Raw genomic sequence first — 109,949 nt, 5'->3', positions numbered from 1 at the left:
CCCAAGCGGAGTGGGGAAGAGAGACACTAGGGGGGCTCAGCCTGGGTGTAAGTGTGGCAAGTGCCCAATAGGCGAATGTATATGAAAATCAGGGAAGGCTTCCTGGAGGAGGTGGGGGGGCCATTTCCCAGAGCAAAAGCATAAAGAAGAGACATGGCAGGGACCAGCAAGAGGCACTTGATGTCTGTGAAGAAGGAACAGGAGAGTATGGGCATGGCCAGACCAGGAAGGGGCTTCTCTAGTCAGGAGAAAGTTTCCACTTTGAACTGAGGGCACGGGGGAGCCATGGAGGGCTTAGGTGACAGGGGCACCATCAGATGGACTGAAGTGTTGGGGGTCAGCTCAGAGACAAAACTGAACCAGACAGTGGAGACAGTGAGTGGGGACTCCCCTGGGGGAAGAAGACCTAGAGAGGCAGTGTCCTGCATGGGGTTCCCCATGGAGCTGAGGCAGAGTCCCAGCCAGTGCAGGGGGATAGAGCCAGGGATGACAAAGGAAGGTCTTCTCAGGGGGAGACATTAATTGGGCCCATCCAGATGCCAGCCAGGCCCTGCCCTCTACACCCAGTGTGGGACCAACTCTGCTGCCTGATACTTGCCGAGCAGCAGAGGATGACACTGGTTATACACCAAGACAGCCGAGTCCCACCTAGTGTTCTGTCACACAGTGGCTCCTGGGGGTCCATGCACTACTCCCCTCACACAGACTTAACACCTCACACTGGTTTAACACTGAGCCCTGACAGCTGCTGTCTGCCTCTCCTGCTCCCATGGGGTAACTCCACCCGGCTGGCTCCCAGGATGGGCAGGGCCTCAGGGAAACTGAGGTTCTGCCCTGCTCTCTCTCAGGGGCTGGCCTTGGAGTCCTGGCTGCCCAGCATGTCAGGAGTCAGCCCCCTACCCTCGGGCTTGTCTCAGCTTCTAGAAACAAGGACGCTTGGGTTCCTCACGGGGGTTCAGCTTGGAAAGGAAACCTCTAATTTGCCACTACTTGGCTCCCAGGGGTGTCCCAGTGGGACAGGGCCGATTTCTTTTCAGACCCTAGATTGGGAGGCAGCACTTCTTGGGTGTGAACAGGCAGGACTTAGTGACTTGTGTCTGACAGGAACCCGCCTACAGGACGGACTGCAGGGACTGGGTCTAGGGGCAGAGACAGGGCTAAGGGCCTGACGCAGGGTTCTGCTCTGTCCTACCTACCCGAGAGTTGTGGTTCCCCTTAGGCCTTCATCGTTCTTGGTGTGAAGCAGGACACCTTCAGGGAGGGAAGAAGACCCAGGGCGAGGGGTGTTTCCCACAGGGGCACTTGGGAAGAAGGAGGGCCCAGGGCTGGGGTTTGAGGGATCCAGGATCAGGGGGACAGAACTGTGGGAGGAAGGGAAGGAATTCAGACTGGGGGAGGCAAGTGAAGACATGGGTTGGCTCTGGTGAGGACCCTTGACTCTGGGGCAGAGGCAAGGATGCCTGGCTGGAGGGGCTTGGGGAGGACACCCTAGGTTGAGGTGAAGGATGAAGCCCAAGGTTGGGAGGCACAGGGGAGCATGGTGAGGGCACCTGGAGAGGAGTGGACAAGGGGAGGGCTGCCCGATCTCCCACCCAGCCTTGGAAGAGTTTGCTCCTTCCAGCAGGCCCCTCCTAGTGAGTCTGCCTAGAAGGCAGGGAATCCTCTTTATGAGCTCTGGACCCACCTGCGGGCCTGCCCTTTGCATTGCAGCCTCCTTGGCAAGCAGAAGGCAGTGCACCCTGGTTGGAGGCTCTGGAGGGACCTGAGATTGCCATCAATGTCAGGCCACCCCTATCTCCTTCCCATACCCCAGGGCATGCAAAGTAAGGGGGTGCACACTGTAAGGAAGGACCTCAGGAAGGGGCCCCCTCACCCTCTCCTGGGATTCAAGCAAACCCTTCCCACGTGTCTTCCCCTACCCCCAGGAGTGCCAGCTCCCCTGGCCTGGCGTGGGAAGAGAGCTTGGTCATCTGGCCATGCCCCAGCTCATCCACTTGGTCGCGCGGCACCACCTGGGCCCCTCCTGCACCTAACATTTCCATCAGAAGCCGGGCATGAAAAAGCCTATGTTCCCGCATGCGGGTGGGTGCGCCTCGCTGGGCCGGGACTCAGCATTGCCCAGTCGCACCCCAGCCCCTCCTCGCGCACCCCTGTCCTTAGTGGAAAAGACCCACGGCTGCGGAGTGCACGGAAGGCCTTCAACCAGAGCTACAACCTGCTCGCGAACAGCTGCCAGCACAGCCTGGCCCGGCCCTGCACAGCCCCACCGTCAGCTCCAACAGGGCTTCCTCAGTCTGCGACTGCGAAGGCGAAAGTGCACAGGCTTCAGTTTTCCAGCTTTATTGGAAACTAGGGCTGCGCGTGGTAGACAAAACACTGGACACCCGTAGGGCCTAGGCCGAGGGAGGGGCAGGGCTTGAGGGGAGGGCTTTTGGCCAAAGATGTGGGTGAGTCGCAAGGGTGGACCAAAATTCTAGGGCTCTAGCGGGCTGAGACCAATCCACTGGGAGGGGGACTCCAAGAGAGGAGAGGGAGAGATCTAAGACAAAGAGGTGTAACCTGAGGGTCTGGCTCAGTGGAAGGTCTCCACCTCTACCACGGTCCAGTCACCCTGCGGAGAGGCCACGTCGTCCGGGGAGAAGCTGGTGACCGACGTGATGCTGGCGCGGGACTCGTCCAGGGGAGACAACAGTTCGGCCCAGCGGCCTAGTTCGGCGTCGCTGAGCGCAGTGCGGGCGCCCCCCGTGCTGCCGCCTCCCCCCGCACCCCCTGGGCCACCGCTGCTGCCGCCCGCGGCACCCTCTGCGGCAGCTAGCAGCAGCGTCCGGCTCAGCAGGTGCTGCACGACACTCGCCTGCAGCGCCCCCAGCGGCAACTCGCCCAGGCGCGCCGGCTTCGCGCCCCGCGAGGCTGCTCCAGCTCCAGCCCCAGCTGACGCCTTCCCACCTCCCGCGCCAGGCCCGGGCCCTGGATCCAGAGCGCCTGTGGCGGGGGTCGCCGATTCAGGCCCTTCAGCCTCGTAAATGGTGCACAGGCCGTCAGCAGCGCTAGACCCGGCAGCAGGAGACCAAGGCAGGGGCGCTCCTGCGGAGAGAGGCGTCAGGCTGGGCAGAGAGCTGGAAGCCCTGCCTCCGCCACACGACTCCGCCCCTTCCCTCAGCCTCGCCTGCGACCCCGCTTTCCTACGGTCCCAAGATCTCGCCCCTCCTACTGCTCTGCAGAGTCTGGAGGGCTACTTACCTGGGGTGCCGCGGATGGCCAGTGGCGGAGCAGAACCTCGGATCCAGACCGCCGGGTGGCAGGCGGCGAGTTCTGCATCGGCGGGAGGGGAGGCCGGGGCGCCGCCCTCGGGCCCGCTATCGTAGCCGCGCAGCTCCTCGGGCGTGCTCGTGGCGCTGCTGCTGTGGCCTGCGAGGTCCGGGCCGCTTAGCGTACTGGACGGGCTGCGCGAAGGCGGCGGCGGCGGGCCGGGGGCCAGCGCCAGGGTCAGCCGTGGGCCCGGGATTGGGGCATCGGGACCTGGGGTCGGGGGTCGGCGTGGGGCCTGCGGAGGGGGTGAGGCAGGGGGAGAGGGAGAGGCCTGCAAAGAGGGCAAGGCCAGGGAAGGTGGAACCTGCAGAGGGGGGGTGGCCAGAGAAGGAGGGTCTTGCAGAGGGGGTGAATCAAGAGAGGGAAGGGCCTGAAGAGGGGGCGAGGCCAAAGAAGGTGGAGCTTGCAGAGGAGATGTGGCCAGGGGAGAGAGAGGGTCTTGCAGAAGGGGTGAAGTAGGGGGAGAGGGAGGGGCCTGAAGAGGGGGCAAGACCAGAGAAGGTGGAGCCTGCAAAGTGGGCAGGATCTGAGAGGGAGAGGGTGGTAGAGAGGGCGTGGTCAGAGGTGGAGTGTGTGGAGGGGGCACGGCCAGTGAGGATGGAGGGGCCTGTAGAGGTGGTGAGGCCCCAGATGGTATCTGTGTAGGAGGAGTGGCCAGTCGAAGGGGCGTGTCTAGAGGAGGTGGGATCTGTAGCGGGGGCGTGGCCAAGGGAGAGGGCGCTCCTAAAGGAGAACCCTGCAGAGAGAGTGTGGTCAGAGAGGGAGAGGCCTGTAGAGGGGATAAGGCCAGGGGAGGGTCCTTTGTGGGAGGCAGTGTACAGGGTGTGGCCTGAAGAGAAGGTGGAGACACGGAAGGACTGGTCTGCGGAGGGGGCGTGGTCAGAGGGGAGGGCGCCTGCAGATGGCGTGTGGCTAGGGGAGAGGGCGGGTTCCTCAGAGATGTTGCTTGAGGAACAGGGGCTTGTAGAGGGGCAGTGGCTGGTGGTAGAGGGCTCGCCAAAGGATGTGTGGCCAAGGGAGAAGGGAGAGCCGGAAGAGGGGTTAAAGCCAAAGAAGCCTGGGTGGGGGACATACTCAGCAGAGACGGTGAAACTGATGGAGAATTTGAAGCCAGAAAATTGGCCATGGCCAAGGAAGAGGCAGATGCCTCGGGAAAAGATGTATTCAGGTGTGTGGGCGGAGCTTGCAAGGGGGGTGTGGCCGGCGGAGTGGGGAGGGCCTGCAAAGTCAGTGGAGCCGAGAGGGAAGGAGGGGCTAGTGGAGGGGGCGTGGCCAAAGGACAGCTAAGAGCCTGGGGAGGAGGGGTGGTCGGTGGAGACGGAGGAAGAGAGTCCCTTAGGGGAGTCTCTGGGACATGGGGAGGCGGTGCAGTAGGACAGGGCAGAAAAGATGTGGCCAAAGGAGGAGAAAGGTCCCGCACAGGGGGTGCGCCCTTCCTTGGCGGTGTGGCCTGCGGGGGACGCTGAGCTTGCAGTCCTTTCGCCTTGGGCTGGGAGGGATGCCCCAGAGTCCGGGGTGTTCCAGCCAACGAGGCCCCGGAGCGAGATGGGGAGGAAAGAGGGGTGCCGCTGGAGCCCAGGGGGCGCGAGGTTGGCCTCTGGAGGCCCACGCCGGCGCTGGGTCGCCTCCTGGCGGCAGAGCTCGGCTCTGCTGTGCTGCGCTCAGGGGCGCTGCTCACTGATTTCCTGGAAACCTCGGTCGAGGGCCGCTGCCGGGCACTCGGAGCTACCCGAGGTACACCAACCTCAGTACCCGCAGCCCGTGACCGACGGGAGATGGCTGGGGAGGGGGCGCCTGGGGTGGACTCGGAAGAGTCTAGGGACAAAGCAGAAAGCCGAAGAGTCACAGATACTTACCCGCTGGTCGCTTTCACAACCCAGAAACCCCTTTCATCCCCAGGTCACATACCTCTCCGTGCCCCGGAACTCAGGACACTCCTTCTGGGAGCTTCTGGGGCTTTTCCTCTGGCCACGGGTTCCTCAGATGGGAGCCGAAGCCCCTTCTGCCCAAGAGGGCCTTGCCTGGAAACAGGGAGGGAGGCGGCTGTGCTCAGAGCTCCAGCTTCTTGTTTTGTTCCCAAGTCTACACTTCCCCGTCTGTAAAATGGAGCAGATGTCCTCTCGGCCAACCAGTAATAGCTTTCACCAATTTGAGCCCAGTGATCTTCAAGTGCTCCCATGCACTTTAATTAAAAAGTACCAGATGGAGACACTAACTTTTGCCTAAGGGACCAGGGTAGAGGAGGGCGTGTTACCTGGTGGGCCCGCTGGCACGCCCCGGGCTAGAAATACAGCCTGGGCCTGTGGTCTTGGCAGGCGTGCGTTCCCCTCTCCCAGCCGCTGGGGGCCTGGAGGCTGTGGAGAGAAGGCCGAGTCGACGCAGAAGTCCAAGAAAGGAAGGGGAGGCTAGTGCCTCAGAACAAAAGGGGGCAAGAAGATGGGGTTGGAATCAAGGAAGGAGGCTAGGGTACCTGCGCTCCGGGGGCCTGTCCCAGCACTCCGCGTAGATCCCACCCGGGGAGTAGCCTCCGGGAGAGCTGCTCCCCGGCTGTCCCCGGCTCGCTCTGCCAGGGGCCCTCGCCCTGCAGCTCCCGCTGCTCCCAGAACTCGGAGAGCCGCGCTGGTTACTGGGGGAGGGGGCCTTGGAGACCCTGGGGGCCGGGGGGTCTGAAGGCTGGGAGAGCGAGAAGTGGGGGTCCGCCCGGCTGCCCCTGCCCTGGTCTTGTCCCTCTTGTCCATCCCGCACCTGATGAGGAGACAGACTGATCAGCATCCGAGGTCCTGGACCTCTGCACTGCCTGCAGGGACCTGGGTCCTGGCACCTCTCAGCTCCTTCCCCAGCGTCGCCACCCATGAGCGCCCAAACCTCTGCCTCTGTCCACTTCCTTCCCACCCACCCACGGCTCACCATCGCAGCTGCTCACGGCTGTCCCCAAGTCCTGCTCTCACCGCCTTCCTCCAGGCCCAGCCTGCCTCAGCCCACCTCCCTCTCCCGCCTCATCTCCCTTTCCTGATCCGAAATCCACCCCCTCATCCCCTTGGGGAACCTGACCACCATCCTCGGGGACAGAGGGCTGCCACAGGTTCCAGATGAGAGGGACGGGAGAGCACGCCCAGGACTCCTTGCCAGGCCCCAGCGCCGCCCCGGGCCTCCCTGAGGGATGCAGGCACCTGCCGGGAGGAGGAGCGGCCCCGGCTGCCCGCGAACGGACTCGGGGAGACAAAGACCCGCTTCCCGAGCTCGTCCCCTCCCCCAGCTGGGCCCTGGGCCGCGCCGCCTGTCCACCTGCTGGCGCCGAGCTCACCTCGGGCTCCGGCCTCCCGCCGCTCCACGCTGGGTAGCCTGGGGTGGGGCCGGGTGGGAGCTCAGCGGTGGGCCGCGAGCGAAGGGCAAGCGAGGGGAGTGGGCGGCGGCGCGGGGAAGCGGGCCCGCCCCTCGGCTGCGGGCAAGGGAGAAGGGAAGGCGCTGGATGCAGACCCGGGAGGCGGAGGCGGGAGCGCGCCGAGTAGAGGGGAGCGCGCGTAGGAGGGAGGGGTGGCTTCTCTGAGGCTGCGCCTAAGGACCCCAGGCACCCAAACAGAGGAGCTTTAGGGGAAATCCCTTGAGGTCCCCGACCTGGCCTAAGCTTCCTCCCCACCTCCTGCCACAGACCCACACCTGCCGGGGCCCCCACCCCAACCACCTGGCAACCAAGGCCCGCCTGGACGCAGATAGGCTGAGCCTTGGCAACCAGGGGGCTGGACCATCGCGTCTTGTGCCCAATCAACCAATCTGGCCGGTCGGTGTCCCTGGCCCTGTCCTTGCCTTTGCGACCGCGGAGGCGGACCCCCTCAGAGTTCTCGGAGGGGAGAACTAAAACCTAAAACCTAAAAGCTTTTCACAGACCCCCGGAAACCCCCTACCTGGTTGGAGTACGGACAGTGGTGGGAGAATGCAGTCCTGGAAATGCAGGGGTAGACCCCCGGTTTGGGGGAAGAGAGGAAGAAAGGAAGGATGAGAGGGAGAGAGATCACCTTATCGTGAGAGAAGACCCAGCCTTCTGCAAGGCAGAGCACCCCCACTCTCCACACCCTCCCAAGTCACATGAAGTCAAGTCAGCAAAGGCTTTCTGGGAGAGCTGGGCTTTGGAGAGGGGATCAGATTATGGGGGGGGGGCGGTTCTGAGCGTGTGAAAACTTGGCTGATGGGGGAGAAGGACTGTTGAACCACCCATTGTAGTCTCTCTGATTCCTGACCTTCAGAAACTATGTGAGACAATAAATGCTTGTTGTCTTAAGCTGCTAGGTTTGGGGGTAGTTTGTTACACAGCAGCAGATAACTACCTTAGGCTCACAGAACCTTAAAAATTGGGTATTAAATATCAAGTGTTGGTGAGAATGTGGAGAAACTGGAATGTACTTTTGATGGAAATGTAAAATGGTGCAGCCACTGTGATTCCACTTATATGAGGTCCCTAGAGGGCTGGAATTCATAAAGATGGATGGTCCAATGGTGGGTGTCAGAGTGAGAGAGAGGGACGGGGAATTTGTGTTTAGTGGGGACAGAGTTTCAGTTATGCAAAATGAAAAAAGTTCTGGAGATAGATGGTGGTGATGGTTGCACAACACTGTGAATGTATTACTGCCACTGAGATGTGCACCTAAAAATGGTTAAGATGGCAAATTCTGTGTTTCATGTGTGTTTTCCACAATTGTTTAAAAGCCTAGATAGTACCAATGTATGAAAACTCACAAACTGCCAATGGAATGTAAAGTGGACAGTCTGTAGAACAATTGAAAAGCGTTGTACGTGTGTCAGACGACCCAGACATTGCACTCAAATGTCTACACCTGAGGCAGGTGCCCTATAGCCTCCCCTGTATTCCCTGAATACCTACAGTCCCCACATGCAGGGAAAGTCAGAAGTTCCTGGGAGTTAATGTTCCCTCCATCCCCTTCTCCAGAGCATCCTTCAGCCATGACAGACAGGAGCTGGTGCATCAATGCTTCAACTCCCTCGCCTCTGGAGTGGGACAACTTGGAGGTGTGTCTTCCACCATCTCCCAGAGCTCTCCAGCACAGTGGAGCCCCAGGCCCCCACATTGGTAACCTGCTCATTCACTCCCATTGATGCACTCTTATTAACTTTTACTGGCTTCCTTACCTTCCCCATTGCCTTATCATTAATATTTCCTGAGATCACCTTCTAGAGAAACTATTTGCCTCCGATTCCTCACCTCAGTGTCTGCATCTAGAAGAGCCCAAACTTAGACAACACCTCAAGCATCCATCCATCATTTACTGAATGCCCACTGTGTGCCAGGCACCAACCCAAGGGCTTGGGGACATGGTGAGGAGCAGAAGAGACATGTGACTGGGGTTCAGGGGGCTTTGATTCCCGTGGCCTCAGAGACTCTTGCACAAGTGGACAAAGTGGTGTGTAACAGGACACTCAGCCCAGCATAAAGCTGGAAACAAAACCAGGAGTTTCTCCCAAGGCTAGAAAAAGAGAAAGAAAATATTTGTCTAAAAATGTCCTGGGCCTTACTACCACTTCATTTCACCTCACTTTGTTATATACTGTCACACTTGACACAAACTGACATTATCTTGTTCCTTTATTTGTTTGCATTCTTATCATCTGTCTCCTGAGCATGCGCACACAGTCCCAACTAGAGCAGATGCTCTGAGAGAGAAGGTGGTTCTGCTTATCTTGTCCACACAATGAAGTTTTATCTTTGGACTGCCTGTGGTCGAACCCACAGGGATTTCTCCAAGCGCCATGCCCATTGCAGGGTTTCACAGAGGAGCCTAAGTTCAGGGGGTCCCAGCCCTCAAGGTTCAGACTGCCTCTGATCTGGTGAACTCCTGGGTTTCTTTTCCCCCTGGGAGAGGGGGTCTCACTCACCCGACCTGGTCCATGTCCCCTCTCCCTTGAGTTTTGCAGGCAGAGCAGATCAAGGTCAAAAACGGCTTGTCTAAGACCCAGCCCAGGCCTCTGAGGGTGGGGAGGAAATCGTGGGGGTGGGGAGGCAGTCTCACTTTCAGAAGCCGGACTCCCAGACTGGACTCTAGCCCCAGCTCACCAAGCCCTCTGACCTCTGAGCCCACCCTCGACCAGGACCTGGGAGCAGCTTGCTCCCTCTCCTCCCCCATTGGAGGGCTGGGCAGGGTCAGCCCCTACTCTGCCCAGCTTCCCCTGGGCCCTGGTCACTGGTTCCTTGATTGAGCCTTGAGGCCAGGTGGCTCTGCACCTGGAGGTGAAGGGAGGAGGAGGACTTTCACGCGTTCTTGACAGGATCGATACAGCCTGGCTCCCAGAAGGGTGCCCATAGGTTGGTTTTGGGAACCCAGCGCCTCCAGCCCCCCTCAGTTTCCACACCCCTCCCCACACCAGGTCCGCCCCACTGCAGCACAGCCCAGAGTTCTAAGGCCCTCGGCTCCTCTGACCAGCCCCTAGCTCACTTCGGGGACATCAGGATGAGGATCGTCCTCCCCGCCACGATCCCGCAGTGCCAGGAGTCGGGGGCGACCTGGGAGCGCCCTAAGGGAGGTGGGGCCGAGACGCCCGGTGGGCGGGGCGGGACGGCTCCCGCCTCCTGTTCCTCCCGCCCGCCCGCCCTGACTCACCCAGCCTGGCCCGGGAACTCTGCGGGAGTCCGGGCCGCGCGGGTCCCAGGGACACAACAGTTGGAACCAGCATCCGGCCTGTGCGGTGAGTGGGTGACTCTCCGCCCCTGGGGACCTGGCTTGTGGGGTGAGGATCTGACCGACGGGAGGTCGGCCCCAGGTGCGGCTGGCACTGTGACCTGAGCCCAATGCCTGCCTCCAGGGCACACAAGGAGCCAGGGAAGGGTGGAGGGGTGGAAGTGGGGACACGGGCAGAGAGAGGCCCGGTTCTGGCCAGCCCAAGGGCGCCTGTCCAGGGAGCCCAGCAGGCCTGGCCAAGGACGGAGTGAAGATCAACAGGTTGGGGTCCACTCTGGGAGTCTTCACCATGTTTTTTCCCTCTCCTCCGCTGCTGCTAACTCATCCCTGTGAGCCCTTCAACTCTGCAGACTCCTACCACGTGGGGGCCTCACCAGGCTGTCCCTTCTGAGACTTGACTCCCCCGTCTGACTCCGGACCCCTAAGCCCTGGCAGGGCAGCTTGGAAAACTACTAGGTTGTAAGTCCCCAGGCCTGGGTCCCAGAACAGGATCTGTGACTACTGGGCCACCCTCCCCAACCCAGGCCACAGTTTCTCCCTTGTGTAAAAGTCAAAAGTTGGACCTTGTGCCCTCCAAGGACAGTTGCAGGGCTGACAAATGTCACTGTTTCTTCTTTGTCCCTTAGCATGGCCTGTGGGTGGGGACGGGGCGGGGAGGGGGTGGCTAGACCAGGAGCACCCACCACCGCCGCCGCCTGTGTGTCTGGAGGCTAGCTGGGGACTGGGGGAGGGCCTGAGAGAGAAGCAGCAAGTGGAGGCATGGGTGGGTGGAGCTAAGGCTGAGTAGGGGCCTGTGCCCGGTCTCAGTCTGACAAAGACACCCCGGCCTGGTGTGCAGAGCAGCCATCCCCCACACCATCTCTTGTCTGCCGGAAGGAACCCCTTTATGAGGTTCTTTTGGCAAAGATGCTTCATCTCAGCCACACGTTCTCACTCAGCATGGAACAGCACAGGCAATCAGACAGAGGGGACTTGGGGGTCCCATCTCAGATGTCACTTGTAGCTGTGATATCTTCAATAGGTTATTTTACTACCCCAAGTCTGGAGAAAGAGTGTCCCTACATCCCAGGGATAAAATGAGGCACTGAGGGTCTAGTGGCTGTAAGTTAAGTTCTCTGTCTCCATGCCCCCATGAACCCTTCTCCCTGAGCCCTCCCACCAGCCCTGTTTAGACAAAAGGGGGTCAGCCTGTGTCTGCGGAAGCTTAATGGTAGGTTTGGGATGACCGAGACTGAGTCACGGAGACAGATAATGATAACCCCATGTCTGCCTCTGATGCTCTTGTGTATACACCTTGTTCCAAGGGAGACTCTAGGCCATCCGCTGGGGACCCTGGGTGTCTCTGCTTTGTCTTTAATTGTGGACCCAGGATGGTCAGTGGCAGACCTTCCTCCATTTCGAGATGGGTCCTGATGGGTGGCAGGGACTCAGAGGCCTGAAGAAGTTGTTCCCTGCCCATCTGTCTGGCAATTCTGCCACAGCCCCAGAGTTACCATTCTGCAGTTAAGCAGTGGAGCAGCATCCCTTGAAGGGACAGGTAGCCAGAAGTGGAAGGGGGCATATGGCTGGCTCCTTGGTCCTGGGTCTCCCCTCAGCTCAGTGTGTCCTTGCACTTCATACACAGACACTGATATGCATGCTCTAGAACGCCCCCATGTGTCCGTTTTGGTGGCTGCAATTTGGCCCCTGAGGGCTGCTGAGCTGCCCTGGGTGTATTTCTTCCAGATTCCCCAGTGCCTAAGACTGTGATGCACTGGGCATCTTTACTCTCCTTGTTGGTTAGGACAATCTCTTTTTTTTAATGGAGGTACTGGGGACTGGACCTAGGATCTCATGCACACTGAGCATGCACTCTAACACTGAGTTATGCTCTCCTACCCCTTGTTTAGGACAGGACAAGAAACAGCGTGAGGGATGGGCCACTGGGTGAGGAGTCCTGTGCTGTCTGTGTACCCCCTTGCGTGAGCCTGGTGATGGATGAGTCAGGGCTTGAGTCGGGGCCCCAGGTATACAGGGTGTGTGCAGGTGTGTCCCTGTCCCTTGCATGCCATCCCTGGGACAGAGGTGGGAGCCTCTGATGGGATTAAGGGGTGTGGTGGACTGTCTGCTCTCATCCTGGTGGGTGGGGCCTACATCCTATATTCCTGCCCACCCCTACCTTGTCCTCACTCAGGAGTAGCCCCTAAGGCCTTCAAGGGTTATGGGGACCAAAAGAGAGGCATAGAGGTGTCAGAGCAATTGGCTGAGGTGTGGGACATGGGCCAGGTTCCCCCCCAGGAGATGGGTGGGAGGCTGGAGGACCCACTGGTGGCCCAGATACCTCCCTTCCTTGGCCAGTGCATGCCCAGTGACAGGCTGTCAGGGTGAGGACAGCAGGCTGTGTGAGAAAACTGCATATTGGAGAGCATGGATGCTGGGAGGGACGGACCGGCCTAGGAGCCTCCTCGGAGACAGTGGGGGCCTCGCTGCCTCCTTCTCCTCCCCCCTCCAGTCTCAGGGAGAGAGAATGAGGCTCCCCACCTGCCTGCCTGGGAGGATGACGTCCCAGCACATGGCCCACGCCCCTATGTGACTTGTGCCTGGCTGTCTGTATCTGGAATAATGATACCTTGGTCTAAAATGAAACCCAGGGACAGACAGAGTGGGCCGGCCGCCCAGGAGCCTGGCAGCCCAGCCCTGTCCCAGTCCTAGGTGTCACCCTGGCTCTTCCCCTGAGAGTTTTCCACTTCCTGCTCCTCTGCCCCTCGGCCCATCCTAGCACTCTCCTGCCCTGCCTCTCAGAGCCCAGGTCTCGGTTTTCTGCCTCAGATTCTGGACACTAGCCCCTCTAGAAATCCAGGTGTCCCAGTCACTGTCACCACCCCCGAGGGCTGACCGGCCTTCAGCTTCTCCACTCCCTGCCCCTGGGGCCCGTAACCAGAGCCAGGCTCCAGCCGGCTTTTCCGGTTGGAGGTTGGAGGTGGTGCCCAGAGCGCCCCTGAAGGGGGTGGGGGGGCCCCACGCCCCGGAAGTCCTGAGCCTCGGGACTCTCTCTGGGCCTGTGGTGGAGGGAGCCTGGGCTGGCCGCCTGACTACTGGGTGTCTGGAGTCAGAGAAGCAGAGCCAGTGTTTCGGGATTGGCGTCAAGAGTGGGAGGAGATGCCTGGGTTCCGGGCGAAGGCCACACGGGCAAGCTGTGGGGCAGGGGCCCCGTGGACTGCCCCTCCTGAGCTCTGAGAGGGCAAGCAGGGGTCCCAGGAAGCAGAGGAGGTGAGGCCCGCAGTCGCTGGCCTCCCGGAGGTCTGGTGGGGGGCGGGGAGGGTACGGGAGCACGCAGCTTGTGGGTTCTGCCAGATTTGGGCAGGGTGGAGCGCGGACTGGGAGCAGAGGACTGTGTCTGGCTCTTCTGAGGACCCAGCACCAGGCGCCCCCTTCTGAGGGTCTCTCCCGCTGCTTCCTGCTCTCCCACAGGCGCTCCCGTAGACGGGATGATTCCCGTGGCAGAGTTCAAGCAGTTCACGGAGCAGCAGCCCGCCTTCAAGGTGCTCAAACCCTGGTGGGACGTGCTGGCCGAGTACCTCACGGTGGCTATGCTCATGATCGGGGTCTTCGGCTGCACCCTCCAGGTAAGGGGCGGGGCGGGGTCTCTGGGGGCGGGGCTTGGGTTCCGGAAGTCTTCCCCATTATGGTCTCACAGTTGTACAGACTGGATGTCTGAACTCTTAAGTGTTGACAGGAGAGGCAGGCGAATGTGCTCCATGCCTCTCTTCTAGATTCTGGTGGCCTCTGGTATTCCTTGGTTTATAAATGACATTCTCATTGTATCTTCAGAGCCTTTTCCCTGTGTGTGTGTGTCCGCGCGTCTGTGTCTCTATGTCCAAATTTCTACCTTTCATAAGGACAAAGTCCTATTGGGTTAGGTCCCACCCCAACGACCTCACCTTAACTTGATTACATCTGCTCTACAAAGGCTATTTCCAAACAAGGCCACATTCACAGGTATTGGGGGTTAGGACTTCAACATCTTTTCCAGGGACACAGTTAACCTGGCTCTTTTTTTCAGATAAACTCTGATGCTCAGAGCTTTATTGACTCCTCCAAAGTCACAGCCAGCTGGGGACAGTTGGGGACTGATCGGGGCCACTTCTGCCTTCAGCCTGCTTCCTCCCCTCCACCCTGCTGCAACTTCCTGGCCACCCAGCCTCTTCACCCTCTTTTGGCCTCTCCCCCATCCCCAGGTGACCCAGGACAAGATCATCTGTCTGCCCAGTCACGAACCCCGGGAGAACTTATCGGAGGCCCCATGCCAGCAACTGCTGCCTCGGGGGGTCTCGGAGCAGATGGGGGATCTCCGGGAGGTGAGCGGCCTCAAGAACAACCTGGACCTGCAGCAGTACAGCTTCATTAACCAGCTCTGCTATGAGACGGCCCTACACTGGTATGCCAAGTACTTCCCCTACCTGGTCGTCATCCACACGCTCATCTTCATGGTCTGCACCAGCTTCTGGTTCAAATTCCCTGGCACCAGCTCCAAGATTGAGCACTTCATCTCTATCCTGGGCAAGTGTTTCGACTCACCGTGGACCACGCGGGCCCTGTCTGAGGTCTCTGGGGAGAACCACAAGGGCCCCACCGCTGGGCGGGCAATGGTGACCGTGGCAGCTGCTGCCGGGCCGGGGAAGGCTGGTGAGGGTGAGAAGGAGAAGGTGCTGGTGGAGCCCGAGAAGGTGGTGACTGAGCCACCAGCTGTCACCCTGCTGGACAAGAAGGAGGGTGAGCAGGCCAAAGCCCTGTTCGAGAAAGTCAAGAAATTCCGCGTGCATGTGGAAGAGGGGGACATCTTGTACACCATGTACATCCGGCAGATGGTGCTCAAGGTCTGCAAGTTCTTTGCCATCCTGGTCTACAACCTTGTCTACGTGGAGAAGATCAGCTTCCTGGTGGCCTGCAGGGTGGAGACCTCAGAGGTCACGGGCTACGCCAGCTTCTGCTGTAACCATACCAAAGCCCACCTCTTCTCCAAGCTGGCTTTCTGCTACATCTCCTTCGTGTGCGTCTATGGCATCACCTGCCTCTACACGCTCTACTGGCTTTTCCACCGGCCCCTCAAGGAGTACTCCTTCCGGTCTGTGCGGGAGGAGACGGGCATGGGGGACATCCCCGACGTCAAGAACGACTTTGCCTTCATGCTGCACCTCATTGACCAGTACGACTCGCTTTACTCGAAGCGCTTTGCTGTCTTCCTCTCTGAGGTCAGCGAAAGCCGCCTGAAACAGCTCAACCTCAACCACGAGTGGACAGCTGAGAAACTGCGGCAGAAACTGCAGCGCAATGCCCGGGGCCGGCTGGAGCTGGCCCTCTGCATGCTCCCGGGACTGCCTGACACGGTCTTCGAGCTCAGCGAGCTGGAGGCACTGCGGCTGGAGGCCATCTGCGACATCACCTTCCCCCCGGGCCTCTCGCAGCTGGTGCACCTGCAGGAGCTTAGCCTGCTCCACTCACCTGCCAGGCTGCCCTTCTCCTCCCAGGTCTTCCTGCGGGACCGCCTGAAAGTCATCCGGGTCAAGTGCGAGGAGCTCCGCGAGGTGCCCCTCTGGGTGTTCGGACTGCGGGGCCTGGACGAGCTGCATTTGGAGGGGCTCTTTCCCCCGGAGCTGGCCCGGGCGGCGACCCTCGAAAGCCTCCGGGAGCTGAAGCAGCTGAAGGTGCTGTCTCTGCGGAGCAACGCCGGTAAGGTGCCAGCCAGCGTGACCGACGTGGCTGGGCACCTGCAACGGCTCAGCCTGCACAATGACGGGGCCCGCCTGCTGGCACTGAACAGCCTCAAGAAGCTGGCGGTGCTTCGGGAGCTGGAGCTGGTGGCCTGTGGGCTGGAGCGCATCCCCCACGCCGTCTTCAGTCTGGGCGCACTGCAGGAACTCGATCTCAAGGACAACCACCTGCGGTCCATCGAGGAGATCCTCAGTTTCCAGCACTGCCGCAAGCTGGTCACGCTCCGGCTGTGGCACAACCAGATTGCCTATGTCCCCGAGCACGTGAGGAAGCTTCGGGGCCTCGAACAGCTCTATCTCAACCACAACAAGCTGGAGACCCTACCCCCGCAGCTAGGCATGTGCTCCGGTCTCCGCCTGCTGGACGTCTCCCACAATGGGCTGCGCTCCCTGCCGGCCGAGCTGGGCCTCCTCCAGAACCTGCAGCACCTGGCTCTCTCCTACAATGCCCTGGAGTTCCTGCCCGATGAGCTCTTCTCCTGCCGCAAGCTGCGGACATTGCTCCTTGGATACAACCACCTGCGCCAGCTCTCGCCCCAGGTGGGGGCCCTCAGGGCCCTCAGCCGCCTAGAACTCAAGGGCAACCAGCTAGAGGCACTGCCCGAAGAACTCGGCCACTGTGGAGGGCTCAAGAAGGCAGGGATACTGGTGGAGGACACCCTTTATGAGGGGCTGCCGGCAGAGGTGCGGGACAGGATGGAGGTGGAGTGAAGCCAGGAGGGGCAGGTGGAGATAGAGGCCTTCCGGATGCTACCTCATCTCCAAGGGAGGTGGCCAAGTGGGTTCAGGTCAGGAGACGGGGAGCAGACATATCAGGCTGCTGGGGCCTAGGCAAGATCCCGGGACTGGTTTGTCTGGGGAGAGATGGGAGGCCATGGATTTGGGGTTGAGCAGAATGGAGGGATTAACTCAGTCATCAGATTCTCAGACCAAAACCACACCTGTGTCTTTGGCTGGCTGGCTTGCTCCCAGCCCTGGGCCAGAACTCCTGCCCTCCCCCGTCTAATTCAAACAGTGCCATGTATGGGGGGGTGGGCACATCCCAATGGGATTTCAATCCTCTCCCCTGACCAGAACAGCTTATATCTGGAGTTCTCTCCCAAGGAGGGGACACAGACGCAAGGGACTGGCTCCTCCTACCCCTAACTTTGATGCTAATCTCCTATTTATGAGTTGTTTGCCACAGACATGTGAATTCAGAAAAATGGTTCTCATATTTGGCAATTCCTCAAAATCAACATCCCCCAAACAAAACATTCCAGGCCCCACCCCTGAAAGACTGACTCAGGAGGCTTGGCTGGAGGTCAGGAACTTGTCTGTAAATATAAGCATCCCAGGTAATTCTGATGCAGGTGGTTCCAGGCCTGTATGTTGAGAAGTGTTGGCCTACAGAGCAGATATCTGGGTGTCTAGATTAGGGATTCTGAACTTCTTTTTAGGTCCTTAGACCCTTTGAGAAATCTGATAAAAGGTGGGCATCTCCTTCCTCAGGAAAATGCTCATGAACACATGCATGAAAAGTTCTGCAAACAACTTCAGGCATTTTAACAGATTCCTCCAGAACCCCCAGAGGGCTAGTCAGGGACACCCTAAGGATTGTGGACCCCAGGTTAAGAACACCTGCTGTGGAAGGTACATTTTTCTAAGGACAGGCAGGGACTTTGTCTTTCAAATGTTCCCCATGTGAGGAAGTGTACATCAGTGAGCGCTCAATAAATAATACTATGAGAACTGTAATTCTGATCTCTTGTGTCCACTCCTCACATTGTCTAAGCTTTTGATTTCACCAAACCAAAACGCAGCAAGTGGCAAGTCACGTGACAGGGTCAAGGGTACATATGAGTCTCTGACCGTGAGCAGAGGCAGAAAAAGACCTCAGCCAACCAGGAGAAATTAGGTAGCATCATAACTTTTCCTAGAGAACTGCTCTTCCTCTGCTTTCCCTGTTATCCTCCTGGCTCCACAGTTTTGCGTCTGTTCCACCCGTAAGAATTTCCACAAGCCTTCAACGTTCATCAGTGTTCCTGTGCTGGAGCAGGCAAGGCACAGGCACAGCCTACTTGACCCTGACCTCCTGGGATCAGCCACCTTCAAGGTGTCTGCAAAACGTGCACCAGAGAGCAGAGGCAAGTTGCGCTCCGGGGGACCAGAGAGCAGAGGCAAGCTGTGCTCCGGGGGACCCAGGGTTCCAGATAGGGACATTTTCCCAGCACTCTTCAGACCAGTTAAAGAAAATGTGTAGCGTGTGGCAGCACCACCAGGGCTTGTCTTCTGCATTGTCCAGGAGCTAGGCTCACATTCTGGGGGCAGAACAGGTTGGGGAAGTCTTACAATGTCCCAGGCAAGTCTGACTTGGAACTCCCTGGCCTTGACCTTGCCCCCCCTCCCCAGTCGCCGAGATCAGGGGTCACGCCGTCGGATTCCCAGTGGCCCGTGCCCTACCCCTCCTCTCCTGCTTGTCCTCTGCCAACCCTGGGGCTGCTGAAATGGAAAGGGCTTCCCATGGGTGCCTAATTACGGTGAGGAGGCAGCAATTAAGCATAACAGAGATCCTAATGAAGCACTGTCCGAGTTGAGAAAGGCAGTTCTGAGAAGGCGTGGGTGCCAGCGAAGGCCGGGCCAGGAAGAGAGAGCAAGCCTGGGCACAAACAGCCCTGGCGACCACCAGGGACAGCGGCCGGGAAAACTGCCAAGGATGCGCATGCGCAGCGGATGCCACGCGGGTGACTTGGTCTCCAGCTCTGTACGCTTGCGCGCTACTTTCTCCACCCACCGCTCCGGGCGAAAAGGCGAACGGATTTCCACACAGCGCCTCTTGCCGGAGCTGTCGGGAATTCGCGCATGCGCATCATAGAGGGCGGACTTGCACGTTGCCAGGCGCAAGCTCTAGGTGGCGTCATCCCTCCGGCTGGGACGAAACACGCACGCGCGGAGGTTCGCACGCGTGAAGGGCGGGTGCGCGCCGCGGGCATGCGCCGTGAGGAGCGAGACGGCGGCTCGGCGGGGTCATCCCAGCGCAGGCGCAGTGCGGTGTTTGTCTGCCGGACTGACGGGCGGCCGGGCGGTGCGCGGCGGCGGCGGCGGCGGGGAAGATGGCGGCGTCCTCCCTGGAGCAGAAGCTGTCCCGCCTGGAAGCAAAGCTGAAGCAGGAGAACCGCGAGGCCCGGCGGAGGATCGACCTCAACCTGGATATCAGCCCCCAGCGGCCCAGGCCCAGTAAGTACGGCGGCGTGGGGGAGGGGGCGGGCGGGGCGGGACGCGCGCTGCGGAGGCCCCGCCCCCGCGCCTAAGCCCCGCCCCTGCTTCCGGGGCGCTCTTGCTCCTCCCCCTCTCCGCCCCCTTCCCCGCTGTCCGCTCGCGGGGAGAGGGTCACGGTGACCCGGGGCGCGTGGGGCCGGCGGGCTCCTGGGCAGCCCTCTCCTTGCCTGAGGGTTCCCCGTTACGGGGTTTGGGAGCCTAGTTACCCGGCTCCTGGCGAGGCCTCCCGTCTATTGATCCTCCCCCATCACTGTGATCCTCAAGAGCCTTTATCACCCGCGAGCCGTGCTCCTACTCCCTGCGACCGCGACCACATCCAGCCCTTCCGTAGACATGGACACATCCCTTCTGACCAGCTGATTCCTCTCCCGGCATCTCAGGGACTGTGTCAAGAGGCCCCCTCCCTGCGCTCCGCAGCTGGGTTCTTGTCATCCAGGTTCAGCAGATGATCCACTCACGCTAGCACACACACACCTGGCCTGGGGACACCTGAGCTCACTTGTCCACGTATAACCACCCCTTGTACCTCCAATCTGTTGATTCTCTCCCTCCCTCCTTGTAACTGTGTCTGGAGCTCCCTTTCCCCTGTCTGGGACCTTGTCACAGCAAATCCCCCCCTCCACATACAGCCTACTCACATACACCAGGTCCCCCATGCTCCTCTGACTAGTTTCACTGCCACCATTTTAGCACCTGTGTCTGGCTCCTCCAGAAATACACACCCAACTCCCAAGCCTGGTAACTTTGTCATCTTGAGTCAAGTGACTTTCCTCTCTGCACACATCCACACCCATCCAGCTCAGGGACACCTGAGGCCCCAGTGTGATGCTGTCTAGGCATCCTAGTGCCCCTGCACCTCCTTTCTGATTCCCTGATCTCAGTGCCTACCTCCCTGGCATCTTGTCATCTGGAGTCAACACCCACACCTGGCCTGGGATCACTGCGACCCCATCTAGTCTCCTTGTTACATCATACAGAACCCCCTCCCCAGATCCTCACAGCTCAGAGAGAATCAGATTCTGCCCCCCACACACATGCTTTCTGTGTCTCTCTTGACTCAGCAAATTTTTTTTTTTTAATCCCCTCTGAAATGACTCTTGTATTTTCTGGAGCTCCCTGTGGGGTCATCCTGACAGAGGGGCAAGAACCCTCCTTATCTCCCTGCTCACCCAGCCTGACCCTCATCCCTGTGTAGGGTCCACTCCCCATCCCTCCCTCTTCTAACCTGGGTCATCGTGGGTTCTTGCTGGAGATGGGGGTTGTTCTTGGGGGTCCAGAGAAAGCCCGAGGCGGTAGTGCTGGCATTGGACACTGCCTGGGGTAGGAAGCCCGGCCAGGACTAGAGGGTTCCTGCTGGTCTCTACAGTGCTGCTCCCCCCACTCCAGCCCCAGTGTGGATGAGACAGTCCTGGGTACCGGGCCTGGGCTTCCTTCGGGCGGCTGTCCCAGATGCAGAGTGATGCACGGCGAGGCTCATGGCGAGCAGGCCCCCGGGGAGCCCCCTTCCAGGTGTCTGTGTCTGCTCCATCCCATCCTCCCATCTCTGTCGGTTTCTACCCATCTTTGCGCCTCCCCCTCCTCCTCATTATGATTTGATTTCTTTTCTTTTGGACGAATCAGTTGTTTCTGTTGTGATTTATCGTGGTGTTGTTTTTTTTTTCTTCCTTTTCCCCATCCAGTTATTGTGATCACTCTAAGCCCTGCTCCTGCCCCGTCCCAACGAGCAGGTACCAGCCTTTTTGTCATCGCCGCTTGGACGTCTGCACCATTGACCTAACCGCTGCCCTGGCCGCAGAATGCCATCCCCTGTCCCCCATGCTGTGTGTGTGTGTGTGTGTGTGCGCGCGCGCGTGTGTGTGTGCACGCGCGCATGCACACATTTTCCCCTCACTCTCACTTTGTCTTTCCACATCATCAGCGTCTGGTCCACCCAGTCTTTTCCTCTGTGTCTTCTCACCTCCCGCTCCTCCCTTCCTCTCGGGCTCAGATTTGGACTCCCTGGAGGAGGAAACAGGCTCCCTCACTGGCTGGGAGTCTGTCGCCTGCCAAGGGGGTCACGAGTGTTCGTGCGTGTGCAAGCATGCCTGAGCAAGAGGGAGAGAAAGTTGGGCCGGTGCGCAAACTGCGCCAGCTGATCCACCTCAACAGTTCAGCAAACCTGTGTTGCTTCCCCTAGGCTGTGTAGCCCTGGGCCCAGGGACACTGTAGTGAGCAGGAAGGACCTCATCCCTCTGCTGCAGTGGGGGTGGGGGTAGGGAGAAGTGGAGGGGCCACCGTGCCTTGGAGGGAAGGCACAGGGCAGCAGGGTTGGGGGTTCTGAGGGGCAACGGGCAGTCGAGGAAGCCTCTGGAGAAGGTGGGATTGGATTAGAATCTCCTGGGAGGTTGAGGGGAGCGCAGGGATGGAAGTAAACAGCCCTGCCAGGGCCCCAGGGCAGGTGCCAGTGGGTCTGGGAGCAGATGAGGAGGGGACATCTGTGTGCGTGGGGGTGTGTGTGAGAGGCCGGGTGGGTGTCTGGCCCTGTTGGTCCTTGTGTGTGTATGTAAGTGGGACTAGATTGGGCAGTTTTGTGGTGGGGTGTGTGTGTGTGTGTGTCTGTGTGTGTGTGCATGCACACATTTGTGTGTAAAAACGGGTGAGCTGGCTCTGTGGTGTGTCGTCTCCCGTCTGCATGTGCGTGGGGTTTGTGCCATGCTGTGCGTGTGCACGTGCGCGTTGACTGACAGCCTGGTGCGTTTGTGGCTCCTGATGGCCGCATGCCCCCTGCCCCCCCAACCCAGCGTCCTTTCTCATTTTCTCTCATTCATTTTTCTCCCTCCACCCTCCCCACCCCAGCCTCTTGCTCTCACTCTGCCCTTCCGACCTGCCATTGGCCCGTCACCACTGTGTTCTCAGGGGTTTTGTATACCTCCCCCCACCTTAGACACCCTACACCGGGCCCCCTCATATCACTTCAGTTCCTGGGGAGAGCTGGAAGCCTCTATCCCCCACACCTTTTGCCCTGGGCTCTGGGGCAGCCCTCAGAGGGCCCGGAGGACTGTTGGGTGCGGTGGGGGGGTCCTCACCCCAGAGATCTGACGGTGCAGGGCAGAAAAGGGACCCAGATCCCTGAGAGTGTCTCCAGGGTCCTAGCTGGGAGAGCACGAGGGCCAGCAAGAGCCTAGAGGTCGTCCAGCCAGATAGGGAGGGACTAGGCTCTGATTCTGGCCCTGTTTGAGCAGAAAAGCAGGAATATTAATGAAGCAGCGCTGGAACAGCAGGGAGGGCACAGAAGGAAAGGCCTCCAGGCCAGCAGAGGGCATTGGGCCCGGCCATGTCCCTGGAGTCCCCACGCTCTTCTGTCGCTCCTGCCAGACCCTCCGAGGACTGCAGACCAGCCTCAGACCTAACCCTCGCTCTGGCTGTGGTCAAGGTCCTGGGCCAACAGGGCAAGGGAAGTGCCCAGTTGCCAGTGGCTGAACCTTGTCTTTCTCTACCCCTTGGTCACTGAGCCCACATCACTGGGTGCGCGGACAACTGTGGGAGGGAAAGGTGGGCCGTGCAGGAGGTGGGGAGAGAGGAGGGGGCGTCAGCTGAGGGCTGTGGGGAATGGTAGCCCCAGGCCTCCTAGCCTACTCTCCGCAAGGGGATGAGCCTAGGGGTTGCTTGTAGCCAGCGGCCTCCCCGGCCAGGGGCTCCCTTCTGGAGGCTATATGTTAGGGGCTCCGGGGCTGGAGAGTTCACCGGAGGGTCACCTGTCTCTTCTAGGCCATGCTGACCTCTGTTCCCCACCCTGTGGCTGGCCTGGCCAGGGAGGCTCCTAGTCCCCCAGGGAACCTGCTCTCCTATCCCAGGCTCCTCTCTGGCCTGTCTCTGCAGCGCCTCCCCTGGGCAGCTGGGCCCCAAGTCTCAGCTCCCGCTGTCTGTTTTCTGCCCTCCCGTCCCCTAACGCCGCCTGCCCATCCTGGGGTGCCCGCTGCCTGCCCGCCTGCCCGCCCGCCTGCCTGTAGCATGCCCAAGCTGTCCGCATGCAGGCCGCTGGGAAGAACCAAACTCCCCGCCTGGCCCAGTGCCCATCCCCACCCCCCTGAGTGCCGCTGGCCCCTGGAGGGGCTGCGCCACCTGGATCCCCTCACCTGAAGGACACAGGCCCAGCCTGGGATCCTGGCCCCCACGCCAGCCCTGGCTCTGCAGGCCGGGTCAGGAGGCTCCCTGCTGCTGGCCAGAGTGGCCCTCCCTGACCCTGAAACAATGCTGGGCGAGGCAGCTGGAAGCCTGGGTCCCTCGCCCACCCTCTCCCCAGGGTGGTCACCTCACTCATGTTGTGCAGCCAAGTTCAGGGCTCAGGCTGATCCCAGCGGCGGTCCCGCCTTGCTTGGTCCAGAGTGTGGGTGTAGTGGCTCTGGGCCCAGGTGGGGAGGAAAGGGACCCAGCGGGGAGGCCGCCTGGCTGAGGGATGCCGCCAGCCTCTGGGCCCCATTTCTCTGTCAGGGTAGACTTGGGGTGAACCCTCAGCCTCTGGGACCACCCCTCCCCCACCAGCCCACTGCACATGCTTCCAGGTCTTGGGGGCGGGAGAAGGCACCCTAAGAGTGTGCCGGGGGCGGGGGCTGTGCAGGCCTACCTGAGGGATGCTGAGGAGGGGGAGAGGAGGGGCCCAGCTGGGAGCTAACCCCCTCCCCACTCCTGGTTCTCACCCCCCCAGCCCTGCAGCTCCCACTGGCCAACGATGGGGGCAGCCGCTCACCGTCCTCCGAGAACTCCCCGCAGCACCCCACGCCCCCCGCCCGGCCTCGCCACATGCTGGGGCTCCCATCAGCCTTGTTCACGCCCCGCAGCATGGAGAGGTGAGCTGCCGGAGCTGCCGGGGGAGGGTCAGGAGGTCAGTGCGGGGCCATCCCCAGGGAGGAGCCGGTGAGATCCATGGGAGCCCTTGTGTGTAGGGGGCTGAGGTGGCTTTGGGTTGGTCAGACCCCCTCCCATGGCACCCACTCCCTGTTTTCTCAGCATCGAGATTGACCAGAAGCTGCAGGAGATCATGAAGCAGACAGGCTACCTGACCATCGGGGGCCAGGTACCACCCTTCCCTCGGCCCCCCAGGGGTGGGCCAGATGCTGCTGGGAGGTCCAGCGTCGGGGTGGGGAGCGGAGGCCCGCTGGACCCCCCAGCCCTGGCTCTCCTCACCAGCGCTACCAGGCGGAAATCAACGACCTGGAGAACCTGGGGGAGATGGGCAGTGGCACCTGCGGCCAGGTGTGGAAGATGCGTTTCCGGAAGACGGGGCACGTCATTGCCGTCAAGGTGAGCCTGTCCCCAGCCTGGTCCCCGCTCATGTGGGCCCTGTGCCCCAGGTTTGGCACTGAGGCGCCTGCTGTCCTGTGCAGCAAATGCGGCGCTCGGGGAACAAGGAAGAGAACAAGCGGATCCTCATGGACTTGGATGTGGTGCTCAAGAGCCACGACTGCCCCTACATCGTGCAGTGCTTCGGGACCTTCATCACCAACGTGAGCCCCGGGGACCCCTCCCCAAGCCTTCCAGACTGGTCTCTCAGCCAGCCCTGTGCCCCTGCCGCTTCCTGGGACTGGAGCCTCCCTGGGGTGGGCAGGGGGGTGGGTACAGCCACGCACCCCTGCTCAAGCTGCTGCCCGGTGCCCCTGCAGACGGACGTCTTCATCGCCATGGAGCTCATGGGCACGTGCGCTGAGAAGCTCAAGAAGCGGATGCAGGGCCCCATCCCCGAGCGGATCCTGGGCAAGATGACGGTGGCGGTGAGTGGCCGGGTGGGGTGTGGCCAGGCGGGCGGCCCCCCGGCCGCGTGCCTGCACCCCCGTCACCAGCATCCCCACATGTTCCCGCCACAGATCGTGAAGGCGCTCTACTACCTGAAGGAGAAGCACGGCGTGATCCACCGCGACGTCAAGCCCTCCAACATCCTGCTGGACGAGCGGGGCCAGATCAAGCTCTGCGACTTTGGCATCAGCGGCCGCCTGGTTGACTCCAAGGCCAAGACGCGGAGTGCGGGCTGCGCCGCCTACATGGCAGTAAGTGGGGCTCAGCAGCGCCCGGCAGTGGGGGTGTGAGGGCTCTGGGCGCTGCTCCCACCCGAGCCACAGGGGTACATCCACCCTTTCCCACCTCCCACCGGCAGCCTGAGCGCATCGACCCCCCTGACCCCACCAAACCCGACTATGACATCCGGGCTGACGTGTGGAGCCTGGGCATCTCCTTGGTGAGTTGGGGGGCGCTGCTTTTGGGGGCCAGGGATGGGGTCTTCTTGGGGTGTGGAAGCAGGCGCCAGGGAAGGGCAGGACCCCGTCCTCGGCCAGCCCAGCCCTGCCCGTCTCTCTCCCAGGTGGAGCTGGCGACAGGACAGTTTCCCTACAAGAACTGCAAGACGGACTTTGAGGTCCTCACCAAAGTCCTACAGGAAGAACCCCCACTCCTGCCCGGTCACATGGGCTTCTCGGGGGACTTCCAGTCCTTCGTCAAAGACTGGTGAGGAGCCCCGGCCCTCCACTCTGGGAGGCGACGCAAGGCCAGGCTGCAGGGGGTGCAGAGGGGCCTGCAGACAGGAGCCAGGCCTGGACCTGGGAGCCGAGGGTTGGGTTTGGACCCAGCCCGGGGGTGCATCTGGCCCTGTGGGTGTTTGGAGCAAGCCAGGCTGCGCCAGGACCGAGGGCTCTGGGTGTCCTGCGCCAGGGAGCGGGCTCGAGTGAGCAGGATGTCCCCCTCGGAGCTTCCCGGGGGAGCCCACCCACCTTCCCGACAGGCATCACAGTGCCCCTGGGGTTGGGGGGCCCTAAGTGCAGACCCCCGGGGCCTCCCTGCCTTCCCAGCTGTCAGCACAGGGATGAGCAGCCACTTCTTCCCCCAGACCCCTGACTCAGTGGGAGGGCCACCAGGCCCTGCTCCCGGCTCTCACTTCTCTCTCTCCTCCTCTCTCCAGCCTTACTAAAGATCACAGGAAGAGACCAAAGTATAATAAGCTACTTGTGAGTATCCGGGGCTCTCCCAGGCCTGTCCTAAGCACCCCCCCGTCCCGCCCAGCTGGACACCCAGTACCCAAGCAAGGCCAACAGGCAAGACGCCCTGGTCCTAAGCTGCACCCCTCACTTGGATCCCCCAGGAACACAGCTTCATCAAGCGCTATGAGACGCTGGAAGTGGACGTGGCGTCCTGGTTCAAGGATGTCATGGCGAAGACCGAATCCCCACGGACAAGCGGAGTCCTGAGCCAGCACCACCTGCCCTTCTTCAGGTAGCCGAGCCGGCGGCGGGCACCCCGCCGGGGGCTGGGGCGTGGCCACAGGCCCCCCTTCCCCACCCGGCCACCCAGCTGCCCGCCGGGGGAGCCCTGGGACCTAGACGGCCACCGAGGGCTGAGGACAGAAAGTAGGGGGCGCCCACCCACCCCCGACTCCCTGCCCCCAAGCCGTGGACAGACGGGCCCATCAGGCCCCAGCCCTTCCCGTCCCGGGGTCAGCCGGCCGTGCGCGTCCCAACCCCGACAGACACTGTGAACGGAAGACAGCAGGCCGCGAGCAGACTCGCTATTTATTCAGTTGTAACCTCTGGGCTGGGGCGGCCCCCAGGGGCCGGGAGAGAACCCCCGTCCCGCACCCTCCTACACTTGCAGCGCAGTCCCCACCGCCGCCTCCCACACACGCGCGCGCCCTGGCTCCATCTCCCTCTCTTCTGGCACCTCCCTCTCTACCTCTCCGGCTTTCCCAGTCTCCCTCCCGGCCTCTGCCTCTCTCCTAGCCCAGGCCCAGGCCCCGCCACCCCCGGCGGGACCCCTGGGTCCGCTTAGGTCTCCGGCAAGCGATGAGTCTGTCGGCTGGCGTCCTCACCCGGGCAGGCGGGCTGGACGTTGACTGCAGCCGGCATGGGGCTGGTCTCTTTCTCTCTCTTTTTGATCTCAGGGGGTCCTTTTTGGAGTTTCTTGTATTTTATTGTACTTGGTGGGGTGTTTGGGGGGAGGGGGGAGGAGAAGAGCTTGTTTTCATGGGGTTTGTCGGTACCTTCAGAAACTTTTACCAAAGTCATGTTTAGCTGCTTGTGGTGGAAGCCCCCACCCGCCCACTGGCTCTGGGGGGCTGGGCGGGGGACCAAGCCATGGGGGTCTGGGCCACTGCCTGGGAGAGACTAGTCCCAAAGGTGGGCTTTGGGGGGCCCTCCCTCCGGGCTGGTGACTGGCCACAGCTTGCAGGGGTGAGTCAAGGACCTCAGGGGGTGTGGAGGGAGCCCACGGGGCCGTGGCCACACAGGGTGGCCTTCAGGGAAGGCAGGTGTGGGGAGTGGTGGCAGGTGGCAGGCGCTGGTGTGGCAGGGAGGAGGGGGTGGGAGCAGATGGTGGGAGCGGGGCCCATGGGGCCCAGGGAGGCAGGGATTGAGGGTGCGTGGAGTGGATGTGGGGGTCTGAGGACGTGTGACAGGGACAGAGGTGGGGCAGGCCAAGGGCTGGGCGTGTGGAGTCTGTCACGCCCTTGTGGTGCCCCTGAGCGCCCCTCGACTCACCCAGAGCTGGCCAGTCCCCGGCCCACCCCGGGGGGGCCCTGCAGCAGCCAGAGCAGGAGGGAGTGTGTTTCCTTTTTGTTGGTAATGCATGCAAATCAAGTGGACAACAAAACAAAATAACAAAAAGAAAAAAACCCCACAAAACCCAACCAACACCAAAGGTGAGGAGCCTCGCTGGAAGTGGCCGAGGTGACCTAGACCAGGTATCCCTGTCCCTCCCTCTCTCCCACTGACTCCTTACTACTAGGATAGTCACAAAACTCCGCATGTTGAAAAAGTACTCGGTCATCTTCTCTCTGCCTCCGCCTTCCTTGGGGTCGGGGGGGGGGGGTGGCCACCTTCTCTTTCTCCCATCCCCTTTGTAGGGGGATGGGGGCAGGGTGGGGGCAAACGGGCCTGGCCTCGCCTCCCCTGGCCAGGCTCCGCCTCGGGGGCCCTCTTTGAGTAGCCGGGAAGGCCTTGTGGCTAGCCCCAAGGGCCGCTGGGGCCTAAGGCCAGCTGCCGGGGTTTATTTTTATTTAACTTTATTTTCTGTTTTGTGAGTGTGTGTCCACCCGTCCCCCCCGCCCCATCCCCTTCAGTGTTAAGCGAGAGCCTCTCCTTCCCCCGCCTCTCCCATGCCTTCCTCCTCCGTCACCAGTCACCAGCCATCCCTCTCTCGACCAGGCAGAGGGCGGAGCAGGCAGGCAGGGGCCTGGGGTGGCCTGGCTTGGCCCACCGGCCCACGACCCCTTCTCAGGCTGCCAGTATTGCCCCATCCCTTTTTAAAATGAAACACCCTCGTTTGTAAATCCTTAGACGCTCGAGAATAAAACCCTTCCCTTTTCTTCCACCGAGTCTGTGGTGTGTTGTGAGCCGGGCAGGACTTGGCAGTGTAATGGGCGAAGGGGCCGTGAGCCCTGACCTTGGGGGTGGTGGGGCTGGTGGATCAGCACCATTCTGGTGGATGAGGCCTCTGCATGGATGGGAGACTGAGGCAGGGCTAGGGGCTGGTAGGGTAGTGTTGGTAGTGACTGGCCCCATATCAAGTGGCCAGTGTGAGGGACCTCACACACCTCCACCCCAATAGCCACAGGCCAGGCGGGAGAAGAGCCCTTAATCCCTGGCAGGCCTTGGGCGCCAGCTCTGATGTCGGCCCGTCAGTCCACCGCCCCCACTTCCTGCCTCCCCAAGTGGCCACCCAGCCAAGGACAGGGCGGCCTGCCCACCTGCCCAGCCTGGGTGCTGCTGGACTGGTGCCTCTGCCGCCAGCCCCGCACGCCCCGCACGCCCTTGGCCCAGGCAGTCCAGCATGCTGGGCGCCAGGCTCCTGCTGCTGGCCCTGCTCTTGGGGCTGGCCACCCCGTCCAGCCAGCCACCTGGTACATACAGGAGCGGGGACATGGCCCAGCACAGGCCCATTCCTGCGTGGCCCTTTCTCGTGCAACCTCTTGTCCACCCAGCCTGGGGGAGCAGGTGGGTGGGAGGTGGGGTCTGCCCTGTCCCCCGTCTTCCAGGCTCTCTTGGATCCCCAGCTTCTCCAGCAGCCGCGGTGAGGCCAAGGGCAGTGGGATGGGCACAGTCTGTGCAAACACTACTGCGGCCCATGTGTGCCCATGGTCCTGGACCAGCTGAGTGCCTCCTGAAGGCAGCTGTCTGTATGGTGGTGTGGCCTGTGGGTGGGCGCTCACACACTCCCCTGTTGCCTCCACCCTTTGCTGCTGCTGCCCTCAGCATGGGAGTGAGGAACCTGGACAAAGGGAGAAGTCCCAGACCCTGGTGGCCTAGGGGGAGAGCACCTTGCTTTTCTTCCCTCCCCTTGATGACAGACCTGCCTACTCTTAGAAAGGAAAGGGTGGGCTCAGCAACCACCCCACCCCACCCCCAGGCAAACCGGCTCTGCTGCAGCCACAGAGCAGCCCCAGGGCCCTTGGGGTGGAGAGTCCAAAAAGGGAAGATCTCTGACCTCACCCAGCTTGACCCTCCGCATCAGGCGCCCCTCCACTCCTTCCTGGCCACGGATTCCCTCGCCCACCGCGGGTAGAGCAATCAAGGTCTGGGAAGAGGGCTCTCCAGGGGGATATCACAGCAGCTTTTCCGTTGGTGCAAGGCTCGGAGCCGAGCAGGGGTGAATCCTCCACCACAGCTGCTTTCATTTTCCAAAGAAGGCAGCGGAGAGGTTTGTCAGGGGGGCTTAAGGGGCAGCGCGCCCTCCCTCCTCTCTGCCACCCTTTCTCCCCGCCAGCGCCCCTGTTCCCCGCGGCGCCCGGGCCCTGGCTGCGCCGCCCCCTTTTCAGCCTGAAGCTGTCAGACTCAGAGGATGGCTTCCCGCGCCGCGCGGGGGTGCTCGAGGTCCCGGCCGACAGCCGCGTGTTCGTGCAGGTGCGGACGCGAGGCGCGCGGAAGCCACGGGGTGGGAGGTGGTGGGGGCGGTCGATCTTGACAGCGACCCCGCCCCCCAGGCGGCCCTGGCCCGTCCCTCTCCGCGCTGGGGCCTGGCCCTGCACCGCTGCTCAGTGACACCGTCCTCTCGCCCGGCCTCCGGCCCCGCCCTGGCGCTGCTGCGAGGGGGCTGCCCCGCCGACTCCTCGGTCGCCTTCCCGTCACAGCGGCTGCTCCCGGGTGCCTCCCGCCCCACGCGTTTCAGCTTTCGCCTGCGCCCCGTCTTCAACGCTTCTGCGCAGTTCTTGCACTGCCAGCTGAGCCGCTGTCGCCGCCTCCGGGGAGCCCGCCGGATGCCTGCTCGCCGAAAGCCTGCACCTCCGACGCTGCCCCCGCCGTCGCCGGTGCGCGGGCGCAGGGTTGGGAATCTGGGCGCCTTGGCCCATCGGAGGCTGGGCACAAGAGGCTCTGGCATCTGAGGGAGGAGCCCCTTAAGGTTTTGGAATCTGGGAACTGAGGCACTTTGGAGTCTGGGGACAGGGGTAGCTCGGAACTGGAGGGAGGCACTGGGTCTCTCAGGCTGGGGTTGGACCCCGGGAAGTCCGAGGGGATCCATGGGGCTCTGCGCAAGGTTCCTCAGGGGACAGCAGTGGGCGGGCACTGGGTTCCCTCATGGGCAGAGCTCTGACATCCCTCCAGAGCTGGGAGGCTGCTGAGGGGCCAAATTTCTGGATAGCTGAGGTTCACAGGTTAGGTGCTCAGAGAGCTGGGTTGTGTAACCTCCGTGAGGGTCTGAAATTTGGAGTTCCCGTGGATGGGCTGCTAGCTGCTTGTGTATTTTAGGCGGTGGACTCAGGGACCCTTAAGGGGCCAGATTTCCAGGGATCGAGTAGTGTGACTCCTAGTTGCAGTAGCGGGCCGGACACTTAGATCTCTTAGAAGCCCTGGGGACCATCACCTGGAAACGGGGCCCTGATATCCCCGTCTCTTGCCTCCTCCTCCTTCCAGTGTCTGCCTCCGGATGAGGCGTGCGCGGGCGCCGGCAGTGGCAGCGATGAGAGCCTAGGTGCCGACAGCCCCTACCTGCACACGCTGACGCAGCCCATCGTGGTCACGGTGCCGCGGCTGCCCCCCAGTGAGCGCGCAGTAGTCCTCCGCGGGGGTCCCTGCGGCCCAGAAGAGGAGGTGGGGAGGACATCTGGGGCCTGGACGAAATCTTAGCTTTGTACTCCCCACAGGGCCGCCCAAGGGCATCCCCGGCAGAACTGTGCGCCCGGAGCCTCCCGCGTCGGTGGTAGCGCTTGTGGTGGCCGCCTTCGTGTTGGGCGCCGCTCTGGCTGCCGGGCTCGGCCTCGTCTGCACGCACTCAGGTACCAACCTCTGCCTGGCTCACAGCCTATTCTCGCGCGTCTGGATCTGCGGTCGCCGCGATCCCAGCCAGCCGGGGCCTGACCATCCCTAGACTTGTCTCCGTTACTCCTGCAGCAGCCCCCAGGGGGCGCCCTTGGCCCGGCCCAACGCGCAGCAACCCCTACTGCTCCTCAGCCAGCCTCTCTCCTTTCCAGCGCCCGCACTCCCGGTCCCGCCCCCGAGAGCCTCGCCCAGCTGCCCCGAGTCCAGGAGGCCCCAGTGAGGCAGGTAAGTGATGGGGGAGGGAGAAGCGGGAGTGTAACGTGGGGCCAGTAGGACGGCTGGAGGAGGGAGGTGATGATAATGACTTCATGGCGCCTTCTCTCCGCCAGAGTTCTAAATGTTTAACGCACATTAATCTTTATAAAAACCTTCAGGTAGATACTCTTATAATCCCCATAACAGAGATAAGAAAAAATTAACTTGCAAAAGATCACAACATTTGGTGGAGGTGGGTTTCGGTCTTAGGTAGTGGGCGACGGGCGGCCAACTGTAGGCTCAGCGTCGCAAGAAGGGGCCTCAACACCTCAGACAGGCACTAGGCAAGGGGAATTCGGGTTTCAGACCTAGCACCCACACTCACCCCGGCACACAGACTGAGGGGGCGGCCAGTGATCGGCTGGGAAGGGGTTGACCTGCGTAGTGTCCTCTTCCCCATTCAGCCTGAGTCGCCCCTCCCCAGGGATGGAACGCCCCCAACAGGGTCTGGAGACGCACTAGCCACGGCCTCGGACCAGGCCCGCCAGGACTGGACCGGCTGCCATTAACCTCGGACCCTATGGGACCACGATCCCTGCGTCCCGCGACCCCTCGCTCCCACCTTCTCACCTGGGCTCAAAATAAACATCTGGTCTGACTTGCTGAGTTCTGAAGTCCGTTTGTGTTATGGCGCGGGGATGGGGATTCCGGGCTTGAAGGGGTCCAGACTGGAGGGGTGGCGCTTTGGAGTGGGGCTCATACGCCCTTACATAGGTGCGCAGATCCGGGCCAGGGGAGACCAAGGGCAGTTTGTCCCAAACAAAAAGGGACGCCCAAGCTCACCAGCTCAAGTTTCAAATAAGCCTCATCTCCTTCCTCCACCCCTGCACCAGCCCAGCTGCCCTCTCAAAGCCAGGACTTCCCCGCTCTCCACTCCCATCGCCCGGACCCTACCCTCGCTAGGGCCTGGACCTCAGGCCTCTGCTCCAGTCTCCTCTCCGTCTAGCCTAAAGGTCCTTAAATCCCTTCTGCCCGAGCTCCTTTCTCCCGGGGCACAGGCAACGGCGGGACCATTTTACAGTAGAAGAAATTGAGGCTCCGCACGGCAGATCACTTGCTCACAAGTCAGGGCTGGCCGACCCCACAGCTCGGGCTCTTAGCTACGACTGGGTAGCTGCCTTCTGGCCAGGACCCAACCCTCTTCGAGAAGTCAAGCAAAAAACAGTTAAGAGTTTCAGAAGACTTGGTCCTGGAATGGAGGGAGGGCAAGAAACCTAAGGTCACGGCTCCAGTTCACAAATGAGATAGAATGCGGACGCGGGAGGGTCTCGTCCGTCCCCGCCTGCGCTGGAGGCCAGTCTCCCCATAATCTCCCATCGAGGCATGTCCCTTTGACTCGCAAAAGCAGAGCCACGCCCCCATCTGTTTCCGCCTCCGCGAGGGGCTTTTTGGCCTCAGCGGTCCCCGTAACCCCGCCCACCACGGAAACGGCCTAGGATCTCCGACACCGCCCTCACCCGCCTCACCGGCATGAAGCCCCCGCAGCGGCGGCGAGCGGCTCCAGCTCGCTATCTAGGCGAGGTGACCGGCGCCACGGCCTGGGACGCCCGCGAGAAACGGCAGCTGTTACGACTACTGCAGGCGCGACGGGGCCAGCCGGAGCCGGATGCCTCCGAGCTGGCCCTGGAGCTGCCGGGCCGGAGCGAGGCCGAGGTGAGAGGGGTCCAGGGAAGGGAGCAAGGCTGGAGGCGGGGCTAGGATGTATCCGGGGCTAGCGGAGGGGCGGGCCCTGGGTGAGGCGGGGGCGGGGTCTTGGGGTGGGCGGGTCGAGGACCCGTTGGGGGCGAGGCGAGGCTGAGGAACCGGATGAGCGCAGAGCAGGCGGGGCTAGTGCGAGGCTGGGTATCGTGTGCCTGCGAGAAGCTGAGGGCGGGGCGGGGGCGGGGGCGGGAAGTGGTGCGGCTGAGGGGCGGGGAGAACTGCGAGTAAGACCGAGCGGAGGCCCCAGACTGGGCGGAAGGCGCAGCGAGACTGGGCGGGGATAAGGTTGAAGCGAGAGTCAGGAAATGGGGAGGTGAATGGAGTAGTACTTAGCATGGGGGTGGGCCCTGGCCGCGGGGAGGAGCCAGAACTAGCCTGGTCCTTACCTCTGTCAGGTGACTGGTAACACCAGGGGCCTTGGCCCGATACCCCCCTGGCAGAGTCACTGTAACCCCTTAACGCCAGGTTAGCGGGAGGTTAGGGAGCAGTGGCCGGCCTGGAGCAGGCAGTGGACTGCCTAGCTCTGGGCTTCTAGAAGGTCCCACTTGGCCTCCTCCTCTCACTTCCCCAGATCCAGGATTTTCTTCGGCAGCTCAAGGGCCGAGTGGCCCGGGAGGCCATTCAGAGGGTGCATCCAGGTGGCCCACAGGGTTCCAGGCGCCGAGAAACACAAACCCCTGCCCCCATCGAGGTGAGGCAGGGCTAGGCTCCCCAGGGCCGGCCCCTGGGGAATGAGGGAGTTGGAGGGGGATAACATGGTTAGGGGAGCTCCAGAAGGAGTAGGACTTGGGGAACTCCTGAGGGTTGATCCCTACCTTATGGTTGCCCCACCCAGGTGTGGATGGATCTGGCTGAGAAGATAACAGGCCCGCTGGAGGAAGCCTTGACTGTGGCTTTCTCACAGGTATAATCCCCCAGGCAGGATGGGGGTGTCCCTGGGGGACAGGGTCAGATATATGAGTCTAAATAAGGGGGACCTGAGTCCTGGGTACATTCCTCTTGCCAGACTCCCCCTCTGTGATTCTGGACAGTCCTTAGACACCCTGAACCTCAGTGTCCAAACTTCTGTGCCATCTCCTGTATGTGGTGCCTTCCTCCCGGTGTCAGGGAGGATTTGGTGGAGGTGGAAGGCTCAGTCTCCTGCAGGGCAGAGTGGGAAGATTTCTGCTTTTCCCTCCCTGACCTCCCTGCGTGCCAGGTGCTCACCATCGCCGCCACGGAGCCCCTCAGCCTCCTGCACTCCAAGCCCCCCAAGCCCACGCAGGCTCGTGGCAAGCACTTGCTCCTCAGCACCCCTGGAGGGCAGGAGGACCTGGGCCCTGAGGCCCCTGGAGGGCAGGAGGCTCCTGGCCCTGCCCCCAAGACCCAAGGCCCTGCCCCAGAGGCATCTTCTGAGTCCCTAGCTGGCCCGTGTGCTGAGGGAGACTTCAATGTGGACTTTGAGAAGATCTACAAGTACCTGTCATCCATCTCCCGCGGCTGCCCTGGCCCTGAGCTTTCCGCAGCTGGTGAGAAGGAGGGTGCTGGGACTCTGGGGTGGGGGACCCTGGTGGAAAGCCCCACCCTCCCCTTACCCATCTGGATCCATTACCAGAGTCAGCTGTGGTCCTTGACCTGCTCATGGCACTTCCCAAGGAGCTGTCCCGACTGCCCTGCGCTGCCCTGGTTGAACATATGTCGGATACGTTCCTACGCCTGACGGCCCCCCAGCCCGACCCTTCCAGTGGGAGCCTGGGATCCATTGCTGAGGATGATGGGACAGGCTCCAGGGGGCAAGAGGCGGCTGGCCAGGCCACCTCTCAGGCCCCTGGAAATGCTGGGCCCAGCAAACCAATACCCATTTGGCAGTCAGCTGGGGTCTGCCCCTTGAACCCGTTCCTGGTGCCCCTAGAGCTTCTGTGCCAGGTGGCACCCCCTGCAAGATGAGGGGGCCGGTGGGCAGAGGAGACAGCAGACATCTGTGAGCCCCCCAGCCCTCAGTCCTGCTTAGGCTGGCCTTGAGTTGCCACGAGGATCTGGTCAAAGTGGAAGGTCCCTGACAGTGTGCAGTACAGGTTGGTCGTTAAAATGCTCACACAGCGGGGGCCTCAGAAATAGAAGCATAGTGGTATGGGGTCCAGCCATAGAATTGGCAGGGGGATGGTCAGCCAGGTGGCTGGGCTGAAACCACCATCAAATACTCCCCCGCCCCTCATCCCTTCTGATGTCCTGCATCCTGTGTTCTATAACTGTGAATAAAGTTCTGCTCAAACCCCCGTGCCCTCTTTTTCCTGTGGGTTAAAGGTGGGAGGGGGCCCCAAATGCCAAAGAGAGAATCAGAGGTAGGAGAGCCATAGCTTGGGGCCCCAGGGACCAAGGGGAGGCATGCCAGGGAGGAGGGCGCAGTCATTACTAAAGGCTGCTGTTGCCAGGTCCAGTCCGATGCCATCTGGAGTGACCTCATTTTGGTCATGAGGGAACCGTTGGTGCTTGGAGGGTCTAGGCCTGAGCCTGACTGATGTCAGGAAAGGTTTTTAGAGCCTGGGGCCTTTCAGCATAGAGAAAGAGGGGAGAAACCAGCAGAGAGAGGGTAGCCAGGTGAGAGGAGCCAGGCCACCAGCCAAGGAGGGTTGGGGTGGGCTGCCCATATGGCAGGAAGTTGGAGGGAGGGGAGCCAGGCCCTGAGGTGGCCTTGGGGAAGCAAGTGGGGGAGGGAGAGCTGGAGGGGCCTTAGGAGCAAAGAAGGGGAAGCAGAGCTGTGCTGACGAGGGGGCTAGAGTCCTAGCTGCTGTCAAAGGCTCCAAATTCCCAGAGGTGCAGCTGGGTCTCCCTGCACAGGGTCATAAGGGACCCCACCAGTTGGTGAGGGCAGGTGGGGGAACCAGCTGTCCTCCCACAGCACAGCCTCCCCCAAAATCTAACCAGTCCTCTGCGAGTTGGTAGATTTTCTGTTCGCAGCGCCTGTGTGTTCACACAGCCTTCCTTTTATAGAAACACTCGTTTCTCCCCACACACATTGCACACGGCTCCCTGGGGGCTCACAATGCAGCTCCCAGGCGGGCTGTGGAGCAGAGCCAGCCCACTCCATGACCCACAGCACCAGACCCGCAGTTTCCAAAGTGCACATGTTCACGGAGGGGCGAAAGGACCAGATCAGAGAGGTTTGGGGCTACAGGTGAGGACATGGGGCCAGGAGGCCATGCCAGTTCTTGGAGACAATCTCCAGGGCTGGCTATGAGCACCCCATTCCTGATGCTTACCAGGCTTAAGTCCATTCCACAACCCCCAGCGTCTCCCCAAGTCCAAAGGAAGAAGGGCAGCCTTGGCTGTCCCTGGCGCTAGGGGACTGAGATGACTACACATCAGCACTCCCAGAGCATGCATCTGGGTGCTTCCCAGCCCGTGGCAGATGTTAAGAGTGTGCAGAAGTCAGCCCTGGGTTCAAATTCTAGCTTGGCCAGAATCCAACTATGAGCAAGTCACAACCTGCCTGGACCCAAATCCCCTGACCTGTAGAATAGGGATACAAACAGGGCTCACTGTCTGGGTCCTGAAGAGGGAACAGGACATGTGCAGGAGGAGCTAACTCAGCACGCTGCTTGGCATGCAGTAAGCGCTCAATAATAGCTTTTATTATCACCATCGGCTCAGAGGCAGGGAAAAATGAGAAGGCAGGGGGAGGGCCTGTGGGGAGGAGGGCACAAGGGATCAGAGGGAGGTGGCAGGAAGACAAATAAGAGTTGGAGGTGGTGAGGGAGGAGCGCGCTGACCTGAACTAGGGCCTGGGCTAGGGGCAGGAGGGCGCCTGCCCACGGTCTCCCCACACGGAAGGCGCCACACATCCTGGACACAGCAGCCATTGTCGCTCTTCAGGCTCTGTCTCCGGGGCCAGCTGCGCAGGGCATATTGGTATGCAGGATCCACCCCGTGGGCCCAGGAGAGCCTGCCCCACGGGGCCAGAACCCAAAGAGGGGCTCAACACTAAAGAGGGGCTGGCAGCGGGGGAGTGAGGATGGCCACACGGTGGGGGAGGGAGGAAAAGGGACACGGGGGTCTCCAAATCCAGGAGCGGACATGACACTCATGCTTGGCGGCTGGCCAATAGCAGAGCCACCTACACGCTGGGGTTGGGGTGGGGAGGATTCTCTTTCCACCCAGACTTCAGAGTCGGGGCCAGCAAGGCCGGTGAGTTTTGGAGGACAGGGCAGGATAAAGGCACGAAGATGGGAGGGGTCTGAGCGGGGAGGGGTTGGTCTTCTAACGCCCTCCCGCCTTGGGCTGCGGGCTCGGGGTCAGGATCCTGAACGCGGTCCAGGCCTGGCGGCGCCCCGTCTTATCAGCGCTGGGAGAGACCCCGCGGTGGGCCGGCCGGGGGCGCCGCACAGCTCAGACCAGCGCATAGTCGAACTGCCCGCGCTCGAGCGCCTCCTTGTGGTCGGTCCAGGACGAGGCGGGCATGCGGCTGTAGGGGTCGAGCAGGATGCGCACGCAGCGCACCATCAGCAGCACCAGCACCACGAGCAGGCAGAGCACGAAGGCAAACACGGTGCGCTGCTCCGCGTCCAGGCCTGCGCCCACCGGGGGCCCCGTCGACGGCGGCAGCGGCTCAGGGGACAGCGTCCACGTCGCGCTCATGGCTCACATCGCCGCGCGCCCTGCGGAGGAGGGGACCCGCCCGGGACGCGGGGATGAGGCTGCGCCCTCTCGTGCCCCCGCGTAGCCCTGTCGTCGCCGCCCCCTTACCTTGCCGAGCCCCAGCCGCCGCCTGCGCCTCCGTCCCCGGGCTACGCCCAAGCCCGGCCCGCGGGCACCCAACTCCGGGCGTGCACGCAGGTGGGGACGCTAAGAGCAGGGAGAGGGAGCCCCGACCCGGCCGGCCCGCGCACAACAGGTGCGAACGCGCGGCCCGGGCGGCGTGGCGGGGGCGAGACCCGGTTCTCCCGCCCCCCTCTCTTTGTTCTTGCGTCCCGTGGACCCCCTCCCCCACCCCCCTCGCCCCGCCGCGCCCCTCACCCTGGCCTCGACCGGGACAGGGACAGAGCGCCCTGCAGCCGCGCTCTCCTCCGGGACCCGCTTGGGCTCCGCTCTCGGCCTCTTCCCGGCAGCGGCGGCGGCGGCGGCGGCGGCGGCCTGAGTTCAGCCCACCTCACCCGCCCCTGGAGCGACGGAGACCGAGGAAGGCGAGCCGCGCTCTAGCCGGGCCGCCGCGGCTGTTCCCATGGCGACGGGGGCGGGGCCGCCGCGGGGGGCGGAGGCTGCGCAGGGAGCGGCGCGCGGGCTCGCGACCCTGCCCCGCCCTCCGGGAGAACGAGCCCCGGCCCCAAGACGCTGGAGAGACCCCCGGGTCCAAGGAGCTATCAACACCCAGAACCTCGCCCTCCCCACCAGCACCCCAGAAATCCCCAGCCCGACTTCAGCCCCCACACCCCCATTCTCTGCGATTGACCCCTCACCCAAACTCCCTGTTTGGGGGATCCTAATGCCTCCGGAACACATCAAGCATTCAGGAGCCTCCAGCTCCGGGGACCCCAACCCTCAGGAGACCGCAGCAGGTCACTGAAGGCCTCCTTAGCTTATCTCATACCGTCTCCCCCACCCCCTCCACACACATCCAGGATAAGGTAAGGTTGCCCTCTCTTCTGCTGCAGTTCCTTCAGTGACCATGACCGCCGGCGCCCCCCAGCCCTCTTCAGTCCCATCTCCCCCCACCCCAGTGACAGACACCATGTGTTGACTACCCAAGCTGCTCTCCTGCACTCTGGTGTTTTATTATTTCCAAGTCTCCAGCGTATGTACAGGATAATAAGGGCACTCTTTTAAAAAAAAAAAAAAAAAAAGGAGCTAAAACAGCCTGGCTGCTGTGGCCAGTGGGCCCAGGCCCCACCACTCTGTCCTGGGAGGCAGTCCCTGGGCTAGGGACCCCTTGGCACTGTCTGGTTTGTGTGGCTCTGTGGCCCACCGGTCAGCAGCCCCCATGGGGCAGAGGGCGGTGCAGGGGCTGGCGCTGTAGCCCCCTCCCCACCCTGCTCCATCCAGCTAGCTTTGCAGCCATCCTGGCAGAGTGGGGGCAGAGCCGACAGTCCTGGGCCTAGTGGTCTAGCTGCTGCAGGTGGACACCAGTCTGTTGCGTGTCTGCAGTGACGATCCAGCCCCAGAGCCCCTGGTCAATGGCCACCGTGCTCAGAGGACCTGCTCTGTGCTGGAGGCAGAGATGTCCAAGAGCCGCCAGGCTGCGTAGGGGTTGAGCTCGTCCTGGTCTCGGCAGAGTGCCCACACGTACAACATCCGCAGGACCTTGTCCTGCAGAACCAGGAATTGGTGAGGGCTGGAGGCAGACAGTGGGCTCGGCACCCACACTGGGACGAGGGACTGTCGAGGGGCAGGGCAGATTCAGGACACTGGGGAGATGCTGGGAGGGGCTGGAGATGAGGGGTGCTGGGTTATTGGCCCAAGTCTGGGGGGTCCCAAGCAGAGACTGTGACAGAGGCTGTAACTCAGGACTTGGTAAAACCAGACGGATCAGCTGCCTCTAACCTCCAGCAGGCCCACGTAGGGCCCTGGGACTTCTCAAGGCACTGCCCTGCCATCCCCACGCAGTCCCTGACTGAACCGCCATCAGGGCAAGGCAGCGCACCCAGCAGTTCCTGCCCATCCTCTCCCTCGCTCACTCACCGGGTCACCCTCAACCACCTCGCCCTTGGGGTTCTTTATCACCATCACCAGCTGGGCCTGGAAGGTGATGATCAGCACAGGTCCCTGCTCCATCATCTTGCCCATGGCCAGCTGCAGGGGGACCAAGAGGGCAAGCAGGCCTCAGAGGATAGTCCCAGGACCCTTCCCTGCTGCTCCCATCCAGGTGCGGACCCCCACTTCCCAGGACATGGACAGGAGGAGCCCTCGGCACCTTGACATATCGGGCCAGCCCCCAGAAAGAGCCCGAGGACCTGCCTGAGCCCAAACCCCAGGGCTGCCCCTTCCCACTGGCCCACTTCCAGGTGGGCGCTTCCCAATTGTGAGCCGGAGTCTGAGCTGCTGACGACCCACGCAGGCTCCCCAGATTGAGGCTGTGTGGGCGCAGGGAGGCTTCACGGGGACGGCCTGTGTGCGCACAGTTCAGTCAGAGGGGAGTGGGCACCGGCCCACCTTCAGCCCTGCTCGGGGAGGAAATTGTGGCGGAGCAGACCCCTGGTGGCCTGAGCCTCCCTGACAAAGCCGCCACCCTTCTCAGTTCAAGTTCAGGGGCAGCACTGCCTTCAGGGGCCTCGGGGAGCCCTAGGTCTGGGCAGCAGCACCCCCAGGGCCACCCCTTGCCTAAGAAGCCCCAATTGCAGAGCTATGGAAACCTCTCACTGAAAGGATCCTCCAGGTCATTTAATCCAAATGCTGCAGCTCTTTGGGGGACAGGGAGCTCACCCCTCCCTGCTGAACACCTTCCCCACCCCGGGGTCGACTGGGCCCCCGGGGAAAAGGCACTCACGTCGATGTTGTCAATGTCCAGGATGCGGGAGTGGAACTGGAGGCCCAGCGCCTTGGCCTGCTGGATCGGGTGGGCCAGCTGGCTGTAGGTCTGCAACAAGAAGCCAGATACCCCCACGTGGCCAGCCACCTGCATGCGCAAGCCACGCCAGGGCGCCACACCCCTCGGGGGCTGATGGCCGAGGACTAGGAAACTCCCTGCCGGTGGGCTCAACAGCACGGTTTCCATGCTTCCAGCCCACACACCTTCCAGAAACGGCCCCCAGCGCCTGGGTATGTTGCGCCAGGGGTGGCAGATGCCAGGAGCACAGGTCCAAGCAGGGAGGCTGGTGCCATCATCGCGCTAATGAAAGCGGTATTAGTCAGGGAGCTCGGTGATGCTCCTGGAATGCGACCTGAAACACACTCCCAGCGGGAAGTTGGGGCCTCTCTGGCTGCTCTTGGACATCCCCATGCTCACCTCACTGTGCGTCCTGGCCTGGAACCAAACGTTTTTTCTAGGATTCATCCTACCCCACGGCTGCCTGGGTCCAGCTCCTTCTCACCGACCTGCCCCGTGGGTGGCCGTCAGCCACAGGCACCCTGCTCTTCCTCTGGGGCGCAGGGGCCCCCCAAATGACACCCTCATCCCCTTGTGCCTGCTCCCAAGCCCCAGGCACAGCCCCAGAGACACATGCAGCCTCGTATCTCAACAAGCAACCACGATGGCAGACATCCCAAAGGCATCCACCTTTTATGGAAATAACTGATCCGAGTTTAAAAAAAAAAAAGGTGCCAATCTGACTTTGTGTGTGGTTTCTTGGAGATGACATTTTAAAAATACCCCCGTGAGTGGCTGCAACTTCATCTGCGTTTCCAGGGGCACCAGCAGCTCTCTGGCAGAGATAACCAGCACATCCTAATGGTCCCAAAGTTAAAAAAAAAGAAAGAAAGAAAGAAAAAAAAAAACCACTCATAAATGCCTGCTGGATTAGTCACCGTGCAGGGGAGTATTTGAAAAGAAAATCTGACATCTCCTCTGCTTTTTCCAAGTTGTTTGTGAGCTGAGTACAGAATAGAATCAGCCAAGAGACTCTGGATTGCTCAACATAAAGAAGCCAGGGGTAAAAACCAAACCCCAAGAAGCGCAGGTCAGGGAGTAAGCAGGGTGAGGCGAAGTGCCTGAGAGACAGACGGGAGCCCCACTGTGACAAGACGGCTTCCAAGAACGGGCAGGGCGGACAGTGTGCTCTGAAGGATGCCTGACCCTCTGCCTCGCGGTCCAGGTCAGCCTGTGGCCTGGGACCCGGAGCCCCTCCTCTGGACACAGGCTTCTCCCCGGGTGGGAATCTATCCATGTCTGTCTTGATCTGTGTTTCAGGTTCTCACAATGAGAACAGCTGATAAATCCGTCTGGCGCCGCGCATTCTGGAGCTGCTCCTGTGTCTGCACTGTACCCTCATGACTCTGACGATGCACCTCTGGCCCAGGGAAGGGAGGTGACGCAGGCCCGGGGCCTCACACCCTGCTTGCTGTCCAGCACCCGCAACCCCTGAGCACCAGGGGAGTATCCAATGTGCCCCAGAGCTAGCCGCTGTCCCGTTCCACCACGCCCTCGCCCTGGCCTGCAGCCACCCCCACCCCAGGGCCCCCCACCCTGGCGGGCCCTTCCCAGGATGAGCCGCCTGAGCAGATCCTCTCCAAACTGTGATTTCTTTTTAGGACTAAATAGAAAAAAGAACGAAAGAAAGAAAAAAGCGAGCAAACACTCACTGCTTCATAGCACCAGTCTTTGAGAATGTCAAGCTCTCCAGAAATCATGGCCTAAAAAGGGAAGGAAAAAAGAAGCGTGAGAATGAGTGGGCTTCTGAGGCAGGAAAGCTCTGGAGAATGTTCTCCAGTGAGCACCTTTCCTCTGCAGACCCCCACCCCGAGGGTCTCAGTCGGGGGAGACCGGGTCAGGCTGCAGGAGAAGCGGAGCTCCTGCATGTGCGCAGGGAGCCTGAGCCTTTCTCAGGACAACAGGGCAGACTGGGGTGGGTCCCGAGGGCTTGGTGGAAGAAGAGAAGGGGACACTGTTTTGGGCTCTCACCCTGGCTAGGAAACTGAGCCAAGGAGGACAGGAATGGCCTCCTGCCTCCCCCTGGAGACGAAGCTTTGGGCCGTCAGGCCCCGCGCCCAGGTGGGGCAGAGGGGAAGTGGGGGGAGGATTCCCGGGGTGCGATGAGGGAAGCTTCCACAGGAAGGACCACGCGGAGGCAGCCCAGGAGGAGGGAACAGGCATCCACCCGGGACTGGACGGGCTGCCTGCGGGCATTCCGAAGGCCTCTGGCTTGGCTCAGTGCAGGATGCCCGGGCTCCAGCCAGGGCTGGGGGCCAGAGACGGGCAGAGAGGAGGCAGGGAAAGAGCAGCCGACCGCGGGCAGGGGCCTCATGGAGGGTGACCTTGAGCAAGCCACCCCCTCCTCGCTTATGAGCCAAAAGGAAAGGCAAGAGGACGAGAAGATAGGATTCAGGACCCCACAGAGGGAAAGCCCCCTGGGCTGCTGTGGTGGTCCTGCCTTCCTGCCCTGAGGGGCTTCCCCCACCCCTGAAAAGTCCCCGAAACACAAACACCTGGTCCCTCACAACTACTTTAGGAAGAGGGCTCCGCGGAGAGCCAGGAGCTCCTGGCTCCAGTGCGTGTGAGGGACTCAGTCCCTGGGGGGGGCACACCCTGTGGACGGGGAAGAGTGGTCAGAACTGCAGCCTGGGGACCTGCGGGGCCACAGATGTCCTCCTTCTCAGAGCTGCTTGTCCGACAATGGCCGGGCGTGGGGTGGTCAGGCCTCTCAAGATCAGAGCAAAGACTGCTTCCATAGCCAAGTGCCCCTGGAACTTCCCACTGGGCCCCAGCACCAGCCATGCGCACACACGAGGTGGGGGGTTGGGGCAGGCCCACGGGGCTTGGCGCCCAGCACCCACCTCCAGGACGTTTGGGATGATGTCATTCTCACACTGCTGCAGGAAGCGCTCCTTGTCAAAGGCGGGGTCCACCCGCAGGATCTCCGTGAGCACCTCCGACATCTCCGTCTTCGAGAACAGGCCCCCTGGGTGCAACCAAGTCAGGGGTGGGGTGAGGGCTGGGTTCCCCTCCCTGCTGCCGGCCTGGGTGTGGGGACAGTCCTGGGGCAGCCCACTCACCCAGCAAGTCTGTGACCTTGTCCGTCAGCACGCGGGACGCCCGGATGAAAGCGTTGTCACTTTCGTCATACTTCATCTTCATCTCGAAGAACCCTGCAGGGGGCAGGGTCAGGAGTCAGGGGCTCCTTCCAGAAGGACATGCCCACTCCATCGTGGGCCCCCATGCAGATCAGGAAAATGGGGGGACACCTCTGAGCCTGCTTCCTCATCAGAGGCCCACTGCACATCTGGGAGGCTGCCCCACGACCATGCTGGCTCCAGCAGAGACAGTGAACAGCCCTGATGGCAGTGCCCCTCTACCCCCATCAGCCAAGAAGTACTGGGTGTGTCCCTCAGGCTGCCTGGGGCCAACACTCCGCTACCCACTCACGGGGTGACTCTGTGGGAAGTGATCAGTCCTTTCTGACCCTGGTTTCCTCCTCTGTGAAAGGGGGGTCTGTCTTGTGCCCAGCACTCGGGGAGCAACCAATGCACGCCCACCGTCACCACCCTGCCATCACCCAGCTATGAGACGTGCACACTCACGGTTAAACACCACATTGTTGTCCCTGAAGTCCTTCCACTGCTGGTACCACTTGGAGTCCTTGTGCAGCACGACCCCCAGGGCCTCCCTGGGAAGGGCGGGGAGGCCGCTGAGCAGCAGCCGGGAGCCGCTGTTCCAAGCCCCATGCCCTCCGGCCCTCCGGCTCTTCCACGGCCCCAGGGAAGGGGGCGGCCAGATGGCGGTGTGATGACTTGTCCTCACCGCCTGGCCTCTGGCCTTCTCTACCCCATCAACCCTCTCAATTCTCTCAAAGGAGGCAGAGAATCTCAAGTGGAAAGCAACTCTACAAATTGACTTGGGAGGAACCTTTTGTGGGTCCTCGAAAAGGGACAACAGTGCAGGTGCTGAGAAGGGAGGTGAGAGGGGTGGGCCCCTCAGCCAGTCTGGTACCTACTCATTGGCCTCAAACACTTTTTCTTCCTTGAGTTTCTCTCCGGCAAACTCTTTCCTTTTCCTGAGCCGCTCAGGCCGCCGGTAGGGCCCCATCTGCCCCAGGACGCTCTCATCAATCTCCTTCTTTACCGACTCCACACCCTGCAGAACACAGCCATGCCATGGGGACGCTTGGGGGCCTCCCTGACACCCCAGACCAGCAGCGCTGGCCTGTCATGCCTGATCAACCCCACCCCCAGGCTTGAAGCCTCAGGGGAGGCATACTGCTGAGGGGAGGCCCCAGCTCTGCCTGACTCCTGACCCCGCCTCCTCCAACAGCATCTGATGCCTCCTGCTGCCCCAGATGAACTTCAGATTCTGAGCCTGATTCCTCACCCTCCCTGGAAACATCCTTTCATGGGGACTAGAGGCCAGAGGGGCATCCTGAGATCCGCCTCTGCCCCACTGCCCCCAACCAAGCTGACCCAAAGCCTGCGGATTCTACCTCCCTGAACCTCTGGAACCCATTTTCCTCTTGCCCCCACCACCCAAGACCCTTCTCCACCTCTGAGCTGCTGCCAGAGTCCTCGCCAGGCACCGGATGGCTCTGCTTTCAGGATGAAACCCAAACTTCCATGCGTGACCCTCAGGCCTCGCACCAGCCACGCCAAGCTGCGTGGGGTGCCCCGAGCTGGCAGGGCCTGCTCCCTCAGCCTGGCTGGCACTGAGGCGTCCCTGTCTCGCGTCGCTCAGGAACTGCCTGTCCCCTTCCCTGTCCCCAGGCCCTCTGAGAGCAGTAGCTTGGACTTTCTCTCCTGTGGCCCCACGGCCAGTAGAGAGCCTAGCACGTGGGAGGCTCCAACGAGTATTGACAGCGTAAGCTCAGGACCTGGAGTAATCGTGAGCCAGTCAGTCTCCGGGTCATGAGCACAAGCTAAAGGGGTTTGTTAGGCTGACAACAGGCCGGGGTTCTTGGTGCCTTAACCTGTAGCTCCTCAGGGCCTGTGACTTGCCCAAGGCCACCCAGCCAGGAGGGGCCGAGGACGGGTATGCTGTGTACCACCTGGTGAGGCCTCTCTAGGGCTGAGCTCAGAGACAGGGACTCTGGCTCTCAGGTTTGGAGCAGGTCAGGGCCAAGGGCTCCCTCGGACACCTGGGAGCTCACCTGGGAGAGGGCTTTGAAGGCAGCCGTCCTGCCAAGCTTCTCCCCTCCTTTGGACACGGACTCAGCAGACTGCTTGGCGGTCTTGGCTGCTCCCTCCACACCCTCCTTGATTTTCCGGCCAAGGTCACTTTTACTGACTTCATCAAGACTCTACTGAGACAGAGACGGGTGCGGCGTCAGCGGGCCTGCTGGAGCTCCCGGGGCTAAGAGCGGCCCAGCCCTCCAGAGCTCATGTGGCTCCAGACCTGGGCGCACATGTTCGAGAACCCTGTGTGCAACCTCTGGGGCGCTAGGCCCTGGGGTTCAGGGCTAGAACAGGCAGGAGCCCAGAGCCCTCCAATGCTGGCATGGAAGCAGCAACCCCAGCTAAGGAAGAAGGCAAGGAGGGTGTGCCTGAGGCTGGGCTGGCCTTGAAGTTTAGGGCCCTACCCCTCTTCAGCCCCCAGAACAGAAAAGCAACAAAACTCAAGTCCCCCTTCCCCTGAAGGAGCCCACCCTCACCCCCACCCCCACCCGGGGGCAAGGCACCTCTCCACTTCTATCTTAAGGCAGGAAGAAAAACATCCTCATTTCATCCTCCTGCTAGGCTTCAGCTTCTCCGGAAGCCTCCCGACCAGGCTGGCTCCTCCCTGCTCACCACCTACACCCACTCATCCTTGGCTGCCAAGTCGCAGCCCTGCCGGGGTGCCCGCACCTCCTGCCGCTCCAGGCAATGTCCCCACCTGCTGCCGCCACCGGGAGGTGAGGAACAGCTGGGCCCTGAGAACCTTGGCCAAGAGGCTGTGGGGCCCAGAGACCATTACCTCCTTCACGGTGCCTGTGATCTCCCCCAGCTTCTTCCGGATCACTTCGCCCGTCCGCATGGTCTCGGATTCAATGGTTCTCTATGTAAAGGATGTTGCAGATTTTCGTGGCAGTACAGCAGTAACAGGACAGCCCAGGGTCCAAAGAAGCATTTTCTCAGCAGCCCCTTCCTCCCCAGACACCCCTCACCTCCCATGTCCCCCCCTCGCCTACCCACCCGGTCCCTCCCTCTCCCCAGGGGCTCAGGCTGCCCCCTAGCCTGGTGTGTGGGTCCCAGCAGTGGGTCCCAGCAGCAGAGGGCTGAGACAGGCCCCTCCTGAGCAGAGCCCCAGGCTCCACGTCTCTCTCCGGGGGGCAAGGGCTGATCTTGCCCATTCGCTCATCTGTAGTGGCGGGGTGTGCTGTTCTCAGCATTACCCTGCCCCGCCCTACCCCATCCCAGCCACCCTGCCCCAACCTCAGCCTGCTCTGCCCCCAGACGACCTCTCAGTCTGCTCCTCATACTGAATGAAAAGGAGGGGCCATCTCCCATCGGGCCAAACCCCCCACTGGCGGGACCCACATAGGTAGTCACATCCAGGTGAGAGACTTGGGGACACTCAGAGGGAAGAGGCCTCGCCCACAGCCTGGAGATGGGGGGCAACAGAACAAAACCCAAGGGGCTTGGGGCAAGTGCCTACACCCCCAGGCTCAGCCACCGTGGGCGAGATGGGGGTGGTGTACTGCCTGGCAGAGCCCTTACGGGGCACCAGGCCCCCTCGCTGGCAGGCGCCCAGCAATGCTCTGGGTGAGGTGGCAGTGTGATTAACGATACCAGCACCAAACCCACCTTCTACCCACTTTGCTCAAGGGCCACGACGGGAAGGCTCTCAGGAGCAGCACATCTCAAACTTGGTGCAAGAGGGGCCACCTGGGGGACCCATGCAGCTGCAGAGTCTGACCCAGCAGGTCCAGAGGACTCTGAATCCCTGTCAGCGCTGCTGGTCTGCAGAGAACACTGCAGTCTCTTCGCAGACCTGGAAGGCTGGGCGGCCGGCTCCCGTCCCCTCGCTCCCCGTCATCAGTGACCAAGCCTCCCCAGCTGCCCTGGCCCTGCACTTAGAGGGAATCCCTGGTCCTGGGAGGGAGCCTGCGGCCGAGGGAGACACAAAGCAAAAGGACTCACAAAGCAAAAGGACTCACGTATTTCCTCCTGGCTTCTTGGAGCGCATCTGACTCCTCCAACTTCCTGGCTTCATCTCGGAACTTTTTTATACTTTCTTTCATTTCTTTGTTTTTAGCTAATTCTTGTTTTATATTATCTAGCAAGCCAGAGAGAAAGCCTTTCCTGTTTCCAGAAGAATAGGATTTGGACTAGAAAAAAAGTGTAAAAGAAACAAAGGCTTTTTAATTTTCTCTTTTCTGTTGAAACAAGTTTAAAAGAAACAGCTATCTCTTTTAGAAGATAAAAGATAAATTTTAAAAAACCACCAGGTGATAAATTGTAGGACATCTAAATGAGAAGTTATTCAGCAATAAAAAGAAATGGGGGTGGGGGTGGGGAAAAGCTCAGTGGTAGAGTGTGTGCTTAGCATGCATGAGGTCCTGGGTTCAACCCCCAGTGCCTCCACTAACAAAAAGAAAAAAGAAAGTTACCAAAGCCGTGAAAAGATATGAACGATTCACATAATGTTATAGTTCAATTACATCTCAATTTTACATGCATATCACTAAATGAGAAGCCAGTCTGCAAAGGCTCCGGACTATATGATTCCAACTCTTAAGATCCTGGGAAAGGTCAGTGCTTGCCAGGGGCTGGAGCTGGGGCAGGGGGAGGGAGGACAAACAAGCCAGGCTTTAGGGCAGGGAACACACTCTGTGTGATTCTGTCATGGGAGACACATTTCATCAGACATTGTTTCCATCCCATAAAATGTACAACAGCCAGTGAACCCGAATGCCAGTGACAGACCTCAGTCACGTGTCAATATTGGCTTGTCAGTTGTAACAAAAGTACCGCCCTAACTGCGAGATGCCCATCCTGGGGAGAAGTGTGCCAGGTGGGAGAAGAGGAGCAGAGGGAGTTGACGGGCACTCCCTGTACTTACCATTCCAAAAACAAACAGATAAAATCTATTGAAAACAAGACAAAAATGCCAGGCTCCTTCTGCAACAGGGGAAAGGCTGGGCGAGGAACAGGCAAGCTTGGAATCCTCACAGGGATTCAAACATGCTGGGCCAAGGCCAAGGTCAACACCCAAAAGGACCCTCGTCCCAGGACTACAGTCAAAAGAGCTCTGTGGTCCCTCATCCCAAAGAAGCGGGTACAGGCCCTACTCCCTGGACTCCTGGGGCCACTCTCAAGTCCCCAGCTATGATTTACATGTCACCCAAGGGCCTAGGGACTGGCACAAACCTCCTTCTCTCAGCCCACATGATCAGAGTCGCCGAGAACCCAAGCTCAAGGTATGCCCCATCCTAGAGGAAGACCCAACCCAACACCCCCAGAGGCCAGACCCCAGGAGGCCGTGTTCCAGGCACAGGAGCCGGTGTTATATGCTGTCCTGCTTGAGACACAAGCTTCAGGGTCAGACAGAACCAGGTTTACATCCCTGCTTCACCACCTGTATAACTAAGAGCAGGCTCGGAAGAGAGAAAGCTTAAAGAATGGCGGTGAGAGGGTCAAGTCGTGGGAAAGCGACCGCACATGCTGGGCTGCTCCTACCACTTCCAGGGGGGTGCTGGGGGCGCGGCACCAGCCTCAGGGGCACCTGCCTCCCTGGTGCCCTCCAGCCCCAGGGAAGGCCACAGCAAGTCCGGGCACCGCTCCACAGGTCGGGTGGCCAGGCCTGGCGCTGGCGGGCCGCCGTCTGGTCTAGATGCGCCCCTGCCAGCCTTCCTCCTGGGAAATCGGAGTTCTAAGACTGTCAGGGACTGCACCAGCTCGCAGCAGCCCAATGGCTCACTCCCAGGGCTGCAAACTGTGGGTGGGGGGTGGGGGCGGGGCTGAACAGCTTCACCCAGAAGCGCCGAAGGGCATGTCTGATGCCCACAACAGCCCCTGTGAGGCAGGTAACCTGGAGGGAAGAGGGGAGGGTGGGGGCTGCCCAAGCATGTGGATTGGAGACAGCGTCAGGCTTTGGGCTTTCTTCCCTTGTGCTGGTGAGGCACCACCAGAAACGTGGTTGAAGAGGAGTGACAAGGAGGGCAAAAGCTCTAGAAATATTATCTGGGAGGAACAACATAAAGAGTAAGGGCAGACATAGCCTGGGGAAACCCAGCTTCAGGAGACGATGGGTGACTCTGCTCGAAAGCTTAGGGGGCTGTCACCCAGAAGAGGGCACAGCTTTGCGTGACGGAGGACCTGCACGGGGAAGCCAGCGGGAGGCGGATTTCAGCTCAGAAGGAGGATGCTTTTCTCGCCATCAGAGCTGAGATGGCACACCACTCCGTGTGGCAGAAGCCCAACCCTTAACAGGGTCAAGCAGTTCCCGGGACACCAAAAGGACCAGGCACACAGGGCTCTCCAACTCCGAAGGCCTTGGATATGGTATGCCTGTCAATCAGACGCCCCTGGTAGTGCGGGCAGCATTCTGCAGCCCCCTCTCCTGTCAGCTAGGTCTGTTTCCACATCCCCCTCCCTGTCCACTTGCTCATGTCCTGAGTCACTCACCAGGAGCAGCTCTCCACCCGGCCGGCGCATCTGATAGGTACCATGGGGGAAGGGCACTAGGTTGTGGCTGGTCAGGAAATGAACTCCACTGCTGAGGCATCTCTAATATAGAAAGAAAAGAGAAAGATCCATTCCGATCAGAGGGTGACAAGGAGGTAAGCAGGGCGCACAGAAAAGCAGGGATCATCTGAGACTCATCTGACGATTTTTATCACCTGCCTAACGCATGATAGACACTCTACGATCTTCACAAATTCTGAGAAGCCAGTGGAAAGAGAAGACACTGGATCTGCATCTCCAGGGCCCCTATCTACCCTTCTGCCTCTGAACCTGGTAGAAACCACATGGGTCCCAGGAAATGCCAACCTATGGTGGAAGAAGGCTAAATGCACCAGGCTGATGAATGCCACTCGTCTGAAAATGGGCATGCTGAACCTCAATGCTGGTGGCAAGCAGTCTTCTCTCACCAGGCCACCCTACTTTTGCCAGTCTTGGAAGACCAGAGACCTGGGCTTCCAGAGGTAAACATTGATAACTTATTGTCCCAGCACAAAGCTGGAACAAATCTCCCACGTCCCAGAACAAGCAGGGCAACAAGGGGAGTCACTTGGGCAAAGATGCTGCTGACCTCACATGAAAGCCATTTCCTCTACCTAACAATGAACTGAAGCTCCATGCAGGTCCTGTTCAACACTGCACCCAAGCACCCAGCAAGTGACCAGAGGCACTGATGTTAATGACGTGAAAGAACCACTCTTCCATTTCCATATTCCCTGGACCTTTCCTCTCCCTGTTCCTTGCTTCCTGTCTACAGAACTCTAAGCAACATCCCACACGTACATATGGATGCCTCGACTCCTATGGCTACTCAAAAGAGTAACCCATTGACCCTGGAGCCACTGACTTCAGCAACAGTCTGAAATACAAGTGGATGACTGTCTAACTTGGAAGAAGAATCCCAGAGCAGGACCAAACCTAAGGTTGGTTCCCTTTCAGTCTCTTGCCGAAATCCAAACACGTGTAAGTTCAACCTCTAAACCTGCCTCAAAAGTCAAGTAGCCCGGGGGGGAAAAAAATCAGTCCTGGGTCAAAAAACACCTTCTTTCTCCTGACACTCAGATTCCTATGAGCTATTTTCCTTCCTCCAGAGTCAGGCTCTGGAACCAAACTGAGCTTTGGACCAAGTCAGCCGCCCCACTAGCTCTGAAACTGTGAGGAGCTTGCTAAATACTTTTGAGTTCCCAGTTTCCTAACCTTCTGAAACAGCGACAAGCAGCAGAAACCAGAGTATTGTTTTCCGAAAGCGCTGTACACGCCTTGACACCCACCGCAACTGTGAGCCCAGGGTCTTAGCCAGGACAACTACCTTCCACACTTACACTGAGAGTACTAGGAGAGGCGATACAGGAAATGCTCCAGGTAAAGGGCCTGGCATATAAAGGTGAGCAAGGATTGTCACGGTTTTTTGCTTTCTCCTCGCCACTTTCTCCACTGAGAGCCACGACCACCATTCCCTCCTCGGTGCACGTGGGGTCCGCCAGGAAGTGAGGGGCGATCCGCTCCCTGCCCGGCTCGGTGCATTGCCTCTCCCGGTCCGGCACGCTCGGCCCTCGCCCTCGGGCCTCGCTCCGGGGCCCCCGCCCCGCCCTCGGCTGACACAGGGACCCAACCCCGAGCCTCTCGAGGAGCCCAGAGAAGGGCCGAGGGGACCAAATGCCTGGGGAAAACGAGGCCCTGGAGGTCACGTGCCCGGAGCTCCCTAGTCCCGCCCCCTGGCCCCACAGGTCTGCTTACCCGCGGGCAGCGGCACAAGCCTCCCCGCAGCGCCGCCGCCGCCGCCATGCTGGAGGATCCCGTGTGACCTTCTCACGGCGCGATCCGATGGCGTCAGCCGCCGCGTCTGCCTGGTGCGACCTGGACCTGGGAAAAGCGGTAACTGAGGGCGGTGTTTGTGAGAGGGACAAGCCTATCATTGGACAGGGCTCCCAAGGCGGGACGGGGCCGTGGAGGGGGGCCCACGGTGGAGGCGTGGCCTGGCAGGGGGCGGGGAATTCCTAGAGAGCTAGGCCCCCGATAGGGCAGAATTTCGGAAGAGCGAGGCCTGTGACTGGATGTGACGTGAGGGGCGGGCACTCCTGTGAGACAGAGACTTATGGTTGGATAAGACAGCGAAGAGGCGGAGCCTGAGGGCATGGATTCTGTCACGAGCTGCGAATCCCCGACAGACCATGCTGGGTTCGCGTGGCTGGAGGAATAGGTGAGCAGAGCCACCCACCACAGGACCGATTCAGTTGCATTCTGACTGGCCGGTGGACAAGTCCTATAGTGACTGACTTGGGCTCTCACTGACGACTGACAGTGACCAACAGACGGGTAAGTGAGTTGCTTCAAGATCAAGAGCGAATGAGCCTACAGTTACAGAAGTTTGGGAAGGCGTCTGTTGGTTTTGGTCCAGGAAAGGAACAGGAAGCTGAGACCAAGCTGGGTATGGTCTCACTGCATCGATTCAGTGTGAATTGACACACCTTGCCCTAAAGAAGCTCAGGCCTCTGTCCTGTTGGCACCCAAAAGTTATTTTCCATCTAGAAGAATTTCGCCCCCGAGTGGCGGTACCTTGACATGCAGTCTGAGACTGGGGAGGGGTGGTGGGCTAGTACCGTCGAGGGTTAGTGCTTTGCCCTACTGAAACCTTTTGCCTTGCTAAACTGTGGTCTGGTCTATGCAACTTGAAAGGGAGGCAACAGACATTCCATGACTTCAGGGTAGGTTTGATCTGCGTTCCCTGTCCCTCAGGAGCTCCCTCTCCAGGTGAGAATAAGGGATGAGGGATTCCACTCTGGCTTTGTTTGAAATGTCTTTTACTCCAAGAGGAGCAAACTAAGTTAAATAGCTGGGTTATACAGGTTTGTTGCTGAGAAGAAGGGCTGGCTTCTTAGTTGTAGTTGAAACCATGGAGTTGAACAAGGGCACCCAGGGACAGTATGTCAGGTGGGTACATCAAAGGCCCATAGGTCAAATGGAGGAGACTGGGTAGGACTTGTCAACAGGTAGGAAGAGGACCTGGAGGGCCTTGGAGAAGGCTGGTGGAGTAAGCAGTGCTGAGTGCAGTAGAGAACTCAGGCAAGGCAGCAGGCCAGAAGTGTATCCATCGTCCTTTGCGTTTTGCAACGTGGAGGTCCTTGGTGTGATGAGGGTTTTGGTTGAATGGTGGCTGTGGAAGCCAGGTTTCAGCGGGCTGAGATTTTTTTTTTTTTCATCCAGAGGCGTGCTGGAGCCAGCTCATAATGCCTGGCAAGAGCCAACTGTCAAATTTTCAGGAATTTTGGAGGCAGTTATTAAAAACAGCCATTGTTTTAAAACTAATTGTATAAACTTACAATCGATTGGATTATACTGAAACAAAGGTAATACTCAAAACTCATCTATGTTCTGTCAATGCTACTGATCACATCTGTACGCTGGAAATACCATGTAATGTGTGCCACTGCATCTTTTACAATTTGGGTTTTTTTTTTTTTTTTAATGGAGGTATCCTCTCTCCTAGGGTTTTGTTTTGTTATTGGTTTTTTTTTAAATAGAGATATTGGGGATTGAACTCAGGACCTCGTGCATGCTAAGCACGTGCCCCACTGAGCTATATCCTCCCCCGACGAATTCTGTGTTTAAGGACATCACATTCATAGCCTGAAATTGGCCATGGTGGAAATATTTACACCATAAGAACTGACAAACACTACAGATCAGGAGCTTTCTGGTTTGTTCAGAGGGTCAGTTACTTAACCAGCACATAGACAGAGTGAACGTAGATGCCTCCGAGGAAGCTTCACAGTGCTTAGAAGGTGCAGGGATGACAGCTGGAGGGACATATGGGGTAGAGTTGAGGGTATTTTGTTTGTTTTTCCCACCTTTTTATTTTGAAAAATTTCTAAGCCATAAAAAAATTTCAAGAATAGTATAATGAAGGGAGGAGGAGGGTATGGCTAGCATGCACACTAGCCCTGGGTTCAATCACCAGTACCTCCTCTAAAAATAAATAAAGCAATAAACCTATTTACCTCCCTCCCCCCCAAAAATAAAGAAAGAACACTTACATACCCTTTCACTAGATTCATTTTGCCACATTTGCTTTAGCATTCTCTCTAGTATAGATAGATAGAGAGATAAGAGAGAGAGAGAGAGAGATACAAACAAATTTGTTTTGCTAAAGCATTTGGAAGAGTTGCGGGCGTCAGGACACTTCCCCTTCAATACTTCAGCCTGTAGGACACAGTGCCATTGTCACAAGACATTCCTTCTCATTGATAAACTAATGAAAATTCAATTGATGAAAGTATCCTTCTTTCCCCGGTTTGATAGCTCTTTTTCCAAATCTAGCGTTCAGTCAGGTTTCACTTATTGCATTTGGTTGTCATCTCTTTCATCCAGCAGCATCCCCCTTGATTTTTTGGTGGGGCAGGATGGGGAGTCTTTCATGACTTTGATGATTTTGGAGGCCTGTTGTTTTGGAAAAACATCCCCCATTCTGAACTGACCAATTGATTCGGCAAGATTAGGTTGCAGTTTTGTCCAGAACGTTCCGATGGAAATGTCTCCTTCTTGCTGGGAAGCCCATGACGTAAGCGTGTGATGCTTAGTTTGAAGGTGATGCTGAGTTTGCTGGCTAGGCTAAGGGTTTGGTTGTTCTTAAGGGGAGGGAGGGAGGGTATATTTACATGCTGAGCTGCTGGGCCTTCTGAGCTGGAGGGAAGAGAATGTTGAAGAGCCGGGGAGAGGAAGAGAGAGGCCCCCCCCAACCCCCGTGCTTTGGGTCTATTCTGGGAGGGACAGGGAGGGGAGAGAGCATGACTGGGAAGTCCTATGCTGGCCCAGGAGGGTGTCGGTCAGGGCATTGGTCCAGCCTGTGACGAGCAGGGAGAGAGCCTGCTCTGCATTCACCACCCTGGTCCCCGTGGGGAAGGGCCAGGCAGGGGGGTGTGCAGGCGGGCAGATGCTCTTCAGAGAGCCCCACACAAGGAATTCTGAGTCTCCACCACTCTTGTCAATCTGTGAGCCCCTTGGGGACCAGGTTGCTTAGTTCAGTGCCTGGCATACAGTAGGTGCTCAATGAACATGTGTATCGACAAAAGGAATGAAAGAAAGAGCCACTGGAGAATCTTACGTGAAATCTCTTGAACATGGAAGGCCTTATGTATATAGCACAGGTTTCCAGGCGGAGGATGGGCTCCACCTGGCTTTTCCTGGCTGGCTGGGGTGGGGATGGGGCTAGGGTCAGCGACATCAACCCAGCTACCATTTTCTAGCCTAAAGGCCAGAAGTCTGGCTGGGTTCTTGCTGCGACAGCACATATATTAACACTGAAACAAGACAGAGAAATTAGCTCAGCCCCTTGTGTAAGGGTGACAAGTGAGTGACATATTTTTACAATGGGTATATATTTGACTATACTCTACACTTGAAAACTGGTTAAGATCCTCTCTCTCTGTCTCTCTTTCTCTCCCCCCATGCCAGGAAGACAGCCCTCACCAGGGACCAGATCTGCCGGCACCTTGATCTCAAGACTTCCCAGCCTCCAGAACTGTGAGAAATAAACATCCGCTGTGTAAGCCCCTAGGAGGTGGTATTTTGCATTAGCTGCTCCAGCTGACTGATCCCGTGTGCCCCGGCCTGCCCGGCGCTGGGTCATGGCAGAGTGCAGGGAACCTTCCCGCCGCCACCATATGGTGAGTGTGCATTGCAGTGGGCTGGGTGTGGCAGATGGCAAAGCCAGAAGTGACAAGGACCAAGGCAATCAGGGAGCCACCCTTTGGAGAAGCATCTGGAGAGCCAGTTCTTGGCCATGGGTTTTTGGCATCCGGCCGGAAGGCGGAGGTTCAGGGCTAAGATTATCACAGGAAGACTCTTGGTGTTATTATCTACCACTCTGTAGCAGAGTACCCAAAATGTGGCGGCTTAACAGAGAGCAGAGCGGTGGTTGCCAGGGACCAGGGGTGCAGGGGTGGGAGGATGCGGCAATGAGTGGGATGAGTCCGTTCCAGAGCTCTGCCCTACAGCTAGCCCAGTGCCTGCAGCTTGCCGTCCTGTACTGCGCCCTAAAAACATTTGTTAAGAAGGCAGATCTCATGTTAAGTGTTCTGCCCCTTCAAAAGCCCCCAAAGCAGAGAGATATGTGGAAAACTCTGGAGATGATGGACACATTCATTACCTTGATTGTGGCGATGGGGTCACAGGTGTGTCCGCACGCGTCAATTGTATACATGAAATCTGGGCAGGTTTTGTAGATCAACTGTACCCCAATAAGGCTGTGTGTCCTCGCACAGTGGAAGGGGCAAGGGGATCTCTCCAGGGCCTCTTTTATAAAGATCCTGGGGCACTTTTATAAGAAGCGTCCAGAAGACATAATGGCTTAAAACAATGAATATGCATGCTCTCACATTCTCTGCAGGTCAGGCAGGAGTCCGGGTGCGACCCAGCTGTTCCTATGGTTCAGAGTGTCTTACAAGTTTACAGTCAGGGTATCTGGTGGGGCCACAATCTAGGCCCAGCTTGGGGAGGGTTCTGCTCCAAGATCACTCACGCGGCTGTTGGCAGGATTCAGTCCCTTGACGGCCGTGGGTGAAGGGCCTCTGCTTCCCACTGATGACTGGCGGTGGCCCTCTTGGGTTGTTTGCTGTGGGGGCGACAGCGGCTTCCAATATGGCAGCTGGCCTGTCCGAGGGGGTGAGAGAGGCCCACCGGCAAGACAAGCCACAGTCTTTTGTCACCTAATCTTGGTTGTGGCATCCCATCCCATTTGTTCGTTAGAAGGTCTCACCAGGTCCTGCCCACACTCAAGGCGAGAGGATCAGGCAAGAGCATGAACCTAGGAGGTGGGAGTCATGGGGCCACTTTAGAGACTGCCCCCCACCTGTACTCTTTCTAAGCATTACAGAGGTTTGATTACACAGCCTGGGGAGGGCAAGACTGGGACTCAGGGATAACTCAGGCTTTGTTAGTTACAGTTGTAGCATAGAGAACCTGGGGCAGAAAACCGACATTAGTGGAAATCTGAGACAATCTGAATCAAGTGTGGACTTCAGCTAATGTAGAATGTATAGCTTTATAATGTATCAGTATTGTAACAAAAGTCCCCCATTAATCTAGGACATTACTAATAGGGGAAGTGGTGTCTGTGTCTTTTTTTTTTTTTACAAATAGATGCATCATTTTAATGTATTCATCTTACTATTCTGAATTTAGGCATTAATGTAAAAAAATTAGTGATCATGTCTTTTTTTTTTTAATATAAAACTTTATTTTTCAGAGCAGTTTTAGGTTCACAGCAAAATTGAGTGGGAAGTGCCAGGAGTAATGAAAAAGAATACGAAAACAAATATATGCATGTATATGGATGACTGAAATATGATGCTGGACACTTGAAATTGACACAACATTGTAAAGTGACTGTACTTCAACAAAAAGAAAGAGAGAGAAAGAAAGAAAGAGAGAGAGAAAGAAAGGAAGGAAGGAAGAACAGGGAGTTCCCGTAAGCCCTCTGCCCCACGCTGCCACACACAGCCTCCCACGCCACAGTCACCCTCAGTCCACAGATGACATTAGGGTTCACCCCTGGTGGCGCACACTCTGTGGGTTTGGACAAATGTTTAATGACGTGTCTCCACCATTACAGGAGCGTACAGAATAATTTCATTGCCCTAAACATCCTCTGTGCTCTGCCTGTTCATCTTTCCCGGCCCCACGGCCCCTGGAACGACTGATCTATTCCCTGTCTCCCTAGTTTTGTCTTTTCCAGAACGTCACAGTGCTGGAAGCATACATCATGGAGCCTTTTCAGATGGGCTCCTTCCACTTAGTCATATGCACTGAAGTTCTTCCCCCATCTTCACGGCTTGATAGGTCATTTCTTTTGAGTACTGAGTAACATCCCATTGTCTGGATGTATCGCAGTTTATCCATTCACCTCCTGAAGGACGTTTTGGTTGCTTCCAAGTTTTGGCATTCATGAATAAAACTGCTCTAACCATCCATGTGCAGGTTTTTATGTGCTTATGTAAGTTTTCACTTCATCTGGAGAAGTACCAAGGAGTGTGACTGCCAGATCAATTATTTCTTTTTTATACACTCAGTGTACCATAGGATGGCACTCAATTCTCACTGCAATTATGTCTCTTGTCAGTTTCTTCTCCTTTTTTTCCCCTTTTATTCTTGTATTTTATGAAGCCTATAGGTTTAATACTGCCCTCATCTCCGATTTTATTGTCATGATGTTCATCATAGCATCAGGTTCTTAATCTTTTCAACCTAAATGATATTTTTCTCTGATATTAACAGTGCCGATCAGATTTTGCTGTTTAGAACAATAACAGCTGTGATTTACTGAGCTCTCACCAGGCTAGGCAGTGTGCCAAGTACTTCACACGCTCTTTGGTGAGGCCCTTTTTGGCTGGAAGGAGCCCGGATGAAGGAGAATGTATCTAACCCTGCAGCGGAACCTCAAAGGCAGAACTAGATTGTCCCTCTGGCCTCGTGGAAGCTAGCCTGGGAAGCAGGCACCTCCTTATGAAGAGGAATCTACTGTCTCCAGCCTAAGGCTGTCCCTGCTCACCTTCTCCCAGCGGCCCCTCACTTGCTGTTAGGGCCTGAGTGGTGTCCCTCCAAACTCATATGCTGAAGCCTTCACCCTTAGCACCTCAGAATGTGACTGTATTTCGAGATGGGACATTTAAAGTGGTAATTAAGAGGTGGGGTGGGGTATAGCTCAGGGGTAGAGTACACACTTGGCATGCACAGGGTCCTGGGTTCAATCCCCAGCACCTCCACTTAAAAAAAAAGAAAAAGAAAAAGAAAAAGAAACAAGACTTTAAAGTGGTAATTAAGGTAAAACAGGGTCATTAGAATCTGACCAGTGTCCTTATAAGAGGAAGTTAGGGCACAGACACACACAGAGGGGAGGCCAGCAAGAAGACTGCCACCTATGAGCCAAGGAGAGATTCCTCAGAAGAAACCGACCTTGCTGACACCTTGACCTTGGACTTCCAGCCTCCAGAACCATAAGAAAATACATTCCTGCTGTGTAAGCCACCCAGACTATGGTCCCTTGTCAGGGCAGCCCCTGCAAATTCACACAGCAGTTCCTCTGCCTCCTCCCTTGGGCTCAGGGCCCCCGCCCACGCTGGGCTTCTGCTGCCCCCAGGCCTTCGCCATCTGGCTGCCTTCTGTCTGCCTTCTGTCTGGCCTCCTTCCCACTCCTGCCCCCCCCCACGTCTACCCGGCTGACTCTTTCCTCCGTCTCCTGTTCTCCTTCCCAGGAGTAAGAATAGCTGCTGGCACTGGTGGCGTGCCTCCCCTGTTCCAGACGGGGTGCCGGGCCCTTAGGGGTGGCATCCTACTTAGCTCCAGCCCACATCCCTTCGAGAAGGATGCTATCATTAGCCATCTCGTACAGACAGGCCCCTGAAGCTGGCAGAGAGAGGGGAAGGAAGTTGGCCACAACTAGAGCATCAACAAAGGGAGTCTGGCTGGTCCCATCAGGGCAGAGCCTCTGACTCAGATCACCGCCCAGACCCTTGGCCCGTCCGCCAGGCGCAGGCAAAGTGATGTGGGTACGGCAGGCATTGAATCCTCTAAATCTGTGAAGCTGGCAGCACCATTCCCTGAGCGAGGGAGCAAGGGCCTCCAGAGAATAGTGAGTTAGTGGTGAATGGGGACAGAATTTCAGTTTGGGGTGATGAGAAAGTTCTGGAAATGGATGGTTGCACAATAATGTGAATGCACTGAATGCCACTGTACTGGACATTTAACAATAATTAAGATAGTAAATTTTATGTTATGTATATTTTACCACAATACAAAAATTAATAAACACGCGTATTATTTTTAAAAAGAAAGATTCAGGAGTTGGGGGAGGGGGGACATGGGCAGGAGACTTCATTGTGGTTTGCATGGGGAGAAATGGGTGAGGAAGGCTAGGCAGGCTTGGGATCAGCTAGTTTAGGCGATTTCAGCAGGCTCTAGGTGTCGGGGCTGGCCCTAGGTGTCTGGCAGCTGGCCTTGGGGTGATCAGGACAGAGGAATATGGCCTCTTGGAGTGTGGAGTTCTGATAAGGGAGGCAGTTAGGGGTATCAGCTCTGGATTGGCTGGTTTGCACAGGAAAGGTGCACTTTTTGGCAAGCAGTTTACTCTCCCTAGGAATTAGCCAGCCCTGGGAGTCTCACCCAGATTACCAAGGTCCCAAGATGTCAAAGCACCAGAATACAGAAGATAAGACATGGTTAATATGCAAAGACAAAGAGCAGCACTGCCAAAGGGCAAAGGCAGGAAGGCTAGAGCAGTCCCGGGGGCTGGGAGTCACTGTCCCACCAGGCCAGGGCAGACTCTGAGACATGGATGGAGTGGGAGGCGGGTGTCGTCAAGGCTGGGACCCCCTCCATCCCTCCTATGCCCTCTGCCTTTGAGCCTTCTCTGGAATGGAGGGGCTGAGGGAATAGCCAGGACCAAGCCTGGGGTCTTGAGCTGACAGTGCAGCCCCGCCAGGGCTCTGTGTGCCTCTGGCTTTGCTCCAGGCTTCTGGCAGGTGCAGCTGTGTCTACAGAGCCCTGCCCCACAGACCTGGGATTCCTCCTGCCCTGTCCTGCCTATGGCTTCTCAGTCCTCCTCCCCACTCTTGCCCCTCCTGGTTGGATGAAATCCCCCCAGTTCCTTGACCCCCATCTAGATTTGTCTCCTCTGCCATTCTTCACAGCAGTCAACCTGTGTGGTTATTCAGTGATGTCTGTCTTTCCCATGAGACCAGCTCTTCTCTGATATTGAAGGATCAGGTAGACCATGGTCATGCTTCTTTTAAAATTTCCAGTCTGATGTGAAGCAATATGTGGTTTGGCTGTGCGTGGCTGGTACACAGCTGGGAATATGCTAAGTGAATTAGACAACAAACACCCAGGTTGACTTGGGGCCCAGGCAAGAGAACATGACGGGTCAACTGAGAAGGCACTTGGATGTCTCGACAATGTCAAAATGCATCCCGTGTTTCTAAAGCCCTCTGTTCCTGTCCTGTGCCTGTCTACTGTGGCTCAGCCTTGACCGGCATGGCATGTGCTCAGTGAGGACAGGGACTGTCCTCCGGGCCTCATCTTAGTACCCTCAGAACTGACACACTGTAGGTGGCTGTGGGTTGAATTATGTCTCCCCAAATTCATACACTGCATCCCTAACCCCTAAGACCTCAGAACATGACCTTATTGGAAAATAGGTTCATTATAGATCAGTGAAAATGAGGTCATACCGGAGTCAATGGGCCCCAAATCCAACATGACTGGTGTCCTCATTTGGACTCAGACACGCACACAGGGAGAACGCCACGTGGAGATGAAGGCAGAAATTGGAGTCAGGCTACAGGAAGGCAAAGAACGCCAGCAGTCACAGAAGCAAGGAGAGGGGCCTGGAACAGACTCCCCCCTCCCAGCGCTCAGAAGGAACCAACCCTGCCAACACATTGATCTCGGATTTCTAGCCTCTAGGACTGTGAGATGATAAATTTCTGTTGTTTAAGCCACACTAGCAAACTAATACACGTCTTTAGTTAATGTCTGTTGTATGTTAGTATCTGTGCACAAGCAGACTCAGTAAGCCCCACGTGAGCTGGCCAGACTGGAGTGCTGGAGGGCTCCCCGTGTGGGCTGAGCGCACACGATCGGATCAGCTGATCTACCACAAATGTCAAACTTTTGGCAGCTGAAAGCCCTAAGATGATTTTTGTTTTTTAATTGAAGCAAAATTCATATAACAAAAGGTGGAGGGTGGATTCAAAGGTCCTGAAAAGGAGGATATGAGGGGGAAGGGGGAGCTTTACACACATCATCTCTTTACATTGAAAACATTTACAGATTGTATCTTCATGGGGCCAAACGGTTCAAAAATAACTTGATAAATTTTAATTTTTTTCTTCAGTCATGAAAGGAGGTGAGTGGGATGTTTTAAGATTTTTTTTTAATTACCAAAAAAAAAATAGCAAAGCTTTTTGAAAAAGCATATTTCAGGTTTAGGCTTCTGCCTTTCTGTGGGTCCGGGGGCCCGACACCTCCACCATCAACAATCATCCTCCTTGCGTTATCTCTGCTCTCTGGGTGGCACTCTGATTCCTCCGTCTGGGACCCATCTCTTCCTGAGGTTCCCTTTATTCATTCACTGTTTATCTTCACCTGGAGATGCTGCCCTGCAGTCCAGTCTGGTGGCTCCTGGGGCCTCCTCCGTCAGGGCACACATATCACTGCCAGATGCCCTGTGAAAGCCTTTTGGTGGTGCTGCCCCTATCCCAGCCCAGCCCAGTCCCTATGGCCCAGGAGGGGGAGTTTACACTGAGAAGCCATGCAAGAGGCAAGGCCTCTCCTGGCAGGGGGAACAGCGTGGGCAAGGGCTTGGCGTCCAAGGATCAGGGACACCCGACCCCCTTCACTGCAGGAGTAACCTCGGCATTCGAGCTCTCCACCTCTTTGACTTGTGAACAGACACACCCCACTGCTCCTTTCCTTCCTGGCAGAGGCCTGCAGGCACATGCACTCCTGCTTTCAGGGGCTGCCCTGAGATTTTTGTTCAAGCCCCATGCACAGCTCCCTGAGGGGCCCCAGGTGAAGTTTCGGGCTGCCACGCACTCCGCTTGTCAAGCCAGGCATCATCATCACGCCGCTTTCCTGTTTTCCTGGGATGTGACAATTTCATGTGGGCAAAGGAGAAAGCTCACGTGCACTGGTAGGTAAAAACTGGCTTTAGTTTTAGAGCCCCTGGACCCCAGCCGGCCCTGGTGGTCCCGGAGCTCCAGGCCCTGTACAGACTTTCTGAAAACTCGCTCTGCCCTGTCCCTCTGCATTCCCCAGCAGCTAGCTGTTTGGTGTGGGTCGAGGGGTTGGGTGGTTTACACCGTGGACCCACCAGGCCTCTCCATGAGGCTTCAGTTGACAGAAGAGGGCATGCGTGCCTGGGCCACCAAAGCGGCTCTCCTGCTAACCGGCCAGCCCTATGCCCACCCCCACCTTCTGCCCTGGGTCCCTGCAACCAGAGAGGGCCCCTCAGCGGCCTGCCCCGAGCCCTGGTCGCTCTCTTCGACACCCAGCCAAGGGCTGTCTGAGTTGGTTTCCTCCAGGACCCAGGCCTTCACACCCCAAGGCCCAGATGCTGCCCACTTGGACTCTTCAGGCCCCCCATCAAGTCCTCAACTTTGAGAAAACCCATCGGACAGAGCAAGGTCCTTGGAATGAAGGGGAAGGTGGGCTTTGAGATTCCATAGTCTAGAAGAAGCCCAAAGACAACCAGAAAGCTTAACAGAGATGGAGGCAGTCACACGGGACCCCACGCCGAGGGCCCTGCCTGAGCTCGAGCTAAGCTTCTTGAAATTCTTGATACTTGTTGAACCAGAAGCCCTGCAAATTCTGCCCCAGTTCTGGTGGGAGTTTAGGAGGAGCCCTGGGGCTCTCAGAGGACACCGTTCCCGGATGTCCGAATGGGGAGGAGCTGGCTGTGTGCTCACGATGCAGGGTCTCAAGAGGAATCCTCCTTTGCCAGCTCTGGGGTGACCGGAAGATCCCTGGGAGAGCTTGGGTGGGTCCAGGCCCCTGGCACGTGCCCAGCCCCTTCCCACCCCTGTGTGGTTACACAGGCCGAGTGTCCCGCCTGCAGAAGGTGTCAGGCCTCCTCCGCACCCCAACTTCCCATCCTCGGCTGAACCCCAAAGGGGACAGTTCAGAGGCACGAAACTAAGTTGCAGTCTAAATCCAGGATGCTCTATATCAAACTGGTGAAAATAAGTCACCAGCACTGAATGGTGTCTGTTTTCCAATGGCCTAAGCTTCCGTGTATCACCTGGAAATGGGTACGTGAGCAATAGTAAACCTTCCTCACTGTTCAGGAAAAGTGCTCTATGAAGTGGACAGCGTGCTAATAGCGACTAGCTCTCATTTCCCACCACGACCTCCTAGCTCCTTGGAACTCCCTCCTGTTCTGCTAACGCCTTCTCAGACGCCTCTGAGGGACCCCTACACCCAGCACTCGGCACACCCGGGAATGGGATGGGGGTGTTTGGTCTGTTCTTTTGGATCCTGGGTGGGATGAAACGTGCCACCAGCCCACGAGAGGTGGGCAAAGCAAGGTGCTAACTTGGGAGAAATGCTCCATGGCCAGCTTTCATTTTGCTGCAGGACTTCTGGCGGCTTCCCAAAGCTTGGGGCTGCCACTTGTCAGGGCTCCTAGCCCCACGCTACCCACTGTCCTGCTCTGAGCAGGCTCCAGGCCAGGAGCAGAGGATAAGGCACCGATTCACTGTGCCCCTACCCACCACCCCTCACTCCACAGTGAAAAACACTCTCACGTCACAACTCGGTCCTTCCTATCACTGAACAGAAGCCACGCTTCTCCAGGACAACACTGGTGTCTGATTTTCTCTCTTCTCCCCCAGAAATCCTTTCCAATTGTGCTAGGAAAGTATTGAGGGCAAACAAACTCACCCAAAACCCAAAGACAAAAGGATGCAGCCATTTGGCCCCCAGAGCCTTAACCTTGAATGGAACTGGGAAAACAGCCCCGCTGAGACAGTGTGGTGCCAAGAGCTCCCCAACCTGGCACAGGGGGCTCAGCCTCTTGGCTCCCAATTCCAGGGTAGGGGAGGATCGGAAGCCGTCCTGGGCGCCAGAGGTGGAGATGGGGGGCGGCATGGCTTTGTTGAAGCACACCCCCACTCATGGTGCTCTCTTAAACCTCCTGCTTCTCAGAGTGGGCCCTTGGAGAGCTGGTATCACCTGGGAATTGGTCAGAAATGCAGACCCTCAAGTTCAGCCCAAAATTGCTGTATCTGCTTTTGAACAAGGCCCCCTGGGGGAGGGGGAGGCACACTCTGGGTCTGAGAAGCCCTGCTCTGCGATGCGTGGGGAAAGGCTGAACCCCAGACCCCTTCTCCCCAGTGCACAGGTGTAGACAGTGCCTGGGGAGCTGCCTGGGGGCCCCAGAGCCCCTGCTGGAAGGCTGAGCACCCAAGGGACAGCCCTGGAGCCACCTCCTGCTGGAGCTCGGCCCTCCTCCCCCAGGTGGTACTTGCCTGCCCCTCTAGCAGGGACATGGGCTAGTTGTTCTGAGGGAGAACACAGACCACAAGAAACACACAAGACAGAAAACCTGGTGACTTTAGGAGAGGCTACAGGAGAAGCATGTCCATGGGTTTAATTTGAGTCCAGGGGTGCAGGGACCTGGGGGCTGCTCTCTCTGCTGAGCCAAGCCCAGCCTCACTCCCTGGCTGCTTGCTAGATTCACAGCAGCCATGGTTAAGTGGGACACCTACTTGATCTGTCTTCCTCTTCACAAGGATCCCATGGGGTGGGTGTTGTGGACCCCATTTCACAAATGGGGACACTGAGGCTCAGGCAGTCAGGGGCCTGCCCACGTTGCACACTGAGGAGGAGGGGCGGGAGAGCCAGGATTCAAACCTTAGACTCTGATCCTCCCGCCTCTCGGTGAGCTGGAACTCACTTCCCCTCACCCAAGGAGATGAGTGTCAGAAAACATTGGGGATGGCCACAGGCTCAGGCGTGGGGATGGAAAGGCAACACTTAGGGACAAGACAGGAAGCCCATGAGCCTTTGAGCCTGGAGAAGAGGGGCCTCTGGGTCTCCCACGGGAAGAGAGGGCAGTGTGTGGGGCTGTGGGGAGCCGATCACAGCACGTGGCAATGCGTGGGTCAAGGCCCCTGCACGGAGCTCACTTAGGAAGAAGGAAGAGGTCCCCTGAGGCTAAATCAGCCTGGATGGAGCTTTACTCGGCGATGGCAGCTTACGAGTTACACACCATCACCCCTACAGCACCACACTGCAACGATCCCACTTCATTTATTACCAAAATATCACAGAATTCCAGTCATCGTTAACATACAAGTGTTAAACACAAACCTGTCACCTGTGAAAAGAACTAAGTATTCGGACAATCGAGTCGTTTGGAATCGTTAATACCCCAAACCGTTATCACTCCAGACTCCAAAAATACACTTTGAGAGCTTTGGAAACTGAATTAAAATGTCTACACAGCTATGAACAATTGTTTAATAAAACTTTTTCATGTTTCCATTACATGTAAATATATCAATTTGGCATCTCTATAAAAACTCTGAAAATGGTGCAAAAGTTTCATTCTCTTTGAGAAAGCCATTGACAAAAAATATTCACACTTCACTAAAATTTTGAAAAATGGTCTTCTTTCAAAGCTTCTTTATTAATCTGAAATCTTCTGGATTATCAAAATCTAGGTTTGCTTTTTCCTCCTAAAACACTAAAGAACATTTATTCACAAGGATAAAAAGGCGAATTGGGGAAATGGAAAACTGAGGACTTTTTCCCTGAAAATAAAAAAAAAAAACCAAAAAACAAAAAAAATTTTTTGAAAGCTAATTACATAAGCATCCTCCAAAGAACACAATGGGACCCACTTCACCGGCGGCTTTGCACAGCAGTGTCATACTTTATTGAAAACAAACCCATGTAAAAACAAAGTTAAAATGAAAAATGGTACCTGAAAAATAAATTATTTTATATAAAACAAATCAATAACTTAAAACACACTAATATACAAAACGTCTGGCCATCTACTGTACAACATGGGAACCAGTTGGTAAAGTGCCCCCCCACCCCCGAGCAAGTCACTGTAAACAAGCGTTACATGGTTAAGAGGTGGCCCCAACCACGGACAAGCCTTCTCTCCTGGTGGAAGTGAAATACAGTCTCTCGAGTCGCCGCTCAAGCCATCAGTCAGCCTACCTGAGCTCCTCGCGGTGACTGACAAGTAGTGATTTATTTATTTGTTGTAATGACCAAGCAGAAAACTGAACTTTGTCACCAAAGGGTTGTGGAAAAATACAATCATTAGAAGTCACAGGCAAACCCCAAGGTGTGGACACACAAACCCTGCCAGAGGTCGGGGATTCAGGCCCCACCGCTACCGTGAGCAGGTGCCAGTCACCGGCGCCCATTCACAGAAAGCACTGGTGGCTTCAGCTGGGGCCAGGCCTGGGGCGCTGAGGGACAGCAGGAGGGGCTTCCTGAGGAGCTGCCTCAGGTCCCAGGAGGTGCCAGAGGTCCTGGGAAGATAGGAAGGGTTTCAGGTGGAGGGCTGCGGCGCGGGGGTCGGGGAAAGAGGCCCCCGGCTGCTTATTCTTATTCTCTGCTATCCAACCCATGAAGGCTGCAAAAAGCACAGAGGTCAAGCCAGGCGGAATCGGATGTGAAACAGAACAGCTGGGAGGTGTTAATTCTGACGTTCAAGGCTGAAAGCCGACGGGGGCCGGTCCATGGCCCTAGTCTGGAGGCAACCCAGGGTAAGTTATTGCCAGTAACTGTCTTTGGAGTCACCTGTCTGTCTGACCCAGCGGGGCACCCCCTTCCCTAGAGCAGCACGGTTCAGACCCTGGCCCCTGGGTTGCCAGCGCTGACACCAAGAGCGGATTCTCAAAGGTTAAGGCAGCTGCCCTTGGCAGGGGAAAGACTCACCTTCTGGGAATAAAGAAGGTGGAACTCACCCAGCACCACCTGCCCACAGGCTGAGAAAGCCCAGCGTTCAGCTTTTTTGGCAAGCAGGTGGCACTGGGGGGAATCCCTGCCACAGGACGTGTGGCTGGAGGCACAGCCACTGCAGAAAACCACTGCTTGGCATGTTACATCGAAAGGCTAAAGAAAGGCAGAGCCAAGGGGTGAAAAATCGGTAACTCAGTCAGAACCAGGTTCACAGATTTGGAGCCGCTTGCTGAAGGCCTATCAGGGGAAGTCACACAGGCCAAGAGAGAACGCCGTCAGAGCCTCTTTGGTATTTATGTACCAAACCAAACTTTAGATAAATTAACATCATCTACTCTTAATTCTTTCTCATCAAAATTCCCAAATAAAAGGAGAGCATTCATTTTACGAAGCACAAATATGATTGATCTATGTTAAAAAAAATTGTTTCAAACAGTTTCTTCTAGATTGTGGTTTCAGAAACTGGGATCTTCTTTTTGCAAACAAGCCTAGAGAAGATGTGATGAACTTTTTGGACACAGGCCAGCATCTGGCACTTCCCTGGACAATTATTTTTCAGGAGTAACATGTCAAAAGTAAAATACTTCCACACACTTGAAAATTAAAAGTCCCAAAGAAACACTGGGGTTTTTAGCTAGAAGGCTGCACAGAGTGGGCACCACGTAAAACGAGCAGCTTACTGAACTGAGAAACTCCAGGCAACTTTCAAAGTTCCATCATACATACTTCCTGGTTCCTTCCCATCTGTGCCAGCATCAGGGTAGTAGTATGGTTCAAATAAGAGAAGGGAGGACAGAAGCTGCGGCAGGTGCTGGCTGTGGGCCCGTCATTTCAGTCTATGCTTCCAACAGAATTCTCGACAGACGTACAACACTAGCAGGGCTGGCAGGAACGTGTGTCAGTGAGGACACTTATGGGTCACTTTTAGACCTGGGAATGTCATCTTCATTGAGAAGATGTTGGCCCGAGGCTAGCAAAACCTAAAAGGCATATTTTTCCAGGAACGCATCCCAGTCCCGGGGTGAAGAGCACTCTAGGGCAGAGCAGGGACCTTCTTTGTGTCAAATCCAGGCAAACGAGCCTTGGTTCCAGGAGGAGGCACATAAGCTGGCTTTGACTTAGCATCTGGAAAATTCTGCTGGAGGGAGGGGACCTCCCCTGGCACTCAGCCAACTTATGAGACCAGGCCTCAAGGTATGAACTTGGTTGGCCCTTTGTGAGAGAAAAATATGGCAACATCTTACATTTGGGAGGGTAATGCAAGCAGCTGGCAGCCTCTCAATGAAGTAGGAGGGAAATGGGGTGGGGACAGGCCCAGGGGCCTCTTGGGACACTGTGCCGCTCCGGTGAAGGCCACTTAAATAAATAAATAGATAGATAAATAGATAAATAATGCCACAATTCCATGACATCGGTAACTACAACTTGCCTATCGTTCCATGTTTCAGTCTCACGTCGAGGTTAAAAGCTGCTGGTACTAAGCTATCCTGTTTTGATTCCCTCACACACTTATTATTTCTAAAAATCAGAGCGTGCTCCTGAGGAGCGGCCTGGAGACCTGGCCCTGCCCGCTCACTTCTCAGGCCTCCCTCATACTCTCCCTGCTGGCTCCCTGCTGTCAACAACACCATCTGTGACTGCACAGGCCCACGTCACAGCTCTGTCGTGAGGCAAGTACATCTGTTTCTTAAGATCTTATAAATCCTCCCTGAAGGCTGGGCAGTCTGTACCTTACCTAGCCAAAAAGAAAGAAAAGGTAAAATAAAAAACAAAACAAAATTCGAGCAAAACAAAATCAAATTTAATGGTCTTAAATGCAAAAGTAAAAACAAACAAAAAACACAAAAAAAGCAAAAGAAAATTAACAGAACAACCCAAATTTCAAGGCAGTTATGAAGAGAACTTGGAGGGTTAATCTTTAAAACTACAAATCAAAGGGTTTTTGTCGTTGTTGTTAACAGGTAACTGGCAGGAAGTAAGTAACTTTTCTGCTGAGTGTTCATAGGAAAGCAAAGTTTCAAAACAAAACCCGACTAAAATAGAAGAAAGTCTAGCGCTCACGAGAAGGGATGCGAGAAATACAATGCTCAAATGTTTCTGGGTCATTAAAAAACAGAGCTATCTTAACGCATTCGAGCCGTGTTCAATGCTCTTGGAAACTGGAGAAATGATTGTGAACAACAGAATCCGATGTGTGGGGCACCGTGCATGCAATGTGTGGACAGAAATTCGGGAAGTCAGAGGAGCAACACATCTTCAGGCGTGCCTGGAGCTGAGATCTGACTCTGGAATACACTGGAGTTTCCCTGAAACTCTTTGGTCCGTTCCCATTGGCGCCTGGGCTTACGGGAACCCACTTGCGTCCTCTGCAGGGCCCGGCCCGGGCCCCCCACCTCAGGGGTCACCAAGGCAGACGGGCCGCCGTTGCCAGGGCCCCTCAGCTGAGCGAGCAGGAGGCGGCAATGGGACCTGCCTGGGAAAGCAATTTCCTGTCAATCAAAGCAGAAATCGCTTAAAATGTTGAAGCAGGCGAGCAAACGCACACTCAGCATCTGTCTAACATCTTTAGTTTCCAAACTAAAACTAAAAGGTCATATCTCGTTTTTGTTTATTTCTATCCAGTTGTGGAGACATCAAATGAGACGCGTGTCAGTCTCAGAAGTGAAAGCCTGCTTCAGTCTCACCACCGTCCCGAGGGACTGGTCAGGCAACGCGGTCTACTGAGACTTCTGTTTAATATATATTTTAAAGGAAATAACTTAAGAAACTTAAAATTGGTCTAACATTGTGGGATTTCAAACATTTGAACATGTCGGTTGCATCCCAGAGTATAAAAACCTTTTCACTTCTCATTTAGACTAAGACAAACACTTGTGAAAATTGGCGCAAAATGAGTTGTACACTAACAAAAAAGTTTCAACTTCTTTCACTCTTAATTATCTATTCCGTACAAAAAAAGCATGAGCGAGTTATTTGTGGGACTTGTTGGTTTTGAAGGAAACCTGTAAGATTTTGTCCCCCAGGCGGTAGCCGTTCAGACTTGCTATGGCCATTGCGGCCTCTTCATAGTTTGTCATGGTCACAAAGCCAAAGCCTTTGCACTTGTTGGTGTTGAAGTCGCGAATCACTTTCACATTGGTAACCGCACCAAAGGGGCCAAACATCTGCCAGAGGATTCCCTCATCGGCATCTTGACCAAGGTTGTAGATGAAGATGCACCAGCCCGAAGAAGCGTTGCCCGGGACATTGACACCAGAAAGCCCACTCATGTGATCTACACCCATAGGGGAGAACCTAGCAAACAGAGAGCACAGCATTCAGGTCAAGGTCAGCGGGGGCCCAGGTGAGGTCCCTGGGGCCGGCACACCCCCATCGGTCACAAGCAGGAGTTTTTTTTAACTGAGAGGAATTCACTACGGTGGCGGAGGGAGGGCGTGGACTCCCGGCTCAGAGACACTGGCTGCCTGTAGGTGGTCAGGCCTCCACTCACTTCCCTTGGAGAGATGGCCTGTGGTGGTCTCTGACCAGCTGCTCCCTCCACCCCTCCCTGTGTGTGTGGGGAGGTCCCACTGAGTCACACTTGTACATCCCACATTTTAAGTGATGGAAGCTTCTCCGGGTCCTCCTAGGTGCTGTTACACCCTCAGCTCTCCTCGGAGGAAACTCTTCCCTCATACTCTATGTTGATGTGTAGGGGAAGGGCCGAATTTTTTTCTTTTCTTTCCCTGAATTTTGTACCCAGCCCTTGTCATGACCCTCTCCGAGGGTTCACAGCCCAGCAGTGTCTGGATACAGCACACTCCTGTGAAGGGTACAGGGCACAGGGAGTTCCTTCCCACAGCTCTGGACAGCCTTAATATCCCTGGAGGCTCAGGGCCAAACCAAGGGCTAGGAACGGCAAGTTCATCAAGCTTTACCAAAAACGCAGGGCCCTTTCCAAAGCGACACTTTTAGTTATGTCAAAAATAAGCCTTCTACAAACGGTGGCCATTGCAGTAGGGATGAAGGGGAATGATGAAATGTTATTGAAGCCACGTGGCCCTCTAGGTATTTCACAAATTAAAGAGGAATGGTCACAGGGTCAATTTAAGAATACTTGAGCACGACACAGCACCTCTGAAGCCACATGATATAATGGAAGAAGTATTACCTACTCCAAAATAAAATCTGGCTTTGGGCTGTGGGTGTGATCTGGGGGTAAGTGGGGTGCCTTCAAGTGCCACTGCACAGATTCACTCTCAACAGACATGAGAGAGGAGGGACCAGCCCCAGAAGTGCTACCCACTAAGCCAACGGTTTTTGTCAATGCAGGGACAGAGGAATCAAGACACATTACCAGCCATGATTTTGAATTTGTGAGAATAATTTTAAACAGCCCACACCCGATGACTGAATTGATTGAGTAACTCAGGTGGCCCATTAGTGGTGAGACCACAGGATCACTGAAATGGGGGTGGGAAAAGGCACCCAAGTATCTGTATGAGCTGGTTTTCAGTGAGAACTGGAAAGAGAGTCTGATTTTTAAAAGGACCTCGTTTTCTCCAAGTTTTGTACCATCTGGACCCAAATTATCATGAACCAAATCTTTACGTACATCTTATACTGAGAATAGCCTGAGGTGACCTTTTACTGTCTCTTACTGACACGATTCTCACTCGTATCCATTACTGTGAGTTTTCTCCTGCTGGCTGGAGCTGATTTCTTTCGTCTCCGCCATCATGAAACCCATCCCTTACTCTTTACTCCAATGGTACAAAAGGAGAACTGACCCTTCCTTAATTTGGGGGCTTCTCTCGATGTGATAAGAACTTACTGAAAACTCTCCTCTTCTGGGTCTTTCTTCCTCCTGTCCATATCTTAGTCTGCCTTATGGTGGCGAGTCTTCCCTCCCGCCCCTTCCTTCCTCCCATCGCTGGGGGTCACGCTCCTCTCTTGCCCCTCTGGGCTCCATTTTCTCTTCTCCAACCTTCTTGGTTTCCCAGAGGGGACTGGAGAACTCACTGGACTTGGCCGTCCACACATCCCCCACAATTAGCAGTGATGCCGACTGTGCTACCTGACTTTCAAAACTGAATTTAGCTCACTTCTATCCAAAAATGCTTCCTCTTCCTTTGTCTTTAAACCAGAAAAGCCAGCTGTGGAACATGAGCCAAGCTGAGAAGAACTCTGAATTACTGGACTATGAAAATGAGACCTTGAAAAATGGCATCTGTGGAAATGAGAAGGGTTTTACCCAAGCTCACTGCTTTAAAAAAGATGGGAAATCTGAAAATCACAGAGAAAAGTCCTTAACGCACCCGAGATGAGCCCTCATGACACTTCTTGAGGTTCTGACAGAAACAAAACAGAATGGCTCCTAAACTGGGATCTCAGCTATCCATGAGGTGAGAACACACCTGAGTTTAGAGCTCAAGTTACTGGCTCTAATCACCTCTGTTCTACGAGATCCTGGCTACTAGAATCAATTTCAGTATGGAAAGACTAAGGGAGGCGAGGAAATGGTTCACCTCTAGGACAGGGCTTTTAAACCGAAGGCATGTAATATGATAGTCAGACACCAAATGACCCATGGGGTAGATGAAGAAGAAAGGTTTGCCTTGGGGCTGCTGATCAAAAGTCTAAAACCTGTGGAAGACTCAGGAAGAACGGCTCTCGCGTTAAGCACACCTAAGGCTGCATCTTTCCTCTCCCAGACATTGGAGGATCTTTTCAACTCACGGGTCCACCCACCTGTCACTAGAAACTGCACGCTGGAGCGCTGCACACTCACTCTGCCAGGAGCTGGTTGGATCTGCACCATCTTTTTAAATTCCAATTAAAGACAAAGGGGATTGGGAAGCAACAGCCTTCATACAGATACCTTTTTGATGGAGGTGGGGGGCATGGAGACATGAAATGCAACTTTCTGATGTGAGCAGCCCTGTGTGCCCAGCAGTTTCCATTGCACGTGGTCACCCAGCCAGCAGGGCCACGCACAACTGGAGGGGCACCTTGAGCCGTGGTGGGAAGAGGCTGCGTAGGTGAGAGCACTGCCCTCTTGACCCACCTGAATCTCTGTGCCTGGTGGTGCACGGGGCCTCCGAACCGTCTAGCCGGTGAGTGGTACAGCTGGGAGAGCAGCGCCACGTTTTTGTTCTGGTTGGGATTGGCTGCGAACTTCACTGTAATGGGCTCGGAGGAACCTGGGGGTTTATGACCATTGAAACTGGTAATTGCCTCTTCTGCTTCCGACCGTTTGTCAAACCGGATAAACGCAACCCCTCTGGACAAACCTTTTTAACAAACCAACAAAAATGGAGTTAGGGGGAAAACAATGTAAGGATTTTTAAAACTGAAAAGCAAAAGTCAAGTCAGTCAGTCAACTGTGGTTCAAACCGGATGCTTGGTTAATGAGATAAACAAAAATTAAACCTAAATAATGGAAACATGAACAAATTAAAAAAAACAAACAATGACTAATAAAAGCTTAAGGTTTCAGACTTTCTTCTGAGTTGAAGCAACAACTCCACAGTTTAGTGCCAAAGATATTTTGGTGACGGACGTTCCAGACACCCCAAACCTCCTTCTTAAAGGAAGCTATGTTACAGGAGATTAAACGCCACCACTACTCTGACACCAGGGGCCACCACAGTGTGGTGCACAGTGTGCTGAGGAGTGGGCGGGCAACGCGGAATTCTCTCTGGGCCAGGAGACACTCCCTCCCACGGCCAGCCCGGCCATCGGCCTCGCACCCCAGCCAGGCCTTCCCAGCCTGATCGCACGCCTGCTTGCTTGGTGCCCGGCTCAGCCTCCTTCATCCAGGAAGGGCGTGGAGTCCTAGTAAGCAGGCCTCACCCTGAAGGCTCTGGCTGGCCACCACCAACTCACTGACCTGTTGGATATTCCACTGTGAGGTCCTGGGCCCTCCTGTGGACCCCAAATTGCCCTCAGAATCTACTAAGGTCACTGGCTCTTTTCCCAGAAGACTCCCCAGGCACACACAACAGAGTTGACACCCACCCACAGACTCCCCAGCAGCATAAGGGTCCCCGCCTGGGGCCCACTTCGTACCTGCAACAGGAAGGGCCAGGGCTCCCCATCACGGCCACCAGCTGCCTCAGGAGAGCACCTTTTCTTACTGCTTGGACTGAGCCACCTGAAGGCAAGCCCTGGATCTTGCTGTAACCCCATCCCTTGACAGAGCTAGAATATGCCCAGGACCAAGCTGCCTGAGTCCAAGGCCCAGTGCTGAAAGCAGGGTTGGGTCAGCCCGGCACGAGTGTGAGACCTGAGCAAAACAGGTGGGAGGGGGCTCAGTCACCCTCTGCCCTCGGCCCCTGATCTGTCCACATTCTGAGCCTAGGAGGAATGATGGGGGCCTTCGTCCCTTGAAAAAGTCGAGGAATGGGGTGGGGTGGGGGTGAGGTAACACCTAGGGAGAAGAAATAGGGGTCAAGTGTGAAGATCGAGGTGTAGCAGAGAGGTGACAGCTGATGGCCAGTGTTGGGGTGATGTGACTGGGCTGGAGGCCCGGTCAGGGAGGCTGCAGCAGATGGCCCGACCCTGGACACTCTTCCTCCACTGCCAGTCACAGGCTGTCCTAAATCGCACTTTCTTCTCTAGATAAAGGCTTTTAGCACATGGTGAATGACAGTCATCAGAGCAGAACATCCAGGGCCTTGGGCCACTAGCAGTGTAAGCAGGAGGAACATCCCCCAGTCAGCTCCCAGGCCCCAACACCTTGCTTCGCCATTTCCCACAGGTCCCACCAACCGTCCCCAGGGTGGGCACAGGGCTGGGGTCCCCCAGCTGGTCCCCAAGCCTCAGAGGGACATGGAGAGACGTGGGCACACTGAGTGGGTGCAGAGATAAGTGTCACTGCAAGGCACGGTCCCCCTCTGGGCCTAGAATCCCACACTCTGTCCTGACTTGGACGCAACACTATGGGCCCCATTTGAACAGGCAGACAGCAGGCAGGGGCCCCTGGGCCAGGGCTTCTTCCTTTACAACTGTGATATACTGTGGACACCCCAGCTGAGTCCTAAAGGCACAACCCCCAGCTCTCCAAGTGGGAAACGCCCCCAGCACAGCACCCTGGGAGGCCCCACAGTGGCTTCTAGTGGCCTCAAGGCTGCCCCCACACTGGCTCCATGACTGTTTAAACATGAACTTTAAACTGACACAGCCAGAGACACACTTAATTAGTGAGATCACACCCAGCAATTCACATGTGTGCCAGGAAAATTCTAGAGCCGAGCTCATTTTAAAATTTCAGTTCAGAAGGGACACCTGAAAACACGCACTCAGCATACAGTTTTTATTTACTCTTAAACGGCATGAACGATGGCTTAGACAGACGAGAACCTGAATGAAATCTAACTGCAGGCGGGTATCTGGGAGCTGCCTGCAGGACACAGTTCTACTCTATAAAGACCTTGTGATCAAGCAGAAAGAGAGAGTGTGTGCAAACGTGGTTTCCCTGTTTGGTTCTATAAAATGACCATCAAAGGAAAATTGCCCGAGTGAAACGGAGAAAACCTGAATAAGAGAAAGAGTGTTATTTACAGAGAGGGGATATAAGCTCACTCAATGATCTGATGAACGTATACTTTTTGAAGATGGCTCTGTGGGGATTTTTCCCTGTAGTGTTTTTAGAATTAAGAGCAGAGACCAATAAATGGCACAATCTCCAGATGAAAAAACCATGAAGTTCACAATTAAAATGTATAAAGAAACAAAGAAATTTAAAAAAATAAAAGTTTGGCCAGCTCAGAAGGTTAAGGTTTTTTACGTGCTTCCCCACTTCTCTAACCCTAGAAAGCAGGGCATATGAAGGCAAGCCTGACACGCAAACTTGCTTGCCACGCCACTCTCTGCCCCGGCCGCCCAGGTTCCATGGGGTCCCAGCAACGAGCACCCTCTGCCCCAGCAGAGGAGCCCTGGGCAGGTGGTCCTCTGGAGCAGAGGGAGGGAAGGGAGGCTCACAGTCCCAGGGGCTCACCATCCTACTCCAGTTCCTGGGCTAGGGGAGGGCTGTGAAGAGGGGGGAACCCCTGGGACCCCCTCATAGCTTCTCCTTTTGTCCTCTTGCAAAGATCCTAAAGACAGAGAGACATGGGAGGCGGTGGGGCGGCAGTCCCTTCGCTGAAGTGGCAGACACTGGCGGGGAGGCCTGAGGGCACAACTCTGAGTTCAAGGCCAAGACCAAGAGGAAACCCTGAAGTGCCTCCAAACTCTAGGAGACACCAGCCTTGCAGAGGGAAAGGGGGCAAAATCCCCAGCAAATGGGCTGTCCGTTAGGAAGCTGTCCGGAGTGACCTCCTCGGCATGGTGGGGATGAAAGCCTGGGGTGTGGTCTCGAGCTGGGTGGCCTCCAACGAGAAAGAGTCGGGCCCTGCTCAGCAGTGCTGGGCTGGACAGATGAGCAGAGGCACGGCTGTCTGCATGGGATCAGGAAAAGCAGGGCTGAGGATACGGAACGTGGGCCCTGCTCTGGGTCCCGGGCAGCGCCCCTAGACCCTCCTATGCCGGTGGGGCTGGGAAGAAATACACATGCTGACCAGCCAACTGCATGACTCTCTCAACAAACACTCGAAGGTAAGTAAAGGGGACTTCAGGGGCCACAGGAAGGTCTTCTGGAGCGGAGAGGGGGTTATATCAAGTATACAGCATCTGGGCCTCACACCCACCCCCTGCCCCAGAGCCAAGGGGCAGAATGAAGGAGTCCATGTCCCCTCAGCACAGCCTGCTGTTGGAGTGGGCATCTGCACCAGGCTTGGGGGTACCCAGAGCTGCCATCAAAGGCCAGCAACTCGCACTGGGGGACCAGGCTCCTCCTCAGGCCCCTGGGGGATTTGGGCTGTCCACTCCTCTCCAGGTTGGGCCCCTGTTCAGGACTGTAACCTGGCCGGCAGGCGGGGCCTGCACACCCCAAGCTGAGCTTCCACAGCTGGGGCGGGAGAGGGGAGAGCGAGTGACAAGACCGCTGGCCCCAAAGCACATAGCTCAGGGTAGGGTGCAGGAAAATGCAGGGTTATGCGTGCACCTCCACCCCACCCGTCACGGGCCGGGAAGGTCCTGCCCGCCTGCTCTGTGTCTGCTCTGCAGCCTCCGGGAGCCGCTGGTCTCTCAGAAGGGAGGTCACCTCAGAGCTATGACTGCCTGAGGCCCACCTGCCAGTGTTTCTTTTAGTACCTCAGCCAAGTGGGTGGTGAACACGCTCTGTGCCAAAGAACATTAAAGTCAACTGCAGACAATTCCGTTGGCTCCACTGAGCTCCAGGAGCAGCAGCCTTCCTTTCTAGTCTGTCAGCACATCCCTACTCCCGCTGAGAGCAGAGCTGAGCAGCCCACAAGCAGGGCGGTCCCAGCTCACTGCTCCCCGCACGGAGCCAGGCCCTACACCAGCAGGGCAGGTGGATGAACGGCGACAGTGGAGCCCAGCCACTGCTCACCCGCTGGGGTTGCTCTCAGGAAGGTGGGTGTGGGGCTCAGCTCAGCGGTGCCGGACTGCTTCACGTAAAGCCCAGAGCCCAAGCTGCCATGTCCTGAACTGAGATGACCCCAGAGGGCCTGGCAAAGGGGCCGGGATGGCCAGCGAGAGGAATTTGCTGCCCTGGAGCCCTCTGGGCTGTGAATGTGCTGCCCCAGGGGGGCAGCTGAGTCATGAAGACCAAGGAACGGCTCCTCAGAAACAGCCACCCTTGGAGCTCTGGGGCAGTGAAAGATGGGGACTCTGGACCTGGAGTAAAGACTGTCTTACCCCGCATACCACTGCTGGCAGTAAGAACGGCCACTCGGTAGACCCAGCCGGGCCACGTGGCTACCTGCGAGAAGGGCCAGAATCTCTCAGTGTTTTCACCATAAAAGGTTGGCCTCACATTCTCTGTCAAGAGCTGCTTTTATGTCATTTTACCTGCCCAGCCGCATAAAACAAAAGCCAGCATCCTCAGACTGATTCTGTCCTCACTGGAGGAATCACTCACAGCATTTACCATCAAACAGTGACCTGTCTTCCCTGGGAGCCCCGGCCCCTGGCCCGGAGGACAGCCTCCTGGCGTCCGGGGCTGCCCGCCGTACCTGTGGTCTGATCCACGAGGACCCGGGAGTTGATGATGCGCCCGAACCGAGAGAACATGTCCTCCACGTCCTTCTGGGTCATGGTCCTCGGGAGCCCGCTGATGTACAAGTTGGCGTCTTTGATGACCTCTGAGCTCGGGCGGGCATACGACACCTTGAAAACAAAACCGCTGGCTGGGGTTAGGGCAGGTGTGTGGCCAAAGCATCGAGGGAGGGTGTTACGTTTTCAAGTGAGAAGCCAACCCTCTGGTAGGAGGTCACGTGAGCACTCATCACTGGCGGCAGCCCGTGCTGGCAGCTCCCCTCGGGCACCCTGATGAGGCAGACGTTACTCCTGTTTCATAAAGTCGAGAGACTCAGGGCCCAAAGCTGGTCGGCAGCAGGGCAGACCCAATCCGGGCTGCTTGTTCCACCCCCTCAACGGCCTCAGGCCTCTCTGGACAACGAGCAGGGCTGAGAACACCACCTGGTCCTTTCTGTGAGGAGCCCAGGGCAAGGCAGTGAGAGCTGGGTTTTGCTGGGAGTGTGACACCCGACTGCCAGCAGGCAAGCTTGCCAGCAGGGAGCTCAGACAGGGCTCGAGGCCTGGGGGAGCCCACACGAGCCCACACGTGTTTTTTGGCTTTATGCTTTGCAAAACTGAAGGAAAGCTAAAAGGAACTTCTGCAGTGGCTTAGGGAGAACAGTGTGTGTGTTGGGGCCAATGGCAAGGAAAGATCTTTGGTGCTTTCCCAGGTTGGGGTGACAGCTGTGTGGATCCTGCAGGCCCAGAAGCGATGGGGCCAAGGCCAGGCCCCTGCTAGGAGGGAGCAGCTGGGACGAAGCCCTTCTGCCTACAAAGGGGCAGCCTGGGGGACAGAACTCAATCACACCCAAGGCAGTCAGAGCCGAGTCAGGAGGCTGCAGAGGAGGAGGAGGCAGAGAACCGTGTGCTCTGGAAGGGTGGGGCTCAGACCTGTGCAGAATGTTCTCTCAGGGTCACAAAACCAATGCAGCAAGGAGCCTGAGACCACAACACAGGAGCGAACATGACCTCTCAGATGCCACTGGGAGGCACAAGGGCACAGACAACAGGAGTGTCCTCACAGCGCTCAGGCCTCCAGGAAGGGCAGGTATAGTTCTACACACCCAGAACACACACACATACACACACACACACACACACACACACACACGCATGCCCCTTCATGCATGTGCTTGCGGACTCCCAAACATTGGATGAGCACCTATGACATTCCAGAAAAAGAGACGACAGACATCGCCTTTGCCTGTGAAGCAGACAGCAATGCCATGGAAAGATGGCAAATGACAGGAGAAACTGGTGGTGTAGTCACAGCCCAGCTCCACCTGAAGAGGAGGCGGGGACCACGGAGGTGAGCTCAAAGGTGAGTGGAACAGAAAGTGATGCTGATCAGGAGGACACGCCAGGGCACTGGGTCCTGTCAGGAGCTAGTGGCCTCCAAAAGGCAGTACAGTACAAGCTGACAGTCCCTGGAAGTTTCCCTGAGGTGCATCCAAGCCTGAGGCACCTTGGTGAGGCCTGTGGTGCAGGCACTTTGGGGCCACTTAATGATGTATTCGAGGCCTGGGCCAGATGCAGCACTGTCCCCAGAGAAAGAGGCCACCATGGCCCACAGGGCTTCTGTGACCAGGGTGGCCTGGCCATGATCCTGGCTTCCAGAGGAGGTCAGCTTTCCCAGTGCCACCTGGACCCACACTGACCAGACCCACAGAACACCCTCCTCAAACTGCTGCCAGAGGCTGTCTCTCCAACTGTTTGTCAGGCATCATATTTAAGGCAGCATGGCTGAGGCTGTTCTGTGCTTTCTCCGGACCATTCTGTCTGGCCACTGGCAGATTTGTTGGGAATGGGTTGCGTTTGGGGTCTGCCCTCAGCTTTTGGTGAAGGACACTGTGGAAAAAAAATTCCCAAACCAGTGCCGGGGAAGCAGCGGGAAGGCACTGAAGTCTTCAAGACTGTCCCTTGATAAAGAGGAAATGCTTTCAGAGCCAAATACACTTCAATTCCTTTCAACACAGGTGTCTTCAAGGACCTCGAGACCAACTAGAGCTTTCCTTTTCTCTTTAGCCATTGTCAAGTTCAGAGTCAAGTCGGAATTGAAGACCTCCCTGGGGAACCCCGCATGCAACAGGTGTGCAACAAGGCAGCGGGCGTGCCTTGGAGTCCAGCTCCAAGACCTCATTTGGAAATAGGATGCAGTTAGGGAAAATGAGGCCGAAGCACAGAAAGATGGCCCCAAATCAATGACTCATGTCCTTGTAAAAAGGGGAAATGTGGACACAGACACGCCCTCAGGGAGAACCCCGTGTGAAGACGAAAGCAGACTTGGGTGATGTTCCCGCAGGCCGACGACCACTAAAGGTTCAGTGACCCCCAGCTCGGGGAGGCCTGGACGGCCACAGCCCTCGGGAGGTGCTCCACCTGCCAAGCCCAGGACCTTGGGCTTCCGGCCCATGAGGGTCTCGCAGACACAAAGGCTCAAGAGGACAAGCTCATTCCAAGTCGCTTCAGGTCGAGGGAGACTGGCCACACCGGCGGGCGCGGGGCAGTAGACACAGCTCTGGGGGGCGGCTGCAGGAAGGTGGGTCAGGGTCTGGCCTGGGGTGGGGAAGGAGGCGTGTCCTACAGGAGGGCTTGGAAAGGAGCCAAGGTCTGGAAAACCCAAGGCAGGCCCAGGGTAGGTGGAGCCTGAAGATACACATGGTAGCAAGGAGGTGGGGCTGCAGGCTGGGGAAGGAGGGAGAAGTCAGCGGTGGCAGGCTGAGAAGTGAGGGGAGGTTGGGGAAGCTGTCCTGAGACCTGGAGGACACACCAACTCATCCCAGAGGCTACCACAGACACCAAGGACACTGGTGTCGATCTGCCTAAGGCTCTCCCAGGTCGCGTGCATGGCTCCCTCACTCCTGCAAGTCAACATGAAGCCTCTTCGCAGAACACACTGGTGCCACCATGTGACTCCGTGACACTTACCTCTGCAACATGTGGCTTTCATATTTTTTACTGTATGTGCGCACGTGCACACACACACACACACCCCAGCTCCACAGGGGCACAGGCTTTGTTTTGCTCACTGCTTGGCACATAGTATGCACTCAGACATTTGCCAAATGCATGTTGAACAAACTGGTGAGAGAAGGACTGCAGCTGGCTGTGACAAGGCAGTGAGGCAGGAGGGACAATGGAGCCCCTCAGCCAGCAGAAGCAGGCGGGGAGGCCTGCGGAGGGGGCCGCCCCTGTGTAAGCATCCTCTATCAGGACCCTGCTTTCACTGGTGGGGCTGAGGAGGCCAAGAGCCACAGGTATAAGGCCTGGGATGGCACCACCCAACACACCTCTGACACGCAATGCCTCAATCCTGAGCAGACAGGAGGTCCCCTGATGCCCTAAAAGCACCAGGCCTCTGAGGAGCAACTGTGCTAATGGTGTCGTGACGCTGATGGTAAGGGAAGGGGGTCCCTCACCCAGGCCAGGGCTCGGCACAGCCAGGAGCGAGTGAGATGGTGATCGCAGCTCTTTACCTTTATGGTTTTTGACTGGAGCCGCAGGCCGTTCAGCGTGTTTATTGCTCTCTCTGCATCCTTGGCAGTCACATAGTTCACAAAGCCGTAGCCCAAGCTGTGCCCTGTGTGGGAAAACATGGGGACATCATTAAACCACCGAGAGCAAGTGAGCGAGACAGGGATGATGGACAGGACTATGTCTGACTGCGCTCACAAGTACAAGACCAAAGAGAAGAAGACCAAGAAAACACACAAGGATGCTAACGGGCATGGTCTCTGGCAAGGGGTATTAGAGATCGTGGTTATAGTCTGTACTGATGGCTTATTTGTTACACTTCCTTGGCAAATGTGCACATTTTCTGCAAAGAACATTACATTTATAATTTTTTTTAAAAAGGTTACTTAAAAAGAAATACTGTGTTACTAAGAGTATCCTGGGGAACCCACCACCAAAGCAACAAGGAGGATGGGTTCTACTGGTGGCGGCCGCTCTGGGGGTGCTCCGAGGGGGACTGTGTGAGGGAGAAGGAGGAGGACGGTCACAACAGTGGACAGGCGGGTGGGGAGAACCCGAAGACCACCCGCTGTCAGCATCCAGGCTGGTTTCCGCCACTTCCATCCCCAGAGTGGGAAGGCCTGCTGGGCTCTGGCGCCACCCGGTGTCGGTTCCCCTTACTTTTCTGAGCTGCAACCCAGCTGGGGGAAGAGGACAGGGAGAGGCCTGGGCCCCACCTTCACAGCACCACACGTCCAGAGCCAGCTCCCAGGGTGCCAGCATCATCAGCTGAAGCCTGGGAGACTGTAGGATGCAGAAACCTGAGTTCTTCCCAACAAAATCCAGGGTTACAGGCAGGGTGGCCCTACTCCTTCTTGGGGAACTGCTCAGAAGTGCAGGAGTGACCACTAAATGGACACTACAGGAGGAACATGGCCCAAAAGGGGAGGGGCTGTGGGTCTCCAGGAAGCCCAGAGAGAAGCAATGGCCAAGGGTCAGAGTCGGAAGAAGCCTTGGGCTTTCACTACAGAGCAGGAGGAGGAGGAGGCCCAGAGAAGACAACAGCCACCAAGCCCACGTTACCTGTCCACGTGCCACGTTAACGGGCACCCACCACATACCAACCACTGCTCTGGGGAGAGACAGAGGGGTGGGATAAAGGCCTGCCTCCCAGCTCGGCTCAGTCCCTCCAGTTGGTGGTAAAAACATGAGAAGGCCTCGAGCCACAGGCAGGCAGAGATCCTTATGGCAGCTGAGCTGGCTCAGACCCTGCACCCATGAACCCAGACCCATCTTGCCACTAATGAGACCCAGTGGAGAGCTTAACCCAGTTTTGCCACTTGGAAATAAACAAACAAACAAACATACTTCATTTTTTTAATTTAAAGAAAAAATATAGAGATAATACAGAGTTTCCATATATTCTACACCGTTTCCCCTATTAGTAACCTTACCCTAGGATGGTACACTTGTTACAGTTAATGAATCATTACTGATTTATTAACTACAGTCCACAGCTGATTCTGACTGCCTCAGTTTTCCCTGATGTCCTTTTTTGTCTCAGATGCCATCCAGGACCCCACACGACATTTAGTTGTGAAGTCTCCTTAGGCTCTTCAGGGCTGCAACAGTTTCTCAGACTTTCTCCTTTTCTGATGACCTTGAGTTTTGAGAACTCATCAGGAATTTTGTAGAATCTCCCCTAATCTGGGTTTGACAGATCTTCTTCTCTGGTCAGGCAGGGGTTATAAGGAGTTTTGAGGAGGAGGACAACAGAGTGAAGTGCCTTCTGACACTGTTTCGGGGTGCATGTTGTCAACATGACTCATCACCGCTGAAGTTGGCCTTGGTCCCCTGGCCAAGGCAATCGGTTTGCCAGGGTTCTCCTCCCCCACGGTCACTGCAGCCCTTGGAAGGAAGTCACTCTGCACAGCCCATGTGTAATGAGTGCCTTGTGGAGGTGCATGCTCCCTCCTTCAGGGCAGAGTAGCTACATAAATTATCAGCAATTCTGCACAGGCCATTTTCATTTTTAAAGAAACAAAAACAAAACCTGATCCTCCAGGCCCATATTTCTAATAAAATGCCATGGGTCTCAGAGACCCGCTTCCTGAGCCTTGGACAGTGAGGATGTTGGGAGCAGCAGGGTGGTGGGGGTAGGGCCTATACAGCGGGAGAATCAGACCTGCAGCTCAGAAAATGACACTGGACTCCAGGCCGACAACTTCAGGGACCTTGCAGATGGTCCAGACTATAAAAGTCAAGTCGGAGAGCGCAGAATGTCTATGTCCCACCGAACTCCAGCCCTGCTGGGACTTTCGCTCCCCAGCACCAGCCCTCCAATCACCCTCCACCTCTCACTGTGCCCAGGCCACGGAGACTGCCCTGTCAGCCCAGATCCTCTGCGCCTCTCTCTCATCTTTTGTGTTCCTGCTCCTCCCACAAGGCCAGTCCCAACCCTGGGCCACCTGTCTCCTCTGCTACCGGGCTTCAGGTGCCCCAGGCCATGTTTCTGTGTCTTCTGCTGCAGCTGGCTCCTCTCGGCACACAAACACAGGCCCAGCCCCACCTCAGTTCCTGATTCCCTACTCCCCTCCCCTTCAGGCCTTACCAAGGCCATTCAACGTGCCACCCCAGTCCCACAGAGTTTCAGGACACAGCTCCCAGAGCCCTCAGCAGCACTGGGCGCTAATGACCAGCTTGTGGCACCACCTCCTCCAGGATGTGACACCACCACCAGGTTTCCCTTCTCCCCAACTGGCCCTCTCTGGGCTCCTCATCCTGGGCCCATTCCATCGAGATGGTCCCTCAGGCTCTACCTTTGGCCCTTGTCTCTGTCATCTACTCTTCCTGGGTGACCTCCTTGACCACTGTGTGCCCACATCTGGAACGTCACCTAAGAAGTTACACATCCTCAGATGGCCACTGCCTTCTTCCCAAGCCCTGCTCCTCCTCCAGTTTTCCTCAACGAGTCCACATATACCAACTGAGTACCTATGACGTGTCGGGCCCCGTGCCAGGCTGGCCAGTGGGTTTAATGATAATCACAGAGGACAGCTCACTCCTTAACAAAACGCACCTCCCACTGGGCAAGTCTGACAACAAACCAGCAAAAAACCAACGAACAAAGCCATCATGCAGGTGCTCCGAGGAGAACCTCCAGGCGGTGCGAGAGGGACTGCCAGGACAGGTCCATGGGGACAGGGCTCTCAGGAGCGCCCTCTGAGGAGGTAATATTAGAAGCAAGACTTCAGGGCGGCTGGAGGTGAGCATTCCAGACAGAACAGCAAGCGCCAAGTCTCTGAGGTGTTCCAGGAAATGAAAGGCAGCCAGCACGGCTGAATAGAACAAGCTGGAGGCACGGCCCAGACGGCGGGGTGGACAGCGGCTGCGGCGGGGCCAAGACCAGTGCAGAGACCTTGGGGAGCCCATGAGCCAGACCAGGTGTGAGACGAGGGCCACGCGTCAGGGCAGGGGCAGCAGAAAGAGGACCCACCAAGCGGACCTGCAGGTGGGCTGATGCGGGAGGGAGCACCAGGGGGCCACGGTCCCTAAAGTGCCAGGGAGCAGCTCCCTGCCAGCACTCCCAGACAGGGACTGGCTCTGTCCCCCAGGCTATTCCACCCTCTGTGGTGGGCACCTGCATACAGAGGGAGGGAAGTCAGGAGAGGAATGAAGGGGAGCCCCAGGTCTTCACTCACTGAATGAGGACGGAGACTAAAGTGCTTAACACAATGCTGAGGGCCCACCTCCACCCTTTCCTTCGCTATAAACCAATGACTCTCAACTCTGGCCGCTTGTTAGAATCACCAGGGCAGCTGCTAAAAACTATCACTGGTGAGGCCACATCCTGGACCAATGACATCAGAATGGGGGTGGGAAGGCAGGAGTGGGGACAGCTTGTAAAGCCGCCTACTGAAGCACTGCTGGAAGTGCCTGGGGGAGTGGGGCTCCCCGTGGTTACACAGAAGAGCCCCAACCTGGAGGTCTGTGCTTGGAGCAGGTGCCTCCAGAAGGCCCTCACTTCCCAAGTTACTGTCTCTCTAACAGGGTTCACAAGCCACTCAGGGTAATCATGCAGCTTCCTGGGGCTCTCCTCAGTCCAAGACCCAGGATGTTGGGCAGGCGTGGGAACCTGCACTTCCAAGTTCCCTACAGATGATTCTCTTGCCCCTTAGAGGCAGCGAGCCTGCTGGAGTCAATGCCATGAAGGCAGGTCAGCTGCTGCCCCCGCCCCCTTCAGCCCTGAACATGGGAGCTCTGAGGTCTGATGGGGGAGCAGGGGTGCTGGGGGGCAAGCACAGGCAGGGCATGGATCCTGCACAGGCTGCTGGGGCCTGAGGAGGGCGAGGCCTGCCAGTCAGGGGTGGGGGCAACCAGAGCCCGGGACTGGAGGTGTGGTGGAGAGGGGAGGGAGGGAGATGAGGAAAAGGAGGCTGAGGGAGAAGGGACAGGGATGAAGGATGAATAAGCCCCAGGCCTGAGATCTAGGGATGTCCCAGGCCAGAGCCCCTCACTGCAGGAAGGGCGGTGCTACTCAGCTCTGGGTCTAACTTGCCCAGGCACCAGCACTGTCCCCTCTCCAGGGAGGTTCCAACACCCCAGACTGGCTGATTCAGTGGGGCCGGGTGGGGCCTGAGACCTGCGTTTCTCCCAGTCCCCTGGTGCTGCTGCTGGCCAGGGAGCCGCCAGCCCGGGGAAACGAGGCTGTCTCTGCAGCGAGTGCTCTGTATGCCCCGCTGGATGACCCCTGGGCCAGTGCTCCTGCATTCATTCCCAAATGTCTCTCTCTCTCTCTCTTTAGATGGGGTCAAGACTAACAGATAACTCCACGGCATTCTGCCTTGCTTTCCCACACTAGAGCAGCCAGATGTAAGGCTTTAATCCCTTAGTGTTCTTCACCTGACCTGGGATGCACAGCTGAAGAGGGTGGCCCCGGCCTGTGGACGAGGCCCTCCTCTACACCGTGAGGGGTTGGCACACTCGAGCGCCTTCTCTCAAGGTCCACAAGGCTCAAGGGAAGATGTTACCGGAGGAGAGACTGGATCTTGGGGGAATGAGTGAATTAATTAGGCAATAAGGAAGAAACAGCAAACGTCTCCAAAGGAAAGAAGATGGGCAAAGGATAAGAAGGGTATTTTATAAAAGAAGGGCACAAACAGCCAGTAATTACGGGAAAACAGAAACTTTCTTTACTAGAAATGCACACTGCCGTCACAATCAGATGTTATTTTTCACTTTTGCGAAGAACAAGAAGAGGTGAGAAACCCTGCCTGGCCTAGGGGATGGATGGCAGGGCTGAGCAGAAGGGCGTGTGAACCAAAGACCCCCTGGAGGGCCAGGTGACAATATAGCTCAAGAGCTTTTAGAAGGTACACACTCTCCCATCTGCTAGTTCACTTCCAAGAAGAATTCCCATGGAAATAACCCGTGAGCAAAGACTGGTGCCAGGATATTTATCTCAGTGGGGCTGGTAACTAGGGAAAAACAGTTACGACCTGTTGTAAGCTCAGAACTGCATGCAACAGAATACTATGTAGACACTGTGACCACGAGCTAGCTATGTTTGGGGACAGGGAAAAATGTTTACAGATGTAGGAAGAAAAGTTTCCCACACAGCTTCGGTAGCGCAAGCCCATTTTTATAAAAGCACACAACAGCTTGAGAACATGAATATGTAAAGAAAAGAGTCTGGAAGGACATGAACCAAAAAGCTAACAGGGATGGGATTATCGGTAATTTAAACTTTTCTTCCTGCTTGTCTCATGTTAAAATTTAAAAGAAAAAAAAATTGGGGGGGGGGGTAATTAAGTTTGTTTGTTTGTTTCTTAATGGAGAGGTACTGGGGATTGAACCTAGGACCTCAGGCATGCTAAGCACGCGCTCCAGCACTGAGCTATACCCTGCCCTCTCGTGTTAAATTTTTATCTATAAAGAACAAAAGTGATTCACATTAAGAAGAAAAAGTGGTCAGGCTGGGTAGGTGTGGAAGGGCATTCCAGCAGAGGGAATGGTACTGATGAGATCACAAGAGCTCGAGAGCAGGCTGTGTCTGCAAAATGACGAGAGCTCAGTCCAGCCCGAGAGGGTGACTGCGGGGTGCAATGGCTGGGGATGAAAGGGACAGAGTCCCAAGGAGACTTGGGAGCTGCAGGCTAGGGTATGGGCTTTGTCCTGACCAGAGGTTCAAGGCAATGAGACAGAAGCCGAGCAAGCAGGCCGGGGGCTGGGGACCAAGTGGCCAGCATGACCTAGTCCAGGAGGGTGGAGGCTGGCTCACGGTCCCTCATGGGCCATATGGCATCTGCAGAGGGATTAGACACCAGGACAGAGAGCAGGGCAGGGCTGCACAGTAAGGCTAGGTAGTGACTGTGGATGAACAGGCAGCAAGAAACCCATGTCTCCAACACTGGGGACTGGCTGACCAGGAACACTGAGTCTTGGGGCCAGCACACAGAACATTCCCTGTATCCCAGGCACCACCCCGTCCCCACTTCCTCTTATCACCAATGCCAGGCCTATGGTCAGCATTCATTAAACATTTGCTGAATGAATGAATGAATGAATGTCCAAGCTGATCTGCATTCTCCTCTAACCCCTACACCCATTCATTCATTCATTCATTCAACAAACACTGATTATGGCTACATCTGGGGATACAACAGGGTCCCTGCCTCTGGGAACCATATGGACCTACTAGACCAGAAAGTTGTAATTTCAGTGCAGTGTGGAAACCCATTCTGCAGGTCTGTCCAATGGCTATAGGAACCCTGGAGAGGCGCATCTAATACTGACTAGATCAGGCCAGAAAAGATATCCTAAAGCAAACAGGGCACAGGAACTGAAGAGATTTAAAGCAGGGGAGTGACAGGGTGTATTCAGTGTTAACAGAGATTCCTAACTCTTCCTTAAAGAATCAGGAGAATGGTCTGCAGGGAGCACGGGTGGCCAATTAAATGCCTAAAGCAATAGGACAGGAGAAGACAATGAGACTTGGTCTAGGATGGAGGCAGGAGAGACAGAGGAAAAGGGATGGAAGTATCCAGAAGGGCGAGTGCCAGGGACACAGGTCAAAGGTCATGCTTAGATTTCTGACTGGAGCCACTGAGTGGACGGAGTGCCATCTGCTAAGATGGGGACCCTGGCAAACAAGCAGTTGGCCTGTGGGAGAGTCAAGGTCAGTCTGGAAAACACTGAGAAGCTGAGGGGTCTGGAGCTCAGGAGGACTTTCTGGCTGAAAGAGAGGTGGCAAGCTGAAGGTAAAGCTAAGCTGTGGGGGCGCATCTGTGTACCCCAGTGTTGGCTTAGGAAGAGGAGGCTCAGGAACAACCCGAGGACTGCCTAAGTTAATGGCTGGGAGGGAGCTGCAAGAGAGGCAGAGGGAGGCCTCCGAGGTAGGAGAAAGCCAGGGTGGGGGGGGCTCACGGAAGCCAAGGGAAGACGAAGCTCCCAAAAGGAAGAGGAGACAGAGGAGACAGCTCTGTGAACAGGAGGGAGGAGGACATCAGCAGAACAGGGCCGCTCACTCAGGGGCGGGTCTGTCCCCAGGGGACACATGGCAATGTAGGAGGGCATTTTTTTGGTTTTCATAACTCAGAAGGTGCCACTGGCACCGGCAACGTAGAGGATGGCCCCCCACAGAAATTACCCAGTCCCAAACATCGACTGTGCTCAAGTGGAGAACCTCTGAGCTGGAGTGAGTCCAGAAACCTAGCAAGGACTTTTTTCAAAGAAAGCAGAGACTAGAGCATGATTGAATGCAGGCGGGTGATCCTGGAAAGGCTCAGAAAAGTGGGTACATGCATAACTTGATGTTCCTGGGCTGCTGAGAAGGGAAGGGATCCGGGAGAGAGGTGGAAATGGCTGTCACGTTCACTGAAGTAGGAAGCAATCATCACCTGAGAGGAAGGGGCCTGAGCGGAGAAAATGCACTGAACTGGCTGCTGTGCACGGGACGCCCGTGGTACAAGCTGAGGTCAGCTGGGGGTTTGACTGGACCGGGTGCCCGTCCGCCAGGATGTGAGAATCTCTCTGAGGTGGGCAGCCTGAGCCAGGCTGAGAGAAGGTCATCAGATGAACATAACCATGCATGTCTAGGGTCTCACTGGAAAGGTGTCATAAGGGACAAAGGGGAGTGAGCTGTGAGGCCACAGCCCCGGGACCAGCTTCGAAGCAGTTTTCACACACCAAGTAGCAGGAGAAAAGTGAATGCAGTAGGTTCTTCATAAAGTTAAGTTCATTCAATTTAAAGAACTGGGTGGGAGGGTACAGCTCAGTGGTAGAGTGCGTGCCTAGCATGTATGATGTCCTGGGTTCAATCCTCAGTACAGCCATTTAAAAAATTTTTTTAAATAAAAAAAAATTAAAAGAACTGCTAGTGAGATGCAGAGCTGAAATGCCAGCCCAGGCCCCCTATCCTACAACTCCTGGTGCACTCCACTCATCTTGCCCAAAAAGCAGGAAAAAAGTTTGTATCTGAACTGAGATAAATTCCAAATTACACTTTTACTGCTTTCACTGGTTCTCAAACCAGTTCTCTCTGGACAGATCACACCAAAGCTAAGTGTTCCTATGAACACAGCTCACATTACTCTGAAAACCACAAACCAAGAGACAAGGAAGTCAGGTACTATGAAAATGTCGGCGAGCACCTGCAGCACTCAGGAATGCCAACGGGGCCGAGTGTTCCCTTCCCCAGAACACAAAAAGAGAAAGGCAGGACTTCTTTGCAGCACAGGAGAATCTCTAAGCCCCTCTGAACAAGGACTCTCTTATTCAGGATGTCCTCCTGGAACTGGAGAGACAGTGCCTTCTAGAACATTCTAATGCTGTTCAATTTTGTGTATTATGTAAAGCTCCCATTTTGAAGACATTTATTAAATCGCAGACTCTCAGAATGGGAAGTGTCCTTAAAGGACTTTTCAGTTCAAAGCCCCCTCTGATAAACTAATTCCCTGTACAGTGGTCGGCCAGCCTCTACAGAAGTCATCCTGGGGACAGGCATTTTCCATCACTGGCAAATGCTGAGGGTTCAATGCAGCAGGACAATGAGTATATGGGGTTCAACATACTCCTCTACTGTCACATAAATGTGAACATAATATTATTGTATTTCCATAATAAATACAGCTTTTCATTTTGAAATTATTTCTCAGTGCAGGAACTACAGTCCCACAACCCAAGGCGGCAGTCAGAGCCACCCAGGAGGACTGCTCGTTCCTCAGCAGAGCTGGGAAGAGAGGGAGAGGAGGAAGAGAGCTCCCTAAAATGTTCCTCCCTGGGAAGAAAAGAAAGGAAGAAGCGCTTCACAGCACCCAGTCTTGCCATGTTTTTCTCCAGGGTCCTTGAAACCAGGGTCTCAGAACAGAGACCCATCTATAGAGGGAGACTTATCAGGTACCAGGCCTTCTGCAAACCCTTATGAGGCAAGCAGCATCAGGATGTAGGAGCCACCACGCCCACCTTACAGATGGGGACACTGAGGCTTAGAGGCTTATGGTCACACTGTAAGGGTGCGAGAGGGTGGGACTTTGAACCGGCCGGCCAACCCCACAGCCCGCCTGTGATCCACTGCCCTGATCCAGTCCCTAAGAGTTCAAGCTCAGTGTGTTTCAGATGTTGAAGTTAATAGTGTGACAGGGTGGCCCAAACCTAACAAAGGGCTGCCCACAGGGGACTCAGTGTTCTGCCTCGGGCCTGGCCTTGTATGGGGGCCTGGGGAGGCAGGATGGGCCTGCCTGGGCCTGCCCTGGGCAGGGCGCTGGCCAGAGTCCCTTCCACACATGGGACCACACCAGGCCAGGGTGCCATTCTTTGGTCCCTTCCAGCTGTCAGAATGGTCCCCATTTCTCATGTCCCCACATTTCCCCTCCTCTCACCGTCTCAATTTTTACTCACTCTCTTATGATGGGTTTTCCCTCTTTTGGGAATCTATGTCTGGTCTGACACCAGGGCAGTGGCAAAACAGAGTTGAGATAAAAATGAAACTTCACAGCTGTCATTTCACTGAGGACACTGCAGAGCCACAAGCAAAGAAGACAGTGCTCAGCAGGAGGCCGCACGTACCCCCTTTATAAAAGGTGTCTGTTTCTTTACCTGCTACTTTATCCCGAATAAGTTTTGCAGATTCAACTTCACCAATACTGCTGAACAGACTTCGTAACTCATCCTGGGTCATGTTCTGAGGGAGGTAGTTGACAATCAAATTTGTTCTCCCGATATCATCCCTGCAGTCTTCGGCCATGTGGTCTTCATAACCATTAGACATTGTATTTTTAAAAAAAAATCTGCAGGAGAAAAAAAAAATCAAGTAAATTCCAAATGTTCACACTGCAGAATATTGAGGCAACACTTATGACCACAACTGTACCAAGACATTTTTCTTTTCAACACTACAAGTTCAACTTATGTCCACACGTAAACCTGCACTTGGAATGTTTATAGCAGTTTTATTCATAACTGCCCCCAAACTGGAAGCAGCCAAGATGCCCTTCAGCAGGCGAATGGAAAGACACACTCCTATCGTCTGGTACGTGCACACTGCGGAGTCTTATTCGGTGCCAAAAAGAAATGAGCTAGAAAGCCACAAGGACATGTAGGAGTCTTAACTGCACACCGTCAAGTGAGAGAAGAGTTTGAAAGGCTACATACTATACGGTCTCTGAAGTCTATGAAAACAAAAACAAAACAACTCCAAGTTCAGCCACTTCCACTTACGAGGAGGGCCTCAAAGGAACGAACCCACATGCAACTGTAGCACAACTCAAGCCCCCAGAGAAAGCCTATGGACTGTCCCTCGAGACTGTTCCAAAGACCTCTAAGTGCTTCACTCGTCCCCATGGGCACTACTGACGCAGCTGCAGGTCGAGGAGCCTGAGCCGCGGGCCTGAGCGCCCAGCCCAGACCACCCAGACAGTGGTTCCTTACACCCCTTTATTCCCAAGGCACAGCAACTGAGCCAAGAAAGAAGTTAAGATTCTCTACCAGGAGAGGAACTTGGTCTTCAAAGCTTGCAGGCTTTGGAATACCTTTGGCCACTTGCACAAATCTTTACCTTCAGTGACAAACATCAGAGCACAGAAATGACTTCAGAGTAGAGTTGGATCAAGACCCCTCTTCTGAAAGCACCTCTCGCTCTAGATTTTGTTCACAAGCACTGCTGTGCGGCTGCCTAGTCCAAGATGTCCCATGCCCCCGCCTCTAGATAAGCAGGCACCCTGTAGGGCCAAAATGTCATCACTGAGAAAAAGGCCCCACTGCCCACCCAGCCTAAGGTCTCAAGGGGCAGCCCACCCCCTTCCTCTAGATTCCTACTGCCTGGCTCTGATTTTATGCTTGAAAACCCAGTGCTCAGTATCAAGAGCATTTAGCCTCCTTTAAAAATAGCCTTGCCAGCAGTTGTATAAAAACCTGAGCACACCCCCTGCACAGGATCTCCCACCTGCCCCTGAGTCAACGCAGAGAGAGGAATTAGGTCTGGTTCCCTGTTTCCTGGAGGAGACCTCCGGCTCTTTGCTCCTGTGCACACCCTCACTTGCCAGACCAGACACAGCAGGCACAAGTAGCCCAACCTCTAACTATTTCTTTCTTTGAAAATGTTCTGTGCTCCCTGCTCTTTATAAAACAGTTCAGCATCAAAAGCCAAGTAAGAAAAGACTGGAAAGTTAGGCTTCACAAAGTTAAAAACTCCCAGATGGCACAAGGCGTCACAGACAAGCAGCAAGACTAGGGACAAACACGTGCTCCCTAACACATGACTTAGATCAGGGGTTCTCACCCTGGGCGATTCTGCCCCCAGGGGCCCCGGGCAGTGTCTGGAGACATTTTTGGTTATCGAGACTGGGGGTGGTGGAGTGCCACTGGCATCTTGTGGGCAGAGGCTAAGGATGCTGTTAAACACTCCACAAGGCACAGGACAGCCCCACTACCAAGAATCATCCAGCCCAAAGTGTCAATACTACCAAGACTGAGAAAACTTGATTCAGGGCATCTACAAATTAACAGGGAAAAAGCAACATGTCACTAACAGAGAAGTGGACAAAGGATCTGAGTAACAACTAACAGATGCTGGCAATTCAAACAGCTAATAAGCCATGAAAAGCAGCTCAAGTTCATGAAGAAAATGCAAAGTAAAAAGAGATGCTACCTTCTGTCAGTAAGATGGAACTCAGTCCAGTGGAATAGTTACACTGGATACAGCCCAGTGCAAGTAAGGATAAGGGGGGAAGAAACACCCTCACACACCACTGATGTGAGTGTGACATGGCAGGGCCTAGAGAAATGTTTAACGTAAATTTGACCCTCTGACTCAGAGCTGTAGGAAACTGTTCTACAGAAATAATCATGAGTGCAGGGAAATACATGAAAGGAACACAAAACCCCATGGCTGGTAAAACTGAAACGCTGGACACAACCTAAAGATGGCTAAATAAATACCAATTTTCAGTAGAAAGCATGGCACTAATGGGTTTCATCATGAAAAGCTCCACAAATCTGCTGAACAGCTTGTGGCCATGAGACTTTAAGCTAGATTAGCTCAAAAACAAATGAACAAACAGAAACATCTGCTGAAGCCTGAACCAAAGTACAAAGGTAACTGTGAAAAATTGAAATGCACACTGAAGTTTGCTCAAAATGTGATTCAAACATTTTTCTTCTTCCTTCCTCTTTTTTGCCCTTTATCCCTCTCTCTCTTCACCCTTGTTCTGAGTTAGGCATCTACTATTCTGCCTTCTCCCTCACCCTGCTTTCATGGATGATCAATGGGGCAGTAATGACCCCATTCTCATTATCCAGAGGTGGAGGGTCAGGGTGGGAGTGTCCTTATGCCTGGTAAAAAGTTAGTTTTCTAAAAAAAAAACCAGTGGTTGGCAAACCATTGCCTGCGGGCCAAACTGTTTGGCCTGTCACCTATTTTTATAAATAAAGTTTTATTGGCACACAGCTACTCTCATTTGTTTATGTATTGCCCATGGCTGCTTTTGCACTACAGTGACAGAGTTGAGTAGTTGTGACTGAGACCATATGGTCCACAAAGCTGAAAATATTTACCATCTGGCTCTTTACAGAAAAACTGTGCCGACCTCTGTTCTAAAATGTAAAAATAGAAAAATTTCTAGGAGAAAGTCTTTGTGATACTAGGTGAGGCAAAGATTTCTTAGATGCCATATCAAAGGCACATCCATTTAAAAGAAACTGACAAACTGGATATCATCACAATTTAAAACCTCTGCTCTTGAAAAAGACATTGCTAGGAAAATCACAATCCACAGACCAGAAAATATTTGCATTATCACACATCTGAAAAAGGACTTGTTTCCAGAACATATTTTTTTTAAAAACTCTCAAAACTTAACAATAAGGAAACAAACAACCCAGTTTTAAAAAAGGTAAAAGATGTGAACAGACCCTAAGCCAAGGAAGAGATATGGATGGCAAATAAACACATGAAAAGATGCTCAACATCAGTTAACAGGGAAATGAAAATTTAAAATGGAATACTACTCAGCCATAAAAACCGACAACATAATGCCATTTGCAGCAACATGGATGCTCCTGGAGAATGTCATTCTAAGTGAAGTAAGCCAGAAAGAGAAAGAAAAATACCATATGAGATCGCTCATATGTGAAATCTAAAAAACAAAAACAAACAAACAAACAAAAACAAAGCATAAATACAGGACAGAAATAGACTCACAGAGAATACAGACTTGTGGTTACTAGGGGGGTGGAGGGTGGGAAGGGATAGACTGGGATTTCAAAACTGTAGAATAGATAAACAAGATTACAATGTATAGCACAGGGAAATATACACAAAATGATATGATAACTCACAGAGGAAAAAAATGTGACAATGAGTGTGTATATGTCCATGAATGACTGAAAAATTGTGCTGAACACTGGAATTTGACACAACATTGTAAAATGATTATAAATCAATAAAAAATGTTAAAAAAAAAACCACATCAAAATATCCATTTAGACCCATTTAGGACATCTAAAACAAAAACAAAAGCAAGCAAACACTGACAAGAAAACAGAAAACAGACAATATCAACCTTTGATGATCAATAAAAAGGTACTATTATTCACACAACTTGTATGAATCTCAAATACTGAATGAAAGAAGCCAAACTCAAAGGATACATACTACATGATTCCATTCTGGAAAAGGCAAAACCATAGGGACAACTCAGTAGTTGCCAGGAGCAGGGGAAGAGTTGACAGGACATGGGGAGCATGAGGAAACATTTTTGTTTCCTGGGTGGTAAAATTTTCTGGTATCTGGATCTTGATGGTGGTCACAAGACTCTATTCACTTGTCAAAACCCAAAGAACTCCACATCAAAAAGAGTGAATTAAAAGATAATTTTAAAAGACTTAACAGATGAAACTTCTGCATTACAGCCTTGTTTCTTGGCTAGGCTGAGCAGTCCCCTGCAGGCCCCATTCTTGGTCAACCGGCAACAACAAAGAACTCAAACCCCAAGAGCAGTTTCTCGGTGCTTCGGTGCTGTCCAGGTCTCTTCCCCTGACATTTCCACATCTGCATATCGAATCCAGGGCCCAACCAGCCCCGTCCCCAAAAGCACCAACCACAACCAGGCGTTGGTCTCTGCCTGTCCATCACTGACTCCCAAGTCGTGGCCACCTCTGACCCTCTGTCTCTCAGGCCACCAGGCCCCGTCTCCTCTCACTCAGCATGTCTCTCCACGTGGCAGCCTGTGGACTCCTCCAGGTCACCATGCTCAGCCCCATCAAGCCGGATCCTCCACTCTGGCTCTCCTTGTCAGTGAGGTCACCACCTGCTGAGGCTCAGAGGTTACAGGACTTTGCTCAGGGGCAGTCATCACACTGTTAATAAGTGGCAGGGCCAGCCCTCGAGCTGTTACTACAGAGCGGTTTCCCAAGGATGGAGCCTGATGGCCCCTGCTCGTCCCCTCATTACGTCCCTCACTCGAGCTCCCTGAGGCATGCTGCAGACCTTCATATTTCTGTGCCTTCGATCCAGCTGCCCGTTTGGCAGGCTCACCAGCCTCTCCATCACCTCCTCACTGATCTTTAAAGTGTGTCCCGGGACACAAGGTTGCTCTAGTTCTCAGTGCTCGCCACCACCGATGTGAACCTGTGTTACTACACCAGTCACTCTAACTTGTAATTGTTAGCTTTTCACCCACGTCACCAGCCAAAGCCTGGAGGGTCAAGGCTACAGCACTATTGCTAAGGGTCCCCAGGCAAACCTAGGGAACCTGGCAAACTGTAGGTACATCACACAGGTACACTGAGGAGAAGGGGACAGACACTGGATCTCAGGCTCACCTGGGAATCGTGTGTACTTGGTGCATTCTTTTACGTTAAAGAAGGGCTGTCAGAAATTGTACTGAGAGTCTATTAACTTTTTTAGGATCATCCTGTCCCATCTCAACCCACAGGATCAAAGTCAACTGCAGGGAGCAAAAAGGGAAACTTAGTTTAGGAAAGCAATTCCTGCTGATTTGGAAATGTTTCTTGGTAAGGGATGTATCATGGAGAAGTCCTGTTTGGATGATCTCTGAGGGTTTTCAGCCCCATAGCACTATTTTAAACAATCCTGGTTGTCTGTATGACTTCAGTGATGCTGTTCACATCAGGAGCGTACCTGCTACGTATATAGGCAACAGATATATCCATATATATAAATGACATAAAAACATATGTAGGTGATACATACGTAAAGCAGCAACACTGGTTTCCATCAGGCACCCATGAGAGTCTGTCTCATTTTATAGCCACAGAGCAGGCTTTCTAAACTACTTGGGCCAGAACAAAACTAGAATAGTCAAACATCCTCAGGCTCAGCCCTGACACTTCACACATCATATGACGAGGCTTGGACTCAATTATTTCTAAGGTCCTTTCTAGACATAAAGTCCTGAGTTCTTTAAGGTAAAAAAAAAAAAATCTCAGGAACGTAAGGTCACCTAGGAAACACTATGGTGCCAGAAAAAAAAAACTAAAGGCACCACCTGACCCAATTAGAACTGCCACGCAAGGGGAAGGCTCACTCAGATCGACTTGGTCTACGTTTCCTTACTCATTCTTCCCATAGGCCACAGCAGGTGTTGGGGGAGCTGCCCGGATTTGGCAGCTCCGTCTAAGTCACAGCAATTCCATACCCACCAGGCCAAGGAGCCCAGGGGAGAAGCAGAGCACGTGCAGATCAGTGCATCCCAGGGTCTGGCCCAGTCAAAGTGCTCCACAGGCCCCAAGGAGGCTTGATCAGATCCACAGCCCTGCTAAGGCTTCTTTCTGGTTTGTCAAGACCCCTCCAGGACTCTCACAGAGAGCAGCAGAGCAACAGGGTACGGCACGGGCTTTGACAGAGCTGAGCTCCACTGTTAACCCTACTGCTCATCAGCCGAGCAACAGTGGGTGCATCACTTCAGCTTCCTTGTCTGCAAACTGGGGTGGTATCACCTGCTTCACCAGCCCCCAGCAGTTCCTGACACTTGGTAAGCTATCCCTTCATCGCTCACCTCCAGGTCCATTAAGGAACACTTTCAACCCTTTCCCCTTGGGGCCCTGGAAACCACCCACACTTCTGATGCCATTTCTAATGGACCCCAGTTCCATGGAAGCCAGTGTGGTTTCACCCGCCAGGGCTCATGCTCACAGCACCCCATGGAATGTGGAAGATCTTGCTGGTAGTCAGCGCTCACTCACCAATCACAAAGAGAACCTTGAACGAATCAGCAGGCCTACTAATCTCTTTACCAGAGACATGAACCTTATTCCAGTCCTGCCCTCTTACTCTTACTTTACTGACAAAATCCAGGTGAGAGTCTGTCTCCTGAGCGGCCGGTCTCCAGCTGCAAGCACCCTCATCTCCTCCCCTCCTGCCCTAGACCCCTCTTCACACCTCCTCCTCCCCCTGAATCACTGCATTTGGTGGTGCACACACTTTTCCCCCAGGCCAGCTCTCTCCATCCCCCAAAGCAAAGTGAGCACCAAGTTCTGCCAGTTTTACATCTGAGACACCTCGCTTCCCCCACCTCTCTGCCATCATCCGCATTCAGGTCCCTGTCACCTTCTGCCTAGAATGACTCCTAACTGCTCTCCTCACATGGTTATTTCAAACTGAGCGTCTCTAAGCCCAATTTGGTCTTCTCCCTCCAAATCACTCCTGTTCCTTCTGTCTCCCCATTTCTGTTCATAGTGTCTTCAGTCTAGCCATTGGGTTGTTCTGGACTGTTCCTTCTGTAAATCTTTCCTCTGACATGAATGCCTCTTTGATGGATGGCTGGATCCAGTCACTTCTGAGCTCCTTGCTAACCCTTCCCTCCCCCAGCACACACGGAGTGCACCCGGTGCCAGGCACGAGCAAGGCAGTGGGCATGTAGATAAAGAAGCTGTCCTAGTCCTGAGACTCAAGTTCAGGCCATTCCGGGCCATCTCAGGGCTGCAAAAGCCTCCTGACTACTCTGCTCACCCCTATTTCTCACTCAGAAAAGCAAGCTTCCCAGCTCACCTCTCAACTGTGTCCAGAAAGCCTCTACCACCTGACCCTGGCAGGCTTTTCTAGATTCATCTCCAAGTTCACCTTCTTGACCCTCTGCCTGCCCAAACCGGTCCCCTCAGGCTTCCAGACCTCACTGTGCCTGCCTCCTCTCTTACTGACTCAGGCTGCTGGCTGCACACGGAAACTGCTGTCCATGCTTCCCTGATTACAACAACCAGTTTGGACACCAGTTCTTTCATCAAAAACCAACCCAAACAATGGACAATCATTTCTCTTAATACTCTCAAGGCTGTCACTCCCCACTGCTTCATCCTTTTATTACTTAATCTCACCCATCTGTGTGTTTTCTCCCCAGTTCAGGTTGTGAACTCCTCTGGGAGGCAGTTTCTTTCACTTATCCCTGTTTCCCGCAACAAGGAACAAGTGGTCACGTTTCACGTGTCCAATCTTTAAGTGACTGCTGATTGGCCAGGGCACTGAGGCTCTGGGTTGAGTGAAAATGGACAGTGATCAGATAAGCGAGTCCTGCCAACACATACTGACAGACACTGACTTCTGGCACCCACCCACTTCCTGTCTGTATATCCATGACATGCATTCTACTCAAGTGATGTGCTTTTTTTGGGTCTACGTTCACATTCTAAATGGATCCTTCTCCTGCCTTCTCTTTCTTAGTGACCATTATTCACCTACCAGGCTCAGGCAGGGACCCAGAAGCATCCACCGCTGTTCTCTCTTGCTCACATCCCACAACTAAATACCCAGAGTCCTATGTCCTCTACCCTCTAACCACGTCTCAAACCCATCCCCTCTCTTTCCTGACCACTACAGCCTGGGTTATAGTCGCGACTTTTCTTATTTGCAGGAAAATAATCACCTCCAAAATGGTCTGCTGGCCTTTAGCAATACTACCTCCAACTCTTCCTCCTCTGTGCAGACCTGACTCCTTCACCCTGTGAACTGAAACTGCCCAAAAGCCACTCTTGGCCTGGCCTCTAGGACAACATCCAAGCCCTCTGCACACAAGCTACATGAGTCCTCTCGTCACCACTCATGTCACCTTTCTTACCTCTGAAATACCAGACCCCACATGGTTCCCTGAACCACAGTGTAACCACCTCCATGCCTTTGCTGTGCTGTTCCTGCACCCAACAAAGCCCTTCCCCACAGTCTTGGTCTGGCTAACTCCTCCCCACCCCTCACATTCACCTCCTCCAGGAAACATTCTGTGATCTCCTCTGCCCACCAAGGCTAAGTTAATAGCTTCCTTTTCTGTACTTCCACACCAGCCAGTGCATATAACCACCACCAGACTCAACAGAGTAGGCTAAAAGGATCTATGCCCACACTACAATCGCCAGTGCCTCCCCAGTCTAGCACAGGGCGTGGGACACAGCAGCGGGGCAGAGAGAGTTGGCAAAAGGAGGGAAGCAAGGCTAACTTCCCTTCGGTAGGCTGGTTTCCTCTGGTCTTCCCCCGACCTAGTCTCAGGTCAGCCTCGCCGCTTCACTACTGCCATCTACGGGCGAAAAGAGCTAACTGCACTTCTCTGGCCATTCAGCATTAATTTGATTCAACTGAATGAGATGGGGACACAAACGATGGAACAGCTGATTCCAGTGTGGGTAGACAGAATAAGAGTGGCAGCTAGGGGAGGCTTCAAATGGTGAGTGAGCTCTGACCTGGGCCACAGAGCATGAGGAAGAGATCTCTAGGTGGAGGAGAACAGCCCTCAGGCAGTGGAGGCAACAGGCAGAGAGGGTTGGCATTTAGGGCCTATGATCAGGTGAAATGAGAAACGAAGCGAGGGTCAGAACGTGCATGACTTGGGATCCCAAACTTTAGCTTTTAAGCGACCTAAAGAGGCTTAAAAAATTAATTTTTTTACATCCAAAGACACTTAACTGAGAGTAATATAATCAGATCTGCATTTAAAAACACAACTCTTGCTGGAGTGTGGAAAGATGATAGAGGTGGGAAGTGGGAGGGAGTGAGGCAAAAGCAAGGCATTAGGAAGATGGTATTTTCCTAACTCTTCTCTCATTTTTCCACTTGCTGCCCCATCATCTCAGACTCAACACATCCAAACTGAAATTCTGCCTCTTCCAAACCAATGCTTCGACATAAACATGACTTATTTCCACATTTTGAGATGTTCATCTATCTTGGTTTCTTCATGGACCTTGAAGTTGCAAAATTTTCTAACAGATTCCAGCACAGCGCTCTGGAACAGAAGATGCTCAATGGTAACTGAAAGGAATGTCCCTGGACCCTGTGATTAGAAGAGCGGTAAAATCTGGTGGTTAAGAGTAAGGACGTTGGGTCAGAAGGCCTGAGTTCAAATCCTGCCTGCCATCAGCCACTTTTCTGTGTAAGACTGGTCACATTAAATGATCTATTGAAGTCTCGGTTTCACCCCTAAAGCTGAAATTATGATAGCACCTATCTCAGGGGCTGGAGATAAATGTCTGTGAGTGTAGAGCACGTAGTAAATCCTCACTAAATAGTGTCAACTATTTATAACTTATATCCAGTGACTACCAGGCACAGAACACGTGCGATGCTAAGGGTTTCCCACACCCTTCAGTCTGCACAGCAATATTCTCATCCATCCCATTTTACAGATAAGAGAACTGAGGCTCCTACTGTTGAGTTTGTTCAACCTCCTGGGAGCACTAGATTCAAAAGCATCGGAGATGGGGCCCAGGGAACTTTTAGGGAAAGATCATTTAGTCTACTGGTGGTTCTCACACACGTGTGTGAGATACTTCTAGCAATGCTTGAAGATGTTTTTCATCTTTACAACTGGGGAGCAAGGATGCTGCTGGCATCTAGTGAGAAGAGGCCAGGGTTACTGCTCAACATCTTCCAATAGAGAGGACAGCCCCACTCCTCCCCAAGCCAAGAATGATCAGACCGAAAATGTCAGTAGTGCCAAGGTTGAGAAACCCTTCTCTAGTGCATCCATCTCCCCATCATCCCACTTCTGGAGCAAGAGCTATCGGGATCCCACATGAATACTTTCCGCCAGGGGGGCTCTGGTCCTCCAAGGGAAGCGCCTGTAGAAGTTCTTCCCCACCAGTCCTGCACACAGGAGGTATTAGAGCCCATTTTAATAAGCAGAGCAGCAGAGGACACCGGAAAAGGAAGGGAGAGCATCCATCCCCCATTGTTCAATTGCGTGCAGTTTGTGTTTTCAACACATACACATTTTACAAATCCAAACGTCCCACGCCCCAAAAAACAGCTTTGTTAGAGATGGCATCCAAAAATATTTTTTTCTAGGGCTTTCATACATACTGAAGGGTTTGCACACTTCTAAAAGGACCTCAGATCGGCCGCGGTCCTCTGACAAGGACCACAAAAGAATCTGTAGGATTTCCCGGGGAAGCGAGCCCGTGGGCCGTGACCTCTGCGCGCTGAAGGCACTCACCCCACTCCCTCGCCTCTGGCTTTGCTCTCCCGCCCCCGGATACCCGGCCTGCAAGACTACCCGGGCCAGGCCGTGGATTCTGGCCACCAGGCGCGTGCCCACGCTGTGTCCCCTTCGCCTGGCCCTCGCGGCGGCCGAGGAATCCGGCCCGGGGCCTGTCGCCGGCGCCCACACCGGCCGGCCTCCGCCCGCTTGCCAAGGCCCGCGCGCGTCCCCTTCCCGGCCCGGCGCGGCCTGGGCCTCGGCCGGTGCAGGCCCGCGAGCGCCCGCGAGCGCCCGCGGCCCGGCCAGGAGAGCTTAGGCCTGCCGCGGCCTACCCCGTCGGACGCCGCCGAAGGCTCCCGCCTCACCTGGACGCGGGCGGGCGGGCCCGGGGCTGCTCCGGGGCGGGCGGGCGGCGGCGGCGCGGCGCTAACGGCTCCGCACGGCCTCGGTAGCGGTGGCGGCAGCGGCGGCGACGGCGACGGCGGCGGCGGCTCCTCCTCAGCGCGCACGACCCGCTCCGGCCCGCGGCCCGGACACGCCCCCCCGGCGCACGCGCCCATTGGTCGGCGTCCGCCACGGCGCGCTTCTCATTGGCCGGCTTTGCTGTCGCGGCGCCCGGGGCCGCGCAGGGGAGGCGGGACTTCCGGCTGGCGCCGCCTGCGAAGAGCTCGGCGGCAGGCTGAGACGCGGATGGCTGGCGATGGCCGCGGAGAGGGCCGCCTGGGGCCAGGCTTACGAAGGCAGACGGAAGGCGGTGGCCGAAGAGCCGCGCTCTTGCGGTGCGCATGCTGTGTGTCTCGCGCCCGCCTGTCCCGCCGCCATCACCACCCTGCAAGGTAGGAACGGTCAGCGCGCCAGAGCTGTGGGGACAGGACCCGGGTTCGAATCCCGGCCCCGACGTTTCCGCACTACGTGCCGTTGGGCAGAGGCTAATGTCACCTCGCGGGGCCTCAGTTTCCTTATCTGGTGTAGTGAGGCGGGGGGGACGGGACGTGGTCAGTGTTCCATCTTTGTTGACTGTTAGTGCAGGCGGGTTCCCAGAGGCACAGCCCAACATCCATTCATTAAAATTTAATTAAGCTCCTACTGTGTGTCAGTCATTGTATGGGCAGTGAATAGGCGAAAACACCTGCCTGTTTGGCTGACATTCTAGACTGCCTCTGTCCAATACAAATATAAGCATATTTAAAATTTTACTGACAGCTGGTATTCTAGACCAGCACTGTCCGTGAGAAATAGAAGCGAACCACAAATGTTAAGTCACAGGCATAATTTAAAATTTCTAGTAGCCATGTTTTAAAAAAGTAAAAAGGAACAGGTGATGTTAATTTTTATGTTTTTTGAAACCCAGTTTGTGTCCAAACTGTTATTTCAGCATGTAACCCATATAAAAATTATGGGATGTTTTTACATTTTCCTTTTTTCTTTACTTTACATGCCTGTGAAATCTGGTGTGTCTTTTATGCTTACAGCAGGTCTGAACTTTGACTGGCTGCTTTCCAAGGGCTCAGCAGTCAGAGTTTCTGTGGCTACTGGACTGGGCTGTGTAGTGTTGGACGGAGAGGTAGAAAAGAAATCGAGCAGATTCTACCCCAAATGCTGAAAAAATGGTAAGATGAAAGTAGATTGGACATAGGGCACAGGTGAGGAGGGTAGAGGTTTCAATTTGAAACGGGGGCTGTCAGGAAGGTTGAGAAGGTAGGATTTGCAGAAGGAGTCAAGATCACTGAACAAATAATCATGTCATTTATTGTTTTGTGCAGTGTTTGTCCAATAGAACTTTCTGTGGCATCTTTTTAATAAGCAGTGTCTGATTTATTAGCCACTAGCTCCTTGTGGCTTTGGAGCACTTGACATATCGCTAGTGCCACTGAAGAACTGAGTTTTTAATATACTTAAATTAATGTTTCCTTAATGTAAATTTGGTCACCTAGAACTTGTGGCTCCCATAGTGTGCAGCACAGATTTAGTAGAATGGTGAGAAGTCCTGCACTCTGAATGGAGCTTGTACTGTGTGCTCAGTGCTGTCTGTGGATTCTGTGGAGTCCTCACAGACTCTGTAAGACGGGCGCTCTAATCATTGTCACCATGATGAATAATGACGTCTTTGATTCATTCGTCTATGCTTTGTGCTTGTTATCATTAATATACTTTATTCTTTTTTAGAAGAGTTTTAGACTTACAGAAATATTGCACAGAAAATACAGTTACTATTTTCTCTACACGCAGTTTTCCATCTTTATAACACCTTTCATTAGTACGATATATTTGTTTGGTCATTTGTATGATACAGTATCACTACATCACTGTCAACCACAGTTTATTTAATTTCCTTTGTTTTTACCTAATGTCTTTTTTCTCTTCCAGAATCCCATCCAGGATACCACATTTCATTCGTTGTTTCCCTTCTCTCTCTCTCTCTCTTTACCTCTCTCCCTCTCTCTAAAGAGAGACAATTGACATATACCATTGTATTAGTTTTACAACATAATGATTTGATATATGTATATGTTGCAAAATGATCACCACAGTAAGTTTGGTTAATAATTAACATCCATCACGGCACATAGTTGCATTTTTTTTCCTTGTGATGAGAACTTTTAAGATCTATTCTCTTAGTTGTCCTGTCTCTTTAAGCTCCTCTTGGCTGGGCAGGTTCTCAGACTTTCCTTGTTTTTGATGATCTTGATGGTTTTGAGAATGACTGGACAGATGTTTGGTAGCATGTCCCTCTGTTGAAATTTGTCTGGTATTTTTCTCATGATAGTACCAGGATGATGGGTTTGAGGGAGGAGGACCGAAGAGGGAAAGTACCATTCTCATCACGCATATCAAGTGTACGTACTATCAGCTTTATCTGTGCCTGTTGATATTGGCCTTCGTCACTTGAGTTATTATTTGTCAGGTTTCTCTACTATAATTTACTTTCCTCCCGCTTACCTTTGGAAGGAAGTCACTATGTGCAGCCCACATCTAGAGTGGAGACATGTGTTCCCCTCCATATGGGTGGATAGCTACGTAAACTATTTGGAATTCTTCTGCATGAAAGACTTGAGTCTTCTCCCCCCATTTATTAGTTTATCTAATCATTTGATTATATCAATATGGCCTCCTGGATATTTATACTCTGGGTTATAACTCAGTACTGCTTTATTTATTTTGTGCTTAAATTGCTCCATCTTTGGCCACTGGGAGCCCTTTCAGTTGGTTCCTTTGGCCATTGACACGTTGTATTACACAACATGTATGACAGATGTTTTGGTTTGGGTTTTTTGTTTATTTGTTTCCTTTGGAGCACTTCCTTATTTTCTGTTACTACAAGATGCTCCAGGCTCAATTTGTATATTTCCTGCCCTAGTCCTAGCATCAGCCATTTCTCCAAGCCTGGTTCTTTTTAGTAGAGAACAGTGTTAGAAACCAAGATCTGGGCACTCAGAGTGCTCGTTGCTACTGGGGTGTTGCTTCTTTTAGGTTATCAATACTTTGTAACCGCCCATAATGCAGCTGGTATAGATGCTCAGCCCTGGGGATACACCAGTGACCAGATGTGGCAAGTGCCCTCGTGGAACTCACAGTCATCTTGGGAGAACAGGCTTAAGAGGGCAGCTCCAACACTGAATAGCTGTGCAACCTTGGGCAGGTTGTTTAATCTCTCTGAACTTCAGCCTCCCCTTCCATGAAATAGGGGTGAGCATAATACTTTATGAGGGCACTGTGAAAACTAAATGAAATCACCCACTTTTTTTTTTTCTTTTCCATTATGGTTCATTACAGGATATTGACTATAGTTCCCTGTGCTATATAGTAGGACCTTGTTGTTTATCTATTTTATATATAGTGGTGTATATCTGCTAATCTCAAACTCCTGATTTACCCCCCTACCCTTGGTTTCCCCTTTGGTAACCATACATTTGTTTTCCTTGTCTATGAGTTTGTTTCTGTTAAATAAATAAATTCACTTGTGTCATAGTTTAGATTCCACATATAAGTGATATCGTATGATATTTGTCTTTCTTTCTGACTTACTTCACTTAGTATGATAATCTCTAGGTCCAACCATGTTGCTGCAAATGGCATTTCCTTTTTATGGCTGTGTAGTATTCCATTATGTATATATACCATATCTTCTTTATCTAGTCATTTGTTGATGGACATTTAGGTTGCGTCTATGTCTTGGCAGTTGTAAGTAGTGCTGCTATGAACATTGGGGTCCATGTATCTTTTAGAATTAGTTTTATCTGGATATATGCCCAGGAGTGGGATTGCTGGATCATATGGTAAGTATTTTTAGTTTTTTTAAGGAACCTCCGTACTGTTTTCCATAGTGGCTGCACCAAACTACATTCCCATCAACAGTGTGGGAGGGTTCCCTTTTCTTCACACCCTCTCCAGCATTTTTTGTTTGTGGGCTTAAAATGATGGCCATTCTGACTGGTGAAATCACTCACTTTTCAAATCTCTGAAACAGAGCCTGGCATAAAGCACTTATTAAGTCTTATTCTTATTAATAATAAAAAGAAATTACACAAATAATTACACTCTGCAGAGGTTCGGAGTGCCAGCAAAGTGTGTAACAGGAGGACCTGACTTCTGTTGGGGGCAGCCAGGGAAGACTTGCCAAGTCAGTAGTGTTGCAGCTGAGACAGGAAGGGCAAGTCACCGGGCAAAGGGGAGCAGAATGTTTCAGGTAGCAAGAACAGCAAATGCAAAGGCCCTGAGGCAGGCAGGAGCCTGGCACACTTAGGAACTGAGAAAAGGCTGGTGGCTCATAGGATTGAAAGGGGTAGGATACATAAGGTCTGGCTGGTCATGGTGAGTTGAGATACCCTGTCCTAAGAGCAAGTGAGGTGACTTGTCCAAGTGCACATGTCTAGTAAGGACAGAGCCCAGAGTTGAATCCAAGTTTACTTAGTCCCAGAGAACTTTTATTTCCCTGGTCTGAATTTGAGATAGGAGTTCTTATTTTTTGCTTTTTGTTTTTTCAGTAAGAAGCATAGTTTTGGTTCTTAAGGCTCAGAATCAGAGTACACTTCAGCCACCAGAGTCCCAGGTGGTTCTTGTCACCCCTCTAAGCACACAGGAGGATCTGTGCGATCAGGAGACACAAAGGCAACTCGGCTTGGGTTCCTGCCCTTGAAGACATCACTGCCCCGAGACAGAGGAGGACGCATGCACCCAGCCAATGTGACAAGGGCTAGGTACAGAACACTGCCTCCCACGAGGGCCATGGCTGAGCAGGAGGACAGTAAGACGAAGGGGCTGCCAGCCAGAGGGACTGGCCGGAGCACAGGCATAGCTTTCTCCCAGAGGATGGTTCAGGGAGCAGGGAGCAGTAGACACACTCGACACAGCTTGTGAGGGAAGTGGACAGTGAGGTGGGATTGGAGAGATGTCTGTGTCCGGCTGTAAAGGACCCCAGAGAGTCAGGCAGAGAACTTGAGATTTTACACATCAGACCAGGAGTTGGCAGACTACAGCCTGCTTCCACTCACACCTTTTCTTGTATAGCCTGTGAGCTGCCAATGATTTTTCCATTTTTTTAAATGGTGGGGAAAAAACCGAGAGAAGTAGAGCATTTTGTGACATGAGAAAATTCCATGAAACGCAGTCTCAGCGTCCATCAAGCCTGATAGTAACACGGCCACAGCTGTCATCTGCGTGTTGCCCGTGGCTATATTCAGGCCACCACGGCAGAGGCAGACTTGCTCCAGCAGGACCTGCTTCGGGGCTGCACAAATGAGGCAACCACACAGGGCCCTGCACTTCCTGCTGCAGCTGTTTTGAAATGCTTCACCTACAAATGGAGGAGCCGCATATTTTTATCTTGCACCAGGTTCCAAAAATCATCTAGCCGAGAGGTCGTATGGCCCACAAAGCCTAAAATGCTCACTATCGAACCCTTTTCAGAAAAAAGTAGGCTAATCTTGCTGTGGTGAGCAGAGTAACAGGCCCCTCAGAGAGGTCCACGTGCTAATCTCCAGGACCCTGTGAAGAGTTCTCTGACCTGGCAGAAGGGACTTTGCAGATGAGATACAGCTCTGAAGATGGGAGGTGGTCTTGAATTATCTGCATGAGACCAATGTAATCACAAAGGCTCTTACCAGAGGGAGGCTGATGGATCAGAGGAGCTGTGACAGTAATAAGCAGAGAACTGATGCCTTTGACATGTTTGGAGGTGGAGGAAGGGACCAGGAGCCATGGAATGTATGCCTCTTGAAGCCGGAAAAGCCCAAGAAACAGATCCTCTCCTGGCACCTCCAGATCGCAGCCCAGCCGGTACCTGCATTTTTAGCCTGGTAAGACTAACCTTGGACTTCTGACCTCCAGGACCGTAAGATAATAAATGTGTGTCGTTTGAAGCCACCGGGGTTGTAGTAATTTATTACAGCATCCACGGGGCACTGATACACTTGCCATGGGCAGTGAGTACCTAACAGAATTTGCCTTTCAGCCAAAGAGAGTTTTAAATGAGACAGTCACATGATTCTTTGCTGATTGATTGGAAGGGAACCAGAAGCAGGGGTGCTGTACACACTTCAAAGG

The 109,949-nt window shown here is 55.4% G+C and overlaps 8 protein-coding genes and 2 long non-coding RNA genes across 13 annotated transcripts; 6 read left to right on the top strand and 4 right to left on the bottom strand.

The window, feature by feature from the left end:
- Nucleotides 1–2,324: 2,324 nt before the first annotated feature.
- Nucleotides 2,325–6,815, bottom strand: PRR36 (proline rich 36). The gene is made up of 5 exons (XM_072947019.1): nt 5,780–6,815; nt 5,564–5,663; nt 5,218–5,330; nt 3,241–5,124; nt 2,325–3,084 (listed from the first exon to the last, which is right to left on the bottom strand). Exons 1-5 carry the CDS (start codon nt 6,045–6,047, stop codon nt 2,573–2,575), a joined length of 2,877 nt encoding a protein of 958 aa, XP_072803120.1. The 5' UTR covers nt 6,048–6,815; the 3' UTR covers nt 2,325–2,572.
- Nucleotides 6,816–9,923: 3,108 nt separating this feature from the next.
- Nucleotides 9,924–17,482, top strand: LRRC8E (leucine rich repeat containing 8 VRAC subunit E). 2 transcript variants are annotated; one of them, XM_015241094.3, is made up of 3 exons: nt 9,924–10,002; nt 13,446–13,600; nt 14,213–17,482. In XM_015241094.3, exons 2-3 carry the CDS (start codon nt 13,463–13,465, stop codon nt 16,454–16,456), a joined length of 2,382 nt encoding a protein of 793 aa, XP_015096580.2. In that variant the 5' UTR covers nt 9,924–10,002; nt 13,446–13,462; the 3' UTR covers nt 16,457–17,482. The 2 variants fall into 2 exon arrangements, with proteins under 2 accessions (XP_015096580.2, XP_015096581.2); XM_015241095.3 differs by lacking the exon at nt 9,924–10,002 and adding an exon at nt 12,041–13,244.
- A 1,215-nt stretch (nt 17,483–18,697) lies between these two features.
- On the top strand, nt 18,698–28,330 carry MAP2K7 (mitogen-activated protein kinase kinase 7). Of its 2 annotated transcripts, XM_031689855.2 has the most exons (12): nt 18,698–18,961; nt 20,683–20,730; nt 23,688–23,829; nt 23,990–24,056; nt 24,170–24,283; nt 24,367–24,486; nt 24,643–24,750; nt 24,844–25,023; nt 25,131–25,211; nt 25,335–25,477; nt 25,929–25,974; nt 26,109–28,330. In XM_031689855.2, exons 1-12 carry the CDS (start codon nt 18,838–18,840, stop codon nt 26,241–26,243), a joined length of 1,308 nt encoding a protein of 435 aa, XP_031545715.1. In that variant the 5' UTR covers nt 18,698–18,837; the 3' UTR covers nt 26,244–28,330. The 2 variants fall into 2 exon arrangements, with proteins under 2 accessions (XP_031545715.1, XP_031545716.1); XM_031689856.2 differs by lacking the exon at nt 20,683–20,730 and having other exon boundaries at nt 18,699–18,961.
- A 129-nt stretch (nt 28,331–28,459) lies between these two features.
- TGFBR3L (transforming growth factor beta receptor 3 like) lies at nt 28,460–32,086 on the top strand. Its single transcript, XM_031689801.2, has 7 exons — nt 28,460–28,859; nt 29,723–29,859; nt 29,940–30,263; nt 30,868–30,994; nt 31,098–31,229; nt 31,425–31,497; nt 31,952–32,086. The coding sequence occupies exons 1-6, from the start codon at nt 28,790–28,792 to the stop codon at nt 31,490–31,492; spliced, it is 858 nt and encodes a 285-aa protein (XP_031545661.2). The 5' UTR covers nt 28,460–28,789; the 3' UTR covers nt 31,493–31,497; nt 31,952–32,086.
- A 689-nt stretch (nt 32,087–32,775) lies between these two features.
- SNAPC2 (small nuclear RNA activating complex polypeptide 2) lies at nt 32,776–35,483 on the top strand. The gene is made up of 5 exons (XM_006206329.4): nt 32,776–33,180; nt 33,800–33,919; nt 34,064–34,132; nt 34,427–34,736; nt 34,823–35,483. Exons 1-5 carry the CDS (start codon nt 32,998–33,000, stop codon nt 35,152–35,154), a joined length of 1,014 nt encoding a protein of 337 aa, XP_006206391.2. The 5' UTR covers nt 32,776–32,997; the 3' UTR covers nt 35,155–35,483.
- Nucleotides 35,484–36,817: 1,334 nt separating this feature from the next.
- CTXN1 (cortexin 1) lies at nt 36,818–38,599 on the bottom strand. The gene is made up of 2 exons (XM_031674070.2): nt 38,221–38,599; nt 36,818–37,862 (listed from the first exon to the last, which is right to left on the bottom strand). The coding sequence occupies exon 2, from the start codon at nt 37,840–37,842 to the stop codon at nt 37,594–37,596; it is 249 nt and encodes an 82-aa protein (XP_031529930.1). The 5' UTR covers nt 37,843–37,862; nt 38,221–38,599; the 3' UTR covers nt 36,818–37,593.
- Nucleotides 38,600–38,951: 352 nt separating this feature from the next.
- Nucleotides 38,952–52,328, bottom strand: TIMM44 (translocase of inner mitochondrial membrane 44). The gene is made up of 13 exons (XM_072947801.1): nt 52,177–52,328; nt 50,383–50,484; nt 47,913–48,083; nt 46,730–46,810; nt 45,927–46,076; nt 44,784–44,923; nt 44,371–44,456; nt 43,846–43,938; nt 43,627–43,751; nt 42,436–42,486; nt 40,685–40,774; nt 39,880–39,990; nt 38,952–39,507 (listed from the first exon to the last, which is right to left on the bottom strand). The coding sequence occupies exons 1-13, from the start codon at nt 52,222–52,224 to the stop codon at nt 39,388–39,390; spliced, it is 1,368 nt and encodes a 455-aa protein (XP_072803902.1). The 5' UTR covers nt 52,225–52,328; the 3' UTR covers nt 38,952–39,387.
- Nucleotides 52,329–52,611: 283 nt separating this feature from the next.
- On the top strand, nt 52,612–58,404 carry LOC140688368 (uncharacterized). The gene is made up of 3 exons (XR_012063004.1): nt 52,612–52,755; nt 55,891–56,102; nt 57,683–58,404. It is a non-coding gene; the product is annotated as an uncharacterized lncRNA (long non-coding RNA).
- An 11,292-nt stretch (nt 58,405–69,696) lies between these two features.
- On the bottom strand, nt 69,697–103,938 carry ELAVL1 (ELAV like RNA binding protein 1). 2 transcript variants are annotated; one of them, XM_072947800.1, is made up of 6 exons: nt 103,772–103,938; nt 92,587–92,777; nt 82,515–82,618; nt 78,975–79,128; nt 73,964–74,189; nt 69,697–71,211 (listed from the first exon to the last, which is right to left on the bottom strand). In XM_072947800.1, exons 2-6 carry the CDS (start codon nt 92,756–92,758, stop codon nt 70,887–70,889), a joined length of 981 nt encoding a protein of 326 aa, XP_072803901.1. In that variant the 5' UTR covers nt 92,759–92,777; nt 103,772–103,938; the 3' UTR covers nt 69,697–70,886. The 2 variants fall into 2 exon arrangements, with proteins under 2 accessions (XP_072803901.1, XP_006206389.1); XM_006206327.4 differs by lacking the exon at nt 103,772–103,938 and adding an exon at nt 103,422–103,442.
- Nucleotides 103,939–104,057: 119 nt separating this feature from the next.
- On the top strand, nt 104,058–107,398 carry LOC107033713 (uncharacterized). Its single transcript, XR_001459228.3, has 3 exons — nt 104,058–104,242; nt 104,879–105,016; nt 105,774–107,398. It is a non-coding gene; the product is annotated as an uncharacterized lncRNA (long non-coding RNA).
- The last annotated feature ends 2,551 nt before the right edge of the window (nt 107,399–109,949 follow it).

Source organism: Vicugna pacos, chromosome 22 (genome assembly GCF_048564905.1).
Source record: "Vicugna pacos chromosome 22, VicPac4, whole genome shotgun sequence".
Classification (NCBI taxonomy): domain Eukaryota; kingdom Metazoa; phylum Chordata; class Mammalia; order Artiodactyla; family Camelidae; genus Vicugna; species Vicugna pacos.
This window is presented reverse-complemented; position numbering and strand designations above follow the sequence as displayed.

What these genes read in the sequence shown, in the direction of transcription:
- PRR36 (XM_072947019.1), bottom strand. Translation starts at nt 6,047, where the DNA reads ATGGACAAGAGGGACAAGACCAGGGCAGGGGCAGCCGGGCGGACCCCC. An exon ending in GACAGGCCCCCGGAGCGCAG is followed by an intron (nt 5,664 to 5,779) that starts GTACCCTAGCCT and finishes TTCTCTCCACAG; the next exon opens with CCTCCAGGCCCCCAGCGGCT. An exon ending in GGCCATCCGCGGCACCCCAG is followed by an intron (nt 3,085 to 3,240) that starts GTAAGTAGCCCT and finishes CTCTCTCCGCAG; the next exon opens with GAGCGCCCCTGCCTTGGTCT.
- LRRC8E (XM_015241094.3), top strand. Translation starts at nt 13,463, where the DNA reads ATGATTCCCGTGGCAGAGTTCAAGCAGTTCACGGAGCAGCAGCCCGCC. An exon ending in TCTTCGGCTGCACCCTCCAG is followed by an intron (nt 13,601 to 14,212) that starts GTAAGGGGCGGG and finishes CCCCATCCCCAG; the next exon opens with GTGACCCAGGACAAGATCAT.
- MAP2K7 (XM_031689855.2), top strand. Translation starts at nt 18,838, where the DNA reads ATGGCGGCGTCCTCCCTGGAGCAGAAGCTGTCCCGCCTGGAAGCAAAG. An exon ending in ACGCCCCGCAGCATGGAGAG is followed by an intron (nt 23,830 to 23,989) that starts GTGAGCTGCCGG and finishes CTGTTTTCTCAG; the next exon opens with CATCGAGATTGACCAGAAGC. An exon ending in CAAAGTATAATAAGCTACTT is followed by an intron (nt 25,975 to 26,108) that starts GTGAGTATCCGG and finishes TGGATCCCCCAG; the next exon opens with GAACACAGCTTCATCAAGCG.
- TGFBR3L (XM_031689801.2), top strand. Translation starts at nt 28,790, where the DNA reads ATGCTGGGCGCCAGGCTCCTGCTGCTGGCCCTGCTCTTGGGGCTGGCC. An exon ending in CGCTGCCCCCGCCGTCGCCG is followed by an intron (nt 30,264 to 30,867) that starts GTGCGCGGGCGC and finishes TCCTCCTTCCAG; the next exon opens with TGTCTGCCTCCGGATGAGGC. An exon ending in GGTGCCGCGGCTGCCCCCCA is followed by an intron (nt 30,995 to 31,097) that starts GTGAGCGCGCAG and finishes TACTCCCCACAG; the next exon opens with GGCCGCCCAAGGGCATCCCC.
- SNAPC2 (XM_006206329.4), top strand. Translation starts at nt 32,998, where the DNA reads ATGAAGCCCCCGCAGCGGCGGCGAGCGGCTCCAGCTCGCTATCTAGGC. An exon ending in CGGGCCGGAGCGAGGCCGAG is followed by an intron (nt 33,181 to 33,799) that starts GTGAGAGGGGTC and finishes TCACTTCCCCAG; the next exon opens with ATCCAGGATTTTCTTCGGCA. An exon ending in AAACCCCTGCCCCCATCGAG is followed by an intron (nt 33,920 to 34,063) that starts GTGAGGCAGGGC and finishes TGCCCCACCCAG; the next exon opens with GTGTGGATGGATCTGGCTGA.
- CTXN1 (XM_031674070.2), bottom strand. Translation starts at nt 37,842, where the DNA reads ATGAGCGCGACGTGGACGCTGTCCCCTGAGCCGCTGCCGCCGTCGACG.
- TIMM44 (XM_072947801.1), bottom strand. Translation starts at nt 52,224, where the DNA reads ATGGCGGCGGCGGCGGCGCTGCGGGGAGGCTTGTGCCGCTGCCCGCGG. An exon ending in AAGAAGCCAGGAGGAAATAC is followed by an intron (nt 46,811 to 47,912) that starts GTGAGTCCTTTT and finishes TCCTTTACATAG; the next exon opens with AGAACCATTGAATCCGAGAC. An exon ending in TCACAGGCACCGTGAAGGAG is followed by an intron (nt 46,077 to 46,729) that starts GTAATGGTCTCT and finishes CTGTCTCAGTAG; the next exon opens with AGTCTTGATGAAGTCAGTAA.
- ELAVL1 (XM_072947800.1), bottom strand. Translation starts at nt 92,758, where the DNA reads ATGTCTAATGGTTATGAAGACCACATGGCCGAAGACTGCAGGGATGAT. An exon ending in CCTCGTGGATCAGACCACAG is followed by an intron (nt 74,190 to 78,974) that starts GTACGGCGGGCA and finishes TTTGTTAAAAAG; the next exon opens with GTTTGTCCAGAGGGGTTGCG. An exon ending in CACCAGGCACAGAGATTCAG is followed by an intron (nt 71,212 to 73,963) that starts GTGGGTCAAGAG and finishes TCTGTTTGCTAG; the next exon opens with GTTCTCCCCTATGGGTGTAG.